The 144,179-nt window shown below is 30.3% G+C and overlaps 3 protein-coding genes across 4 annotated transcripts; 1 reads left to right on the plus strand and 2 right to left on the minus strand.

Moving 5' to 3' along the window:
- Positions 1-5,473: 5,473 nt before the first annotated feature.
- Positions 5,474-16,338, minus strand: LOC113517450 (serine/threonine-protein kinase fused). Its single transcript, XM_052894698.1, has 11 exons — positions 16,070-16,338; positions 15,724-15,983; positions 14,617-14,785; positions 13,713-13,868; positions 13,142-13,329; positions 11,904-12,751; positions 11,315-11,421; positions 10,722-10,868; positions 9,738-9,832; positions 8,845-8,978; positions 5,474-8,492 (listed from the first exon to the last, which is right to left on the minus strand). Exons 1-11 carry the CDS (start codon positions 16,178-16,180, stop codon positions 8,140-8,142), a joined length of 2,568 nt encoding a protein of 855 aa, XP_052750658.1. The 5' UTR covers positions 16,181-16,338; the 3' UTR covers positions 5,474-8,139.
- A 13,025-nt stretch (positions 16,339-29,363) lies between these two features.
- LOC113517206 (troponin C-like) lies at positions 29,364-41,729 on the plus strand. Of its 2 annotated transcripts, XM_026901792.3 has the most exons (6): positions 29,364-29,512; positions 32,287-32,317; positions 38,836-38,979; positions 39,586-39,705; positions 40,854-40,985; positions 41,459-41,729. In XM_026901792.3, the coding sequence occupies exons 1-6, from the start codon at positions 29,489-29,491 to the stop codon at positions 41,485-41,487; spliced, it is 480 nt and encodes a 159-aa protein (XP_026757593.1). In that variant the 5' UTR covers positions 29,364-29,488; the 3' UTR covers positions 41,488-41,729. The 2 variants fall into 2 exon arrangements, with proteins under 2 accessions (XP_026757593.1, XP_052750659.1); XM_052894699.1 differs by lacking the exons at positions 29,364-29,512; positions 32,287-32,317 and adding an exon at positions 38,635-38,744.
- Positions 41,730-42,058: 329 nt separating this feature from the next.
- On the minus strand, positions 42,059-112,968 carry LOC113517643 (BMP-binding endothelial regulator protein). Its single transcript, XM_026902396.3, has 8 exons — positions 112,614-112,968; positions 85,448-85,631; positions 77,676-77,776; positions 57,213-57,483; positions 48,526-48,735; positions 46,668-46,912; positions 45,410-46,562; positions 42,059-44,569 (listed from the first exon to the last, which is right to left on the minus strand). Exons 2-7 carry the CDS (start codon positions 85,545-85,547, stop codon positions 45,465-45,467), a joined length of 2,025 nt encoding a protein of 674 aa, XP_026758197.2. The 5' UTR covers positions 85,548-85,631; positions 112,614-112,968; the 3' UTR covers positions 42,059-44,569; positions 45,410-45,464.
- Positions 112,969-144,179: the final 31,211 nt, after the last annotated feature.

A 144,179-nucleotide genomic window follows, 5' to 3' on the forward strand; every position in this document is an offset into this window, starting at 1 on the left:
AGATATATAGCCTCGCGGACTTTGTGAACAATGATGAATACTATAAACACAGTACATTTTTGTTTCGTCAATATTTTCGTAGTGCACGCCAAATAATAACGTTTATAGGAAAATTTTTGTTACATTGCGTTACATTATTGTAATTATCATAATTAAAGATCTCTAATATTTTTGAAAATAATATTAACTTATCTTACTCGATAGTAATGTAGCTTTCTATGGATGAAAGAACGTTTAAAATCGATTACATACATAGTTTTTGAGTTTATTAATTATAAACAAACCAACGAGTCTTTCCTCTATACAATATTACAGTATAGTTTAGGTAATGATTCATAACTACGTAGGAACAAAATTTACATCAGTAGTAAGTGCTCCATCTGAAAATAATCTGATAAGATTTTACTAGTTATGGACCCAACATAATTACCTAATCGTAAGTAGTGTATTGTAAGTTATTATCTAAACCTAATTATTTTATTTAATATTAAATTTTTACATATTGTTAAAACCTACCTACCTACTAACTACATATAAATTAAATAGATATAGATATTATTTTCAATAACAAAGTACATATGTATCTTGGTACATAAATATTTCAATTAAGAAAACAGAGATGTAGGTTTACTTTGCATTAAGGTCGATTCTGAAGCACTCTGAAACATTCTGAGACACCATTTATCTAAACCTAAGTTTAAAATTAAAAATTCAAATTAATGTCAATACGAAATCTTCATAGTTTTGAATAAATATGAACTAATTTTCTAGGTTCATAAAACCGCATTTTTGCGAAATTATCAAATTAAAATATTAGGTCGAAATAAATTTAAAGAAATGTCATCTCAGCATTGACTCTATTGTCTACTAAATCCTTACTAATCCTTCATAATATTATATACTGAGGGTAAGGGATTGTTATTAATCAGTCAGGTCGACCTCCATGACCTCTCGACCTGGAAACCATCGTACTGAATTCCATCACAATTGGCTAACTGATCTGCCTTTTCATTCTGACCTATCATCCCTTCATTCTCACCTCTCATCCCTCACTGTTGCCCCGTCAGCGAATAACGATAGCGCAGACGGGGTTACCATTTCATTATCATCTATTAAAAAAAATATATTATAAACTAGCTTTTATCCACGACTTCGTTCGCGTGACCGGGAATATAATCACTAAGAGGTATTATGTTCGTTGGGCGGGATCATGTTCACCAAATAAATATAGAATGTTCACCAAATAGATAAAAAGTCTTATCCCCATCAGTGAACAGTTACGCGAACGAAGTCGCGGGTAAAATCTAATTATTTAAAAAATAAAACTACCGCGACCATTTACTATAGGATTAGCTAAGTCCCTCTTCTTAGGAAAATGATTTAATAATTCTGAGAATAAAATTAAAGCCACTCGGAAGATAATTAATAACTAAACCGGAAAAGTTAAGGTTCCTGGTAATAAAATTGTTTTAAATATTAAAAATCAATTAATACTGACATTAAAGTTGTAGAGACTTTGGAATCTTTTTTCACTAATATACCATTTGCAGCAACTTTCAGCTTTACTAACAGAAAATGTTAGCAAGCTATCAGATAGCTCTCATAGGTATAATAAAAACATTTAAATCACTTAATAATAAAAAAAACTGAGGATCTATGGATGTATCTATTTAACCCTTCTTTGCATAATGGTGGAAATTTCCATCATAACATTAAATTCCCAAAAAATATATAAAAGAACAATTTCACTTTAAGTTGATCGTGTCTGGACACCTTTTTAATGTTCATTGCAGAAAAAAAAACATAGCTGTCAAATTAATTCTTTAAACCATTTTTTTTTTATTTTTCACATGAATTATATCGCCTTGATTTATTTCATCAATAAAAAAAATCATACAAAGAAGGGTTAAATACTTCGTTGTATAATTGAAACTATAGCACCGTCCCTTGCTTTTATTTTTAATAAATGCATAGATGGCGGTAAGTTTATTATGTAATGAAATTTATTTAGTTATTGATGCTTTATTTTATCACTTAAAGAATAATATAAAATTTAGAAGCATTATACCGTTTTTTAAAGATGGGATTAAAGTTACTTAGTAAAATATAGGCCCATTTACATTCCCTGCCATTGTAATGTCACAAAACATATACGCAAATATTTTGTATATACGCAGAAATCTTCAACTATTTCCTAAAAACAGCGATTTTAATAATCTTGATATTAGATACAGGCATAAACTTAGGTACTATTCCCAGGTATCCTTTAGAAAAAGTTAATAGGTATTTTTGGGAATGGGCATTATGTGTATAATGTTATAATAAGATACCGAAGGATATTTTGGATCTACCTTTTAATAAATATAAAACTTATTAAAAAGCACTTATTGCACAAAGCCTATTTACACACTAAACGATTACTTGAATGACAAACGTGCATGGTGTTAGTCGCTCATGTACGGGCTTTTCAATGTAATTTTAGACAGTACATTTAAATAAATATATGTGAACTTATATATATTAACAGCTTTTTAAAAAGTAACTGTTGAGGTTCTTGCGGGCTCTTCTCAACAAATAGCAACCTTCTCAACTCTGGAGTAGTTTAAAAAAATGTCAATTTAAAAGTGCATGTAATTCAGTCTATTTGATTAAAAATAATTCTAATTATCTACTTATTATCTTATAACTGTAAAATCTTAAAAAATCGATATTATAATATGGAAAATTTTAAAACTGGATAATTTATGTTATGGGGTATTTTCCTACGGGTAATTATTATTCCGGATTTAATAATGCAATGACGTCAAATGGATGTTGCAACAGAAAAATCTGAGTTCAACGACACCAGTTACCTACCTTGATGATGTTTGGAATCGAGCTGTTATTTCGACATATAAGTGGTAAATGTCAATTTACTAATCTTATAATCACGCTAATATATTATAATATTGTACCTACCGATTGTGGGTTTGTTTCAAGCGACATGGGTACCTGATATCGTATTACTTGGTAAAGATTTTATTTTTACATTTTTTCTTTAACATTTTATCTTTTTTATACTTATTTCCATAATTTCAAAAAATAATCAAAGAGAGTACAGTACGAGTAGGTACACTTAGAATTTTTTGCGTCTCCTAAATTCTTAATAGTTACCGCACTTAATTTAATTTGTAATTTCATTTTATTTTTGTACGTTTTGTACCACTTATCGTTAAACTACGTACTACGCTAAAATTTTCGTCACTACTATGCCCACGATAAATATTGGCAAGTATTTGAAGTAGATTTTTTTTAAAACAAATTATAAAAAAAATAAACTTCGATTTTTATAGATACATACCTACAAACCCGAAAAAGATATTTCTTGTAATTGTTTGTATCTATAATAATTTTTCTATTGTAATCTTTTGGAGGAAACAATAAAGAGTATCATTCTTTACCCGAGCAGTTGGGTAAAAAACATGAATTTTGGTATTTATTGGTTGTTTTTCTTGACATTGTTGCGATATCGAGTAAAGCTTATAATAAATGCCGAAATTCAGGCTCAGCAATGTCACAACACAAACATTCATAGGCGTTTATAAAGGTTATTCGAGTTCTTTGATATTTAGTTTGTTAATCGCCACATTGACGATGGAGATAATATCTACAGAGTGTTTAGCGCCGAAATGAGGCATAAAATTATCAATGTAGTATGCACAAAATGCATATTAGTAAATTTGCATATACGTTTGGCGGTGAATGCACGCGGCGACCGGCGCGAGGCCGGCCGATCACCTGCACTGCATTATGTAACTACAATTTACCATGCACTACCATAAAGTGCAATAACCGCGCTCAAAACAAATTGCGAATAGGTACGACACGACAGACAGGTCTTTGATCTTGATACGAATGCACTACGCCCGATAGATGTAATAACAAAAGTTGGTTGCCTTCTTAGTTGTCTTATTTACTTATTAGACGCACTAAGTACGTAACGTATTTACCTATTATTGTGGCTCTACTGGGATTTTTATTTATTAATTTAATTACAACATGTTATAGATTTCTTATAAATTACAGTTGATGTGGTATTAAATTTCGTTGGACACGGTAGGTATTTATTTTGTTGAAATCTAATACTAGCTACCTACGCATTTCCAGGTACAGGTATGTTACAAGAAGGAATCATTTCCACCTAGTTAGTGTAATATAGACGAGTTTATTTCTTTTTCTTATTATAAACTTTATATATTTGTATTTATTAATATCACGGAGTAAATACAAACTACTTTGTATCTACTCCATGATTAATACAAATGAACCCATAGTACAAAATATTTGAACCGAATGTAGCATAAAGCAACTGATGTCATTCTGCAATTTGTATTGGCGCTAAAAATAGTATTGAAGAAAATAAGATTGAGTGGTATTATATAATTATTATTAACTTTATTTTTAAACGACTTCAAAAAGAGGTACTCAAATTCATTGGTTTTTTTTTGTGTGTGTGTATAACACACAATGTTTTTCTGGGGTTTATTCCGTAGCTGGTGCCATATTACTTTTGTTATGATTGATAGTATGTAAAAATTTATTTTACATAAAGAACTGAAATTTTTTATTGTAATTAGCTGTTTAAACTACAGGTATATATTATACACGGCAAGAGTAAAATACTCATAAATTAATCGTGAACGTTCATTGACACAGGTAGCGGCTGCCTAATTGCGGATAGAATATAAACACGTAATTAAACTGCGATTTCCACATTCATTAACATAGCTGAGGCCGTACCTATAAACATGTAATAAAAATAATGATCTATCGTTAGATTATATTTTCTCACAGTGGTTGTAAAGAGGGCCTCTTTACATTTGCATTTACATATTGCTAAAAAATTGTGATTTTATATTATTATCACCAGCATCAAAAAATATTAAAAAAACAAGCGCATTACTGATATATTTCAACACTCGGCTCAAAACAGCGGGTCGTAGAAATTTTAATTGAGATATTGTATGTTACTAAGGTAAAAATACAAGTTCTGCTTATTTAGATACTAGATAGCGGTTTATTTTATATTTCTGACGTGAGGTGCTATCTTAAATCTATGATTTCTGATGTTGTTCGTAACGTTTATTAGGACGATACATCTATCTCTGTATCTTCACTAGTATGTTATGAAACCGGTTGCGAAAAATGAAACAAAAATACACATAAAAGAATATATTATAAACGTAGGTAATATGCGAACACATAATAATGCCAATTCCTTTTGACACTTTACAATATTAATTTTATGGCACGAATTACCATTAATAAAATTTTACAATTACCGCTATCTACATAGATTAAAAAAATATTAACTTTTTTTTATATAAAGCAATAGATATATGGTTACATAGTAACCGTTGTAATCTGTTTTTAATACATACCATTTTTAGTTAATAAACTTGGCACATTTTTTGTCGAAATAATTATGCATAATCCTATATATAAAGCTTGTACTATATAAACAAATAGAAAAATAGATATGTTTAATTAATGTTACTTTTATAACTTAATTTATTTTTAAATGAATTCTGAATAAAAAATATGCCAAAATTTTCTACTAAGTAAGCAAAATATTAAAAAAAAGCATGGATCACCTGTATCAAAGGTCAATGTTTATAAAATTATATACTTATATTTTCTAATATTATGAGAACAAGTCTAACTTGAAAGGCTTAAAGATATATACATTCATAATAATTGTTAAAAATGGTATCAAGGCACCCTTATGGTGCGACTTTTTTTAATGATGCAAAACTATTCTGCAATTCGTGCATACCAATAGTCGTTACTGAGGCCACATTGCATATTGGAATTTTAATTTTTAAAATTAATAACTAAACTATATCTAATATATTAGGCCAACATAAAGGCGAAAAATATCTATAAAAATTCGTTATTAGCAGTCTTATGTCTGAGAGATATCGTACAACTTTGACTTAAAGTTATACAAGGGTTATAAATTTTTCATTATCTAGTGCCGCCAAAATGTTTACTACCATAATATTATAGTAATATCGTACTTAGAAATTTATATAGAATAAATTATATCGTATGAAGTAATATAAAAGTATATAAAAGTTATGAAAAAAGGAGTTATATATTAAAGGTAAGTCATATAATATTTAGTAGAGTATATAATAAAAATGGAAATAATAAATCTGTTATACAGAAAAGTATTGAAAATAAATGTGCCATATAGTTAATTAGGCGACCTCTGTGACGTAATATGAGAATCGTACTAATCCTTATTTAAGCAGAGCAACATTGCCACATAATTTATTTATTATTAATACGTGTTATTGCAGAGAATTGAAAGTACATTTTACGTGTGCCGTGTAAAATACTATATACATTATTTTATACGATGCCGGCCACTCCTAAGGCACATGCCTTTGGAGGTCAATGCCCTATCAATTATATTCATATAGAATCGATATATCGATTAATGAAACTATTAACCTTCTTTTAAAATCTGTAAATAATTTTACAACATATTTGATAGCTATACCTATAAGAAAATTGCGTGATCACACTTCCATTATTGATTTAAAACATTAAAATAACATTATTGAAAGAAATTATCATCAAATTGTAATACGCCTCTTATGGTTGAGAATTGATTCATAATAAATATAACTATATAAGCTGATATACATTAGAAAGATAAAAACCTTTAAAAAATGAAAACATTTTTATTTTTTATACCACAAAGATGGCAAACAAGCATACAGCCCGTTTGATGATGAACGGTTACTGTAGACTATGAACACTAGGGATATCACGTGCGCGTTGCCGACTATGAAGAAAACTCAATATACCCTTTGTGAAGAATCTCATAACGTAGTTTCTAGGGAAATCCTCAGCTCGGGAGCTCATTCCACAGCCTGAGCATTCGTGAGAGACAATTTCTCTGAAATCGCAGTGTACGTGACCATTTAGGTTCAAGCATGTGAAGATGAATTCCCTGTCGATGACGAGCGGTGTGATGATAAAAGGTGGCTGTAGGCATCATTTCAAACAATTCCTCAGAACACAACACACAAAGGGAGGCAAGGTCTCGCCTCAGACTTATGGGCTTGATATCGCCTGTGAGCTTGGGATCGTCACCAATTCTTATGGCCCGACTCTATTGGACCGAGTTCAGAGGACTAAGCTAATATCCAGGTGCTCCGGCCTACAGATGAGAGCAGTACTCAATGAGAGGCCGTACTTGCGATTTGTACAACAATAGTCTTTGTATCGGAGTGATGTACCGTTTCACTCTATTGCGCACCCCGAGCTTTTTGGACGTCGGCTTGACCCTATATAGATGATCTCGGAACTCTACAGTGCTGGAGATGTCGACACCAAGGATCCTAATATTTTTGGAGATGACAATTCTTGCTTTTTTAATGGTGAACACGCAACCTTGAGCCTTAGATAGATTAAATTGGACTATATTTAGTCGTCCCCAATCGGAGACTCTAGCAAGAATACTCTCGATTTCAGACACAACTTGTTCGCGGTTAGTCTCTACAACGATGTGAGGAATATTTGCACGGCCCGTGTAATAAGAATTCCCAGTATTATCATCCGCATAACAATGAATGTCGACCGTAGCCAGCAAATCGTTGATATGCAGCAAAAACAGCGTTGGGAACAACACAGAGCCTTGCGGGACGCCAGCATTAATGTCCATGCTGTCGGAGCTACTATCGTCAACCACGGTTTTAATGCATCTGACGGACAGAAAGCTGGCAATCCATTTGCATTATTCCTCGGGGAGGCCGTATACCAGATCTGATCGAAAGCCTTTGCTATATCTAGGCCAACCACCAATGCCTCACCCTTACTTTTAACGGCAAAAGCCCAACGGTGTGAAAGGTATACTAGAAGATCACCAGTTGAAAGATGGTGGCTAATACCGTATAGGTGATCGTTCAACAAATCGTGATCCTCTTGGTATCCTCCATCAACTTAGAGAGAAGAGAAGCGATGGCAGTAAGCCTATAATTCAATGGATCCGATCTGTCTCCCTTTTTAGGCACAGGGTGTCGGACTTCTAGTCGGACGAAAATCATTCTGTGGAGTATGATAATGCGAACATATTCCTCTAAATTATTAATGGACATAAAAAGGCATATTACTAACCTCTTTGGTGGCTAACCGAGCTGCCCTATTCAACGTTACATTGCAATGTGTATGTAATGTTTCTAAGCACTCACTCTGTTTCTTTGTCCATTTTGTCTCCATGGCGACCGAAAAAGCCGTACAGGAAAAGGTGCATAATAAACTTATTAATATACACATTCTAATTCTTAATAGATCATTGGGTTGTTCTAGTAGGTATAAGAAGTTGAAATTCGGATCGTCGAATAGAATCTTCTCAACGACGTCGGCGTGTTCGGGTAGATCTTGCAAGACTATTATCAGTAGTCCGACAATATTTAGTACTATACGTGGTGTTTTTGTATCTGAAATTGATTCAAAATAATGATTTAGAATTATTCATCTATAAATAAATGATAATATGATAAATTCTTAACAAAATTTGCGATTTTTAATACTACATAATATTAATGCTAAATGGGATGATATTTTCTATTACATGTATACTGTGCAAACAATTAAAACTTTTTTAATAAAGTTTATAAATCTGCATTATTTTATATATTTTTCACAACGCTTTCCAACCGCGTTTATCTACTTTCATTCCTTCCCTTTCTAGTATAAAAATAATTAAAGTAGATAGACATTTAGAATGTTGAATACGCATCGACCCAGAACTATAGGAACAACAAAGAAGTAACAGCATTCGTGACTTACATTGGGCCATGAGCGCGGTGAAGACTGGATATGCTTTATGCTCTGATAGCGCAGTAGCCAGTTGACGTGCACCTCTGCTTGAACGCGCGCACAACCACGAACACGCCTCCACCATGCGGCATACGCCCTGCAGTCTGCACATAGAAAATGCACAATTTTGTTTCCAGTATACAATCAAAATGAGAATAGGAGTTACTTTCCGCCACGTTATGACGTCTTAGCTGTCAAAATAAGGGGAAATGGGATATGGCGTGAATTTACAGGGTACAGAGGAATAACATCCGAGTCCTCAGGAATGGCAACACATAGGGGGTATCATGGGCGAAACAGTATACTTTGTTATGTCCATGGTACTGCTCATGTTTATAGGCGACGGTTACCACTTTCAATCAGGTGGGCCGTCAGCTTGTTTGCCATTCTAAGTTGTATAAAAAAAATACACTATAACTTGTCACCGCGTTATAGAAACTATACAGGCTCATGCAAAAATGGGACGAAAATATGTAATATGATTATATATATATATATATATATATATATATATATACACGTTTTCTTGCGTGGACAAGACTTATAATTTTGTAAATTATGAATAAATAATCTGTATCTGTGTCCTTATACAACGTTGTAAATAGTCTGCCTATATGGTAATGTTTTATATCTTGATGCAATTTATTCATACTTCAGTTCATTCTTCATTCTCCGAGAACAAGTCACTATGTTTATTTACTGAAGAATAAGTCAATTATTCGAGGACTTTTTTTTATCTAGATCATTTGTAATAACAAATATACATAACCAAAAAAATAATAAAGTCCATATCAATATAATAAATAAACATATATGCAGATTGTAACATAAAGTTTACTAACTAAAAAGATCATAAGAAATACCTGTCTTCCGCCACGTCATCTGAGTTGCTACTGTTTTTCATTAGTGTATTTATAGCAGCAACGAAGTTGAACACCACTTTAGCCTCGAGGTAAACCTGATTATACGAACAAATACATATATAATTTAAAATATGCAAATCAGATAGGCAATAATTTTTTTTTAATATAATAAAAGTCGAGAAAACCACTTATAAGAAATTGAAATATAGGTACTATCACGTAGTACTTAGGTATTATTTACGTTATCTCAAGTAAAAATGCATGGTTACTCTAATATATTTATATAAACACATCTTTGACTATGTAATTTTTACCTAAATAAAATATACAACTAGGGACGAAAACTTTATAAGCTTATACTTTCTCGTGCTCGTAAAATTCATTATATCAAGTGTAGACGAATTAAAGTAAATAAAGCGATTTATTTTCTCTTCACAATTCATCACACTTAAATATAATAAAATTAGCTTAGCTTTAACGAATTATAAATATAACTGTGAGAAACTGGTGTCTGAGATAGGTATAAGAATACCTGAATTACAAGTCACCACCGCCTCACTCCGCAGGGTTACTATGTATTCGTATTTTGGTGTGTTTTCAATATAATAGATATTGTTTTTTTTACAAAGAGATAATTTTGTTCTATTTTAAATCTGGAAGTTGTGTTTGCGCGTGTGCACGTATATGTGTGTATGTACGTATTTATTATTAAAATTTAGGTCATTAAGATATTTTGTCAAACCTTTGGGGTAAGTAAAGCCTCTGTAGCATTATAGACAAGTGTTTTGAACCAAATAGATACAGAAAACAATGTATAACTACATTTGTGAATATAAAACAATAACTACATGTTTTAAAAAAATCATTAAAATCAGCTAAGCGGTTTCAGAGATTAGCTTGGACGGGATTTTTATATATAAAAAAATATTGAATGTAATTTTTAAACATTGTTATAAAAATGGAATTATATAGTGAGATACAAACATGTTGAATATTAAGCAGTGTATGTCTAGGCAGCGAGTGGACAAGCGCAGGCAGGGATAAGAGCGCGGCTACAGCGCCGCACACACGACCGCCTCCCGCAGTCCGAGCCCTTGCTGCACTGCCTACTACACCTATTACCATGCTCACCTGAAAAATTGAGGTATCACTAAACACATTTATTTTTTATTTTTTATATAACTTGGAATGGCAAGCTGACGGGTCACCTGTGATGATGACTGGAAAGTGGTAATAATCAACCATAGACATGAACAGTACCATGGACATAACAGAGTACACGATGTCGCTCATGACACCTTTCATGTATTGCCATTGTAATTTCATTGTCATATCCCACCTTGCAAATCGAAAAACAGCCATGCAAACAAATGAGACAAAGATGTTCAAGCAGATGACATTTATCAAATAAAAAAATTACAGTATGCGAGCAATTATTAAGTACATACTCGTACATAGATTTAGATATCAAAGTAAGCCATTCCCAAATTTTTCTACATATTTTGATGTTTTTTAATCGCGTCATATTTTAAAGTAAATACAGAGATATGATAAGAGAAATTAAAAAGAATACAAACCATATTAAGTTGAGTAAGTGATTCGGCGTCGCCATCCATTACTTCATTTATATTGGAATTCAGAAATGCTTCCCATTCTTCTAGTTCTATGGAAGATGGTTCTTTTGCTGTAAAGTAAGAATATTATAATCAACCGACTTCAAATAGAAGGAAGCTTAAATTTAGTTGTATTTATTTTATGTTTGTTACCTCATAACTCCGTTAATTCTAAACCTATTTGGAAAATAATTATTTCAACTGAAAGGATATATTTTCAGCATTGAAATTGTATTAAAATCTGTTAATTTTTACATCAAAATAACTAATTGTCACAAAAGAAATGAGTGCTTTGTAGGACATAATCTTTAATTATAATGTTATATAATTATTATCATAATTTGATATGTAATAGAAATAAATAGTTATTGATATTAGTTTTAGGATAAAACTTATGTTTATGCTATTTTTAACTCTATTTCTATTTTATCTATCTAATCTATTTATTATTTTACATAGATATACTTAATTTCATTACATTTATTTCATATTTATCATATAATTTTATACAAATTGTGTAAGTATAACATAATTCAGTACATAAACTCATTACCTTCATGTTTTTCTTCTGGTTTAAGTATATTGTCATTGTTAGCAACTTCTTTATCATCTGATGTTTCCTCGATAACTTCACATTTTTCACTATCCTCATCCTTCTCTTCTTTAGAGCACTTTTCTTTATCTGTATTAATGATACTTGGTATTTCGACAGTTGGCTCACTTGTACGCCTTTGACTATCGCCTTTGTTTTTATCCCAGCTTCTACTGAAGTGAAATGACCTTTTAATACTTCTTGTTAACTTATTTCCTCCACTTCCAAATCTAAGTTTATCTCTTGAAAACTGTAATATCTTTTGTTTATATGATGGTGGGACACTTTTGCTAAGACCTGAACTAATATCGCTACTACATTTGGTCGAACTTTTAGGATTTTCTAAACTTTGTGATGCAGTATGTGTTTCTATTGATTTCGCTTTTTGTTTTGTCTGAATTGCATTGTTGCTGTTACCACTGACTGCTTTTGATTCTTCGACACATTTGTCTATATTTTGTTTTTCTTCATCTATTTTATCCATTTTATTTAAATTACAATCATTTTGTTTTTTATTTGTCGCTATTAGTTGCGCCATATTCTTTTCAAGATTACAAACAACGAGGTTTGAATTATTCATCACATTATATTCATGACGGAGTAACTTCGCATTGACAGCAGTTATTGGTTGTGCTTGGTCTTCGTCATCAGTTTTGAGACTATCGCGAACACTAAAAGCACTTGTGGCTCTAATACTGTCGTCGTCTGACATGGGCACACACTCTGTAACTTGTATAACACCACGTACATTTCTTAGATCGTGTTCTCTAGTATTTTGTTTTAATGACTCACTTTCTAGTTTCATAGTCCTAAAATTAAAAACTATATCTTGCAATTTTGTTATAATCATTCCAAATGATAATTAATACCTACATATAATTTTAACTAGTATTATAATATTTTGTTAATTGTGTTAATTAATCCGCTACAAAACTCTTCTGGCAAGGCATACCTTATTGCAATATAGTGTTTAATAACTTCATATAATTATTCAACACTACACATATGCAATTAAAAATACTATGTATGTGCAGTCTCCATTGAGATTGTAATTGTAGACATCATTAAAAAAATTACATAAGTTTTAAAAATAATATAGAAATTATTATTAACAATATATGAGACAACACTTTGTACGTTTATAAATTTTGTATAAAAATACAACCTTTTATGCAAGTTGACAATTTAAGTAGCATTACCTTGCATTGCTATTAATTTTATCTCTCTGCAGTTGTTTAGCTTCTTGTTGGCTGTGTGTTAAAGGTTTTGTAAATGGTGATTCACTTTGTACATCTTCTGGTAGTATTAATACATGACCAGCAACAAATTCATGTTTCAAAATCTCTGGCCAACTTAATCGCTTCAGAGGATCTTTATGCAGCAAACCCTGAAATTGTAAACATTATTTCAGCATTATAAAAGTAAAATTAGGTTAAAATTAAGTACACAGATCATCATTTAAATGTAATCATTTTTCACTAGTGTTCTAACAGCATAAACCAAGAGTGCAGAAAAAGGAAGTAATCATCTTATGACATAACTAACTTGGCTAACCCACCATTTTTTCCTATAATATTGTAATAAAAAAATAAGTTTAATTCTTTTTCGCCGTTAAGCCTCTCATGTGGACCGTTGTACTTATGAGTACATACTGTGTGTCTTACTGTATTCAAGAGTGCATTTTTTCATTTTTTTTCACACACAGCGTCTATTGTTGGATCAACTATCAATTTACATTAGTCAATAATTGTAATTACAAATTAAAAATACCTGCAGAAAGGAGCGTGCTTCTACACTAATGAAGCTGGGCCATTGAACAGGTTTATGTCGAATCATCCGAACTAGTTGCCAAAGTGATAGAGTACAAAATGGAGGTTGCCCAGCTATCAGTTCATACACAATGCAACCAAGAGACCAGAGATCGGCCTGTAGATATACAATTTTCCAAAATTTTTAAATTATTAGCATGATGTTTACATTAATAATTTAAAACACACAATTAGTTATATAAATATATATTTCAAAAATATAATTTATGATAAATTAAAAATAAATTTTATGATAACTCTCAAGACTCCAGAACACAGTTGGTCTTTTTTATCAGATATATTATATTATATAGTGTGTTAATTAACTAAAACTATTCCTTAAAACTACTGTTAGTATTCATTAATAGATTCCTAGAAAATAATTTTATATGATTAAAGACAAAACCTACTACCAGTATTACACAGAACAAGATATGTACACATATTTTATGTAGTGCCTATTATATCGATACAGGTGTTCTTTTTTTTAGAATTTTATTTTTGTTTCTAATTTTTTTTTCTAGGGAACAAATTATATACTAACATTAATTTTAAGGAATAAATTTTGTAATTAAAATACTATATGTTATATTTAATTCAAACTGATGTCATAAAAGTCCACATTAAATAAGAATTTAAAATAAAGCTAAGTTTGACCACATCCCAACCTAAACAATATCCATTACTGTATCGAAGATCTTCGATTATGTTTGGATTACAGAGAGGGTGTGGTCAGTTTGAAACAGGAATTCAAGTTTCAATACTTTATGAAATAGAACCTATTATTTATACTGTGGTATTTTTACAATAATTGTTAGATATAAAGATACATTTTAAGTCATTTATAAAAATCCATAATTACGTACCAGGTGATCATATGGCTTTTCTTCAATTAATTCAGGAGCCATATACAGTGGAGTGCCTTTGATAGAGGTAAGAATATGAGTAGCATTTGTCATTATCCGAGCTAATCCGAAATCACACAGCTTGGCCTGACCATTACTGTCTATAAGGACATTCTGAGGTTTTAAATCTCTGAAAGATTTTTATTGAAAAATACATTAAAAAAAATTACAGGCAATTATAATAATTTACTGCAGTCACTCATGTAATATTGTAATAATAAGGTAATATTTTCATTACAATTTGAAAACATTAAAAAAATGTGCAAGCAGGTATAAACCACCCAATATTATTAAATATAACAATCTTATTTAAATTCTATGATAAATACAATTTGTTAAGATGTTTGAAAGGATGACTGTTTTTTCTTAATCATGCAAATACATAAGCATATGTACAAAATTCATGGCAGTTTCACTCCCATACATCAGAATATTATAAAATCATAGGATACAAATAGTAATTAACAGTTTGTCACATTAACTAACAGATAATTTAAAATTTTCTTCTAAACAAAACAGCAACTTATATGTTAGTATAATAGGTTAATGTAATAATAATTTGAATACACACAAAGGGAAGACTAACTGAAATTGCTTAAATTATCCACCTGAAACTGTAACTAAAATCATAAGTCATAGCCATGCAATAAACTTAATGCAATTTTATAAACATTAAAAGATACTGTGGACTTTAAAAAAGTATTTGGATTTCTTTTTATTTCATAAAATTTATGACTTTAAATTTTACATGTACAATAATACATTTACTTAAACTTTAATACACAATATTGTATATTGTGTATTAAAGTTTATTATAGTGTATTAGTGGAGTGTATATAATAGTGGAGTTAAAATGACAAATGTTTTTATGCTAGTCAACCTTTGGGAAATTATAATTACATTAGATTCAGCAAATAATGAGGTTTCCTTTGTTAACAAAGTTATTTTATTTTCTCATTCATAATTAACAGAAACAATAAAAAATTGGTAAAAATATAGTAATGTACTTAATATATTAGTAAATTACTATACAATAAAATCAAGCTATTTGCAATAAAATCACATTACCTGTGAAGTACTCTATGTGAATGTAAATAATATAATGCAGATACAAGGTCCCATGTTATTTTTTTCACTTGCTCTTCATTTAAACATCCTTCTTTTGCCAATATACTATGCAACTCTCTCTCAGCATATTCTGTGACAACGATTAATTCAGATTCCGTATCGAAACTATCGATCATGCGTATTATATTAGGGTGCTTCAGTTGCCTTTGAATATCACATTCTTGCCTCAAATTTTTCAAGTCCTTCGACGACCGACCTTTCTATTAAACAAAATATCGTAATTATTATATAAGTAATATTTTATACTTTACATATAAGTACTGGGAATTTCTTTCGCTTAACAAACCTTTCTTATAACTTTTAGTGCGACTACAGCATCAGTTTCCTTGTGTTTTGCTTTAAAAACACGTCCAAATGATCCTTCACCAATAAACGATATAACTACGTAACTTTCCATACTTCACAGATGAATAACGATTGGATAAATATTATAAATAGATATGTATTATTTTCGATGTAGTTTAACAATCATTATAGTTATAAATAATAAATATTTTTAAATGTTAAAATAAACTTTACAATTACATTACTGGTAATAGATAATAAAACAAGTTGACAATTGTCACTGTGACAATAACTGTCAGTGACATTGACACTAACAAATAGAAATACCATAGATTAAGAATAATACAATGTTATTCTTAATTTATGGTAGTGAATCAGAGATTTTCTTAATTTGTCTCTAATAGTTTTGTTCTTACAGTGTGATATTCAATTTACGATTATATACAGAATCGATAAATTTAACAATAGAATGTGCATGGTGCAGTACTGTTTCATGTTCCCATTTTATACTCAAGTGTAATAACATTTCGTCTCGTTTTTGTGATTGCATTTCCAGTCCGTTATACCCGTTATTCATAAAAAATATGAATAACGGTAAGAATTATATTAAAACATACAAGTAAGAAATATACAAACTACCAGTCCTATTACTAACAATATATCCTGTCAGATCGACCTCCACGTGGTTCCCCCTGGAAATTATCGTGCTGAATTCCAAGTGTATTCATCACAATGGGCTAACTAATTTGCCTCTTCAATCTCACCTATCATCTCTCTTTGGTGCCCCGCCAGTATATACCGTTATCGCAGGTGAGGTATCATCTTTAAAAAAATGCCTATTATAAGAACATTTAAACATTTTAACCCACAAATTACTATATTATTTTATGAATATAAATGCAATTTGTTTATTCTTCTGATTCATATTTTAGATCATAAAATATGAATCAGAAGAATAAAGAAGTTGTTGTTGTTGTTGAAAATTTGCTTTTAATTATGAAGAATTACATTATTATAATATAAGATGCACACCCATCCCAAAGACATAATCAATCAACATTCTATTTATTTAAATTAGTCCATGTCAATTAATATTTTTATATATGTGTATAATCGTTTTTTTATTAAAATAGTAATTATTATATGTTTATAATTGTTATTACAAATATATATATATATATATATAATAGTAAGAGTAATGTATTTGTGAAGACTTCTAGTTATTTAGTCTGTAGCACTTGACAAGTATGCAACCTTAGTTTGCAACATAATGACGAAAATCCATCAACCAATATAATATTTAATAACTTATTGAGTGTTTATGAATAACGTTCTATTACAATCGTTCCTAAAGTAGGTATTATTTGACATTTTAACTAAAGAGTTCTTTAAAGCTACAGTTAGATTTTTTTATCAATACGACTTTAGTTTGTGAGCAATTACAGAACATGTACCCGTAAACATAAAATAAGTGTACCATTCTATAAAATTATTTATAATGTTTTTTTACCTTTATTATATTTTATTAAAAAAATATTGTTCATTTTCTGTATTTTTGTTTGAAGGAAGTTCTCAGGAATGGCAACGCATGGGAGATATCATGGGCAAAACAGTATACTCTATAAAGAGAGATCATAAAATTGTACGTCTTTCACGTAATTACGGTTTAAACATTGATCTCATTAAATGTAATATTATAGAACAATCAGAAATATTTTGTATAGTATTATGTAGAAATTAATCGAAAGAACTATCTGGTTTAAATCAAATAAAATTCCAAACGTCCCCGAATTGAAATTAAGACTGTAAAAAAGAACGCAACATATTTACATTACACGTATACCTACTTGTGTAATTATTTTCTTGTCTCCTTTTTATGATTGTCCTTTCAGTCTTACAGTACGCGAGTACGTAAACAGTTTTAAACTAATTTTCCTGGTCTATTTATTCTTATCTAACATTTATTATTCTGTGGTTTTGTTTACAATAACTTTTGTAACTAAAAAATAACCTGAAGAAGTTAACTTTTTGTCTTTTTTATGCAGGTAATAAAATAAAAGCATGTTCGAAACTTAAATGTTTAATTATAAACAAGTTTTATAATATGTAACAACTTCTATAGTTATATAATATAATTTTAGGTCCACAATTTGAACATTTTATTTAAATAGTTATTGTTATCATAATAAAAACTGTTCGGAGATAGTTATACTAACTGAAAACACTTTACATAAACGTTCACAGTGTTGGCTCGAGAGATAAATTTAAATTTATAAGATTTATAGTTGTATTTACTGGTAGCACTGTTTAATTACCATTGTTTTGTTAATACAGACAGTTGGAATCTACTGGCTATCTCTTTTCGCATTCGCACTGACAATAATTTTTGGTTTTGTTTTCAAGCGCACAGTGACGATATATATACAGATATTCTGAATAATATACCATCTTGAGAAAATTTACTGAGTTTTTTCGTATTCACTTCCATTTTTCTTTGTGTATCATAGTACAAGCTATGTCTAGTTTGAGGCTAGATGGCGATGTGTAATATTTTTATTATTTTGCCGTGTGATCCTAGCATAGAATGGGCCACACCTTTTCGCGTGGGTGGTGACTAAGGGACTAAGGGAGATTAATGGTTAAGGGATAGGCAGCAGCGTCACTCTTAAAACATCACCGAAGCCTAACCGCGGTAGACAATCCGCCTGCCAAGCATAGCAACAACTGACAAAACTCTTCTTTGGGAAGTGGTTTATGTTTAGAAATGTGCGGCTGATACAGCAATAACATCATCTCTCGTCGGTACTTCGTCAGCGTATACGGTTAGCACAGGCAGGATTACCAATCTATTTTCATTCATTAAAATAAAAAAAGAAAATCGTCTCTATATAAACGAAAGAGGGTTTGTAAGTAACAACCCTATTATTATCAAAAAAAAAAAAGTTAAAATAGCTCTTTTTAACTGTAAAACAGTGAAGATTCCTGCATGTTTTAAACATTTTGTATAGGTTAGTAATTTTTTTTATCATATGATTTTACATACATAATAACTGTAGTACTAGTGTACTTACTTATTACAAAAAAATGAAAAACATTACATATTTTTTTACTTACTTAATTATATATTTGTAATTATAATAAAAACATTCTAGATTTCAAAACAATGTAACTAATGTATGTAACTTAGAAAACAAGACTTATTAAGATCCTAAATTAAACTCAGGGAACATGCAGTAGGTAAGTATCGACACTCACCAAAAGATTAACCTATGTATTCGACAGCGGTAAGATTATATTGATGGTTTGTTTTCTGATCGCTATTTATACTCGATTATATGGCAACCAACTGTATGAGATAGTAACCGAGATCGCATATACAATAAAACACGGACCAACTGCGCTCACCAAGACTCGGACGAAAGCATTATTTCACGTTGAAACATATTATTCCACAGCCGTGTACGATCTTGTAAACAAACGAGACAGAACGTGGGCGTATGTGTACATTAGGGATTTAAGTAACTCAGATATTTTGTTATTCTTGCTTTTTTTTTAGAAGAAAGCGTGGAAAGTATGCGGTAGAAATGCATATAAGATTAACTAGACTTGGCATATTTTTCACAAAAGCGCCAGACTAATATTGCTACGACAATCGCAAATTAAATTATACTTACCTATTACTATTTTAAACAAGAACCTTTATAATAGACCTAACTTCCCATCCTCTATCTACACAGTCTCATTACCTCGTAGTCCCGTAGAAATTGCGTGAAAAATTGAAGCACGTGTCGTGAAATAAATATATATTCTTTATTGCATTTGTAAATTACATAAATAATACATTTATAAATATTGTGAGCAAGGATGAACTTATCTCTGGAAAAGATCTCTTCTAGACAATCCAATACAGAGGGAAAGCATGTCGTTAGCGAACGAGTTAAGTGCACGAATGCTGTATGAACAATTATAAATACTGTGAATATGTATAAATACTATTATTAATCAATACATACAAATAATAGTTAAATGGAAAACTAATATATATTAGAATATTACATAAATACATACATATAATAACTACCTACCTATATAATAAATGTTAAAATAAATTAATACAATCCTACCTTTTAAAAATGAAAAATAAAGATTACGAATCATAGGAAAAAAATACAATTTAAACTTTTTCTTGAAAGAGGTAATAGAAGGAATCTCTTGTATGTGGGGAGGGAATTTATTCCATAAAAGCACAGCTCCAGTTCAGTTCCCCATAAAATGTAGCCTACATAAAGGAAGTTCGACGGTCTTGGACTGAATCTGACAGGAGCGCTTAGGACTTAAATTATTATAATTAGTAAATACTTAAATACTCTGTCTCTGTATTATTGTGCATTTACTCGGTGACAGTATTTTATTATGCTTTATTTTTCTTTACTACGGATAGGTATTTATTTCTATAAAATTCTAATACTAACAGTAAAGTATAGGGAGGAAAGGAATTGTTAGTAATGGAGACTGAGAATCCCATTGCTAGCAATATACCCAACCAGGTCGACCTCCTCGTGGTTCCCCCTGGAAACTATCGTGGTTAATTCCTAATGATTTCATCATGATGGCCTGTTTTCATTCTCATCTATCATCCTTTACTGGTGCTCCGCCAGCGTATTCCGTTAGCGCAGGCAGAGTTGCCATTCCATTTTTATCCATAAAAAAAAGTACAGTATAGAGCTGTGCTAGCCGATTATATTATAATGAAACAAAGTGCAAGCAATTCAATATTGAGCTGTTTCAAACTATAAGTATTTTTTGCCTACTTATCTTCTTATCAATACGATGTATATCAGTATTTTCTTTTTTATCATATGATTTATTTAATAACTAATATCATTTAGTAATTGATATTTTTAAACGCTCTTAATGCCTGCCTGCACAGATGATCGAATTTTATTTGCGGACAATAATTATCTTTATTCAAGCCTTTGCACAACATGTTTACGTTGTAGTATGCAGATTTGGAATTGTATTATGACCGGCCTACAGTTACGAGAGTTGTCTCTCGTCGAATTTAAGAGCTTGAGAAGAAAAGAAAACTGTGTCAATGACAAAGTATATTGTCTGAGCGACAAAAAAACATGAAAAGTATAAAACAAACAAGCACATGTGTTTTGCTGTATAAGATAGAGGCAGAGCTGCGTCGTCGACGGAATCTATTAAAATTGTACTTGGCGATTTTGTCTGTAAAAAAGAATAATCTCTGTGAATCCGATTAATATATGGTATAGTAATGTACAGCCACATTAATATAAGGATACGTTTGTGTTGCAGTTGTAACTTAGTTATCAAGAATGGCAATGCATGATAAATATCTACTTACACACAGTATAGAGGCATTGCAGATACAGGGCATCAGAGTACATTCTGTAATGTCTATAGTGCTGTTACTGTCTATATGTGATAATTACCTATCATGATTCATTAGGCAGGTCAAAAAACAGGCTAGTTTTCCAAGTTGTATAAAAATCCAGGATTGTTCATTGCCTCCACAGACAAACTGACGTTGAAAATTGCAATACAAATAAACAGAAAAACAGCTTCTAGATATTTTTAATTATAATGTCTTTGTTTTTCTGGCAAGTCCTTAGGTTGGATTCTGTTTTGTATTAATGTCTAATAATAATATTCAATTTACAGCCATTACCCAGTGCAGAGCTATAAACATTAATATTAAGTTTTAGTGTACATAATTCTGAGAATTAGTTTTATAATGTGCTTTTGAAATAGTATCTATCATACAAGAAGACATTATATTATTAAAGGCCTATTGTAACATGTTTATTAAAAACTATAATTAACTATTATTATCTATTACTAACATAATAAAATTCTAACTAAACAATGTCTTTATGTATATGAGAGATATGGATAAAAATTTTATTTTAAGGGGTCTTGATAAGATCAATAGATGCTAAAAAAATTATTATTATTATTTCCGTCGTTAACTGTCCACTGACAGCCTTCCCCATAAGGGGAATTTTGCCAGTAGTTACCACGCTTAGCAGGCTGATTGGCAACCGCAATTAGGCTTTTAGAGATGTTTTAAGAAGGACGCTGCTGCCCATTCCTCGCCCTTCCTTACGACACCCACGGGAAAGAAGAGGGTGGCCCATTCTATGCCGGGGCACACATGGCGAGCCAAAACAATATTTCTTTAGAAATTTTGTCTATCTATAGGTTTATTCCAGTATCACACAAAAACTATTGCTCTAAATTGGATCTAGCTTTGTTGTATGTTGCATAGTTGTGTTTCTGAAAGTCTGACTTAAAATCTAGTGTATGTTGATACACTATCCAGAAGTAGACTTTAATTAATTATTAATTTTCATTTTCATTGTTCTGAAATTCATGAGAAGAGAACGTTCTTATTTAAATTTTGCTTTTTTTATAATTTCACAAATGAAAACGCTATTTCAACATAAATTGAAAGTTCCACCAAATGTAAACAAACTTCAGTATACAAAATTTAAGGAAATATTTATCGACCCTCTTATATTATAGTAAAATAGAACTACATGTTACTTTATCAGAAACACAACACACTATTAATACAGGCACGTGCTGGATCAACCTTATTTTACGAACTGTTGAGTTCATAACTGTTTAAAAATAACCTGTCTCGAAATTCCAGTGCTCATAAAAAGGCGATTGATTTATGTTTAGTACATTTGTATTGGCACCATCCCGTTACTTTATAGGATAAATAACAAGTTTATCATAAACTACGAGTGTAACAGATGCAAGTATAGAAATAACAAACGCTTACAGGAGTATATATATAAACCTAAACAACTATAACATTCGTATAGCGTATACAGTGAGAAAAAAATATATGTTGAACAATCCTTTTTTATTTTGAGTATTTAAGTCTGATAAATCTATACTTATAAACTTATCGCTTGTCTTATGACTATCGACACACAGTTAGAACCAACCACTCTTTGGAATCAACTTCCAGCAGCAGTATTTCTGAACTGATACGACGTCATAACCTTCAAGAAAAGAGCATATTTCAATTTAAAAGACTGACAATACATCTGCAATGCCTTTGGTATTGTGGGTGATCGTGGGCGGCGGTAGTCACATACCATCAGGTGAGCCACATGTTTATTTACCTCCTGTGTTGAAAAAAAAGTCATATAGACATACTAAAATATATACCTATGTGTAACTACCTACCTACTTATAGATATAGCTGCCTGCACTGAAGTCGTGAAATTGCTACGAGTTGCTGTGTAACTATTTTCAGATTAAGGTGAATGTAATGTAGCCAAGCACATCTGTGAATAATTTAAGGATTAAAAAGTAAACACATTACACTTTTAAACTAGTGTACTTATTTATTTTATTTTTCGGGTTCGTAACAAAATAGTAGAGAAAAAAACAAATTTAATCTATGTCAGTTTCTCTAGTTGTCGCCTACAAATTGAGGTACTCTGTATATCTTTATCTGTATGCATCTTCTTATTTGCCTTATACTACCTATATAAGATAAATACGCATAGTATGCTGTCTTAAGTACATCTAATGAATATTCTTTTTTTAATTATTAAAGAGTGTGTGTGTATACAAATCCCTTTAACAAATATATCTGGTTAGGTCACGTTTCAAAACTGTTTATGTCATATTCCACAAGTACGATATGTTCACAAAATAAAATTCTCTTTAACACTCAATCGCCAATCAAAATTTATATTCATTTATATACTATATATAATGTATACACACAATATTATACCTTTATAATATATAGGATCTAAATAGATGACCGAAATAGACTCTTATCTATAAAAAACTAAAAATTGTAGTTATAAATTACTAGCTGTTTTATCAGTATACAAGCGGGTAAAACCACGCTAAAACTAGCACATACTTATGTAAAATATATAAGTTAGGATATATCTACACGTATTCCATATTTATATACGTATCATTATGTCCCTTATTGTAAATAATTTTCGTTAAAAATCTCTATTTCTATATTTTTAGCGCCTGAAACAATAAACAAACAAATAATTAAAGCTTTTTGAAAAGACTTACAGAAAGTTATATATATAGAGTATGTAATTTTTTTTACAATACACTATTTTAGCCTATTTTAGCAATTGATATGGAAATACTTAATGCTATCTTTTATAGATACATTCTTTATAAAATAATAAGAGAAAATTGTTTATTAACAGACTACAGCCTGAGGTCACGAAGGACGTTAGTGTTATTCAACTCGATATGTGCCAATTTTCAAGTGAATTCTTTTTCACTTGAAAATTGGCACATATTGAGACAAACGTGACGTGCTTGATGGGCTGTGATGATAGATTGATGAGTGGATCGCTTTCATATTATATCTCCGAGTGCGTTTATAAAAGTACAAAGAGGCGCGAATTACATTTAATGGTCATTGCCATTTTTCACCATCATTTCGTTTTGGTTAGTCACAAAAAATAAAAGTTATTTTAAAAGAGTATAAACTGAAATCAAGAAAAAAAAGGTCAAGTTTTAAAAATAGTTTACATATTATCACCGTGAGTAGTTCTGTATTTATTAGGCAAGATATGCAAGAACAAAGAGTTGACGGGACAATGGTAGGTCGGCTGTTTGGACGGGCGATTGAGTTGTTTTGTTTGGCTACAAACTGATTTAAAATAGTTGTTAATTTTTTTTTTGTTATGGAGTAAAGAATTTTATTGTAATATTTTCAAAGCTTTAATGATGATTTTTGATATTCAGTGATTTGTTTTTATAGCATAGTTATTATAGCTATTTTATAAAAAATACTCAAAAAAATTGTTATATTCATCATAGTCAAGATTTTTACTAAGACACCATGATATTATCGTAATTTTTTTCTTTTATGGGAAGAAATCCATGCCCAGCGTTCTATTATGATGTTGACATCGAATATCTCAGAAGTACCTAGTTACATGTGATCCCGGCATAGAATAGACCATCGTTTCTCTTTTCGTGGATATCATAAGATGTGACTATGGGAACTTAATGTCCCTCTTAAAATATTACCAAAGGCTAACTGTGGTTGGTAACCCACCTGCGCCGTGGTAATAACTGCCGCAACCCCCTTTATGGGAGAGGCCTATATTCAGCAGCGGACACTCGACAGCTAATATAATGATGATGATGATGATATAGTTACCTTGCAAATTACATATTATGCCAATATGTTCTACTGTATAATTACAGAATCGATTATAGATTGATAAATCCTTCTGTCCGGCAACCAAGCAGTTTCATATTTTAGATAAATAACTGTATACTCTATATATACAGTATCATTGTTTTACAATGTGCGTTATTGTTGATAGGATGTCAGCAATTTTTTAAATAATACTAGACTTTCCTTGAACAATACAACCTATAGTCGCATACACTACATGTACATACGAGTACTTTGCAGTTATAGCGGAATAGGGCGGTAATTTTTTTATGTAACCTCACCTATTCAATTTGCATAAAAAAACATTGATAGAATGCGGTAACCATGTTGATTATATATACGAAAGTTGCACATGGACATCAGAATACACACGTACTTCACGTCGCCAATTCTAAAGACTAATATGTTTTTTTTTTTTAATAAGTGAGAATATTATGGTAGCCCCACCAGCGCTATCGATATATGCTGGTGGGGCACCAGTCAGTGATGATAGTAAAGATGATAAAAGATCATTCGACCCATCTTGAGAAATTCTTCAAGAAATAATCACGATGGTTTCTAGAGGGATCCGCGTGGAGATCGACTTGACAATGGGGCTACTACTATTACTAACAATCATTTTCCCCCCAGGACTAAGATGTTGGATCTCTGTACCCAGTAATTACAGTGACCTTCAAACCGGCACATAGCCGGCATACACAGAGTAGCTATGAGTCAGAAACAAGAGTTTCTTATTTTAATGGGTTAAAATTTATTCGTAACTCCGCCTCCGCTATGAGTGAGAGATGATAAGGATGAGAATGACAGATCACTTGACCCATCATGAAAAATTTACCAAATAACCACGATGATTTCCACTGAGAACCGCGTGCAAGTCGCCACGAAAGGGTATATTGCTGACAATGAAGATATCAGACCCCATCACTAACATTCCCTTACCGCAAAAACAAGAGTAGGAGAGAGGTACCCAAGTAGATGGCTTTTGAACAAAGTTTCTCTCTGGTACTATTCTTAATCTATGAACTATAAGAAATGGCTTCTTAACTTTTAGACCAGAGCTTCAGACTTTACGCAGCAGATAAACATAATAACCAACTGTATGTTTATAATGAGTCATAGAATCATCATGGTACGCATGCTGTCCAATATATAAATAGTTTTCTTTAATAAGATTGTTTGCGCATTTTATTCTGTAATGTAGGTAGTATATAGGTGTATACATACTAAATATCTGTCTGCATCGTCTGAGATTGCTTGCGTCACACAAACTAGTAGACGATTTTTTTAATAAAAATTGGCATAGTACCTAAAATATGAACTCACAAGCAAGCAGTAGTAACCTCTTAAATATTATTGAAATATTTTCAAATTTAAATCTGCTACTTACTAAATATCTACCATGTAATAATATTAAACAGTTATGAAAATAGCAAAACTAGTGCCAAGATTTACATATAATTTTATTTTGAATTATTGAAGACGGTCTGCATTTTAATGAAAAGGTCCAATGTTTATAATTCATGCATCCATTTATTTCTAATGAAAGCAAAGGAGTTTAATGATTGAATTCAATCGTTAATTTATTAAAGTAAAAAATTCTGTAAATAAAAGTACAGGAAAGTACACGTGAGTATCTGACCTGAGGAACGAATTTGCTCTTCTATCTTTGTTTCTGTGTCTGTTTGAATTTCAAAAAGTTCTCAACTATAAAAAAAAATATATGTACAAAAGTAGGCAATCTCAGTATGGAGTAGTCATAGACCAGTGATTCTCAACCACTGTGCCGTGGCACTTTTGTGTGCCGCCAAATTTTGCAAATATTTAAAATATTTGTCATAAACTATTTATGCAGTGTGTTGTAGTAAGTAAATAATTTTTATCTTTTTCTTTGTGTGCCGCCAAATTTTAAAATCGTCAAATATGTGCCGCAACAAAAAAAAGGTTGAGAATCACTGTCATAGACAATTTGTCGGCTATGAGTATAAGACTGTATATCTACATAATTTAACTAACTGATAGTATGGGGTATCAGGCAATGAAAAATGTGTACCTAAGTCTAGAGTATCCAGTATGTATATATTTCGGTATATCTTCAAGTATATTATAAAATAACTAAATCCAACAACTATATTTATATAGCACATCTTACGTCTCGAATGGAAATATGGATAAATGATAATAATTATATGCCAACTTCCGTTCTGAAAGAACTCAGTGCTAATGTGACGCACTACCGTTATATGTTCGGTACGGTGTTTATTATTATAAACATCCCATATTTTGTAAGTATTCTAACCTAGGTTATAATTTTGAAATGTTTATACTAGCTATTTCCCACTGCTTTGCTCGCGCAAATCAATGCATAAAGCATTCTATATGCTAAGTTATAATATAACTTTTTTTTATGCAACTTAGAATAACGGCCCACTTGATAGAAAGTGGTAACCGTCGCCTATTGAAATGAACAGTATCATGGACATAACAGAGTATACTATATCGCCCATGATGATGCGAAAGCCATTCGTGTACTAAATTTTGTTCAAATCCGTTTAGTAGTTTTTATGTGAAAGAGTGACAATCCAATCATCTATCCTTACAAACTCTTTGCATTTAAAAGATTATAATAAGATTTCTGCTGCCAAACTGATTTATTAAAGTACATTTAAGTTTTTTTTTTATAGCTGTACCAAATTACTATTACTTATATTTTATGTAGCTATATTTGGGTTAAAGAATGGAATATAACAGTGAAGTTACAGGATACAACATGATAATAATGTGTAACGAGCCCTATAATGTAATCTGTGATGTCAATGATGCTATTTAAATATATAGACAACAGTGGATTATAATGAATTAGTAGTCCCGCCTGCGCAATCAGTATGCGCTGACGAAGCACCTGTAAGAGATGATGATAGGTAAGAATAAAAACAGGTCAGTCAGTCGGCCCATAAAGAAGATTTCATCAAGAATTAAACAATTTTTTTTTTACCACATGAAGATGACTTGTTAGAATATATTGCTAGTAATGCAGTCATTAATCCCTATTACTAAAAATCTTTTTTATTGCAAGAATAATGCTTTTAATTAAAGCGTTTCAGTTAAACAGATTTTTCGCTATTTATAATATATAAATACGTAAAAAACAAAGAACAGTAAGATCAGACCCAGAGAGAGCATCATTGGTCACTCACTAGTCACTGCAACGAAATATTTTCTAAAATTAGGTTTTTTATGTATTGTTATTTAATTACTATCAGACTTCCAATATGAAATCTTATATCGAAGGCAGCCCATCCTAGTATAGATTAATTAAATTTCATTCATGATTTAAATGATAATAGTATCTACAGAGAAACTGATCAATGGTAATTACAGTATTTTAGAATGTAAACAAATTATGCTCATAATACGAATTGAAATTATTTTCATTGTATATCACATTTACGTTTAATTACGCAGCCTGCAAACAGGCCAAGGACGGGTGATATATTGGCCTAATATTTCATTGTAGTTATAAAACTAGACTGTATCGTATAATATTTGATGTATTATTACCTATTAACAAATATATATATACCTAATTTGGATTTAGATACTTGAGTAGTAACCTACTAGAAGTTTTTATAACAAATTAAGGGCAGCGATAATGTGCAATATTTAATAAGTTTATTAAGAATGTGTGATGACAAGAAATTTCATTGCAGCGTCTACAGTGTTGAAAGCTTCTGGACTTTGACGCTGGTAGCGACAGTGCTAACAAAGAACGTTCGACGCCGTCTCGGGTTACCTACTACGCATTCGTCTTCCCCATAGATCTTGCTCAACTCTTCGCCAGTTACAACACACTCGTAGTTTACTTGTGTACTCATAAGTATACTCTGTCCTAAACTCCTCGAACACCGCACGCATCGCTTGTTTACGTTTTTCCTGACCACGTTTCCGGCTAAAAATACATTAGCATCCTGCCGTTTGAGGCTCACGCGATTGGTCGACGCAAGCGCAGGAAGACGGTGAGGACTCGAAACGAAGGGGCCGCCGACCCCCCACCACCCCCGCATCTCTCCCGTTATATATGAAAGTATCAGAAAGCCCGACTATATCGTGAAGAAGCAGAAATAACCCTGAACGCTGGAAAATAAGATTCCGCGGCCAGTCGTGTTGTGCGTCTCACAGTGATAACTAGTGACATCAAACATGGTTCTGGATACCGAAGACTGGGTAGGTACCTTATAAAAAAATTTAACATTAGAATTTTATTATATATTCTAACACACTTTTACTTTTCTGATGTTGAAATAAAATCATACCAATGCTAATTAATAATTCACATCAATAAGCACAAACCTGTAGTAATTATTTATTTATTAATAATATCAAACAATAAAGAAAACATACATAAAACCAAACGGCATTATAAAGGCATTAAAAGAAGCAAGTGTCATGAACATGATTGGACGCTACAGCCGCTGTGATAATAGTAACGTATTTGGACGAAATGTTTAGCGGCAGCTGATCTGATTGAGGACAGCTGCTGTGCTGACAGTTGTTTTATTTTTATTCTTTTAGACTTGTGTAAATTACTTTTGTGTAAAATATCTTCAACCTATATAAGACTGCGTTGAAGTCGTTTCTGTATAGATTCAAATATTATTTGCAAATTGTAATTTTACATATAAATAATCATTGTCATAGATAACAGAATTTTAATATTAAAATCCATGTTTATTTCTTTGTATACGTACCACACAAAAATTAATAGACTAATTTTAGAATGGTATAATCATTATAATTTTAAAATATAAAATTATAATTATAAAATAAAAATATTATAAATAATAAAATAAATGATTTATTATTTTTTATGACGATTAGTTGAACCGTCAAGACGCCAGTAGGTAACAAACAAATAAACAAACCCACTATTACAAAACCTATGATATATGTCAGGGTATGGTCTACGTGCCAAATTTCAAATCCATTCAGTCGTTTGATGATGATTTAGTATAAACAAATATCTTTACATATGTTCGCAATTAGAATATTATTAATTTTGTAGTGGCATTTGGAAGCATTTCCATTGTGGAAGGATGTCTCATTCGTACATAAAATATCAGATTAACTTTTGCTACAAATTTAATATAAATTTAAACACATACAAAATGCAGAAGTCGGTTTGTCAACTTATTAGAGTTTAATTTTTTAACGAATATTAATGAAATTATAATCCAGTCAGCACTCATACCCAATTCCTAATGAATTCATCACGACGGTCCAACCCACCTGAAATACCCTCGGACAATAGATATCCTTTAACCAAAATATCTTTCTAATATCAAATTTAGTCAATCAATTTAAATCTTATTAGATGTGATGGAAATAAGATCATTGTTAAAAATAAATTTTATATTAAGTTTGGAATCCAACATCGTAATATGACACGATTTAACTGTAGTCCTATGGGAGGAGATTACTATAAGAATTATAAATGTAGATTTTTAAATCATTAAAATACTCAATCACAAAAACACACGGAGATGTATCAAATTTGATACATAGAGATGCATTTACACCGCTACAAAGTTGTGACCATTTACTAGTTCAAATATTATCTAATGTAATTATTTACGACAAAAATTTTAGATAGTTTTTTATATACAGTCATGCTAATTCCATAATATTGATTTTTATGCCACTATATTTACCAAAAAAGTAAAACAGGAATTGAAGTTCACATAAGATTACTTTATTGGTCATCTGTCTGTTAGTCAGTCAATATAATAAAATTACTTTATTGGTAATATATCTATAAGCCAGTCGATATAATTTTGCTTTAAATTGGTAGTGCATAATTAAATTAATAAAATTCTGAAATAATTTTAAGGTTTTTTCTCTTTCAAATAAATAAACCGAAGATATCATTGAGTAATTACGTGATTATGCATTTATCTTTATTTATATAAAATTTCATACAAATAAACTTGTTGTTAAGCAAAAAAAAAATAGCTTAATAGAGTACACAATATTTTTCTACATTAATTATATCTTTTCGTCAAGTCCCCTAGACATTGACTAGAGAGAAATGCGTGTGCCAACAGTTTCTAACATTTCTTGCTTCACCCACTTTTGTAGTTGCTAGAATATATACGATTATTACATAGGATAGACTTCTTCCTAAACCATATATTAAAGCAATATTAGCTGCAAACATTATTTTGGATGAATATCGAAACCGTGCAACAATTTCTATTTTAGTATCAATTGCACGTAAAATAAATTTATTGCTACCCAAGCAGAGCGCTTATTTCCACGGGATTCCACTCTCTATGACCTACTTTCAGTATATTATGCGTCGTGATGGATGATTAATTTGTTGGATTATACGCTCCAGTACCTACTCGTAATATTTACAGTCAAAGATATTAACTAATTTTTTATGCAATTCTAAAGTAAGGTATTTTTTTTTAATTTAAACGTAATGCCAAGTAATAGGTAAATTATAGATACATTACATAATAAAATTATGAGGTAAGTGTAAGTAAATATTCCTTTAGTTTTTGAAAGTAGAAGGAAACATTTTATATATGCAGTATGAAGTAACATGTCCTTTTTTAATACAGTTCTAAAAAATAGCTAAACAAGCTAGGTACGCTATAGAATTACCTTTTTTATGCAATTTGGTATAAAAAACAATCTAACGGTCCATTTAATAGAAAGTAGTAACCATCTTCTATAGATATAAGCAGCCTTATTAACAGTGCAATTTACTTCAATGGTAACTATCTCACATGCATTACTGTTTCTGAGGACTCAGATGTTATGAATTTGTATCCTATAATTTCACTTGATACCTAATATAATTGATAACTAAAATGTTAAACATCCGCATCCTGAAATTTTAATGTGAAATAATTTTTAATCGTTTGCCGATGTTGTAGAAGTTCAGAACAAGTGTTCTTCTTTAATTTTACTAATCACTTTATACATTGTTTCAGGCTGATGAGCTCCCAGCAGAACAGATTGCTGGTAAGTATGTTCAGTAGTAATTTACTATATGTTAGTTTGATTGCCATTACCAACAGAATGAGTATACAAAAAACATTAAGTATATAATATACGATATATATACAAACCAATATAATGATTATATATATATTATATTAGTTATAGATTATATATATATATATATAATATTACTTTAGAACAGAAAACTGGCTATGTTATTACAAAACAAATAAAATTAGAGTTCCCTTCAATTTTATATTATACGTTATTCTTGACAAAGTCACATATGTAAAACAACGATATAAACACCAAAACGTGACAACATTGAAATTTTGAAATTCTAAATACAACCAAAATAAATCGGTATTACCTTAATATTTAGTTTTACAATTGCAAGCCATAGCAATATAATGTGTATAAAATTCAATTAAAAACTGAAAATAAAATAGATTTTAAAAACTTTTAGCACTATTTAATTATGCTTGAACGTTGCGTATATTTTTAATTCATAAGTTGCATCACACTGTTCATATAACCTCAATAACACAATATAATTAATAGTTTAACATATTCATCTTGAAGAACTAAAAGTTTATTTTAACTATTATTTAAAACTAATTCTATTCGGCAATCCATGTTTACATAAAAAATCGCAAGCTAACTATTGGCGTCACGCCAAGCACACAATGGAGGTCGACTTAATAAAAACAGATGCGGGACTAGCATAGTAAATTAATTGTTCCTATCGCGCGTGGGTTTAATTATGCGTACGAAAATAACATTAAAATCAACTACAGAAGGTGTGGCTCTTGAAAAAATAATACTATTTTTAGACGCAACGCCTGTACTTTTTTAGTATGTTCAAATAATGTAAGTGTATTTTTATTTACTCACATATATTGGTACACATATATGTAGGCTTACAAGAGTATATTTTATAAGTCACCTTTAAAATCTAGAAAGCTGAGTATTTATATTTAGAAGTACTCAATAATATTAGAGTGAATAATAAATTCTACGATGCTTCTATATAATATTTAAATAAAACTTAGTTGAATAAAAAACTAAATCGTTGCTGCAAAAAATAATGCATAAATAAAATAAATACTCATATATATATATATATATATATATATATATATATATATATAGCCCTGTGATTAAAAATAATAATTACTATAATTACCAATTAGAGAATATTTAGTTCCAGTCTTTCTTTTTCCTAATATACAAGTATTTGTACATTTGTTACTACGACCTATTATTAATTTTTATTTTTATATATTTTAGTGGACCGTGTCTATCACTTGTTTCATGAAATAAAGCTTCTCTCTTGTTTCCTATTATCAATCACACACAAGACATCGTGTAATGTGATTATATCAGACTAGTTATAACTATCTAAGTAACCAACATAAGTTAGGATAAAAAGATTTCTACTTATCTTTATTAATTGTGTTAATTCTGAATATGTTCCATCTGAATATCTCGTATAATTGACTTACAAATTCAAACAATTTCGCATATTTTACTGTTTATAGAAACATAATTTTAGTAGAATCAGCATTATAATGATACATTCCGATTTATTTACTAATTGAAAACTCGTTTTGCTGTTAAGATGGATTGAGACTATGCGAGCAAATCATCGTCAGTTTGCACTCATTCAGTTTCTGTTAAGTATACAATAAAAATAGTAAAAGAAGCAAGGGCGTTAAGAGCTATTAAATTATTAGTTACAGAAAAAAATAATGAAGAACATTCTTGGATAATTCAGCATTTCTTTTTTAATTTAGACTAATTTTATGTTGTGATTATTTGTTTGTCATTTTATTCTAAGTCCATCTTTATATTATACGTGTCAGTTTTTGGTTAATACTCACACTGGTCATTTCAATGATCAAACAAATTAGCATCCACTGTAGTGAGAGTTGACAGCTTATAAAATAGTGTTTAAAAAACCGTTAATCATTCTTGTGTTTGAATGTTAAATATAAAAGTAAGAAAATAAACAACTCAACCATTTGTCTGTAGACAACTAGACACGCTCGAAGACAGTGACAATGAAATTGTCGTGTGATCTGAGTGATGCCGGCTAACAACCAAAATATGATGTGTAACTGACAACTTGACTTGGACAGATTTTAATTTTATTTATTCCTTGTGACTAACATTGTACCAGTTGTTTTCAAAGCAAACAAAAAACATGTCTTATATATGGAACACAACATGTATAAAACTTAATAATTAGAAGTACTCTACAATTAATTTCATGAATTTTTATCTGTCTGTCTAATTATTTTAGCATCACGGTAAAACTACTGCACTAAATTATTTGCGATTTTTGCAGTTATTTTCTTAAATGTCGAACTTAAAACGTGATGTATGTTTAATCTTGATACGTTATTTAGAAGTGGTATATTTTATTGGATTTTCAACTTTTAAAATTTACGCAGATGCGTAAATTAGATCAGATTAAATTATTGTAGATATAAAGTCACGAACAATTGCTAGTATATTTGTAAAGGCTCTAACAATTTAATAAAATAAATTATTATAAAATAAATAAAGAACTACATATTTTTATTATTTTATTTTTAAATTAATAAAAATGAAATTAACAACAGGAAAAATTTTAATTCGGAATAGAAGCAACAATTTTTTATATAAATATCCACATATACTAAAAAATCCAAAAAGAAAGATTACTAGTTTTTGAGTACTTATTCATAGAATGTTTTAGTAAGTAATTAACAGAAATAAAAAACATTCTATTAAATCAATATTTTTAATAGAAACATTGCAAATAACTTGATCTGTTAAACCCGTACCAAATATAGTAATCCGAGTCTAAATACTAAAACAAGTGTTTTGATACAAAAAGATAAAAAATATTGCTAATATTGCTAGTGATAAGTATCACGTCTATAATTTAAACTAGGTTAAAAACACGAATTATTATGAGAAATTAAATAACAACCATCATCAAGTACTCAGTACCATTCTTCTTCTCTCTTTCTCTCTTATCTACCTTACTTTTTCTTGTCACTCGCCAATTTTCCTAATCATATGGCTCCATTTGTTTTTATTACATGCATCCTTCTCTACAAAATTCAACAATTTCATATCTCTATATACTGTTGTTGGCCATATTGCTTGATGTTTTCCTTTTATCATCGAGCAGTTCCTACTACATTGTTATTAGTAGTATTTAAATCTCACCGAATAAATGAACTCATCATGCAAAGCAACCTACGACTACCATTTTACTATCGCAGTCGTCATTCATAGATTCAATAACCCATAGCCGTCGAGATAAATCTAAAAGTCGATGGGTCATGCGGTTAGCGTTGGATCTCTGCCAATGTAGCACGAAAATCAGAAGATTTCCATCGTAATTGTTTAACCAATATCGTGTTCTCAATATTCCAGAGAAACCGAAAATATCAAACACAGTCAAATGTTATTGTTAGTGTTTCTATTCCTAACTATGACTAACATATATTTTTGTCCTTGTTCACACATATAATTCATTTGGAAAAACTATTTTTGCAAAATATTTTAGATTCTTTGGGTTCAGTTTCTGGGTAAGACTTTTTAAAACTAATTTTTTTTTACCTGCGATTGTTTGCGCTGTATTTTAATCATTCTACAGTATAACATTTTATACCCCATTTTATTAGAGTTTCTAGTCTCCCTGATATAAATCAAAACCATTTTTCATTTGCAAAGTACTGCAATATATGGTACTTGCAGAAGCAGTAATATTTTTTTTTAGTTTAGAATATCTAGAGACAGAAATATTTGCTCTCATTTGTTCTGAAAGTCATTTGTGATGCAAAGAAATAAAACAACAATAAAGGAAATTTCTGGGCTTTTTATAATTATTGGTAAAGTGCCAGTGACTGAACGTTTATGATTGTTAGTACTAAATAATTCCCAAGTTATTGTGATTCCTAATACACAACCAGTTATTTGTATAGCCCGTATTTAAGTAAGCATGCATAGACATCAATACCATAATATAGCGAGAACTATCTCAAAATTATAATCATACCTTATATTAAATAATTACTAATTTGTTTATGCTTATTAAAACTAACGATGAACTCATATTGAAGAAAGCCGAGCGGCGGTCCGTGGGCGAGTAATTAATAAACGAGTAAAATCTAGAAAAAAGTAATAAAAGCTCATGGAACTTTGAGACAACTGCCAAGACATCTTGACGATTAAAATTAACAACACGACGCCCAGGCAAAAATAAAAATCATGTTTTTTAAACTATTTTGTTGCCAAAATATTGCGGAACAGCTGCACACAGATAGCGTCAACTCTCCTTCACGAAAAGAGAGTACAGGAATTTAAAATTGCATATAAAAATTGTGAAAATAACTTTATCGCAAATCTTTCTTAGGCTGTATTTCATTTATTCGCCTTAGTTATTTGCGTCAGGGTCTCAATAAAGCAAATAATGTTAGTTGCGAATACCGGAGAAGTGTGAAATGTGGTGTCCATTTATCACCAATCATCTGCGATACTATACTGCTTTAACTATTTCAGATACCTATATTTTTTTATTACAAAATATACAGTAAGTATACTAAAAAGCGATGATAAATGGTCAAATTATCATGAATCTAGTTATCATTGATATTTCCCTATGGAATATTTAAATTAGTATTATAATTTGTTTACAAGAAATATGAAGTGCAAAAAATGGCTCAGAAGAGCGCATAGCTTTTAACGAAATCATTTATTTAAATCGCAGTAACACGGAGAATGAAACGTGTCTGATTTAGATACTGTCTGTATTCCAGCACATATGTTATTTTAGTCGGCCGCATGTATTTTTTATTTTAGCCCCAATGTATATTTTAAATTGATTGTGTTTTAAAGTGTATTGGAATCATAAAAGTAAAAGTTTTATGATCGGAATAAGTTTTGAATAAATAAATCTTGAAATCATTTTAAAAACCACATCTAATAAATACAAATAAATAACTTAATTTTCAGAAGTAGTGCTATTTAAATCACAGTAAAATATACAGTAAATTTTTATTTCCTCTATAAATATACAGAAAATTTTATTAGTAAAATAATAAAACAATGTTACAGAAAAATCTAATGTTGCATACATCATTATTGCTATTTTTTACTCCAGACTCTTGAGATTTACCATATCATAATCTTGTGTTTTTTTTTTTGTCAAAATCGGCCATCAATCAATCTTAAATATATAAATAAAAAAAAATTGCTGAGTCTTACTTTCAATTTATTAAACTCGATTGTGATAATTAAAGATGCAAACAAACTATCGGCTCACCATATAAAAAATGATAACCGTCGTCTGTAGATATAACCAGTACTATGAACATCTCAATATATACTGTAACGCCCATGGTACTCCTCATGCGTTGCAATTTCCAAGGACTAAGATAATATGCCTTCGTGCAATCCACAATCGAAATCCTCCTCTATTGCAAAATGTAGAAGAAACAAGAAGAATATAATTGTATGTATTCTTTATTTATTTATTTTATTTAACTCTTTATTGCACCAGAATGACAATTAGAAAATTCAAATAAACAGTATAAATACGAATACAGTACATACACGCATACTTATTTTATTAATAAAATTTCCTCCTTTCCTCATTATTAAACAAACAACTTTCATCGACCAATTTTTTTAAAGATTAATAAAAATACCTACAATGGGTAATATATATAATAATATTACAATAAATATTAAAAAAATTTAATACTTTATAATTTATATTTAATAAACACTAAAAAACTTATCTTTCAAGCGAGACATTAAAAATCTAGAGAAGTTTATTTCTGTGAGCTTTATATCTCTTTGTTTAGAAAATTATGACGCAAATTCAAATATATAGCTCTAAACACAATGAAGTCTTTATTAAATATATGACATCTTTATGATACATTCTAGCATTTATGATGATGGTGTTATTAATGGTTATAGATATAATTACCTCACCTCTTTTTCTTGAAGCCCCTTGAATTCTTGCGTTTATAATAGGAAATTTATATAGACATAGAAGATTGTATAGATATATTTATGCATTAATATATTTACTGATTTTTTATGATAATAAATTACACTAAAAAATTTAGTTGTTATTTATCATTGGCCTATATTTGATGAAATGCAGCAAACAGCACTCTGATCGACTGCGCCACGCTGGGCTACCAGAAATAGCTACGTTGCACAATTTATTTGCACTGCACCTCAGTGCAATGAACTAGGTACTGTCCTAATCCTAACGCATCCCGCCGACCAAACGATCAGTGTGACTCTTTTTATTGACAGTGCAGGAGCATTGCAAGTTTCTCTCCTTTACACGCTCTCTTATTGCGTAACACTCAGGCAGTAATTTCAAATAAGGAACAAATTTGTATTACCATGCATCCTTTCAACATTGAAGGTATTATCAGGACATTTCAATATACTCCTGATACATGTTAATTCGTATAGCTAACAATAAGATGTTTGAAGACAAGTGTTATTTATTCCAGTCTTGCGTAAGGCGTTCGATGGCTTCGACCACAACCGCTCGGGCAGTATCCCTTGCGACTTCGTGGCAGATATCCTTAGAATGATGGGACAGCCTTTTAACAAGAAGATCCTCGAGGAACTCATCGAAGAAGTCGATGCCGACAGTGAGTATTAAAACTATTTTTCTGTGTAAAACTTACATTCGTTTTGGCATAGGTCATTGATCTATAATTGTGCCAAAAGCTGTTTTTTATGGCGGATCTATTTTAAAATACATATTTATAATTATTTTTAATATGTTACAAAATATGTTATAGTGGATTTATAAAACATAGTTTCTCCAAAAATAATAGCGAATACCACAAGCTAAATTTATTACATTGCACGAGTCATCTCAGAGTCATTAAAATTTATCTAAATGAAGTTTATTTTATTGGTTTATATTATATTTATTATTATAATATTTAAACAAGCTGTAGTCCATAGCTACATGCCCTTGGATTATGATAAAAGTATACTGTATTATTTCAGGATTTGGCGTGCTAAATTTAATTTGAGTTCTTTCAGTTTTTGAAATGGTATTTAGTAATAAACATTAAGGAAATACGTAACCTATTAAACCTGATAGAAAGCTGGCAATTAGCAAGTAACATGGGCTATATTTTTATTAAAAAAGAAATCGTGCATGGCCGGGATAGTTCACTAATATAAATCTACTTCAATAGCTTCTATCTAATATAACCGAACACTTCATACCTATAATATTTCAGAATCTGGTCGTCTTGAATTTGGAGAGTTCGTCACCTTAGCTGCCAAGTTCATTGTTGAGGAAGATACCGAGGCCATGCAGAAAGAACTTAGAGAAGCTTTTAGATTGTACGACAAGGAAGGTAAAACTTCAAATAAATTCTATAATTTTTTTAAAAATACTGTTTATGATACACCGTATGTGAATTATTAAAAAGTTACAGAGCGTTCGATGATTCTTTTGTACGGATTATATATACTCGTATACCTCATTTAAATTTGTACAACTATAATTGTTACATCTAAGTGTAGTAAAAGAAAAAAAATTCTTCGGATAAATTTCACAGTTTGTAATGTAGTGTGCAACCTTTCTCTTAGATTTAATAATCTAAGTGATGCTCGTAGATTTAAAATAGAAGTCGCAACATTATGTGCGAGTACATTTTTAGTCCTATGTTTAATAGACTCGAAGGAGTAGGCAGTATTAAATTCACACCAAATTCATATTCGAAGTGTCCTAATGAAAGTTAGATGAACTCTATAAATGTGCAAAAAAACTTTTCAAAAGTTTAATAAAACGGGAAGATTTATGTCAATTAATACTTTTGTAACATCAAAGCAAGTGATTTAGTAATGGCACATTTACTTTTTATAGAGATTTAGATGCTTACGACATCTGTCTGTATAGGCCTGTAGACCATAAATAAAAATATAATTAATAGTGTCTTTTTGCGTAACTAATCTCCGACCTGGTCAATGCTCGAAGCTTCGCCGGTAATTGCCCAGTATTTTATTTGTTTCGTTAGTTGTTTGGCACTGACTCAAAACTGGTTAAATTAGATTAAGGGCTTAGTTGACATTAAAAGGTTCATTTTCTTATAATTTATATAGTTCTTAAAGACTAGATACTAATAATTTCAAAAATCTATTAATGAAAAATAATAATAATAAATAATTGTGTATACATCTATTTAAAGTCTATACTCTTTTATACCAGATATTAATTTCAACTTTCTGTCCATTATTTTCGTTTATTATTCCAAATGAAAATTTAAAAAATCCATTGATTTTTTAACAAAAATAGAGTAAATAAAACTATGAGTATAAAATAATCGTTCATGCACCTGACAGTAAGTGGTAAACATCGTCTATACTTATAGACATAAAATGGTATCAAGAACATCACAGAATACACTACGACACTCGTAGTACCCGTGCCATTGTGTGCTACTATAGGGCTTTTGCTACTTCACATTGCTAATGAAAATAATATTTTCCATGTTTATTCCAGGCAACGGTTACATTCCCACATCGAGCTTGCGCGAGATTCTGCGCGAGTTGGACGAGCAGCTAACAGACGAGGAACTCGACGGTTTAATTCAGGAAATCGACACTGATGGCAGCGGCACGGTGGACTTTGACGGTGCATATTCTTTTGTCGTAAATTAATTATAAGTAATTACAAGACCATCGATGGATACAAGTGACTTAAAAATATTCTTTGTAGAAGAGGTCTTGAATCAATAATGGTCCAAATGGAAAAAAATATATTTCCCCTCAGAAATGTTTTAACTTCATTAACGTAAAGAATATCATGGATTCTATTAGATAAATAGTGATCACCACTTTTGTCCTATTTTGGAATAATGTCACAGAACATATGATAGTAGCTGAAATACTTAAATACGCTATTTTCAGTTCAAGTCAGTAGAATTATCTTCATATATATAACTTGTTGTGTGAATCGAGAAAATATGATAATATTTTTATATTAAAGTAACGACTGTTTTAGGAGCTCAATTTTTTCTGCCTAATCCATAAGTATCTTGTAATGACTTAATTATTCAAACCATCCAGCCACAATGTATTAAAAATATTTATTTGTTTTTGTTACAGAGTTCATGGAAATGATGACGGGAGAATAAACACTATATTTCTATTCTTTTTTATAATATATTAATTTCTAATTTAAGTTATTTTCTACATTTCGGTACTTCAACCTTTCGAAACTAGGGAACATTGGACAAGATCATTAACATCTAACTTCGATCGTATAACATTTAAAGTATTATGTATGTATTGTACAAAATAATATTTGTTCTTGTTTAATTGATGTGTGTGACTGCGTAATGTTTATACCTACTTATTAATAAATCTTTTATTCTACTATCTATGTTTTAATTATAATATTTCTAAATAATCTTTGAAATTGTTGAACGCCTTTGTATTGAACGTCCAATTTGTTACAACACATTTAATATGAAATATTATGAAAGAAAAACTTCCAAAACAACATTCTTTTAAGAATTATATTTAGTTTCCAGATACTTTTCATCAAGATAAATATAATGAATTCGCAGTTTTTAAAACAGACGCCAAATTGTCCTAGATAATTTTGATGACATAAAATCCAGTAACTTGGCTACCTGCCAGCAACAAGTAATAGGTCTATTTGAGAGATTATTCCAATTTTTAGTTTTAGTAAATGAGAACACATTTTATTTATAATTATTTATTATTATGTATTATTTCTTCGTTTAATAGTTTACAATATTTACCTTTGTAAACTATTGGGCCAATAACTTTACAAACATTAAGGCATAAAGCGAACTATAACGTTATGACATTCTTACATGCTAATTTAATTTCAACAATTATATGATACATAGATCGATCTATGCATTAATAAATATTTCATTAATATGGCATTTGAAATAATACCTACCTATAAACATTGATTATCAAATTTTTGGTGGTTTGTTCAAATATGATTTATGACACTTTTTCACAAACCCCGTAAGTTAAATTAAGGCTTTAACAATAACAACAAAAGACTTAATACAATATATAAATTGATAATAATAGTCTTCCAAAAACATTGTACTTTATTATGCAGATAAGTACAATATATAGGTAGATAGTAAAATGAAAATTCGATTTACTTACTTAATACTTATAAATACCAAATATAACTCACAAATAATTTAAAAGCCTACATAAAACGTAGGCCCTGCTTAAAAATAAGAATAATGTAGATAAAAAATAAAGACAGGAATGGATACTTAACAAATATAAGCGACAGTTCATAATTCATTATCAGTTATTTAAACGCGGCTTTCTCGAGGATAGCTGCGTCCAACTACTGCATGTATCTATTTATTATTTTCAAATATAATACATAAACATATATATATATATATATATATATGCTGTTTAAATGTGAAAACAATTTTTAAATTTTAAGCACTATATGTATTTTATAATTATAAGAATACATTTAGGTTTAAAAAACATTGCTAGATACCAATATCTATTTATATGTCAATTTTAAAATATTATTATAATTAGAGAGAAAGAGAGAGACGAAGAGAGAGAGAGAGAAAATTTATACATAGCTAATTATACTCGTACAGATAGGACATTAAATAAAAAGGTCAGACAATTAAAAGCATACATTATCACAATTTTGTCAATTTAGCCATATTTAATGGCACTTAGCACATATTTATAGAAGTAATATGTGTACAGGAAATCATGATTAAGTTCGCACTTATATTACTCAATATGAATATATTTTATCAGAATTTCTTTATATAACTAAAAATAATAATGGAGAAGTTTATATATTTTTTGACACAAATTTAGAGGATCTCTTCATTCTTCATATAAATAAATTATCAAAAGACGCAATGACGCAATACATTAAAATACTTTCTACTAATATAAATAAGATTATTTTACAAAAATAAAAGGTTGAGTAAAACATTCTCAGCCAAAATACCTATTAGGTAAAATATACATTATATTCTAATTCAGTTCTAACTTCTCCATTCAAGTTTCTTCCGACGATGCTTACTTATATGCATTACAATTGAATAGTATATAATAATCATTAAAATTATTTAATATTATTAAGTCAAATTTAAAATTCATTGGTAACGTATTAAAAAACTAAGAACAAGTCTTTAGTTAAAGTTACAACTAAATTTACTGTTCAATGTGTTACGTATTATGTACATACCGTGTTTCAATCAAATTCATTAGCTTCTTGGCTTCGGATAGCTAGATTTATCTAAGTTTTCATAAAGAACTACCTACGGATGAGATCTCAATTTGAACTATGTTTAACCAAACGTTCATCTCCTGCCTGAAATATCGTTCAAAGCTAATTATCACATTTTATTGAAACGTTCAGCGTTAGAATGTAATAAATAAATTAGTAATTTATTTAACTCGAAGCACATCTGCCAGTTACTTAAACTACAACCAACACAAAGATTATTAAGAAATTTACTTTTCAATACAAATAGGTTTTTTTTTAAAAAGACTTATTATTTCACTATCTACTGGTAGCTGTAAATCTAGTTGGTACCATTTTACTAATATGTGAAATTTCCAGTAATTTTATTACAAAAATAAGTTTTGGTTGGTCCCAAAACTAGTAAAGCATGCTCGACAAAATACACGTTAATTAATCCAGTCATATTATTTTTAAAACTTATGTTCATTTTTCAAGGTGTCCTCGTATTTTTATAACAGAAATTTAATGAGATTACATATCCAAGTTTGCAATGAAATACTTATAATGTGTATTTACGAAACATAATAAGCCATAAAAATTAGTACCATTATTATATAAGACAAAGTCGAGATTTTTATTTACATAACTAATTTGTTCAGTAAAATAACAACCTACTGACAATGTACCAGAAATCTACAAATACGTACTTTGTGCTTGATTAGAACGTTACATTTTCTACACACTCGTATCTTTGGATAGGCAATTAATTAAGTATAATTTAAACATGATGCTGGTTGAAATTTGCGAGGCAGTACCTAATATAATGAGCTTTAAGTTGATCTTAATATTATTATGTACTTGTTTACTTAACTAGAAGTAGTCTCATGAATACTGTTAAGTAGTAGATAGATCTTCTTCCAAGTAAAGCTGTTTATGATTTTCCGACGCGACTTACATACAGCTTAACAGTTCATTCTTGTAATACTCTGAAAAATTAAATTAAATTTGGTTGTATTTTTAATAAAATCATAGATGTAATAAAATATGGAGTTAACGTGAAAAAGGTATCAAAAACCCGACTGTTAAATACACATAATTCATCTGAGGTTAAATGTAAGTTTTTAATAGATGGGTACTATTTATTTTATATTATTATCATATATTGCTAAGACTGTAATTATAACACTTAAGATGAATTCAACGAAACAGTCAATGCTCCGGCATGTAGTCGTATAATGGTTAGTAATGAGAAAAACTATTTTCCACACTGGGATCATAAAATAAAAAAATCTTAAACTTAATCATTAATATTAAAGCTTATTTTATCACTAAGATACAAAATAAATTAATCATGTTAAATATTAAAATTGTATTATTATTATGGACAACAAAATATATCACATAATATGTTTTGTTGCGATTGTAATAATAGGCAGATTGTACATAAGTAGTGGTAAAGCTTCAGTACATCTATCCCATTATTTTTCCGCTACTAATTGGCTATGCTTGTATGGCTGTGTTTTGGTTTAAAGTGCGGGATATATAAATGAAATTACAGGGTACAGAGACAAAACATTTTAGTCCTCAGAAATAGTAATGCACGAGAGATAACCCTGACAACAGTCTATTCAATGATGTACTGATGTAACATATATAAGGCGCTCAACTTATTTGCTAGTCCAAATTATTATATATATAAAGAAAACATTAATTTAACGTAAAGTTAGTAATGTTTGTAGCTATACGGTAATCAGCTTTTCAGATTGCTGAAATAATCAAAGAAAATGTTAATAACTATAATCTTACTAAGTAAAAATTACAGTTACCTCATACACGCGACACTGGCAGGTTTGACTAGTAGCGATGTTGTTGCAATAATTCTCAATGCAGTATAGGAGGCGGTGGTCGAGGTCGATTACCGTTCAGTTTGGGTATCGCACCTATCGGTAGTGATTCATTCACCTTCGCAACACGGCCATATGCCTTGCGGCCGCGGATTAGCCATGGTGCGATTTCGCCAGCACACCACGCTTCCCGCTCCCAATTCCGAGGCTCAGCATCTACACGTGCACACTCCCGAGCATATGCCCTATAAGCAGCACAGTGACAGTTCATACCTGTACAACTACAAGCGTCTAATTCACATGCTTCCCGATAATTATGCGGATTCACTTTTGCACTACAGTCAGAAAATGCGGTGTACCGATTGAAGCCCCGACAGAGACGGCGTGCCTTTACACTTTGCGGCCCAGGCTTTGACTGCTGACATCGAGAGTGCCTGCTTGGCCGCTCTTGAAGTCTCGTGCACGCGTGTTTCCCGCCTACTCGCCATGACTTCCCAAATTTCCACGTATCATTTAATAGTCTTCCATCGCGAGTTCGCATATCATCTCTCGCCAATGAGTTGAAGTTGCCGCACAAACCACACAACTTGCCCCGGTAAATACTAGATACAGTCACTTCTAAGAAACCGTCTCCGTCCCACAGAATTTGTACTCCTATATCGGCTTTCAGTAACACTGATCCGTTAGTACGAGTTATTTCTCCAACACCGTCTATCCTGTAGGGTAATATTAATCTTCGTCCATTCATTTTTATTCGCATCTTTCTGCCCATATTTATTCTCGTCGAACCTATTCGAAGTGTTGCTGTACGAGTCCACGAAGAATGTAAAGTATTTCTTGCATCGTTGGATATTCTTATCGAAAATGTGTTGTTAACGCAATCGGATACTAGTTGATACTTGCATGACCCCTGAAAACTATAAAACTTTCCATCGAAAGTTTTATAGTGAGGATCACCGAAAACTGTGCAAATCCCATCAGCGTCCACGCATTTAGGACAGCAATGACCACTTAAATGCTGCAGCGTCTGATCCGGGCGACAGTTTAAAGTAGGGCATCTTTCCATCGCACATCGTGGTTCCCCGCTGTGGCACTCACATGATTTACATGCATCTAACTGCCACGTTTCGCCATCCTACAAAATAAAAAAAAAATTGTGTCATATTATATTATTGAATAGTAAACGATAACCCTACATTTTCAAGTACAAGGTGTATACGAGTATAGTAAGTAAAAATACCTGATACACGGCACCGCCAATGATACAAGCGGCTTTTGCCTCTTCTACTTGAGGACATTCAGGGCAACACTTTCCTGGTGCTGGTGGCAGTGCTCTAGCACCGCATGTCAGTACAGGACAAGTGTGACGCGAACATACTGCGGTCCCGTTCAGGCAAGTGCAGTCTGTGCATGGATCCACGCGCAATTTGCTACGATGTGCATGGAACTCTTTGCCTATAATGCACGGTTTAGCAATTGTGTTCCCTGAAAATGAACAAAAACATACATTAAAATATTTGTCTTGAGTTTCGGAGATGAGGCTTTATTTTTCTACTAAGGTTTTATTTTTATTTTATTTTGGAAACTAACAGTACAATTAATAATTAATAAATTTTTAGTAAGCAACAAAGTTTCCACTAATAACTATTACATACAGAGCAGACAAGATTCGATATACAGCAATAAAAATACATTGAATTCTTCATATTATTCCTAATCAACTTTTTTTACACTGCAATCGCGTTATTAAATTTTGGAGAATAATTTGTTGTAGTTGGTACAAACGTGAAATATGAATATATTTTCAGCATATATCCTCTTCATAAAGGGTACACTAAATAGTTGTAGCTTATTATGTGAGTTTAATCTGGGGGCATCTGAAATTAATATTATTTAAAAGAAAAGGAGAATCAATATAATTTTTCAACAATTTAATTAAAAATATTCGATCTCACTCTAAACAACAATTAATGAAAAATGATATAATAAGGATTTTTTGTTTAAGAGAAGAAAGTTAAAATTTTAAATGTTTTAGGAATCTACCAATATATATTAAATTTCATCAATGTACGTTTTGTACCAAGACTTACAAACAATTGAGCCAAACTCAAGAATGGACCATACGATTGAATTATAATGTAAGATAAAAATAGAGGCATATCTAAAATCTCTACTCTCTAGGTTATCTATCATAACTTTTTAGCGTAACAGTATTTAGATACTCAGGTAGGTATGAATGTTGAGATGAAATGGTAATTCACTTTTCTCCCATTTATTTATAAATGGACTCATTAACAAAAATAAATTATATTTTTTTTTTCAGCTCATAACGTCAATACAATATTTATTTCCACTAATTATTGTAAATAAAATTATTATTAGAGTCAAATGTGATAAAAAATATTAATTTTAATATTACTTAAATGTCAATTGCTTAATTTTCCGCTTCCACAGTTGGAAATATACTAAATAAATAATTATAGCTTGGTTTGAATCTATGTGTTTTGAAAGTCACAGATAGAGTTACTCACATACTTAAAGGATACTATAGATCAGTGATTCTCAACCTTTTTTTTGTTGCGGCACATATTTAACGATTTCAATATTTGGCGGCACACAAAGAAAAAGATAAAATTTATTTATTTATTACAACACACTGCATAAATAGTTTATGACAAAAATTTTAAATATTTGCAAAGTTTTAAAATTTGGCGGCACACAAAAGTGCCGCGGCACAGTGGTTGAGAATCACTGCTATAGATATTTATACTACCATTATAGTAAGTGAGTTTGCGGATTCTGCTATGTTGACAACATATCATAAATGGTTGCAGCCCACTTATGCGCAAACGTTAAATTGTCTCTTTTGGTAAATACACTCTGTATCCTGAGGATTTAATCAATATCGCCGCCAAGAAATTACAAAATATGCAGTGAACTTTATTATTACATTATTACTCGAATTATACTTTCTACTAAGAATTATAAACAAACTGACCTCAATGGGTAAGTAAATCTATAAGGTTGCAATGCTACATGTTTTTTGCTAGAAATAATCCGACCCTCAATAATAATAATTTACAATTTTAAATACTTACTAGGAAGTATTTTATCAAAGGTGGGATCTGAACACCGCGGGCAGCACTCTCCCGGCGGCGTGTACTGCTGACTGGAATGGCACGGCAGGACGGGGCACGCACGCTTGGCACAAGACAGCGCACCTCGCACGCACCGGCAAGAGAGACATGGCTCTTCAGGGATCCTTACATCGCGCCCCTCCCGCACTCGTTGTCCGTTAATTATACATTCTGTAAATAGTAATGAATCTGGTTTAGACATAACAAATTAACTTTTAATTGCCCCATTGTGGAGAGGGGTTGTTAATAACGGAGACTAAGGGCTTGTGTGGTCCACCCCGGAAACCATCGTGCTGAATTCCAAATGTATTCATCACGATGGGTTAACTGACCTGTCTTTATATCCTCACCTATTATCACTCATCGGTGCCCCGTCAGTGTATACCGATAATGTAGCTGGGGTTACTATTTCATCATCACCCATTAAAAAAACTGCCCCGTTCTTATTCATCTGACAGAGTCAGAGGAAATATGTTCATGTTTGTTTTCCCTTTATTTAATTCAACCAGAGGACAACTGTTCAGAAGTCATCTGCTTGGGCACTCTATTCCGCTCTTGTTTTTGCCGTGTATACATGATTGTATTTCGGTCTGAAGAGTGGAATACAGCTATGAAATAAAAGGGTACGGAAGCATAACACCATAGTTCTCAAGAATGGCAATCTATGTGTACCATGACTACCGCCATCAATTTCATTTTACCATTTTCTGTAAGCTTGTTTGTAATTTTAAGTTTCATTAAAAATAAATGCCCATGCAGGGTATAGTGAATAATATAAAAGTTTATAATATTTTAAACTTATATTATATAAATAGAGTGTCTCCATACAAATGTTTCGAGAAAAGCGGGTCAACTTTTTATATAATTTTGTGTGATGAATTATGAGTGACTCCTTTATAACTTTTATATTCATTTTGTCTTATAAATTCTACTTCTTTTTAAAAGCGTAAATACTCATTTTATTTATTAAATAATGTGTCAAGATACATTTTATGCGTAAATATATAGAATATTAATTAAAAAACGAGTCAACTAATTTGACAATTGGCTGACAAAAAGTTGATCCGTTTTTGAGGTTCGATGCTCTATCTATATAATCTAAGATTTTAAATTATCTCAGTATTCGAAATATTAAAAAAAAAAAAGTATCTACCTACATTAGCATATGTAGTTACCAATTTGTCGATCACGTAATTTAACCTCAGCATTTTAAGATTGTCACGTAATTTAATCAAATATATACACACCGAAAAAGACTAAACAATACGTCAAGTAACTAAATCCCTGGAAAATATCTGGGAGTAATACGGAAGTGGCCCGTCATAACAATCATTCGAGCACTGCCGTACCACAGAAATAGGTATAATAAACTATAACGTTGTGGCCATACAATAACAAATCAACTCAGCGCATAATTATACGCCGTGTATCTACATATAAGCCCTCTCTATGCCGCTCACAGCATCATTAAATTAATTTAGATACTCTTCAACGGAAGCGGGCTCCATGCCGACGGGGTTTCGTTAAGAGGTAACTTCACAGATGGCGTGACAAGCCAGTTCGCACCGCACGGCTGTCAGACCAGAACTGAAGCATTGTTAGGGACATAAAGAAGGGGTCCTGCGCTTACCTGGCCTCCCCACTCCTCTTTCTCGCATTCCAAAACACTTTTATACGAACTTTCCGGACAGACCTCGTAATAAACTATAACGTTGTGGCCATATCTTCAGTGAACATAAATAATTGCCAGTCTATTTAGGTACATTTTACATAATATTCACAAATCTTGAATATATTTTACTCCATAAGAAAAACACGAACAACACTTCGTACACACATAAAATAAAAATGTTTGAATTTAAAACGCGCATTCATTTATTCAACTGAATTCATAAATTAACTCTTTTTTTTTACTTTAAACAATTTTTGATCGATTTCAAAAGTAGTATCAAGCTCGGTTCAGAATTAGAGACGTAAATATTTTATAAAAAAATATAACAAATTAAGAAATGCAACTAACAGCTAATATAGTAATAATTGTTCTAGTCCGTTACGATTAATTTCGACTAATTTTTTTTTGTATAGACATATTTTGTGTAGATAGTTACATAATTTCAGGATATTAGAATATCCTAATTTTTATATTAGTAATTAATTGTAAGCAAATTTGTGACTGTATCACAAAAAATCAGAAACGTGTAACTAAAGTTGATTTTTGTTTAGAAGAAAAAAGCGACAGACATATTTCTTGCTTATTCTTCTCGGTACAGTGTTTTTTAATTGTAAAATAAATATTATGAATATTTTTTTAAAGTATTTACTATGTTACTTTATTTATTTATTAACAATGTACTTGCAAAAATATAACAGCTAGTATAACAACACTAACAACTATTAAATAAAATAAAAGAAAGCGCTGGTTCTCACAGGCCTAAGTAAATATACAACTTTTTTAAGAGGTTAGCCCCTCTCCTCCGAAAAATATTCGGAAATGTGCTAATAATGCGAGTAGGTACTACAAAAATATTCGAAATAATAACGAAACGCCTGATATAAAGCATTAGCAAAAATGTGTGTATGCACTTCCAATGTTTATCTATATCATTTCAAATTTTGTTTTACGAAAGAAAAAACAATTAAAACACTTAAGAGGCCTTTTATATTTGTCTATTAAAAAGTAACAAAAATTTCATATCTAAAAGACAGTGTTCATAATTTTTTACTTTTTTAATTAGTATGTACCTACTGATTTCTTTTTAGGTCGCGTATGGTTATAATGCCCGCATAAAATAGGCTATCCCTTCCTTTTCTGTGGGTGTCGTAATAAGCTACTAAGGGAACTAAATGGTTAACGGATGGGCAGCAGTGTTTCTGTTAAAACTGCTGGCAATATTCAACAGTGGATAATTAATTGTAAATATAATAATAAGAAAATATAATACTAAGATGTGAATTTTGTAAAAATTAAGAAAATATCTATTGTTTTTAATTAACAAAGCCATTTATTAAAAACCGCTGAGATATGGATCATTTTAAATTTTCTCATAAATAAAATAATACTATTTATAAAGAATACATAATAATAAAGTTGATACAATCGTAAACTAACATAATAAATATAATCATAAATTTCTAGAAAAAAAAAATAGTAATAATATGTGCCTACATTAGTATAATTTTTTTTACGCAACTTAAAACTTAAGAGTCGTCATTTTGTAATAGTCTTTTTAATTCAATCATAACAATATCAAGACGGAACCCATACGAGACCAGATTGATTGCAAAAATCTATTCCAAATTTACAAAGATTCCAATCGCAGAACGTATAAAAAACACGTGGTCCGTCGAATTAAGAACCTCCCTATTAAAGTCAGTTAAAAAGCATCTGCCTACTTATTCAAATGTAAATGATGGACTTTTTCAACAATTAATTATAAGTGCTCCTTTATCTTGCAAAGAATAAGAAAAACAGCGGAGCAAAAATAGACAATGAAAGCTTAAAACAAAAGGCGGCCTTTATTTGGCAAATCGGAATGAGGCTCGGGGCGGAAGATTGGCAAACAACACAATAAATTAGTGAAGATGGACGATGAATCAATCAGGAACTAATGAATGGCGGCCGCACACGACGAACCCAACGAGTCCTTCGTTCTGTAGTCAGCAGTGTGGCCCTATTGACTATACTTATTACAGATTCGAGAAACCAAATTGTTCATACATATTATTTTGAAGCGACTCCCGAATTAAAAATTTTTTGTGACGTTATTACGTTACTACCTTTGAATTGATTTTGACAACTCTTTTTGTAATCGATTATAAAAATCACACTCCCGTTTTGCTTCCATATTAATTTTGTGACGATTGAGATTATTTTTTTCTTTGCAGAACGGTTGCATTACAAATAAAATACTTATTAGTACATATGCGTAAACACGCGTTTCCGCGATCTAAATTAAAATATTTTCAATGTAATATACAAGTATCTACAAAACATTTCAGTATATAACAATACCTATAATTTTCATTGTATATTGGCATAGATATAATTACGAACACTATTGAAGTTACTTTTGTGGCGATCAAAATATATATCTATAAAGCCTATATTAGTTACGATATAAATATACGATGAAGAAGAATAAATGTATATTTATTCTACCTGTGATAAAATCTCAGTAATTTCATCTTAATTTCAATCACTCGTTTTAGTAAAGTTTAAAAAATACTAATGTCCTAAGTTTGAGAGAAGTTTAAGCACAGGTAATATGACAAGATGAAACTTATCAACATAAAAAGTTGAAAAGTACAGTTTTAAATAATTTTCTCCAGAAACATCTCTATATATATCATTGTCTACGAGTAGGAAAAGAAGTACAAGCAGACCTAATAATTATGGATCAATCGGCTAACCATTCATTCGCTAGGTACCTAATTCGTGTTTACCGTCTAGTTTGTGTTGTAGTTACCAATGCTTCACTGTTTAGAAGCTTGTTTCTAACCACTAGTCTAAACCAACATTAATTGGATAATTCTGTACCCAAGCTGAGCGAAATATGTACAGTACCAAACTACTTGTTCGGAATTATTGATTTTGTGTCATAAGAAAAAACGGCTACTTCAAACGTGATACGATTTTATTCCACAAAAAATACCGACTTCAATTGTAACAAAACCTGTTATTGATTAAAAAACTAAACTACTAAACCGATTTTGATAAAACTTCTATGGGACCAATCTGTAGGTATAAGATAAAAAATTACAACTGAATTGAGAACCTCTTTCTTTACAACCGACTTCAAAAAGAAGTAGGTCCTCAATTCTTGTTGTATTTATTAATATTTATTACCTCATAACACCATCAGCTCTAAACCGATGCTTTTTATCTGAAAGGATATCCTTACAGATTTTAATTTTATCAAAATCGGTTTTTTAATTACAAAAGTTGGTTAATAAAAACTAATATCGACTGATATAGAAACGTTACGAATCTTGTTTTGTAATGTAGAAAATTAATCGACATTTAATTATTTTTTTATAAATTCTCGAAATATGTCAGATACGATATATACAATAAATACGAATAAATGTTTATAAGTCTTAAAGAAGCATAAATAAAATATATGTTCAATTAAAAATTTTTGTATTTTGTAATTAGAGACCACCATGCGTCCGCTGAGTACATTTTATATTATTATGAAAACGAACACAGTCAAGTGTCTGTCGTAAAACTAGAGATGGCTACACAAAGTAGACTGTCCTTTTGTAGATAAACAATTAAGTATTCATAGTCAGTTCAAACCATTTATATGATATGAGCGATGTGCTTTGTGGCGAACAAATAACAACAGATAGACAAGGTTATCAGAATGGGGATTCCTAAAATTTTAAATGGCTTCTTTACATAAACATAATTTTTTTTTTGTTATGTTGATTATATAACTATTTATTATTATATCAGGTTATGAGACTAAGTATGTCTCAGGAAAATGGGGATACAAAATATTTCGTGAAATATGTGTACGACAAAATCAAGGCAGATGTCGTTATTCAAAATTATTATGTCTTTTTGCTAAAAAATGAATCTAATATAATGACAAAGTGTTACCATATTTTTAATGGCACGTCAACTCTCTAAATAAATTAAATATAGAAAAATAAATAAAAATTTAGATGGAAATTTATTTTTTACGATTTTTTTTTGTCAAATAAATATAGAGTAATTTAGTGAACATAATAAAGACAAAGCTGTTATGTCATCTGTTTCATCATTTGATATCCACCATGATACGTGATATCTAAATCTAGGTATTTCACAAAATCGCTGGTATCCTCATTTCTCTGCAACATATATAAGTTAGATACACATAACTACGATCAAAATATTCAGTACACGTAGCATGCGTATATCACAGGCTAATTATTTCAATTTCTCGGGCCGTCGACGCAGGCATACCTAATAATAACGACGCACCTAAAAACACTCCAAGAATTTCAATGAGCAAAGCTTTTTTAATTTTGTGACGCACTGTGTTTGTCGTTACAAGTAGATACGGTTTGGTCCTAGTTATATTTGATAGACTTGGAAATATTATCTGCACTTATCTAAAATCCTAATACCTAAAATACTCACTTGTTATTTTCCACAGTTTTGGCCGTACAAATCAGAATAAAAATATCCTGTCATCATTCGGGATGTATCCGTCTATGTACTCGTAGTAAACATTTTTTTATTGAATAGAATAAAATAAAAGACTTAGGATTTCATATATTTAATACAAACAGTATTTTATACTTTATATTAGCAAGCTTTGTACTTACGCATTTTTATGCGATTACAAAATATACCTAACAAAAACTATTCTTATTCAATTATTTCAAAAAGGTTTGGTTAGAATAAAACATTGGACGATATTACATTCGTCTTTATTGTAGACTACATTACAACAGTATAAATTTGTTTTAACTTATAATTAATATATACTATAATTGTGAATTATATATATTATTTTAATTAGACACAACTCAAAATATTCACTTAATTGTTTGATTTTATTTATTTATTATTTAATTTGGTCTTAAATAAAAAGTTATCCACATACTGATAAAATGAAATCGTAAAAGAATAAGAAGAAATATAGAGAGCAAAAAACCTAATGCACCGTTGGGATCATAAAACAAACAAACACAGAACACACCTCTAAAACCCCGCAGCCGAATGGTCGTCGGCAGCTTTGACCAGCAGACAAAAACCCACCCGCCTTTATACCTCGTAAGTAGGTTGTTAACTTTTTGATTTATGGTCAATAATAGAGACGCAACGCCGTGGGAGACTTTGACCACAAATATATTAATGAATACCCGTGAATACCATAATAAGAACTTATTACATTTTTAAACAGAATTCCATTTGTTTTTAAAATGATGACCAACGAAAACGCTATTAATGGTTGTGAAAATCCATAGTTTCCTATGCGTGTGGCCTGTTTTGTGTAAAAAATAATCTCGGTGCCAATCATTACGTAAATCGTACACAGATTTCTTCTCATTTAACACATAAAGAGAGAACAAACCCTTTGTAATCAACATAATATTACTTCACGCTAAATTAAGTGTTTTATGAGTAATAAAATCTTTCCGAAGTAATCAAAACATAGCGCCGGTTTCTATATAAAATTACAAACAGTTCATACCTGAGCGGATAGGTATATGTATCGTCCAATATACAAGTTTTTTTGACCTTCACAATAAATAATGTGGCTGATAATATTGAGATACATACAGATACATTAATCACTTCGTTGTTCTATAATAGTCATCTTCAGCTATTTGCGGGTCGAGTTATAATGGCAGAGTGTTCTATTGTCTGAAGGTACGCTACTGCGCAACAAGTCTTGTGCATTATGCCATTGTCAGTCAGTGGCAGTGTGTGGGCGATGCAGCCACCTTGCTTTTTCTAAACGACATGAAATATGACTAGTATAAAGAATCACAGCTAGTTCACATCACTTCCTTAATTAGCTTCGCCACACCTTTATTCATGTTCGTACTAATAAAACCTAGATACTTGTCATGTCTTATAGCAGGAAACTTGACTTGTATTTATTACTTTCATTGATTTACTATGAGTATTAACAAGTCTAAGATATAGGTACATTTACAAACAGAAGAAAAATATCACCATAAATCCCAAGTAAAGATTTATGCAACAAGATATCAGATCTAGTCGTCCAGTTTATTAGTTCAGCATTTATGTTAACACAACTTAATCTCTGTTTTACTAGTGAAGATTAACTCTTATCCAGAGTAATTAATAAAATATAAACACGTATAATAAATCGATAGATCGATAATCGTCGGCTTCACACAAAAGCAATTCCCGACTCGTCATCTTGTAAATTACTATTATTTGATATAGAATTAATAAACTTGTTAGGGTTTGGGAGCGGAGGTAAATAGCCTCAAGTTTTGGTTTTATTAAGTTCGCGTGGCGGCGTGTGTTTGTTTTTGTATGGGATCATCGAGGTTCTTTTTTGTTGCACACGAGTCTGGGTGGGCGCGCTCCGAGACACCGCTGCGCCAGAGCCGCCCGACAATTATGTTTCTTGAACAATATAGGTAGATACCGCAGTGAGAAAATGCATCGTAAATTGGTTTGTGGATTCTTCGGAGTCATTCCATTTTCTACTCACTTAAATTGTTATACTCACAAACCGATAGATCGGTTGATCAAAGACTCGACTTTATTATTTTACTATACGTAAGTATTTCCATTAGACTGAGATGGATTAATTTGTGTGAAATTTTCTTTGCGATATTTCTCTACTTTTCATGCTTTATAATAAATTTATAGAATCTATAATTTTATGTTCATAATCAAATGCAATGTCTACAATTGAAATATGAAGTATTCTTTGCGATACCGTATTCATAAACCAAAATGAACGTTGATTAAATGATAAAATTTTTAATCAATTTGTTCCTTTCATTATTACCTGCTTAGTAAGAGCCAGCGTGATTTACTTGGTACAGTACACAAAGCACATAATATTGCTTTACTGAATAAGGCCCCTGGTTTGATTGAATTGGGTTCTAAACTACATGTTTAGTTTATAGATTTTGATAAAAAGCAATATTTGAAAGTTACTTACCATCACAGACAGGACAATTGTAATGTGTGTGCCGCTGATGTTTTGGTCGCTCGCAGGGCGCATAGCATTCTGGCTTCGAGATGGTGACAACGCCTGCTTCGCAGCGAAGCACACGGCCATCATCCCCCCACTCCGTATGAGAAGCATGTTCAGTGCCGTTGTACCAGCACCCCTTACAGCGAGCACAGCAACCCTCGCGTGGCATTACCACAGCGCAGTCCTCTATCGGTCCACACTCTTCTGCGCCGTTTCGACACTCTACAAATCCGTTCTATAAGGAAAATTGTCTAATTTAGTATTTAATAAATCAACTTACTTAAAAAAAGCACTTCTAAATTCAAATACATTTATACTAATATTAAAAAGAGGAACTATTTGATTGTTTGTTTGTATTGGATAAACTCCAAAAGTTAAAATATTATCAGGAAGTAACATAGGCTAAATATCCTTTTAAAAAAATACCCGGGTGAAGCCCGGTCATACCGCTAGTTTATAATAAAAAAAAATCTGAACTGATATCGATAAATATTTTCTCAATTGAGTCAACTCCCATGTTGATTTTATACTAATTTATTAATGATTTCTGTGGAACTAAATCCTACTACTATTAAATATAGGTACGAGTTTGTGAATATGTTTGAATGAGAGGACGTTTATTACTCTTTCAAACAAAAACTACTAAACGGATTTGAAGGAAATTTGTTACACAGATAGGTTATATTCTAACTGCTAGTATATGATATTTAATGAACTGATTCATATGGGCGCAGCCGCAGGATGTAACTAATCTTAAATATTTAAAAGAAATTACAATAATAAACATTACTCTTACAGGTAAACTAAATAAATAATTTATACATAAATAATTCTAAAAACCAGTAGCTATTATTTTTTTGTCTAATGCTGTTATTTTCTTTATTATAAACATCGTTGTTTTCGTGGGCAGTTAAGATTATTATAATTCAATAAATATTTATTTCTTAAGCTAAATAACACATAACTATTTACTATAAAGTTATATATATATATATATATATATATATATATATATATATATATATATATATATAAATATATATATATATATATATATATACAGTATATATATACTTCTATATTCGGGCATGTAGTAACTAGGTATGATATCCATGTCATAGTAGGTATGTATACTGTGACATGGCCATCGTACCTTCAATAGTATACCTACATAAGAGGGAAAAGGATTGTTAATAATAATGAATTATAAAAAAACAGCTCCATTGTTAGCAATATACCATATCAGATTGACCTCGAAACGGTTCCCCCATAAAACCATAGTAGTTAAGTGGTTTTGAATTCTTCACGATAGACCTGCCTTCATCCTACCTCACCTATAATCTACCACTGGTATCCCGTCAGCGTATACCATCTGAGTATTGTAAAAATGCTAGTAAGAAATTAAACACTCATAGACAAATACAATATATTTAAATATTTTATGTTATATATTGCTCAAACAACCAATTAGATATAAATATATGGGTAAAATTATAGTAACTATGTTCTAACTACAGACCTAATAGATACGAAAAAGATTTTATTACAACGTTTTCAGTCTCTAAACCGAATTTTTCTGTTAATTACTGCGTAACATTTGTTGTTTTAAAATTCATGTTGTTGTTGTCAGTAGATATATTAGATGCTTCATATTTACTCGTAGCTGAGAATTTATTCTCTTTTCTCACAGTCATCATGATTTTTAAATAAAGGTGGAAGTTATTAAATTATTACAAATTAAAAAATATTTCCTAAAATTCTGAACAGATTTTGATAATTCTTTTACAATTATATTTCCATGTTATTTCCGTATTATTTTTATCTCGATTGAAGTCGTCTACTGCAACACCTATTTCTCACTTAACGTTATTAGAAATCTATTTGTTCATGGCTTAAGACAATTATTTTTGCCCCCACTTTATTGTGTAGTATCTCGTAATGCCTACAGAGATACTTATTAGATTTTATATTTATTCAATGTATTTATCAAACTTTTAAAATTATAATAATAAGGCACTAAGCCTTTGTTACCACGTGTAGATATTAATAACAATAATGTATTATTAGGTTACATACCTACACATATTTTCTGAAAAATTATGATATGATAATGGTACGATGGACAAATAAACACATTTATGTTTTTCGTATTCAAAATTACCTACCTGACATGTTCATAAGATTTATTGCGCTTTAGAATTAATTTACTTGCAAATATATTAATAAAGATGCAGATTACTACTTACTTATAGACATTTTAATAGATAAAGTAATAAGTAAATAAATATCGAAGTCGCAATAAGCTGTTAGAAATATACTTAATTACAACCAATGATAATAATATGCATTCATTCATCACAATTAATATTGATATTACACAACTTATAATGTAATTGTCACCATTTTCATTTAAACAAAAAGAACTATACATTTTTGTTACTAATAAGTATATTAGCTGCTCTTCATTTTGAATTCCTTTTAAAAGACTAAATAATTTTTTTATCATCATATCAATCATTAACGGTCCCCTATTGAACATAAGCCTTCCCTAGAAGGGGAGTTTTGCCAATAGTTGCCACGCTTAACAGGTGGACTGCAGTTAGACTTTTAGCGTTGTTATATGTGTGTTTATATCCTTCACAATTTCTATTTTTGTGTATTTCAAAGTATTTATGCTTTAGCAATTTATTTAGGTTTATCTTCGTAGAAAATAATTATGATATTACGAACATTTATTTAGTACACCTATCCCCCGATTTACACGGTACTTGTTTTACACGTTTTCGCTTTTACACGGTTTTCCAAATAAGTTTTTTTTTTTTTGTTTTTATCGCACTCTACTAAATGCTAAAATCGAAATTTTGGATCGCTTTGGATCGTTTAATGTATTGTAATTAAATAAAAAAATAGTGTTTCCGTAATATATTACATATTTTAACCTGTCAATGCATTTTATTTTTATTTCTGTGTCCACCTAAAAATATTGAAAAAAATCACAACTGTTAAATAGCAAAATTATGCATTTTCTGCAAGCTTTTCGATTTACACGGTTTTGACTTGAAAATTTTTAATTTTCGATTTACACGTTTTTCTCAGGAACGTATCTACCGTATAAATCGGGGGATAGGTGTATAGTCCATACTGAAGCTACCTCTATACTTATCTACTCTTTTGGGACAGTAAAAAAAAATATTGTTTAAGCATTTTACAGTCGCCTAAACAATATTTATAATAATAGTCTATAAATAATAGAATAGTTTCACAATTCACTTTTAGATACTTATCTTTCCCAATTTTAAAAATTCTTTTTACAACCGATAGTAAATTTTCCGCGTTAAAAAAGAGGTCGCTGTTTTCTTTTTAATATAAATTTGCTAATAAATTTTCTTCTCTACCTCGTAATTAAAATTCGAATAGGTTTTAAGACTGAAGATCAAATGTTCGACAATGATTTTAATATCCAACTTTATACTGTAATAATAAGGAAACGACTGTTTAATTATTTGACTGACGAAGGAATTCGATTTGTCCACACGATTTGTTAGCATCCAAGCTCGCAGACATGATCAACATAAAAGGCCAATATTTGCACAAATCTGTACACTTATCAAACGTTTTAACACCAAACATTACGGCGTCCCAACTTGTCTGTATTTATGGTCACCATGCCTAACATATATAGATTTCATTGTATTTTAGAAAAGTAATACTTTGAGCATTGTTTTACTATGCATAATTACATAAAAACAACTACAGACGGAATTTCAAAATATTTGCAGAATAATTGTAATTTTGGAAATCATAAAGGGGTTTTATATATATTTATATTTTGAATCAAAAAGCGGTTTAATTCCACACAATAAATTATTACCGCTCTGATTCTTTTTTGTGTTATATTACATTTTATTACATATTACAAAATTCAACATCAAGAATTTTTATTATATCTCCTACTAATATTATAATGTGAATCTTAGTATTGCTCTGTCTATATTACTGGCTTTTCGTAGCTAAATAGCTGAATCGATTATAAAAACTAGCATGCTGAGGAAAGTTATATTACAACATTATTAGTACACGTATTTGTGGACATTGATTATAAAAATATAGGCAATATTTTTTTAATCAGCTACAGAGGGATGTAATTGAAAGATAAATACACCTACTTTCTATTTGTAGAAAAATAAATATTAATAACGCAAATTTTATAGAATGTAATTGCAAGTTACATTAGTGGCTTTCGTGCGTAATGAAGATAGCCTAGAAATTCTTAACACCAAAGGACAGGCAAACAATTGAAGTTAAATAGTGCCTACACATTTAGAAAAAAAATATTTATTATTATGACTGCTACTAATCCTAGTCGTACTAGACTGAGTCGCAGGCAATATTAGTCTTCTACTCTTATTGAGTGTGTTTGTTTGTTATCTTTTATCGCCTTAATAGTTAGCCAAATCGTAATTTTTAATATAAATATTGTATTTGGATTGCAAGAGAACATACTGCTAAGTCAAAAATTCAATTTATGAAATAATAATATCAAAAATGCTTATAATAACTGTATTGATTATAATAATATACATTCACAATATAATATAATATAAAATACCGGAGAGACCCTGGAGGTCTGTAGTATATATAAGTTACGATCTACGAACTAATATTTTAGGATAGAAACCTAAATAGTTAAATAGTGTGATGTATTCCTTGTAGGTCGTAAGTTAAAATTTATTGTTCAGGTCGATCGATAAATCCTGATCACGCACACAAAGTCGTAGATAACAACTATTCTTCTATACATATCAACAAGTCTTCTACTACTAAATACTACTACTACATAAATATAGTTATTTTCGACTGATCTGCATTGATTAATACTTACACAAACACACAATACAAAGTTTACTTAATTTAGTTAACTTATTCGGTAGTTAGGTAAAAAATAACTTAATATTAAATTTACTTTTAGAGCAACACGGCTGTCGATCAACTTCTTTTAATTTTGTAAATATTATTAAAATATGAAAATTATAATATATACCAATAATAATTATATCTGTGTAATATCTCTATAACGATTTGCAATAAATAATTGCCAAGAATCTAATCATAAATAAATGTTCTTCAAAGTTAATCACCAGAAAACACAAGATAAAAGATATACCTGCCTGAAAAAATTTTAGCTCAATATGTTTTACATATTACCATGCGAGGTCACCCACTACGTTGTTTATTGTTATTCCTTTACTTCAACTGAAATTCAGATGCGGCTCTCTTTGAACGAACCCTCAGATGGCGAAATATTTACATTAGACGTCGGATAAAAATATCTGTAAGTCTGTCGACTGCCCATTACTTACTATAATGTGTATCGAACATAAAATAGAACAGATTATACGAATTAGGCGAAGTTTCAAGCAATAAAACTATAGGAATGGAATATTTCTTTTCAATGTTTTCCTTTATTATATAAGTAAACAAATTTGTTAGACATTAATTTATATACTAACTACACAGTAAGGAAACTGGATTCCGAGTAGTATAACATACTACTATAACGAACAAATAATAATAAAAGTTTATAACAATGAACACAGGAAAGATTAGTTAATTTTAAATTTTCACGTTTATTATACACACGCATTTTAAAAATATTAATAAAATCAGGTATGAGGATACTATTTGCCAGTAATTGCATCGTGTTAAGTTCCGATAGTGTAGTTTTTGTTACGTTTAACACGAGAAAAATATTCTTAAATACACAAGAATGTTACGAACCGCGAGGAGCAACTAGTTTCTTATATTAGAATTTTTAGATATATTTACCCAATTTTTATTAATTACATTATACAGAAGTATAATTGAATTGTACAAGATAGTCATTACCGCGACTTGTACTCGAAAAAACTTCAGCGTTCGCATGTAATTTGTCAACGTTACCGACTTTACAAGTGATATCAGCGAACCCTTTTATCTTTGTCTCCATTTAAATGTGTTTTACCGCTTTAATGAATTAGTGTTATTTAATTTATCTAGTATTGAATGAGAGTTCTGCCGAAATTCAGTAATAATAAAAAGGCTCATTATGGTTTCTTTGGGGTCATAAATGACTATGGCGCATGTAAATACTAGTGATATTGATGATATCTGTAATTTGAAATAACCGTTTACCATCAAATAGCATACAATCAGTATATTATTTATTATTTGCCTTATTTTCATATAATGCTATTTTGATATAAAAAAAAATAATGTGCGATAAGAACATGATGATAAACATGAATTCAGATTTATAGGTACTTTATAGATACAATGTAAATTTTAGTGAATTTAAATTTATACAAATATACATATTTTTTTTACGCCTCAATACCCGGTTGTAATTTATGCATTAGTTATACAGTTCGTCTCAATAAATTGTTATTTAATTGAAATCAATCTAAATTTATAAAACATGTCAATAAGAACATACCTACATAAATAAACAAGATGTGATTTATAGTGATATATTGCATGCTATAATAATACTTGGCCTACTTACCTTACGTCCAGGTTAATTATATTATTCTCAATCACATCGAAGGTGTATGATTTCTATTTAGTTTATAAAGACGAAAATTATTTGAAAAGTAATACGCTTACGTCTACAATCTCCAATGGGGTAGTCAGAGGGGTTTTTCGATTATTATTGTTGTGGCGAAATGAATATTCTTAGAATAGAATAGAATAGAAATCATTTATTCAAATAAACTTACATTGAAGCACTTTTGAAAAGTCATTCATTTTTTTTAAATAGCTGTCTCATCACAAGAAGAAAAAGAAACTTGCGTGATGCTCTTTTAAATAATTTTATTATTATTTTACATTTTTAAGTTTAATTGTGTGAATACAAACCACCAATTAGCACTAATTCAATTTAATACTCAAAAAGAAAAAAAAAATTGAATATATAACCAACTGGTTAAACAATTAATAAGAGGAAATCAGTCATAGTGATTAGAGCAGACCAGTCCCTACAAGCAGCACCCGTTCACGAGTATGACGGATGAGCCAGCCATCATGTAAATACTGGACATTGATATTGAAGATATCAATTGTGAATTTGTATTCACATTTTAATAAGAATGCATGCGTTTACATATTTCTAAAATTAATCAATTAAATCAAGAAAGCAATGAGAAAATAAAATCATGTATTATTATTTATTATTTGCTGTAATAGGCTTTCTTTAAAAATTTTTAATATATAATGCTATTTTTTGATATAAAATCTTATGCAAAAAAAATACTGATTTTGTGCATTTAGGTAAAATAAGCTTATTTATACATGATGATAAAACTCGAAGTTCTTCAGTATACATAATATTTCATAGGAGGATATTTGAGTCTTTATAGATACAATGTAAATTTTATGGCTCTCTTTTGTGAATATTATTTAAATTATATACAAATATACTAAAATATTTTTTTACGTCTCAATTCTTCTAATTGCATTGTAATTTATGCAATTTTGAAATAGTTATACACTGTTATACCTAAAAAAACTGTATCATTAACAAAATTTACTATTTCGTCAAATTGTATTTATTTAATTGAAATCAATCTAGGTTATTACATGTAAACCAATTTAATATTATAAAACATCGTCTAATTGATTAACATTTTAAACACTAACATAAATAAACAAGATGTGATTTATAGTGATATATTGCATTTTGTCAATATCTAATAATATCCTCTAAATAAGTTCTCATTAATTTTAGATCATTATCTCTTATACCATAATGTTACGTCCGTTTTAGGTTAATTATATTATTCTCAATCACATCGAAGGAAACCATATTGCTGATGATTTCTATTTATTTGATTTTTATAAAGACGCAAAAATGATTTGAATTTGCTAAATTTCATTAAATGTACATTATCAATACATTTATTAAAAATACTAGTCAATATCTACAACTTTTCCATGGGTTTGAATATTTTTAGATATGAAAGGGGCTAACATGTGAAAATTTTTTCGATTATTATTTTTTTTGTTGTGACAGAGAAATGAATATTCGACATACAAAAAAATCACTTTTCGTATTAATTTATTACATAATTTAATTAGAACACAAGTTTCTTTTTTTTTATACAATTTAGAATTTTTTGGCAAATCGAACAAGCTGACGGCCCATTCCGTGAATTTGATGAACTTCTTTTTTCTTGAAAAATTGTTCATATTCTGGATAAAATGCTTGGTGTAAAGATAATCAGGATTATTACTAGATTGTAACAGCAAATCCAATTTATTTTTAATCGCGCTTTTGTATTTATTAATATTGTAAAGGTCTTTTTGATTTTTTATTATTGGGTAAAAACAACTTGACCACAGTGATCTGAAGGAAGTTTATTTATTATTGACGCAACTCGACTGACATAAATCAAATTGAAATAAACTAATAATTTTTGTACATTGGGTGGTATCGATATAATTCGACATGCTCACTTTTCGTCAAGTACTAATTTTATTAATTTTTCCATCAATTTAAAACAAACGGAGATATAACCCAATGGAAATTTAAATTTTGATTTCCATCATCGGAGATATAATTGGAAATTTAAATTGATTTACAAAGTTTTTGGTGCTAGCCACATTCAAACTTACGACCAAAAATATTTTAGATTTAAATAGCGAACCGACATAATTAACTTTCCACAGGGGAACATAAAGTAAACTCATATAGTATTGCTCTATCCTTCTGTCAAATACATAGGGAAAAACTTAGCGCCCTTCCCCATATGAACTGTTTACCTATTCCATTATTTTAACCTTCTCCGTGGTTGGTTTATATACCTACCTACTTTTTATATTTTTCTGTGAGAATAATTGTGCCTCAGTAAAAACATGTTGATGCAGGCAAGATACTTTCGTTACGTTACAGATAAGTTCATACCACTCCAAATTCCATCAAAATCCTTTCAGTTGCCTGATACACAGGCCCGGTCTGCTCGTAGTTAGAATTTTATTATATACTAGCTGATGCCCGCGACTTTGTTCGCGTGGTATTTGTTATTCCTGTTTAGTTTGTATCGATGTATGTACCTAGTTATTTATTATGTCTGGGAATACTGGATCAAAATTACCAAATAACGTGTCTCGTTCTCTCTCTGTGCCTTAGGTTAAAATGACTTTGCTTAAGTAGGTTGTGTACTAAGCTGTATAAGTTACTACAGTTTTTTTAACTATCCCACGGGAATTCTTTAATTTTCCGAGATTAAAAGTATCTAAAATGTTGACCGGGGATGTAAAGTACCGCTATGCAAAATTTCATTTAAATCAGTCCAACAATTTTAAAGATTAGCTCGTATTAACAAACAAACAGAGAAGCAAAAATTTGAAAAAAATCCGGATGCATTCTATTTCACTTCTGACATCTCTCTGACTCGGTTTTTTGTCTATGTACAGACATTTGACCTCTACAGTTTTATTATATGTATAGATATGTATTTTTTCTATAGCACAAAGATGGTAAACAAGCATACAACCCGTCTGATTACCATCAGACAATTGTCACTGTAGCATAGGGGCGTATATAACACTAAGGGTGTCATGTCAACGTTGCCGACCCATAAAAAAGCTTAAATACCCTTTTTGAAAAATCCCATGTACTGTATGTATATTTATATTTATGCCATCATTTTCCATTTTCCATAAATTAATTATAGCCATTGCAACAACATTAATAATTAAGTACTGAATAAATTTATACTAATACTTAATTTGTTAATCAACTTTACTAAATAATAAAGTTCCTACAACTGGAATTTAATTATTTTTCGGTTGACCGCCACGCCATTTCCTGTTCCACTGATAGTGCAAGCACCAAATATCCTCAACACTTCCTGGATACTTGCGCAATTTGTCACGTGGACCTTCAAATAAATTGCCTGTAACGCAAACCACTGTTTTATAAAGGAATTGTGATAAGAGAATAAAGTACATTGAACTGAGCCGCTTTGACTTACAACAATAAAAGTAGATACATTAATGACAACTTTAATTCATATCTACGTTAAGTTATAAAATTAGAAACTATTTTTTGTTGTGATTAGCAATAACTGATTTTACATAATCATTAGTAAATATTTAAAATTTTGTTTTAAAGTATGAAATTAACAAGGTAATAAGTCATATTTATTAATATAAAAGACTCAGCAAAATCTGTTAGAAATTAAGAAGAATACTACATATATATGTGACTAAAATATATACTGGCACTAAGAACATTCTCGTTTTTAATGTCAGTTAAAACAGAACTAATTGCGTCAATTATGTAGGTATAAGATCATTTAGATTTACTAGTTATGTAATCATACTTTTAGTCTGTAAGAAAATATTTAAAGAATACCATTCAGCATATTTACTCCTCGTAAAAATGTAATATATTTACACGGTCTTTTAAAAATGGCGATGTTTAAATAAATTGGCCATAATCGTTTTGCAAAATGGATTTTTATTATTAAGCTATATTATCACATTACAGCTACGTTTGAAGAACTGTGGGCGAGTATTTTCTGGGCAAACATACATGCATGTTAGTCGAATATTTGTTTTTGTATACGTTAGCAGTTAGCTCATTATATACGGCATTCGGATAAATTTGATAACACTATGAAGACCTGAGATCCTCTCAGTCTGTTACTATTTATAAAATTAGCAGTTTATAATTAGACACGTTACTTGTGAAGTAGCCATCTGTTTGTTTTTGTTAAATTTATTACAGTACTTGTAAGGAACGCTGGTAGGCCAATCTCGCGCATGAAACATTTGATTTGGTTCCTGTTTGTAAGGACAATCGTATCGGAAAAAACTAACCCATATGTATACAAGGTCAGTAGGTATTATACAGTATGTGTTTATTCAATTTATTTATCGATTTTTTATTTTTTGATATTACCAAGTAAAAAAAACAAGGGCATGTTAAGTAAGTTACATGCCGGTGTTTAATATATTAAAGTGTTGAAACAATGTATGATTTCACGAAATTAGTTACATAATGTTATATTTCGAACATGTAATTTTTTAAATTATAAATAAATTACAAATACATAAAATATATTGAGTAAATTATAAAAAATGTAATTTTCATCGTAACGGCAACTTGCAACATAGGCAAGTACCTACCTATCAACTGGATGTGCTGTAATAAACCTTAACATTCGTTTTGAAATATTTATCTCTTAATTTACATAATGGAAGCGCAAGCTACACAGACAGCTCGGGGACATCACACTTACAATGAGTGCTCAAAGTAATAATTAATTGGTTCCTTTACTATTGAAATTACTTGTACGACTAATTAATATATTAATGATTATGACAGGCAACAGACAAGCAAATTCAAATTCCTTTATAAAATATAATGTTTTGCTGATTACTTCTTTTAATTAAATTGAGTAGTTCTAGAAATTGCGCTCTTCCTCGCGTTCAAACTACCTCCAATTTTGGAAAGAAAGCTTTAACTTTAGCTTTATTACAAGTAATAACATATGGAACCAAAACATGTTCAACAAACTATGAAAAAAGTATATTCATAATAAGTAAATCCGCAGAAGAACCAAAATCACTAACCTAGCTGAAAAGATCAGGTATTGCAAATAACGACATGTAATGTCGTCATTTGCTTGAACCGAAACATAACCTGTAGAACCAAAATGTAATCTGTTTGTAACGATGAAGAGCTCCAAATCGCTCAGTCGGATACACTAGAGATTCGTTTATGACAAGATTAGAAATAAAGATATTCTCAGAAGTACTAAAGTGACCGATCTAGCCTTAATAACAATAAGTAACAGTCAGCCGACAGTCGATGCGGAAGAAAGGTTCTCGAGTGGTGGTTCTATAAATACAATGCAGTATAAAATGACTCCCACATGAAAGAGTGTCAATCTCAAATATGTTACAGGAAATGAGTGTAAGCAGATGACTAAAGACTATCTTTTATATCAGCAATGGGGGAAAATACAAATTAGTCAACGATATCGAACTTTTTTTAATAGAAATGCTCTTAACAACATAGATACATAAATACTTTACATTTTCATCGTTGCATCTAATAATGACATGGTATGTAGATGTTTGCACTAATTCTGCGGTTTGAATTTATTTGAAGAATCTTGAAAAAACATCTGAAAGTTTAAAACAGATCGTATTAACATCAACCTTACTACATTTTTTATGTAGATTAATAGTGTTTGGAGTGGAGTGTTAATTATACGTTTAATGGCAAATATATACTAGTTGTAATTGTATCTAGGCAAGTAAATGATGCCAAGTGGCGGCGACAGCGCAAGGCCGTGTGTAGGCTGTGTTGCGAACTAGTGCCTTTTACACTTTTGCTGTTTTAAGTGTATAAGTCACGCAAACTTTGAGAGAAATTATTGTTCTGAAAAATTATGTCTATAAACTATATCAACTTCATAATTTTAATAACACTTTCATTGAGTCTCCGATACATTACGACTTTTTATACTACTCGGCTCGGCTTTAACTGACGGCTTCACCTGATGAAATCAGGTGATTGAAAAGATTATTAAAGACATCACTGATATTATGGGCATTAGAATAATATACTCTGGCGTTCATTGCTCAAAAATTTAGATTAAATACATATTCGTGAAATTCCGAATTGATCTTTCAGGGCAAAAGCAGATAATAAAAGTATGATAAGAAAATGAAGTGAAATAAAGTAATTAATAAATGAACAAAAAATTATGTCTTACCATTTTTGTCACTGATATGCCTTCGCAGTGTCCATTCTATTTGGTCTTTTTACCCCTAAATGTCTAATTGACGAGATAATGGCGTGCACCTATTTTTAGTCAATATTTTTATCATTATTAATATAAGGTAGGTATTACGATATATAAAACTACAGTCTCTAGTCGTACTCATGCAAAGCTCCGAGCAACAAAAATTTATGGAAATTCTTATATAACTGTTCTAAGTCCGTGTTAAAAACCTGCATTTAAATTAAACTTGATTTTTTTGCATCATAGCAAAACATAATAACAATGTCGATGATGTGTGGCGAGTAAAAAATACGTGTTGCTAGAAGAACCGGTGGGACCGCATACCACACGCGCGCTCGCGGCAAGGCCTCGCCAGCACCTGCGCGCGCAGCACGCAGCCCAGCATTGCCTGATGCTATTTTATACTTCTCCCTAAATTTCAAATATTTTTTCTCCAAATTTTCATAATTTCTTTCACTTTTACTCAAACACAAAATTTTGGCCGTTTTCACTATTTTATCAAGAATCTCTGCTACGAACGACAGGGTAAAAGAACGTCCTTCTACGCTTACATCTTAACCTAATGTTCCAATTTATTCTCTTATAGAAGAGAATAAATATAGATACTATAGAGTATATACAGTGTCCAAATCCTTAAAATCTCAAATAAATTACCTAAAATCATCAGGTTTTTTTTTTCTCCGATCATTTCACCAACAATTTAATGTCTTCAAAATTTCGCCAAGAAAACTTTTTTACCTAGAATTGCGAAAATAGCCGATCTGGCAACGATGACGCTGCCATGCCATGAGACTGCCTGCGCGCACACCGGTACTACAACTCCATCGTCACCACCAACACCACTCACCCACTTTCACAATTTACTTTAGACTCGGGCTTTCCGTTGACGGATATAAAGTATCTACCCCATTCTATAAATCTATTCATAAAAATAATTCTGTAAAAAACGAGAAACTTTACCTTATGAAAATTCTTGTGTCCGTCTTGTTATCGACACTCATTTCTCATTGATTTGTAATCAATCAAAAATAAAAATTTGAGAGCGCTTCGGCCTAGTAGCTTAATTTAACTTTGCAGAGACAAGTTATTCTCTGGATCCATTTAGCGTGATTTTTAGTTACAGAAAATATACTGTATTTTTCTAATCTGTCTTGTGTGTTGCAATTGTAATGCCCTGCACAGACGTAGGATATTTTATCAGCGTACAAAATGTATGTTTCGCACATCCGCTGTCCAAGCTTTTAAGTCCGACGAAACACATTCCTCTGCGTACATGTTAGTCATATCATAAGAAAACTCCTAAATTTATATGCTACATGTACACGTGTATAAGTAATGGCTTACACTAAGAAAACTTTTGTTGACGAACAAAATCTCCATTGAGTGAGCACGCCTCAGTTGTTCAATTTTGATAAACAGAAAGTGCTATTGATTAGTGCCGCAGATAATTTATGGCCATTGAAAATAGTCTGGTTGACATATAAATCTCAAAATTCAACGGTATTTACAAAACTGACTAAATCATGACAAAATAAAAGTTCGAAATATGAAAGTAAAAAATAGCCAATAGCTAAGTTCTACAAAAAATTTCAATGCGTGTAATTTTTCCCCACAGCATTCTGTTATAGGCAATACTTTCACATATATAGTTACTCGTAATTAAATAAAAAAATAAATAAAGTTGTTCGTATATGTCAAGTACCTGATACATACAGCATCGTGTGATAATTGTCTAACATTACTTAATTACCAACAGTAGAAACGTAGTAACCACCTAACAGCCGACGTTTGAAATTACTGGACATGATTCAATATAATTGTCATAAAATGTTCGAACGGTTATTAAGTCAGTACTTTACTGTTAATTCACGTCGTGTTTACTCTATTGCTCAAGACATTCGCTTCAAGTAGAAAATATATACATATATATTTAAATATATTATATGATTCATAGTCATCATTACCTTTTACCTGAAACATAGAAATAAGAACTAAATGACTTAATAAGATATTAGATATTTGAAGATTTCAATAAAAAGTCAACATTATAATAACCATGCTTTAAAATTAACATATCAAAAACATTTTTAGTTTTTTTTTTTATGTTTATATATTGTCATTATGAGAAACCGTTGTACAGGTTTAATTACAATATATTAGTATTAAAATTATAAGTAATGATTTTTGCATGTATCGTGTATATAGATTTCACTAAAGTAGCTTTAATATCTGAAATTTGACCAAATAGCATAACAAAATTTAAAAAGGTTGATCATATACATAATTTACAAACGATAGTCAAAAGCAACAGGTACAGTGTTATGACCGTAATATCTAAGCCATAACATATACATATATGAATTATAAAGTATTATAAAAAAATTAATAGTTATAAAAAATTTCAACAATTTATATATTTTCAATAAAACCCAAAGAAAGTGGAAGTTTTTGAAATTCATGAAGCGGTAACACGATTACGATCAGTAACATAAATATAAGATAGTAATAAATAATGCATGTTACGAATGCAAATGTTGGACAATAAAACTGAAGCACCACTTAACGTTGCACGAAATTTATTATATGGACTTCGGCTGTATACACTTGTATTCAAAACATTTCATTGTAAATAGCGAAAATAAAATATATTATAGGTAATAATATAAAAAGGCCACGTGTGGTCACTTCGTCTGAAACAGGTCGTTATTAAATTTCTATGGAACCTCATCGACTCCAATCCCTGTAATCTTTTATTTATACTTATTCACCGCAACTTTTTAGAGAAATATATAAAAATATTTTGTTAAATAAACGGAAACAAACTTGAACTATCAGATGAAAGTTAGACTATCTTCTACGAATATTATATAATATAAGAACTGAAATTCTAACACTTCTGTTGACTTTGGTGCTATTTTTTCTATCAGAGATTGCATTAGCTTAAAGAATTTGAATAAAAAATATTGTAAATATTCTAGTTTCTAAAAATCCTCTATAATGTACAAGTTTGACCTTATTTTCAGTAATTTTGTCTACAGAGATATTATAAATTACAAAAAGTATACAAAGTAAAGCTCTGCTTCAGAAAAATAGTAAATAATAATACACTCAATTTAAATACAACAATCGTTTTAACTGATACAATACAAAAAATACTTATTTTCCAGCTTTTTAGACATGTAAACGAGATAGCGAAGAAACACGGAATGACTGGCATGCAGAGAGTTGTAATCCGCGCCTCGATAAATGACATGGCTCATTAAATTAAGCGGTGCGCGGGAGCTACGAGATAGTATCAGGCTGCTACTGGACTTTATAAAAAGGCTAATGGTACCCTCGGGTCAACATCACTTACGCCTGTCAACTGAATATCCACTTATTACAATAAATTAAATTCTATGCAAACGCAATATACTTCAATATAATATATACACAACCCATATAATAAGTTATTCGATAGATTTGATAAATCATAAAAATTCCATCAACAGCGCACAGTATCCCATGGTCGCTATGTGGCACGCGACAAAAAAGCCCATTAAGTAAGCAAATGTATATTTTAATTCAGAATAAGCGATAAATCTCGATGGGCTTTCGAATTCCGCGCAAGTCATCCGGCGAGGTGAGATCGGCTGGGAAATACCACCTGATATACGGTACACAATCTCACTTACATATACACATCTGGCGTCATGCCGTTACCAACTATGCAGTAATAATGTTTTATTGACCCTACATTTAAACTGGTAATGATGATATGAGTATCAATATATTTATGACTGTTAAGTCCCCACTTTGCAGTGTACTTTAAAAATAAAAATGAAAAATCTATAACACAATACGAGTATGTAGTGTGAATGTAAGTAGCAGTTACGTCGAATTCCTAAGATAACATTACACAGGCACAGAGAGTTTCCGCATTGGTAGTTTTTGCAGCGGGGCGCCATGGTAGCGCGACTTGGCGTACCCAATGCAACAGAGAGGTGCGCAGACGCACGTGATAATAGCCTACAAGGTATGCGTCGCTATTTCAAACAAAACAATCGTATGCTTGTCCCTTCCTTACTCCTCCGACTTTATAACAGATGGAATGAGTCATGTCACTATGCGACTAAGAAAACAAGCACAATACTGTACAAAATGAAACTTCTATAGAAAACCCTATATCGAGCTTTCTGGTAAGCGAGGTAATAATAGGCTAATTACAATTACTCTCCTCTTATATGTAGAGACTTGTTCTAAAAGCAATGATTCAGCAATAACCTTAAATGAGGAGGGACGACTCCAAAATATCTGAATAACAAGCAAAATAGACAAAATAAATAAAATATCTAATCCAGGTGTTCTAACATAAGAATTTTAAATAACCTTACTGAGATCCTTATTTTTATAGTTATAGTTAGCGCCTTATTATCTTTCTATTCTTGCTTGTTTATCCCTAAAAAATTTACTTTTAAGTTCTAGATAAATTATTTGCACATTGTCATTCGTAAATTATTATACATACGTGTAAAACTATTTTTGTCATCTATGAAATAATAACGCAACATAACAACAAATACTTAGATATAACAAGTTAATATTTTTGGACCACCAAAGACCTGTTAAAATGTACACATATTAACAATTATCACCTAGCACTACATAGTATTTTAAACATCAGTTTCAGCCAAATTATAAAGAATTTGCCTAAGTACATATGTATTCGTTATTAAAAAACATCAACTTTTTAAATAATTATTTATTCATAATTTATTAGGTAAATGCTGGTATACTGAGTATGTAGTAGTAGGAAAATTATCCTAATTTAAAAGGTAAGATATCCATGTCACAAAGATCTGCAACACGTAAGTTATGCGTCTATGGTATTGTAGGTATTCATGGACTACAAGCAGTGATCACTTGCTATTAAGCGGATTATATATTAAAAAATAAATAAATAAAAAAGAGGAAGTTCACACTGTCTGTTTTTTTTTGTTTGTGATTCGCGGTTATGAACTGATGTCAATGATTTTCAACCAACTTCAAAAAGAAGAAGGTCCAATTCGGTTTTTATCTTTTTATTTTTGTATCTCATAACTCCTTTAGTCTTAAACTGATTTGGAAAATTACTTTTTTATCTAAAAAGATATATTACAGATTCGTTTTATAGAAATTTTATTCAAATCGGTTCAATAGTTTTGTTTTGAAATCAAAATAACTAGTTTAATTATTTAAAATTTAAACTGTTTATTAGAAACCTGCGTATGTTTATTATATGCAAAAATGGAATTTAACAGGGATTTAAAAGAGCAACTGTTAAGTTTCTTATGGGTTCTTCTCAGCAGATAACAATCCTGCACTCATAAAAAAAATTAAAAGTGCTTGTAAACAAGTTTATTTGAATAAAAAATATTTTAATTTTAGGTTCGAATTTTTCGTCAAAAAAAAAGTAACATAAATTTCCAATTACTGATTGGAAGTCTTACAAGTTTCTTATTACAAATAACTTATAAGTATTTTGTTATAAACGTCAATTTATCAGGTGTTCAAAAAGAGTCACAGATGGAATTCGTAATATATTTGCACCATTAGAGAAAACGTTTTCCAAAAATCATTACTTAAAAAGTCTGCAAAATTAATGGCGAAACTGATATATACACGAGCTTTGTGGCTGCTACTATTATATATTATATGCTACTGACTGGTAATAACTATGGATACCGACTGTAAACTTTTTAAAATTCCACGTATTACTTATATGGTCGCTAATCAAATTACTCGTCATTGTCTAGGTGTGAGCATGTCACACGCGAGTTAGAATTATTATTCTAAACTTGGTGCGTGATAAATGGCTCGGTGACAGCACTCGCCATGTAGGCAGGCATACAAACATATTTAACCAAAAATAGAGACAATTACGCGGGTTAACTTTAATAATTCACACTTTGGCGTTATGTTAGTATTATAAACCGAAAATGGCCATACAATCAATTTCACACTTATGATTTCCCTCTGAGCATCTATATTTAAACTTGTATAGAAGTCGTATAAAATTTGATACAAGTTGATTATTATTAATATTACCTATATCAATTATTTATCTTGTAATATAAATAATTATATTCTATACATCCGTCAGTAATATGGTAATTATTAAATAGTATATTATTATTACATAACTGTTCATATTACTCGTAAAGATTTAATATGTAATTAATTATTATAATTTTGGTAATGCATAATAATATGGTGATTTATAATATGAGCAGCATTAAATAGGTATAAAGATACCAATGTATTTATAGATATAGCATATAAATATTTTTGGTTGCCAAAAATCTTTTATGAATTTACAGACTTACTTAATGGCCTGTGCAGACGAGAGATATTTTTTTCTATGGACAAAATTTACCTTTAGTTGCAATGTGTTCTTATGTTGATTACCATAATAAAACTTAAAAATGCATGCACATGTACACGCACACGTGTTAATCGAGGACACGGCTAACAAAAGGAAAATTTTGTACGCGTACAATATTTCTATCGTCTGTGCAGGCCTTAAGTATTCTAAGCGGGTAGCAAGGGCGGTACGCAGCGAACTGCTAACAGTAGCAGTTTGCTGTGATTTATTTCACTTGCTTCCGAATTCGTTTTTCTTTTGGCTAACAATAAATAAATATGTACTTTCAATGTAATGATAAATTAAAATTCAGAGTATCCCCCAAATACCTATTTTGCTGTCATTGAGCAATTAAACAGTAACCTTTATTGTTTAAATATACTTGGATCTGTGGTGGAATGTAAGGCCTACATTACATTTACTATGTTAAATATTCCATGTCGTGGTATAACAATCTGCATATTGTTACAAGTTACACCCCAAAAGTTTTCCATTTTCCTCTGAATATGAAGATAAGATATCGACTAATCTTACGTATTTCGAATTGAGATTCTCTCAATATTAAATGAAAGAATTCTAAGAAATATTCAGTTAGCGAATTAAATGAATTACGTATACCTATCTACTCGTGTATTCTCAAAATAAAATGACGTCAACATCAACGCTGTACTATTACATTATGTGGTGAATAAATCTTGATATGAATAATTAATATGCAAATCAGAATCTACATAGTATCACCTCTGGGAATGTCTACATTGTAATAGACGGTCAACATTGTAATGATCCTAAATAAAGCCATAATAATTATCTAATTATCTGCGAAGCTTTAACATTTATATTATACCATAATTTTCTCTCTGATTTCTCGCGACTTTGTTTGAGTAATTAACTATTATTATAAAAATATACAGTTCCCCATCCAACAACAATGTTTTGCCACTTTTACTAGCATTCAATAATATAAATAATATATTTACGGATTTACTATTTATTATTCACAAATATATCAAACTAGCTATAACCCGCGACTTCGTCCGCGTAACCGGGATATATTTACTAACCGGGATAAAAAGTGGGCTATATTCTTTTTCATCCCATATAATAGAATAGATATTTGATATACACGTACACGAAATTTTATAGTGATTAGTTAATCAGTTAAGGTGCTATAGTATCATATTTATCATATATATAGTATATATCATAGTTTGTATCAGAAAAAAAAGAATTTATATTGTCGCTTACCTTACAGATGCAAGTGAAGCAGCTACTCCAATCTTGCACGAGTCTTGCGTCTTGCAGGGGTACAAGCTCGCCTTCGTTAGAGCAAGGAGCACGTTTACCAACTGAAATATAGAATTGTGCATAAAACATTGTATACATTTTACCAGAAAGAGATATTGTAATAGCCGTTAATTTGGGTATACCATGGCCCAACACATGTTTCTACCGCTGAACTATGCTTAGCTGTATTACGGTTTGAAAGGTGAAATTTTGTAATAAAATTACAGAGTATGGAGGCATAAGATAATTAATGAATGATTAATTATATTTCATTATAATTATTTATTTATAATTATAAAATTCATTTCATTTATTTATTAAACTTTATATAGCTTGATATAACGTCACCTATAGATGAGTGTCATGGAGACCGTATTCACGTCAACAGATATACCGCTTTCTATCAAGTGAATCGTCAACTTGTTTGTCATTCCAAATTGAATAAAACTTAAAAGAAATTACGTTATCATAAAAATAACGAACGAAATTGTGTATAGTCACTGATAGACTGATAGATCTGGCTAGATCTAGATATGACAGACACGTTATGAATATTTTAATGTTTAAAGATAACGCATTGATATTTAGTAATTAAAATATTAATAAAAGTATCTCTGAGGAAGAAGATCAATGAACTCTGTAAAGTATTTTAAATCCTGCACACTACGCTTTTTAAATAAAAAAAATCTGATTTTAATTGTTTCAATAAATATATTTTGTTGTTAGAATAAGTACGTTCTGGATATATGTCAAAATATTTAAACTGTTTATTGAAATATTTTATATTATTAAAAACTAAACAATGAACTATTACAGATTAACTAAACATGAAAAATATGATAACAAGAAATCATTTTATAAATTCCCACTATAAACATTTTTATATTTTTAAATAAATACCTAAAGTATATTCAATAAAGATTTACAACAATAACTGCTACTGACTTTTCCACTATCTTGATGAACCCATAAAAAAAATTAAGTAGCTTCATCAAAAAATCCTAGTGTACAAAACCATGACCTATTTTGTTTTAATTAAAAAAAAAAAACATGATTTTATGTAGTTTAAACTTAGAAGATAACATGTGTACAGAAAACTAGCCAGTGTCGTGAATTCCCAAAATTCAAATCCAAATTGGGTACATTACCTCGCTGGTCACACATATACCTACCTATAAGTTACTATACATTACGAGTATAGCCCGTGCAGCTAATTTATTATGTAAGAAATATAGCAGCTTTAGAGGCACCAAAATACTGGAGTAGAATATAGAAACGTTTTTAACCGTCGTCTTTTAGACGTAATATAACATAACCTCCATAGATATACATAAGTAACCCATGGCATTTCTCAAGCGTTAACATTTCTCGCAACTTAGATGGTTTTAAATTAAGCACTGTATTAGTTAATACTACCTACTTATAGGAGGGAGAAAGGATTGTTAGTACTGGAAACACTGATCCCCATTGCTAGTAATAAACCTTAACAGCTTGACCTCCATGCAGTTCTCACTGGAAGTCACCGTAGTTAATTCCTAGCAAATTCGTCACAATCAGTTAAGTAACCTGACTTTATCTTTGCCTCATGAATACAATGCTATCGTAGGTTCACACTAACATACATACATACATAGGCTGACAGGATTGCTATTCGATCTACATTCCTTTAAAAAATACCTACTTATACTCCTTGCGCTAACTAAGAGGTTAATATACCTCTCAGGTAGCAACAATTGCACTTACATAGCAGTAAGACACTTTTTGACGAATAAACAAATTTTGACAGAAAAGTTCCTACTAATAGTGTAAGAACTCGACTCTAACTCAAAATGTTATAGACACATGTAAATTTTTTTATACTTGGCATATAAAGTAAACAATTTTGACATCTCTTTTTATGGAAATTACGTTACTCGGCCAAAGGTCTCACTTATATGGTCAACTATTGTCATAGATATATAAATACAGACAAAATACATAATCAATTACCATACACACTTTTTAGTCCAGCTATATATTCAATTTACACGTAGTTATCTCTATAAAAAGACATGCCAATATTGTATACTAAATATGAAAAGAAGAAAAAAATGCATATTGCTTCACAATAGAAGTTGGTAAGACGATGGTACACAGCCAGCCGATAAATCGCTAATAATCATTATTAGCACTTGGATATTTTAATTACGGCATTTTCTAATACATTCTTAAGGAGTTAAAAGTGATATAAATATACCTACTTGAACCAAGTACAACTTAAGTTTTATCTGCTACTTTTATTTATTTAAAGTTAATTGAAGATCATGATTTTGGACAATCACCTTAATTCTTAAAACAAATCGAGATCATAATCTACTCCAGTCTATGCATATGCCATTTTTGTGTATACTTTTCCTTTTTTTAAGTTATTGAATCTATGCTTCTCTATAATTTTCAGATTTCCTTTTTTATAAACGTCGACATAAATATAAAAATATTGATCGATTTTCGTCAAATCGATTCTCTTATAGATTGATTCTAATTCCGATCAATTGAAAAATACAGATTCTTATCATTCTTATTCGATATTTTTGCCCAAGATAGGAAACCATACTCGCCAGGTGCCCTCATAGTGGCCACTGAGTGCGGAGGAGGTTGCGGTTTACCAATACGCGTGGGAACATTTTACTGTCCACTACTAACAGTGCAAGTAAAGCACTTTAAACTGTCTTGTTGAATAATTTACGACAGTCCTAAAGAGACCATTACAAAGTTTGCAGGTAACAAATTGTCCTACATCATTTCTTTGACAGGAAATATTGCATTATTCATATAACATAAAATATAATATATACAATAGATATTGTATAGAGATCAATAGAGATTTTTTTTCTATACTATTGTTTTGACAGCAAGTTTGGTTATGATAACGTATGGTTATACTGCCCCTATCGCGACAATTTTCATCTCAAATACCCGCGTAAGAGATTCCACTGACTTTTTTACCCCATAAAACCAATTTATAACGTAGTGCAAGTACCACTATATCATGGGAGAAACATATTCCAAATTACCACCATTTTAGGTTGCAATTTGGAATAAAATCCCAAAAAGTTTAAATGACTTTATTTATCACCAATTGTAAAATATGATGAGTTGCCATTTTTGAAGATCAGTCATTTCCCTATTATAACCCACAATTCAATTCATAGATGACTTGGTTTATTGTAACAAGTATAACTAATTCAAAATTTAAGATGAAGACAAGATATGACAAATGTCTTTACTTAGCAAATAAAAAAGACTTCAATAGTAAACACACACACACACACATATTGTTAAATAAGGAGATGTTTGTAGACATTGAAAATATTTTAAATTAGAATGCGGAATCGCGCGTCAAGTAGGTTCTGTTTTGCAAGAAGTTTTTTGCTCTACAAAGGAAAATAACATTTTAAACACAAACTTAATATGCAATCAACATGAAAATGACCCCTATTACATACTAAGAATTATGAAAATGGGTTCAGAATTATCGACATAATCTCGTTACAAAAAATTTAGATAAATTGAGAACGATCGATTAAAAACAAAAATTTACTATAATAAAAAACTCATTAGCTATCAGCTTAAGAATGGGTATCAGCTAATCGTTCATAAAAGTGGAACACACTTGGCCGCAGTAAGACGACACAACAATGTCGTCATCAGATGTCGTAGCTGAACGATCACACTACTACCTTGATTTAGATCTACGGATCCGCATTCTTATTACGTACCTACCTAGTCATTTCTGGCGCCGTCGTCGCCAGTGTCCTGCGTAAATATTTTGGCAATTAATGTATGCTTATGACCAACATGTTTTACGAGAACACATAATGTTTGGTAGCGGACTCATTAATAATATGGTATCCGTCTCATTTACTGTTATTTATACCGAAACTACTTATCAAATTTAACACACAAGCTTCATGTTAAAAATGGTAATTACACGATATTACCGATTGATTCAAGGCAATGTTAATCATCAACAATTATTCTACTATAATATCCACCGTAGGTACCCATCTTCGTTTTGTGGACAAGTTGTATTTACATTTCATAATAGCTATCTCATAGCAACGAGCGGTGTTCAAGGTAAACGAATATATAAATAATTCACTGAATTTTAAATGAACAAATTAGATAGGTAATTCATATTGTTGAGGATTTAAATTATGTCGTATAATAAAAAAGCTTTCCAGCTACGAAAATTAATTACTATTATATATAATGTTCAAACTAATTCCATGATAATCATGTAAATCGTAGTAACAGAATCTGGTTTGAATGCACATCACGATTAAGGAAAGTCCTTCGATATCGTAGATGAATTTGTAGATAAGTAGTTAAGTTCATCAATGTCAATACCTACATTACACAAGACTTTATATTCGGCATGTTAAAATTTATGACTTTATAAATCAAAGCATTATGCATAACAAAGTGACAAATTCTTCCTTGAGAAAAACCTTGGTGTACTTAATTAATTTATCAATAAGTACTTTGCTCGACCGCCATTATTGCCACAAGATTACATACAAATTTAATAAAGAAAAAAAAATGTCGAATATCGTGCAATATATAGGAAATATCGTGTAATATAGGAAAACAGGCTTTTGTAGATATAATTTATTTGAGATCACTTACCTTACACCAAGTTTTCCTGAGACATGTGCTATAGTCTAATAGGCTCTATAGTACCTACATAAAACATTATACATATTTTATAATTTAATTTAAATTTTCTTAATAATTTACTTATATATATATATACGCAAACATATATATATATATATATATATATATATATATATATATATATATATATATATATTATTACACAATAACATTATTGAAATATATATCTAGATTTCAGTGTACCCTTTTAATATAATATAGTTTCTTGCTTCTTTATATCTTTTCACATATGCTTAATACTCGAATATCAATCACCGTTAAATATTCGAATACTATTATTCCAGCAAGTGACATGAAATTATGCTAATAACGAAACTGTACGGTACATTAAACACTTTACACGCAGTTTGATTGCTATGTTTTAGATATAAAGCATATGCGCGTATACATAAAGTAATCGTTAGGTCGGTGTTTATAAGTCATTTTAATAATAAAGTCTAGATTGATGACATTAATTTTCGAAAGTTGCTCCTTCAGCGCAGTGTTCAATCACAGCCTAAGGATAAACTGTCATTAGTATAGCCCTGCTTTACATGAATCAATGTATGTAATAGATATCTACCGCTATTAGCTCAGACTTTAATGCTCCATAATCGTATCCTGATTACGCAATCATTTTTAATGTATTTTTTCTTTTCAATAACGTGGTTAATAGCTAGTCTTCGTTTCAATTTTATATCCGTTCCTTTGTGAAAAGCCTCTAAATAAACAAATATATTTACTAATCATTTAATTACAAATCACAGCGAACATAAATTTATATTAGGAACATAATGACCCAAATTTGTGTATTAAATACCCTAAATAATTTTAATAATTAATATAACATGTTGTCACTTACTAGTTATTAACATATAACATGAACGTGAAATATATATATATTTTTAAATTTTGTATCTTGTTCTATTCACCGTAAGAAATCACCACTGTATGTACCACGTACATTTATTCGTCATAATAATAACTCTTTAACGTCCCACTGCTGGGAACGAATCTCTCCCCATGAGATATTATTATTAATACGTGAGGGAATAATGGGAATTAATTATCTCATTGCTAACGTCCTATCAGGTCGACCTCCACGCGGTTCCCTCTGAAAACCTCGTGATTAATTCCTAACGAATTAATCATAATGAGTTGACTAATCCGACTTTATTCTTATCTAGCATCTCTCACAGATGAATATCAGTGCTGACGAGCTTACCATTCTATTGTCATTCATTAAAAAACTATTATACAGATAAGACATCAAACCAAGATATCAGAACAGTATAGACTGTTCACATATCTTGATGTTTTAATTTGTTTTTTTTTTTTTGTACTATTCTCGTCATATCAGCCATTAACTATCCACTACTGAACATAGGTTTTACCCATTGACTGCCATCAGGAACGGTCTTAAACCACCTGTACTGACTCCCTGCAATGCATTTGAGGTTGCTCCATCTAGTGAAGGGTCCTTCTGCACAGTGTTATAGTATGGTATAAAAAATTTTTACAAATACATACTAGCCCATATTGATAAAACGAATTATTTCTTGCAAACTTGTGAATAGGAAAGAAGTGGGGAATCCTTGTAAAATCATAACGTCATAACCAATTTTAAGAGAGAATTTGTTTCTCATAGGAACTGAGTGCAACTGTAAAATCAGTCTTCAAAGCTCTTCAAAATATCCAAGAATTTTTATCAGAGTCTACACACAGATTCTAAATTATTTACTACCTATCATATATCTAGATTATTTACTTCCTTATTCCGATCAGATAAAGTTACGTTTGACATTTTTCTTTATAATGAGACAAATAAAATAATTATTATCGTCATAGATCCCTCATTTATTACATAAAGGCGTGATTGATTTAATTAACATTGAATTGTTTTAAACAGCAATTGAGTATTGTCAATTGCTTAGATTCTCATGTCACGTCTCTTTGGACGTGCGCGTAAGTACTTACTTAACCGACACTAACAAGTTTAATAAATACCTAACAATAGATCCGTGTACAACAGCCCACTCCTGGAACCTTAGAAGACAATTAACGTTATTGGTTTTCTGTTCTAAGAAGGGAAATATAACCTCTCGTTTTGAACAATCCTGGGTTCAATATTTTTACAACTTGTGTTCATTTTAATAGACATTACTGGATATTAGGAATTGTCAAAACAATTGTCGGAAACGATGAATGCATTAAATTCATTAAATAATTACAATACATTAAGTTCATAAAATTTTTAATATTGTGTAATCCTGAGATTTGAATGTTTAGATAGCTACTTTTTCTAAGAAAAAACCACAAGTTGAGAGCATCTAATGAAATATAGTAACTATCATCTATTGAGTAACTCTATTGATTTACATGATGTTATTGGTAACCGCTGGTATGCATCATTAATAATAACGTTCACAATAGTTATATTGTGTGATGTGACATATCATCTCTCACTGATAACAACTCTACCAGTGTGAACCAATAGACTGATGAATCTGCCATTCCATCTGTCAATCAGTAAAAATCCTTCAGATTGAAGGAAATTTTAATAATTAAGATTAGTAATGAAGCCTCCTCTGGAAAGTATCATGGTTAATTCCAAGTGAATTCATAACAATGTGCCAACTGAGCTAATTTCATTACCATACTTCACTACCATACCTCGGTAGGTACCATACCACACATAACATACCCAGGCGCGTGGAATAAAATACTACCATTGCACAATTTTATGACGTTCAGACTTGTTTAATAGTAACATAAAGAAGAAAAGAGAAATTGATAGTAATAGGTACGGCAATCTCCATTGCAAGCAATATATCTTATCAGATCGATCTCCATGCAGTTTCCTCTAGAAGCCACAATAATTAATTCTTAGCCAACTGACCAAGGTTGACTGACAAACCTGACTGAGGTTTCATCTTCACCTATCACCTCTCATACGAGCTCCGCCAGTGTATACTGATAGCACAAGCGGAGTTACCATTCTATTACCATCTACTAAGTAATGTTAAGATAATTACTAATAACAACGGAGTTTGCGGACACCGAATCGACGAGCGTGAAGGCGAGCGCTAGCAGGCAGGCAGCGGCGGCGTGTGCGGAGCGGCGCGGCGCCCGCATGGTCGCAACTACTCGCGGCGCCGGCGCCCGCCGTTCAGCGCTCCTCGCATCACACCCTCGCGCCACGCCAATCTTGCGCAACACCTGATGAATATCATAAAGGTAAAATACCAACAAATAAGTACATGTTCACATTGGGTCAATTACTGACATCAAACTGCTAAAACTGAAAATTGATTCAAGTCTGTGCTGCACTGTCGTGACAGAACTAACTCCATATAAATAGTACTAAGTAGATATTCAGATTCAGACTTGGTTACCTTTAACTGACCCAATGTAAATTTATTTCATCAATTTTATGACTGGTAATATCTATTACTAGCTTTTGCCTACAACTTCATACGCGTAAATTTTGAAAGTAGGTAACCACTTTTAGATGACGTAACGAATTTTAGATCTTAAATATATAACTAAGAAAACTATATCAAATTTGGTACAACAGTTTCAGTTTGATGCTAGAACAAACATACAGACAGATAAATATACTATAAAAAATATTTTGACTTCTATTGCTCTTATTAAAATCACTCCTATATGTTTTTCTTAAATATACAAACATCGTTTAGTTACATTTTTATTATATTAGTAAGATTTTAATTTGGTTGGTCATTTGGAGAGCAAGGATAAAAGAAGAATTACGAAAGAAAAAAAATGAAAAAAGATAAAGAGATTTATCAAGCTCGAATGAGTAGAGATGTTGATAGGGGCCACTGTAGACGAACGTACATATATCAACCAAATAGGCGACAACGTACGGAAGAAGGGCCAAATTAAAAGTACCCGTAACTGGTTATATGAATATGTAAGCTCGCCTGTTATGGGTACTTTTAATTTGTAATCAGTCTATTCAAATTAATTAATGTAGAGGAAGCAAAAAATATCTGTAAGATTCGGAATATTTGGCTTTCCATTATTTCTAATGGGAGATAGGCGACACGTATATCGTCATAGTCGTAGAATACTGACGGATCTTTATATGTAATCTTTGTCAGATCCGTCAGTATTCTACGACTATGACGATATGTGTGTACGAGTATGTATTTAGTAAAAAATTTTGTAAAAAGAAAAAATCTGATTGATGCAAAATTATGAATAATTAAAAACTAATTCCACATTTGATTACTTTAGGTACATAGAATATTAGCACCGTCATTTATGACTGTTTGATACAGCAATATTAAATAAATAAAGCCAAAAAGTAATAGTATAACATACTAAGATTTATTTTTAATCTATATATCATAGTGGTGTAAATCCAACCAAATATATTGTATTGGTCTTCCAAAAATAACTTGTTAATAAAAAGTTATTGCCTCACAATTAAATATAGATCCATTTACTTCCCTACTGGTTACTGTTAAATTTAATACAAAGAACATACTTGTACGTTACTCTCTTTAGAAATTACTACCTACTTCTATCACAAAGATTGCAAGTACCATTTTTGTACTCTGTGTATACAAAGAGAAATCTATCAAATATTTGTATCTATATTGTTTCTATATTGGCGAATATTTACATTTAAATAATGCAAATTTTTATCATATAAGCAGATCCCAGGAATCAACTAAAAAAACACACAGTACCATCTAAATCGCAAATTCAGCGGAACGCTTAAGTACTATAGGTACTAGAATGACTTGTTGACATTTTAAAATATTTTTGATTTAAATAAATACATATAAAACATAAAAATGTCTAGATCCTCTTCGTGTGAGTCTGAGTTGAATTCAAATGTTTATATTGTGTGAGGAACAAGAACTGAACTTTAAAGCACCACAACAAAGGCAATATATTAAACTACTATAAAATTTTCGCTGTACAACTACACCGGAGCTATTTCAAGCTTCGGTGTAGTTGTACAGCGGTGTAGTAGTACCTGAGTAATTGTGTAAATAATCGTATTCTGTGGTAGAATGTAGACACATGGATAGGTACATGAACGTCCCCCACATGTTGTAACCACTTGTCACTGTCTATTAAAATCAGGTTCGCAATATACTATTTAATATTAATGAAAGCAAATAAATAAATATTGATAATCAAGGTACATACCGGTTTATTACAAAATTTAATACAATAAGGAAAAATCCTTTTTTTTGCCCGAACATAATTCGTAATAGGTAATTTGTTCTGCGAAAATTTATAAAAATTGTTTATGTATGTTCCTGTGGATGTATAATAAAAGCACCAAGAATCACATCATCTCTATAATTGCCAAAAACTTTGATTTGATGAAACACTGTCATAAAAAAAATGCATATAAAATATTGTACATTCCCTATATGACCCAAATACGAGCTAATGTAATTTTTAAACGATATTAAAAGAAAATTGAATAAAACTTTAAATAACGTTAATTTTTCAAATATATGTTTTACGAGTAGTGCTCTACGTAAAAAAATAATTGTAGTTAACATACCTGTCGAGAGTTCATAACCATAATTAAAGGTGATTGTACCAACAAGTTGTTTATAAAAAACAATTTTAAATTCTACAACTTTTTGACAACTCAACTACGTCAAATACACTCGTAGAATTTACATATGAAATTGGTTTCGGTATGTAATATTATCTATCGAATGTTACTAGATATAAGGTTTAATACGTCGTATAGCTAAAATTATCCACTTTAAGCAATTATCTGTTTGTATAGATATATGTACACACATTTACATATAAAGTATAATATGGATTTAAAAACACAAGGAATATCTTAAATTTTTTTTTTAATTTAACGTTTATCAAAATTAAAAATTACACATTCTCATATTTATTGATATATTTCCCATATTACTCAGAACGACAAGATTTTGTTCACATCGATTTTGTTTTATCGTAGAACAAATCGTAGAACAGCAGCAAATAGACTTAACAGTACTTAAAACTAAGACTCAAAATTAAGTAACACGAGAAGCTTCGCAGCCGCTAGAAATAAATGCAATGAAAGCACATTGACCTTGCAACCTTAAGCACCTTGACATAGAACGTAGTAGATAGCTTTTTTATTTCCTACTCTTAATTACATACTCGTCGTGTTTATTTGCACAAAAATCAATTACGTAAATGTGATTTTTTATTAGAAATTGATATTCTTATTCTAAGAGACTAATCTAATTCAAAGAGACTATTTACTAAAAAATGCTTTTAAACGTTATAATAGCTCTTATTTATTATGTTCTTATAACTAATGCAAATACCAGAAAATTCTCCATTTGCCAGGTGATCAGTTTTATTGGGCTAGTGTCGATAAATATTATAGTGCGTACCTAAACTATTTTCATGTGTGAATTAGTACGCAATAAATTTAATCTTTTTAGAATTGTAGTGAAAATCAAATATACCTTTAAAATCTAAACAATATAAAACTAAATAGTCCGTCTGTGTACATCGAGTATTGGCATAGAATAATATTGGTATTGATTTATATTGTAATAAAGTTGCATGGAACTAAAACCTCAAAATAAATAGTGCTTAATAAAAATTTTATCATATAATTAAAGGAACAAATAAAAAATCGATATATTGATTGTATATTTTGATTTGTTACTAATTTAATTTAGATAATGCTTTTGTGATTATTTCAACAAAACTTGGTTACCTATTACATTAAGCACTATTGAAAGTATTGAAACAAACTATAAAATCCCTAAATAGTTTTTCGATTCATCACATCAGTCGTTATCTATGCTCTATTGAACATAGGCCTCCCCCATAGACAGCCATAAAGAATGGTCCTGAGCCACTTCATCCACTGACTCCCTGCAATGCATTTGAGATCATCACTCCATTTAGTGGATTTTCAATTCACTGTAGATAAATTATATATACTGCAAGTGTATTTATCCAATTTATAAGAAAAATGTTTCAAACGGGACAGATGATGTATGTTCGTAAATATTTTTATCATTAATAACAGTTATAAGAGTGAAACAAACAACTACAAAAAAATCTAAACGTAAAGACGACGGAAAGCGACTTTGTTTTTTTTTTATGGCAGTGAATTTGCAGAGTACAGAGGAATAGCACCTGAGTCCTCAGGAATGGCAACGCATTAGGGATATCATGGGCGAAACAGTATATTCTGTTATGTCCATTGTACTGCTCATGTCATTTATCCTTGTTTGCTATTTTAAGTTGCATAAAAAAAATTATGTAGAGATTGAAATAATTAACCAAGAAATATTTTTATATGTAAATATATAATTAATTAAATATTTTTTATATCATATTGTTATCATAGGGTATATGTAATCATTATATTTTAGAGACAACAAATCTATTTAATTAAAATACACAAAATCAAATTCAGGTTTTACTTTGTCACAATATAGAAGCATAGGGAAAAACTAATTAAAATGGCTGTAACATAACAATCTGGTTCACTAACGAGCAAAGTTGATAAGCTTATGCTTTTCGAATTATATGTTAATTAATTATTCAAAGCTAATAAGAGAATTAATGACCCCGACTGTATTAGTACCTATCGGTTGTACAGTTGATAGAATTCCGATCTGACGTCCTTAGCACATTTTTTACAGCATACCACGCGATCATTGACCTCGAGTACTTTAACATGCGAACATATACCATTTATTCATTAATAATAACAGGGTGGAGCAAAAAGTGGCTCATATTAAGAACGCTTACACGGCGCGCACTCGCGGTCTACGAGAGTCTCGACTCGCCAATATTGTCAATTACTAACAGTTCCGGTTTCACATCCTCCTTGATAATGCGTTTTTGGACTCGAAAAAAATATAATACATTCACTTGTATGTATTATATTCTCTGATTACAATATAAACACATTATATAATAATGTAATCAAAACTAAATTCCGCCTTCGTTTTTCTTTAAATTAAACTAATTAATTTCGTACTTGAAAATTATTATATATTTAATTCAGTAATTATTATTAGACTTAATTTTCATTAACCTTCTTTTAGAAGGTTTTTTGACTAATCCTACTAATTAAGTTTTACTACTACATACAATGAATATAAATATATATTTATTTAAAATGTTTCATAAAAAGATAAATAAAAAAAAAACTACATTTTTTTATAATATTTTTTAAAAATTGCTTTTGTGTTTTAGTTTTAATATAAAAAAGAATTATGAAAATGCAATTATTGATAGGTACTGCATAGAATGTAGTATTCATTAGAAATGAAAATATAAACAAATTGGTTTTCTATATGAGAAAAGGAAACTTTGAAATAAAACAAACAAATAAATGTACTTGTACAGCTTGTACTATAGATACAAGGTAAGTTATAAAAATATATATATATAATATATATATATATATATATATATATATATATATATATATATATAATAAATATAACATAAGAATACTCAGATCAATACAAACAAACATACTCATGAATATAAAAGTTTATATTGTGCGAGGATCGTATACGCGACAATCGAAGATAAAGCGCTACACATCCACCTCTTGTATTTATTTCATAAAAATAAGATCGATTAACAAATAAATTATTATATTGGTTTTTTAAGCTGACCGAATTTGCCTTTTTTAATATATTAATTAAAAGTTTTAGATTGGATGCATAAAAATAACCTAAAAGCAAATGTTAACAAAACTAAAATTATATAATTTGGAACATATCGCAGAACCAAATTAAATTTAAATGTTAACTATGATGGACAAATAATGGAGACCGTACAATCTACCAAATTCTTAGGTATAATGATTGATGAAAATTGTAATTCGAAACTACATGTGACATATGTCTGTGATAGACTTAACAGATTTGCTTATGCTTTGCAACGCCTCCGTGAAATATCTTCCATCGATTGTGCATTACTAGCTTACCATGCACATGTTGCATCAGTCATACAGTATGGCTTAATGCTATGGAGAAATTGTACAGTATCGATAGAGAGTTCAAAGCACAAAAGAAATGCTTACGATCTGTATTTGATGCTGATTTCCTGGAGTCCTGTCGTCCAATATTTATAAAAAAATAATCTTCTAACGGTAGCATGTATGTATATAAAACAATTTTGTATTTTTGTTAAAGAAAATTCAGAATACTTTCCACTTAAACAGACAACTACAAATAAATCATTCCGTAACAGACCCCTAAATAAAATAAAATTACCCACAATAAAATTAACGTTGACGCAAAAAAGTCCATATAATATGGCGGTGACAATTTTTTATAATCTTCCAGATAATATAAGAACCCTCTCTGGAGTTTATAATCATTTAAAAAAATCATTTAAAAAAAAATTGCTCGAATGGCTAGTTGAATCGTGTTTTTACTCTATTAGGGATTTTATATCGGATGGAGATTTATTTTATTTATTTATTTATTTATTCATTAGTACAAATATGTGTACCTGGCGGACTTAATGCTAAAAGCATTCTCTCCCAGTCAACCATAGGGAAGTGTCAGAATATTCGAATGCGGTTTATACGTATTATGGTTATATTTAATACATATCATACTTATTGACTTCTTTATTTCTATTAGTACATCTCATTTTTATTGTTGACCATCTGATGTCCAATTGGTATTTATTTCTACTATTTAAACTAAACGACTGAATAAATTCAATTGTATTATCCTTAATATTTTAATTAATGTTATTTTATTATTATATTATTTCGTAATGTTTAAATCCTACAAAAAATTTTAAAACTTAATTATTGTAATTTTTGTTTTCAATACTTGCACGCTTGATCTAAGTAGATTTTGTAAGGTACTTTTAATTTATAAGATCAAATGTTTTATACCCAAAATCATTGCAAATAAAATTATTATTATTATTATTTGTTATTTTGATTTTATACTCAACGTATAGTTGGTTTTATTGCTACGAGTACGGACTGGCTGCCAAGTATCTCGTAGAATGTACAGATAATTAATTTTGATTACATGTTAAAAACCGCCGAACAATGGTACAGGTGTTTAGTATTATAGATTTATGCAGTTCGATGTAAGTGTAGCACGGAAGGTCAAGTGTTCTATGTGATAAGTGTAGCTGATTCGGGATTACTCCTGCAGTAGATAGTATTATTGGGACTATGGTTTTTTATACTGTGGTTTTTACTATTTATGGTATATACTATGGTTGCGGATTGCAAGCGACAGTGCGGGTTATTTCGTCCTTTAGGTCTGTATATTTTGCCAGTTTTTCAGCTATAGTGTTCTGTACATTGTGTGTATTTGGGACTGCAATGTCGATAATGTATGCTTTGCGATTAATTTTATCTAGGAGGGTAATATCAGGTCTATTATAATGTGTAGTTTTATCTGTCAAGATAGCACGGTCATAGTATAATTTGTGTGTAATATTTTTAACTATTACATCGGGGGTATATTTATAGTAGTGTTTTTTTATTAATTTATATCACAGTTTGTTAACAATTATGTGCATTCCGACACACGTTTTTAATCTAAATTATATAAATAATAGCGCGTAACCATTCAGGAAGTAAATAATTAAAAATATTTGGTGAATACATATATATTTTTACATACTTACTCAGCACGAACTTAGAAAATTCCATGTTTTAAACTCTTATGTGTAACCTCATATATAAATGTGAATATATATAAATGAATGATGAATTAACTCAAATATTACGAACAAATAAATTCAAAAACCAATCATAAATAACTTTAATATTAGTTAGACACGCCCTATGATGTTCCTAAAACACAGTAGCAATGGCATCTACTACCAGCATTGTTTAGTTTTTGTCCGGCATGTCAATCAAGTGGTCGTTAATCGACTAACTACCGATTGAGTCCGATTGGGACAATAGACGTTATAAAAACCTCCCGATAAAAGAGTAACAAAAACATTTAAGTGTTATTCGAGTTTTGTAATGTTATCAAATAATTGCGTTACTTAATGTCTATCCACAATTGAAGCTACATTAATTATGATATATTATACAATTATATCAACGCAATTGCTACTAAATGACTGTAAATAACATCTATGAGGTTTGAATATAAATAAAAATAACTCCATCATAAATACTTGAAACCAATTGAACACTTGTAATAATAAATTAAAAAAAATTTATGGAACTTAAAATGGCAAACAAGCTAACCCATCTAACGGAAAACGGTAACTGTCGGCTATAGATATTAACATTAGCATAGACATAACAAAATGCACTGCATCGCCCGTGTTACCCTTCAGACGTTGCTATTCCTGAAGACTAAGGTGTTGTCTCTATACTCTGTGATTTCATTAATAATTAGTATTTATTATCTGCTGCCACAATGTTTTGTTTGCTTCAAATGAAAGATTTTAATTGCCATTTTTAAAATTTCTTTTTTATAAACTTTTTTTTATATTAAATACTAACATTTTGGATTTTCCTCTAATTGATATTTATATGCATCCATATATACAATTAAACATTTTATATTAATATTATTAATATTTTTTGTAATACATATTATTTTATTTTAAAAAAGAAATGACGTCAATACGAAAGCAAACGTCGCCTGCAACCTAAAATGAATCACGCCTTAACAGTCTCTATGTATACCAACTTATGTAATAAAAAACTCATATGCCTTATTAAAAAAAAATATCTATACGTACATTAATAAAATATACATTACACCAGACCATAATAATCACGGATCCTTCACTTGTAAAGTTATAATACTGCACTGAACAACCGATTGATAGCTTATGAGATGATGCATACACCATGGGAATGTTAGGTACAAGTAGATTAGTCTGCCCAGTGAGCAATCTTGGAACTCCTTGGTAAGCATTCAGTTAAATGTAGCCAGTTTCATTTATCGTACACGGAATGTGTCCCCTCGCAAGTTCTTCTACGAAGATGTGGCGTAAGCCATTGTTATCGAAATGATATTTCCTGTTAACTTGATGCAGATATTTCATTACAATTACACCATTTTATTTTACTTATAAGATATTTCTATACATATACATATACTTGTATATATATTACTATCATCACAATTATCTTAAATATCCATCATCTCAAAAATCTTTAAACATCCTCGTAAGCAACATACCTGTACACATGTGTATAACAAAAAAAAAATGTCAGGACGAGTTTGTCTAACTTAGAGCAATGTTTTTTTTTTTTTAAATAAATATGTGAGTAACTGATTTATTTATTAACATCCTAGATGTACCCACCCATTCATCCATATGACCGGGACGTTCAAAAATTTACCTATACCTATACCAAATTTAATAACAATAATTTGAGCCTATAAGGCCTTAAGCGCTAACAAACAAACTCACTGTCACATCTGTACAGTACAAAGAACGTTTCTAAATTGATATTGAAATAAAACTAGTTGTTATTGCTGCTAAATTAATTATGTGCACAATTCCAATTTAAACATTGAGATTGTTCTGTATTCATCCTACAATATTTCATCCCACGAATATTTTCTTTCTCCTAAAGTAATATGCTATAAAATTTATTTTTTCATTCCTTAACGCACGAGTATTCCTAGTTCTACCTATTCAGAAATTAATTAAAAGAATTTTCAAAGTGTAAGTAATATATTTAAGATGTGAAGACAAAATGTTATATTAATCACTGTAAAGATCTGAGCAAAAATAATGTAGATATTAAATTATATTTAAGTATCTAAAAATTACCCAATATATTTCTTAACATCCGACGTTTAGGCATATGAATAGTGAATTATGATTTAGGGCTCGTTTATACGCGTACTGGTAGGTATTTTTAGAAAGTCGTTTTTCAAATTAAGCTTCGGGTCCGTCAGTGAATTGAAGAAGAATGTTAGCAAAGCAGCGCGGTGGCTGGCGAACAGTGTCGGGTCGGCTGCAATACACCGTCGCGCCGGCGACTCGGCGGGCGGCGACCGGCGGCCGGCGTCACCTACTTTCTCGACAGCAGCAGCAATGGTGCGGGACGGGGGCGTCGCGGCAGGGCAACCAACAAGCGGAGGCTGCACGCGGCAAGGTCGCCGTGAGGCAAACCACTCGTCGACAGAATTTCTTCGGCTCAGAGACACGCGCATACCAGTCCGGGAGCGGAACGCGGTCGCAATAAAAACACTCGGATATATTTCACGCGTGCGCAACATTATCTGGTCGCTCTCGACTCCGATTACTTAATGCTTCGCAGCTAACTGTACTTGTAGAGAAACAAGATCAGGTTTTTCTTAAGTTCGATGATCGAAGGGGTAGCACTATGTGCTGGTGGCAAGGTAACACAAAAACATTTTTTTTTTTTTGTTAAAAGCTAATGTCTTCAATTGTGATATAATTAATATAGATTCAATTCCTAAAAGTTTAAGATATCGAATACCTAACATTACACTCAAAGCAAATGCACGCGAATTAAGAACCTCTTTTTGACGTCTAAAGGTAGAAATAGCCTTATTATATTCACTAATAGTAGAAATAGCCTTATTACTCGTATATTAACTACGTTATGGGGATTTCCTTTTCCTTAGTTATGATAACTTTATTATCATATAAGACGAGGATAATGAAAATATGTGTTATCTAATCTAACATCAATCCATATTCATGCAACTAATTACTCGATAAGTATCAACTGTATTCCAACATAATACTATTAAATACAATGGGCTAATGGAAATATAATTAACATATATTCGAAACCTATAATGACAGTTCATAGTGGCGCATTTAGGAATCGATTATTATAAAAATAAAATATTATTAATTTTATGGGTTTCTTTCTTTTACTTATAATGTTACCTACAGTTACTGACTATATCAAAATGATATAAAAATACAACTACTTTATATAAATATCAAGAGTCTCATAATTAAACCGGAGATTATTAACGTGCTACTGAACTGCGATTATCTTTAGCAAATATTAAAAGTGTTCGTAATTGCCTTTTGTTTGCTAAGAGAAGATAAACATGAATCCGGCTACAGTGTGAACGGGGATTTCCTTAAAATAGTCAATAGAAACATTATAATCTTGAGATTTTTAAGAGTTACCAAACGAAATCATTAATTCATACTTTTATGTCTTATATGGGTAAATCAATTTGGTTATATCGGTTCTTCGAGCTATGTGACTAGCCTATCGCCACTTTAGCTTTCTTATCCTTCAGACTATGTAGAAGATTATGATTCTTTTGTAGATATCTTCATTTTGAAATTCTGAACATAGCCCTCTCCATAGCTCGCTAAGTACTTTAAAGCTTTTGCATACTTATGCATAATGTGTATGTAAATATATATAATTATGTATTTACCTTAATCATGAATGTAACTTATTTAAAATTAAACAAACACCAATCCTGGTCCTAAAAGTAGAATACCCTGTGTTACGAGGAATTAGGCAACGTATAAATGGGGATACAACCCAGAACACCCAGACCCAAGCCAATTTACAACAGCTCGTTTCTTTAAATGACCTAACCTAAAATTGGGGGGCGGGAGGAATTGTTAGTATTGAGGTGTAATAGCCCCATTGCTAGCAATATAGACACCGCAACATCAGTAGGACGTCTCAATTGATTCGCTGCAATATTGCTAACCTATTGATGTAATTGCTTATATCCATATAGTGGTAAAGTACTGCGCAACAATGTAAAGAATCAAGTATTGTCGTCGTTTAGCTCAAAACGTTAAAGATTTCATTGTGTCGTGAAAACAATGAGTACCGTTGATTGACGAGCCGCCGTCTGGCACGGCTAGCTAATTGAATTAACAGGCAAGAACACAACATGTCCATTAAGTCCCAGAGTTGGTAAATACGAGACACACAGCAATAAGCCCAGTGTATACAGCCTAGCAAGGTTGCTTCTATTGGAACTACGCATGCAATTTTAAGCTCATATCCCTTGGGATTAGAGAATTAAGAATCGCATCTATCAGCTAACAATTTTTTAAAATAAAATATTGTTTTATCTTGTCAGCACGAATTACAACTAAAAATAACTTATGTATTAATTATACAGTAACAAATAAATGATCTTAACACCTTTATAAAACTTGACAATTATAATTGTTGGCCTGCTTTATCATGGATAGTCCACAGTCGTATTACAAAATATTGGAACTTTTGTAACACATAACCCAATTGTGAAAATTCATCATACCATAATTTGTTAGTGGTACAATTACGAGTACCTATTAGACCTATTAATTTATAAACAGGTACTCAAATAGATAATATATTCTCATTATATAGTCTATTTATGGCAATAATGACAAAAAATACAATATTCCATATCATATTACAGAGGTTTATGTTTTTTTTTTAATCTGATATTACAAATGTAATTACTTCCATATTTACGTTATAATCTTACGCGATTGAATATGCATTTGTATATTAATAAAGGCTTTCATTATATGTTACTCACACAAATAACGTGCGAAACGGGATTTGACATTATCAAGACAATTATGTAGGTATTTCATTTGATTTATTATAGCCAAATCGAGTGCGCCTTCTACTTTTGATATTTATCAAGATAATTGAGCACTACGAGTAAAGTATGATTATGAAGCTTAAAATCAATAAGTAGTTTATATATAAATGTAGGTAGTTAAGGTTCTGTGTATAAAACTGCAGAAAATATTAATTGTATAGTTTACAAGTATGTATATTTTTTTGACGTATCTAATATAAAATTGTTGTAATAAAAAGGAAACAATTATAATGAGTATAGTTTTTAATTTTCCAAAAATAAATTGTAATTCCAAGTTACATAAACATCTCAAATATTATACCTATTGTATTTCCAAATACAACTTAGGACCTTTAAGTATCTATCTAAAAGGAGCTTTTAAGAAAAACTAGCAATTAATTAAATCGGATTGAATGATCTGTAATATGATGTCGGTCTATTATTTTCTTTCAATAATCCGTTTTTATAATAAAATATACAGAACAAAATTAAAATTATTATAAGGGAGTGTTCTATCAGTAACACATAACATTTTTGAGTTTTCAATCGAATCAATTACCTAAATCAAAATAAAAGACGAACGCTACTGAGAGTATTAAACCGTATGGGACTCAATAATATTTCAACGTTGCAGTAAGTACCTATATGGAAATTACCGTATACTCAATTGGCCTTCTACGTATATAGATAGTATTTACAGGTCGATGAGTTATATAAAATGTAATCTTATATAAGTTTGAGTCAGATATTAAATGAAATAATGAACTACCATATGGATGCCATCAAGTGGTTGTTAAACATTTAAGTATATATTCTAGTTAATTGCCTCGTTTCTACCCGTAACATTATAGCTATAATAATTTTCAATAAACAGGGAGAGAAGAGGAGAAGATACCATTCAACAGCGCTATAAATAATGCTCGATAAGTATATAAAATTTATAAGCTTTATACTAGAACTATCTGAGAGCTGCAAAAATATTTAGATAATTAAATTTCCTCGTGAGGTACAGGTTAAAACATAACTTGTTAGAAAAGTTTCCATGAGTTAATAGAACATATTTAATATATAACAGAAATATATTGCCTACTTCATTACGATGAGAGGAACCTATAGATGCATATTTAAGTGCAGATGACTTCTCTGAGATAATTTTTATAGGTGAAGATTTAAAGGAATAATCTTTTCCTAATGAAACGTTTTTCGAAAAAGTACATAAAAATTTAAAACTTTCCATGTAAGAGCTCGTATAGGCTTCAAATATTTTTGTCATATTTTAACTGTTTTATTAGATATTATTATTTTTGAAAAAAATTAGCTTTCACCTGTAGAATACTGTTTATTAGTATTTTGATTTTTTCAGTAGGTTATACAACGTACTACTAGTACATTGAGATAACGACCAAACTAACATGTATGCGCTTTGCTTGCTATATATGTCATAATAATAAGTACCATGCAAAATTATATAAAATAATATTTATTTATTTCTTTCTTTAAACTTTAATGCACAATTATATAAGTAAGAGTACATATAGCGTACTTAACACCTAATGACGTTCTCTATCAGTCAACCATGAGGCAAGCAGAAAAATAAGTAGCCGTTGCATTTAATTCTTATATATGTATTGTATTATTAATGTTACTACATATTACATACATACATCCATAAATATATGCAAAAATATACTTACATACGCAAATATATATAATATATGACTATAATTCTAATGATGATAAATTAGAACATCAGATATAAGAAAATAAAGCAGAAAAATACCTTTGACTGAAGCAAAAAGTAGAATTAAAAATTAAAAGAAAGGAATAAAGAAAAAAGTTATTTAAAAAAATGTATTACATGTTTTTTAGGAAGAGAGTCCGTAATTTATATTTAAAGCATTCCAATGTTTAATGACCTGAGTGGCAAAGTAATAAAAAATAAACCCAGTGTGATGAACTGGAATGTAAAGAAGTAGCTTCCTACATGGACTAAGACAACAAGAAATATTGTCCCCATGGAAAATACATTTACATTTAAGATACTCTGGAAAATTTGGATCACATAAAACATAATGAAGAGTAACTACATAGGATACGTATGATTCTACGTTGTCGGATAGGAAGCCATTTGAAAGCGGTATGATGAGATGTGGTCGTAATTACGTAGACCAAAAATAAATCGTATAGAATTACGATACAATTTATTCAAAAGATCTTCATTCATGTGTAACAAACAAACAAATATGTGACTCTCAATCTAGGATCTCCTACGAGGAACCAGACAACGAGAATCTGCATACAAAATTTCGAGACACAAACCAATTTAGAAAAGACCATCTCCTAAAATCACCCGATCTGAAATCGTACACACTTAAGACTTCATTTACACAAAATAAAGTACAAATATTTTCCCAGTTTTTATTGCAGAAACGCTTAATAAATAGAATTTGATATTTCTTAAATTAATAATATAATAATATTACGTTTATATAAAATAAAAATATTCAATCTGAAATTCCCATTTCATATTATTACCTGTGAATATATTGTCCTATTTATTTTGCTCTAACATAAATACTGCAAGTTTATATAAACATTAAGTCAACATATATTCATTGTAAATAGCAGAATCCTCATAATATCTCTTGAGATAAATTAATATATGAAAATAATAAGAATATACCAAGTACATGCCTAATTACCAACTATAAGGATAGGGGTCTTTAGAAAGATTATACAAGGGCGGAGTACTATTTGCCACGCCCTTTCACCTGTTCACGCCGCCTATTTTAACCTCATCAGATTCCACCTTTTCCTCCTATTTATGTGACTTCAATTAAGAAATTATATCTCAAATAAAATATTATATAAGAAAAAATATTTTTAAATAATAATATTTATATTTATGTCGGTTTTAATATAGTTTAATAAAAAAGTAACCAAGTTTTGTTAAAATTATCACAAAAACACTGTCTAAACAAAATGAGTAAAAAATCTAAAGTTTAATCAATTAACCAATTTTTTATTTGAACTACTATTAGACAATACCACTTTAGCAGTCTGTCTTATTATTGAGGTAATTATTCGTTTATTTACATTTTCATTATACTTACAGATTTACAAGGGCAAAGCCGCCAAATACAATTAACACACCATATAGAAAATATATAAAATGAATAGCTAATAAAAGTTGATAACAAACCAGGACTTACAATAAAATATAACCTAAATGTCAAACATACGCTTATTAATTAATTTTAAAAAGTAGAAACGTCTCAATCCGTCTGATGCACATATCGAGCGCGGATACATCTTTATAATGTATTGAGAGAATATTCCCAGAGAACAATAGGTTGAGAGATACCAGATGAATTATTAATAGAGTTAATGAGGCGCGCGCAGCATATCGTGATAGCAGGGTGAGCGGCACGACCTCGCCGCAGACGATAGTGTGCCCACGCAGCCTGATTGTCGCCTGCGAATCCGATACTTTTACAACTCCACACAACTCACAACATGCCTTCAATACATGCCAACTAAAAGCACATGAAAGTGAACAATCATGCGTGTTCACAGTAGGTATACGTAACAATATTAATCTTTACAATATTAATAACTAGCTTTTACCGCGACTCCATCTGCGTGACCGAGAGAAATAGTAGCCTATGTCCTTCTACACTTTATATAGTATGTGTATACCAAATCTCATGATGATTGGTCGTACCGATAAGGAGCTAGGAATTGAAATTGTTGATTCAATATAAGATGCCCTTTTTTTCATAAATACGAGTATAATAATAAAATTGTTTAAGTAATGTAATAAGTAATTAAAGATTATCAATATTATAATAATAAGATAATACTTCATAAGTGCATAATTAAATACACCAATTGGCTGGTCTCCAAACTAGGATAAAACCATTATGAAACACCGAACAACGACCATCTAGGTTGCTATACGCCCAAACTAACCAATACAGAAAATTTCGTATCCTAAGTTTCCCTAATCAATCAAGATCTTTTGCCTCGACTTCAACTCCGGGGGCAACTGCCCCCGGGTCACTGGCTTTAAGGCTCACTTAATATTAGGTAAGACATGACCTCTTTGTTGTTTATGTGTGGAGGTGTTAGAGTAAAACGTCTTCTTCTCTTTTCCGGTTATTTTCTTTGTAAATTAACCCGGGATACCGATATAGAGGTCACCACTTTATGTATCTATACGTTAATTTTTTATCATGAAGTGATGAGAATATGTAGAGGACGCAAAGAAAGTAGGTATGTATGTCAAGATAAAAACGAGTTGCATTCTGTGATCTCGACTTACGATGAAAAAAAAATCGTAGGATTAAAGCATATAGTCTTAATATAATATCGCTAGAAAAAACCCGGTAAATTTTGCATAACAAAACATGTTAACAATAAGGGAAACAGGCACAAGAGGTGATAAACAAAGTACTATATATCACGGTAAAAAAAGTGCAATTTCACATAAAATCCTATACAAACCATCTGGCCAGCTAAATAATTCGTATATATAATTCTCTTATGTGGAAGAACCATGACCAGTAATGGACCATTAATAGATTATTATGGTAGATAGTGTTTTTTTTTTCTGTATCTGATACACCTGAGAAAAAAACAAAATAAAAATCAAATTAAAACAAAAAAAAAGCTTGTAAAAATGTAATTCCAAATGCACAGTAAATAGGTTTGTAGAGCACTATGCTAGTTCTGCAGTGTGTCAAAATATTTATAGTACGGAATACAACATGTAACGTAACGTAATGTTATTAACGTGTGCACGTTAATGTAAACCGACCAAGTAAGAGATGCTTTATTGAGATCCTGTGACGAAAATTTTAATGTTTATTTGCCAATTAATTCTTACTACTAAATTACTAAAAGTAAATATAGATGTCCATTATTTTATTTTATTAATAGTGACAAAATTAATTAATGCTTAATTGAATAATAAAATAAAATATATCCTTTTTACGTCATTTAAAAATATTCGTGAATGACTATTATATTACGACATCTTGATTATGATTATGACAATTGACTTATATCTGATCTTATGTATGATAAAATTATTTTTGAAATATGTATAATGTAGTTGTAAATATACCTTTAATATGTTGATCGGAGTTATGTTCATTCATATATCATATATATTCTAAAATATCTATGATATATGAAATATTTAATTTATTATTAGGAATTTTTTGCAACAGGCTTTACCATCTGTTCTTTTCAGCTGAAACCGCCTTCGAAATATCATAAAGAAATATCGGCGTTAGTATCAGTTTACTGATATGACCTTTAAACCATATTTATTTCTGTATCTGATTTTGATTTAGGTAATATAGTAAAACAAATATGAAACAAAATATTTATTTATCGAATGCTATAATATCTACGTATACGTAGGTATTCATTTGTGTTACTCAACTATATAAACACGGATTGATTGCGCCCGTCGCGCCCCGTTGTAGGCAGTGACTGTGATAAGAGGGGTCGCCGACTATTCATTCAAGTTGTAATTAAATAAAATGAATGACTACTGAGTCGACCTCCTTACGCGGCAATTTACTTACCAATTAGCAGATTATGCCATAAAATATATATACCCGAAAATTGGGGTTCATCTCACAATAATTAATATTAATTATAAGTGTATTCTACACTGACAGATAAAAAAAATCTTTAAGTTCCAAATATTGATCGCAATGTCTTTTGTTAAAGGTCATCTATATGTCTAATAGTTTATTAAACATATTATATCCATATTAATATTATTAGAACACAATTTTTTCTGTTATAAAACAGTTGTTACAGTTTGAAGGGTTAAAAACCCTGGGTGATAATTGTATGGTAATCCCGCCTGCGCTATCGATATACATTGGCAGGGTACCAGTGAAGGATGATAGATGATGATGAAGCAGGTCAGTTGGCCCATCGTAACAAATTTAACAAAAAATAAAGAATATATTTCTAGCAATGAGATTGCTAATCTCTATTACTAACAATCCCTTCTTCCCCCAGTTTGAAGTTTAGGATATGGCAATGAAATTATAGGGTAAAGAGGCATAACGTCTTAGTCCTCAGGAATGGCAACGCATAAAGGGTATCACGGGCGTCACAGTATATTCTCTTATATCTATGGTACTGTTTATATCTATAGACAGTTACCACTTTCCGTAAGGCGAAACATCAGCTTGTATTGCCATTCCAAGTTGCATAAAAAAAATAGTTTTTTATATACACATCCACAAAAAAGGTTTCATAATATTTGACCGGTTTCGCCATTTAGGGCATTTTCAAAGTTTAATTGTAACATAAGTGTATTACTAGTATGGTAGGTATTAATAATCAGTTATCTAATAATATCAAATATATACAGAGTTCCGCCAAGTGCCAACAATCACGGCTAATAATAATATATTTAATTAAATCTAACTATAAGTTTCTACTACGATATATTATACTATAACATACTACAAGAGTATTAATATCTATACACATTAAATAAAATTAAATACTATAATACAGGCGGATCAATAATGTCATACTATGAGTAATATTTCCTTTTAATGTAAATGAATCTTAAAATATTTTTTTTAAGGAAAGTGAGGAAACCATAGGCGAGATGAAAAGGCAGACCAGTTAACCCATCGTGATTAATACACCAGGAATTCAGCACAGTATAGGTCGATCTGACAGTATATAGACAGTATATAATATAACTAGCGATCCAACCCAGGGAGAACCACGTGGAGGTTGATGACAGGGTATATTACTAGGGTTTGGTAGTCCACATTACCAACAATCCCTTTTCCCCCACCTCACAATATTATCAACATCTATGACTAAATAAGTCCAGTCAGAATTCGAGTCATTATTGGTAAATAACTTATACATAATGCAAATAAACGCCTTTTATAAATACGAGTAATATTTTACCTGTATTCACTTGAAACCTAATCAGAAATAGGTATAATAACGTCATCGTGTATGAGTTGACAATATTGGTATGCAGCGATAATCAATAGGCAATTAAGATAATACAATATAGAAGAAAACAATCATTTCCCCAGTACAACGATCTGATAAATAAATTCTTTAAATAGTTGGACTTATTGTCGATAAGTAGTTGTAAACTCGTAAGTAATAACGTAACAAAGAAGCTTTGCGCCGCGTCATCGATAAGGTATCCCTTTTGTTGTCATACTTTCACAATATTTACGTATCTTTGTCAGAAATTGTATCATTTTTATTTTGTTATCAACTTCAATGAAGTACTTATGTATCTGATGAAACATGATGATTAGGAGCGCATTAGCCAACATCAATGGACTTTGTCAAGACTCAATTGGTTTTATCCTATTAAATAATAATTGCCAATGCATAAGTTAATTTAACACGATAAGGAAATAAATTTAGTTAAAGGTAAAGAATACAACTGAAAGCAACTGCTCGTTTGCATCATATCCAAAGACTACAATTACTAATTGCAATAAGCTACAGTTACCATTTTCCATTAGATGACAGCTCATTCACTATTCCGTGCTATAAAAAAATGTCTTTTAGCTGGTAAAAGAATCCCTATCCTTGACAGTATATAACGATATCTAAACAAACAATTAGGCTGAAAGGTGTCAGTAAATCTACAGATACTTAAAGCTAAACGAAAGGAAATCTTGAAAGTTGTCTTAAGTGTAGACACATTCATCTAAGTCAAATTTAACTACCGAACTAATATCTCTTTTACTGGGATTCTGAGACAGATGTGAGACGGAGCTCGTAAATGTGCCCCTTATGGGTATTAATTGCTTAGTGCAAGACAACACCAACTGAACACTTGAACACAAGCAAGTTAACTTTAATTAGCAACGCGGCTAAACTCTGTTCGTGAGAAATACATGCGAAATTGTCGTTATGTTACCCTGCCTCTATCTTGTAACGTAAGGTTATCTTCGTTTCACTTACCATTAATTAAAAGTGTCTGTAGTTACCTACGGTATAAGAAAACAACCGACTGATACATATATAGAAATAATAGATAGCGGATCCCAAAATAACTGGAATAATGCTGGAACACAGATAAGAAACAAATAAGTTTTTTTTATTTAGTAATCAAATCGCATAAATGAAACTCATAAAACGTATGAATTGATCTTTTAAAAACATTTTTTTTCTATTATTGCGTAAAGGTAATTTGAATCCCTACTATCAGTAACTATTCTACGATTCGCAGAACAATTATTAGAAACGCAAATAACCTCCGTTTATTAGGTTTAATACTCAACTTGCATACCTAAATGAAACTCACAAAACACGTGCGAGTTGGTAATTTTTAAACCCTATTTTAGAACTAAAAATATATTATATGTATATTTATATTTATTTATAAGAAACTACATCCTTTGACTGTCACTTTCTGTTGGTTGTTGGATCAATTTCCACATACTACATGTATTCTCGAGTATGTATGTATGAGTCTGGGCGTATTTTATATATTACATATGTATATGTAAATATTTACAATACAACAACTATTTCAAAATGTCTATTTTAAAAGCTAGTATATATAATATACTAGCTTTTACCCACGTCTTCGTCCACGCGACCGAAGCATAGCTACTCGGCAAGATAAAAAGTAACTTATATTCTACTCCATCCCATATAGTACGTATATACCAAATGCCATAGTAATTGGTTAAGCCGTTAAGGTGCTATAAGGTAACAAACAAACAAACTTACTTTCACATTTATAATATTAGTAAGGTTACTTACTATCCATGTTTACAGGTGCTTGCTTAGTTTGGACACTAAATGGCACTGTTTAATTTATCCAGAGCTGCTTTATTTGTTAAAAAATTGCTCATCATTGACATTACATTTGCATAGCTGTATTTATGAATAAACTCTTCAGTTCCCTATTGCAAATTGTTTGTATTTAGCAATTATCCAATAATGCCTATTACATCGTGTTCTGATTATAACATATTATAAACATCCGTATATATGTTGTTATGATAATAAAAAAATATGCGCCATGCGATAATGTGCGCCCTAAAAGTGCAAGTATTAGTCCGAAAGTCAGCTGAGTCATAAGTTCTATACACATTTCGCTGAAAATGATGAAACATGTTGTCGTCATATGATGATTTCAAATGAAGCGTTATCCTATTAGTATTATAGTTAAATGCGAAAGTTTATAAGGATTGGATGTATGTTTGTTGCTCTTTTACATAAAAACTACTAAAGAGATTTGTTTGAAATTTGGTGCACGGATAGGTTATATCCTGACTTAGCACGAAAGAACTTTATATACTAATTAACGCGGGTAAACCCGCAGGATATAACTAGCAAGGAATAAATATAATTATATTAAATACTCGAGTAATTGTCATATTTATTTTCTATCGATATTTTATAATAGATAATAATAATAATAAATTTATATTGAAAATTAAATAAAATTTTAGTTTATTTCATCCGTCAGATGTTGTTCCGTTGTTCTATTTTCCATTTTTTCCTCTAAAAACCTTCATCGTATTACATCACAAACACTTTAAAAAATGCCAAATTAGACCTCGTTCTATAGTGGCGCGTTTACCAGATATGTGATATATCACATTAAAATACTACGATTACAAAATTTAAACAAATACATAGAAATCTTAAATGGAAAAAATGAAACCTTAAAATAATTTCATAAAAAAAATAACATTTTTATTAATACATAATCATTAATGAAATCGAAATCATAAACATCGTTTTAAGATAATCTTTCGCCTATGAATTCTGAGTTCGGTTGAACTAAACGTATTTTTTTCAAAGAAAATATGTTCTATGGGTATAAAAAAATTTGAGTTTACCATTTTAATTCGGAATGGAGGCTGAACTTTTTTGTATGATTATTTTATTACCATTATTTTGTTTAATTCCGCTACAATTAGGATGTGTACGCCAACACTTGAAAATTTACTACTATTGTTATTACCAGAAATTGTACTATCCTCCACATGAGTCATTAACCTTATTTTTTTTTATTTTCTTTATAAATTTTCAATTTATTTATTTATACTTTATTGTAGACAAAATTTACATTGTTATAATTTATATTAAATAAGGATATACAACAGACGAGCTTAATTCTGTAAGAGTTCTCTTCCAGCACACTTTGAGTGGAAAGTGAATTCATATTTCTTTGAAAAAACATTTACAATTTTACTGCTAAACTACTTAAAAGGGTTGTCAATTATTTCAAATTCACTCTGTATATTATAGTTACGAAAAATAACTAATAAATATTTAAATTACAACTACACATTATTTTTATCTGCAATACACTTGCGGTTTGCCTACCACACTTTGTATATCAAAAGGCCTAATATTGTAATAAAATAAATAAAGAGAAACCTGGTTAAATGAGTCCTGAATATAAGGGTGTTGCTTAATAACCTAAATAAGTAGAACACTTTATAAAAATACAAAAATTATGGTACATAACATAAAATCTTAAAATGTTAATATTACAGGCGTTCATAGGGTACAGTAACTGCTTACCATCAAATGAACAGTATATTTGTTTGCCACCTTAATGGTATAGGAAAAAAAATCTCAGTGCGAGGTAAGCACCGTGCTCACCCTGAAGAAGACTTCCGGATAAAGACAAAACAATTGTTGGAAACAACAACATAGTGAATTCATAAATTATCGTTATACATACATATATACATATAATATGTGTGTGTATCTATATATGTAATTAAACACAGATATACTTGTAGAATTTAAAATCTAAATGTGAGAAATTTAGATTTTTACCCCGATGTTAACCTTACTCCCTCCAAGAGTAGCGGCTCGAAACAAAAAGTCAAAAGAAAACAACTCCCTCTAAATACAAATTAAGTACTTACAGAGAATTCTGTGTAATCATTTCTTTCCATGCAAACATTCTCTTTCCGTGCATTGATTTTAGTTATATAACCAAAAACAATATTTGTATGGGATTGACCCTATACCTACTTAAAAAATTATCAAAATCGGTGCACTACTGACAAAGATACCACGTAATGTAAACATAAAAAATACAGTCGATTTGAAAATCTCCTCTCTGGTTGAAAAGTACATAGAGATAAGTTGCAAGCAAATGGTAGTACAAAGTAATATAATAATTTTAAAATATTTATGCATTTTTAATTAAAAATATTACTAATAAGTTATCTATTGTACCAAGTGGTAATAATACGCATAACAATAATTGATAACCAGAATAACATTGTATTTTAGCTATGCCTAGTTTGATCTATTATATTATGAACCCTTATCATAAATAATATACGACATTCCGCGATAGATACTTGCATGGAAAAATACGTTTCAAAATAACGATACCAATTTTAATAAATATAACATTAGTAAAATGTATAAAGGAAGAATAAATAATAATGTTTAAATTAGTCTAAACAAATTTAAAAATTATTATTCATTCTATTTCCTATTTTTAATTTTCTTTCAATATATTAAAAAATAGGAATTAGAAATACGTGTCAAATTAGGATATTATTTTCATTAAAATCATAAATTACTAGAAAGTTTATTATAAACCATCAGTATCCACTAATTCCTTGTACGTAATAGTAAATACCTATGGATCGGAAGTGATTGTAATTTTCCTTTATACTTCAGCTTCAGACTCTATTCAGCTTCGATAATAATAATTAAGTCCTGATTACCATTAGACTACCAATAATTATAATTCATCAAACAAATGTAACTAAGAACTATCCCGATTGGGGGCAAAATTATTAATAATGTGGTCTAACACCTCCATTACTAGCAATATATCCTATCAGGTCGACCTCCACGGGATACCCTCTAAAAACCATCGTGGTTAAATTAATTGATCTGATTGAAGATAGAAGATCTTCACCTATAATTCCTCACTGGTGCCCCGCCAGCGTATCCTATAGCGCAAGCGGGTTTACTATTCCATTTTCATCCATTAATAATTAAAATTATTTTGGAAAAAAAACTACTTCAGTTGTGACAAAACCAGTTATTTTAATTTAAAAACTAAACTGATTTTTATAAAATTTCTATAAGACCAATATGTAAGTATATCCTTTCAGACGAAAAAAAAACGAACACAGCAAAAAAAAACGAGCAGAATTGAGAATCTCATTCTTTTTGAAGTAGTTTGAAAAACTATCCAGATTAAAGTAGCATTTACATACAAAAGGAAATTAAATTTATATAACCGTATGGGTAGTTGTCGCTACATACAGAAAAAAAAGAACAAATTTCAAACTTACAAGTATAAAAAAGTTCTATAAACATCAGGGTTTAAAGATAAATCATGCCCTTCCCGAGATTGGTTGTTTGTTTAAGCTGACTTCCGATTTCGTAATGCTTAGGTCACAATACATCGATTGTCCTTTAACGCATTATCAATAATTAAAAGTTTATAAATAATTATTTTTAAGATAAACTACAAATGTTGTTTAGTAGGTACTCACATATTATACTACTACCACATAATGTTGCACAATATCCTTTTATATTTTATTATTTTCTATCAAATTAATTAAGTTTGTTAATTTAACGATATTTTTATGTATATTTTGTGCATTATGTTCATCTGCATAAAAGCGGTTTTGATTATTTACTGTTATTGAAAGATCAAAGAAACTTCACTACTGGTAATTTCAACTAGGTAATAAATAAAATTATCTTAAAATAATAATATTACAAATGAATTTTCCTTTCATAGTTTTCCAGATGTCTCAAAAATTTATACAACAAATTATTCCAGCAATTTATTATGACTAAATTAAAATTATATCTAAGGGCGAAGTTGACAGACTCCGGAACCGGCATGCATACATAAGACAAGTTATGAGAAAGTTGACAATACCAGAGATGTATATAAAAATAGAGGTCATTGGCTCTCTATCATTTTTATCTACCCCATAAGGGACTAGGCGAGAAGATAATTAAAATAAACTTATATAAATGATGGCAATAATTATCTACTATATTTTAATGCTTGAATTTCAATCCAATGCTATAATTTTCATAACACATTAATAGGCTTTATTTCATATTATAAATAATATTCATTATATTGGTTTAATATTTTAATTATTATGCATGCGAGTAGTAATATAACTATGTGGTTAAAAATATTGTTTCCATAATTAAAATATTTTTAAATTTTATTAAGTATTTGCAAATAACATAAACAAATTTAATATATGGATAACAAAACATCGGTTTGTGTTACTTATTTATATTATCTACGCAATACCTAACCAAATCTAAGAAATATAGAATAGAACAAACTGGAATAAAATGGTTCATACCTACCTAATAAACATAAAAAAGATAATGAACTGTGTGAAAGATAATGTGGCCATAGTGGGAGTGACTGCTGAAATGACTGTGAATTGAGATGAATGGAAGAGGAAAATATAGTACACCGAGCCCAATAATTGGGATAAAGTAAGTAGACGGTTATAATTTAATACACACAATTTTCTTTACTAATAATAAATAATTCTTTACAAATTCCAACTTCTTCATCACTTGAACCCGCTAGATACTTATAGTACAACTTTACTTACTTATTTTTTTATTTTAGGTCCCAATCCTTAGGTATTTTAAATTTTACCAACATTATACCGTACTATTCAAATTGTTAACATCATGACAAACAAACTTTTATAATAGTTAATCTAATGTTTACTTTGAAAGTACTTTCATGATTTGATTTATATGTTGATAGCTTTCTAAATTTATTCAACAAGTATGATAAGTAGGGTTCGTATCATACATTGTAAAGCAATATGTGGCATGCAGTAGATGGATATCGTGTTAGAGTTACCACACCATCAACTGGTTTTCATAGTAGCTTAGATACTAATTTGCCCTTTTCATACTAGGCCTACACTCTGTTATTATATATTAAGTATATATTATGGTTTTAACTATATGTATTAGTATTAAGTATACCCCGCAAACATATACATATAAATTGGTTATATGTATGGCCTTATCTTTATTCATAGATAACATAAAACTAGGTATATTCTTAGAATTCAATAGGCATAAACTATGATGCCTCTTAAATATTAAGAAGTTCATTAATTAAAATTCTATCTAAAGTATACATCAAATATATAAATATTATAAGAAACAAAATAACATTTCACATGATTAATGGAAGCAGTATAGGCAACTAGGATGTAATTTATTTGCCCGTAGCAGGCGTTTTCGCAGTTATTAATTTTCTAGTAGTTTTATAGGCGACAAATTTTTTCTCGAATACACTTAATTAAAATAATATATTGCTTTTCATTATAGAAGACTTGAAATTTTATTTGACAAATTCATCATTATTCAACAAGCTCCAACATAACGAGGTTACATCAACTCAAGTGCCTACTCGCGTACTTACAGTATACGTGTACGAGTAGTTTCAACTTGTTTTGTTGCTATGCTATGTAACTTTCTAATATAATATACTCATAATCAAAATAATTTAAAAAGTAGCCACATTTTTATATCACATTAATAAATAAATGAACCACCCGCTTAGGTATGGAATTTAATTAACAAATATTAAACTTACCTTTAAATTCAGATCGCGACGTCCCTCCGTACCGTTAAAAATATTAACTTCACTTGCGATGCACTATTGAAGAAGTTAAGTTACTTCAAATAATAAAGATAAAAGCACCTTCTGAATTATTAATGAGTCGGCTAAAACCCGCGATAAATTTTTTAATGGTCATTCAAATTTTTTTTGCGTATAGTATTGTTTATTGATGGATTTCACGTGAGTGTCAAACGTAGTGTCGGGAGTGTAACTTGTGTCGCAGGTACACAGGCTGACGGCGGCAAGGCAGCGCGTGCACTGAGCAGCGAAATGAGTCGAGCTCGGCCCGTGGCCGGTGGCGCCGCAGCCGGCCGCCGCGAGACTCTGCCCCGCGCGGGCGCCGGACCTGTTCTTCGCAGCCTCCCGTACCACCAGTCCGCTGGCTTGCACCACGCTACATGCAACCTACGATGCACAGCAACCCACGACCCGCGATCATGAACAATAGATGCAGTCGCAGACCACACACGCGCTTACCATTCGCTTAGTTACAATTATCAACGTCACTTTTGACACTTATTAATGATATTGTTAAGACGACTAATAATATAGACACACTTCTTATTTAATAACGTACCTATGTTTTCGTTCCGATACTCACTTTAAACAAAATTTAAAAATTGATATGCGGTAGATATCTTTACCTGTACATTAAACATTATCTTTCTGATCTTAGAACATCACATTCGTAGCACAGCGCGGTACAGAAAGCTACGCGGTAAAAATGTACTCTTTACACTGAGCACATGAAACAGGCTTAAAAAATGTCAAATTGAACACATACCTACTAATGGGTGAAGCGTATATTCTTAGAATATATAAATTGTGACGAAAATGGACATAACACGAAACCCTAACATAATATTCATGAAACTGAAAACAACCATTTTTTCGAGGACTATGGCAGAAAATATTTTTTAGAAATTATATTCAGTTTGAATTTAAAGATTTCAATTATTAATATTATTTTGATGAGCATATTTCTGTTTCAAATATTACTATGTCATTGCTAGATTTCAATTTAATGATATTGGTATACTTTCCTTTATACTCTATAACCTAACATACCTTCATATATCGGATTACTATCTTCCCTTTGAATTACTTTGTTTTCTTTTATATGCAACTTAAAATTGCAAACAAGCTGTCGGCCCACTTAATGAAAAGTGGTAACCGTCGATTATAGACATGAACAGTACCATGGACATAACAGAGTATATTGATTCGCTCATGATACCCTCCATACGTAGCCATAACCGAGGGCTAAGGTGTTATGCCTCTGTACCCTGTAAATGCAATGTTCTGTCACTATTACCACATTGATTAAATTGTTGGTTCATCCTAACAGTTTTTCTGTTCTCTTTTCTTCAATGATATTTATTATTTATTATAATATTCATTAATGCATATAAAAACTCCAGGTAAAGCTTTGGAGTTTTTATATGCATTATTTTTAGAAATTATTTATTCATTAGAAAACTAAAGTTAGACGCAACATATTAGAATCCGGAATAAACAATCTGCAAAAGAAAAAATAAATTAAAAAAAAAAAATATTGCGAGCAATAAAACCCGAAGGACCAAGAAGCTAAATTGACCATATACCGGCTACGCAGGTCACGTTGAAGTAATTAAACAAATTCAAACGGCCTAAGCCGAGGGAACAGATATAAACTTTATCTTGGACGTTACACTTTGTGACGTGACTATCTACTAGATAACTAAAATATGTTTACGTCATCTGATAATAATATTATGATTCATTCCGGATTTCCGAAGTAGACTATTTACAATTGAAAGTAAACATACACAAGGATACGAATATTAATTAAAAAGATAACTAGTATATAAAAAAAATTCAACAAAATCTGGTTAAACCAATACTTCTAATTCAACTATGTCTAATTTACTACCTTTATTCTTATTTATAACTATATTTCGAACATGCCTACAGAATATTCGTTTTTCTCTCCTGCATTGAAATAGATATTTAGTTCAACATCTGTCGTAAAATGAATCATGGCATGACGATGACGATGATCAGACATGTCTGCAGAGGTGTAGGCAAAACAAAATTACTTCACGAACGCAGAAGTTATTGTACACTCATGAATTCACGAAACAAAGGAAATGGGCATTATCTATGTATATAGGTATTAGTATAAGATTACCTGCACCTTGATATAATTTTCTATCGATGATAGCGCGTGAGTCTGTCACAGCACAGCTGAAAATCCTAATCAATTTCGCTTTTCTACGGAACAGATAACGTATTTTACGTCATGCATGCTAATAAACACCGAGATACGAGTATATATTTACATCTAAATTAATGTAACGGTATTTTTATTTTGCTCTTATAAAAAAATAAGTTAATTATATCCATAATTTTTCTATTCATCATATGAACAGAAAAGCTAATACATAAATTTATTAATGAAATAGATATTGCACCATAAAAAAAATGTTCAATCGTGACTAAATTTGGTAGGTACTATTGATTTGTAATCTCACTATTCTTATTTTAAAACGAATGAAACGCACCAATAGAAGACGGGATGATTCATAGCATAGACGTAGTAGATATAAAGTACTCATAAACACATAAAAATAATAATAGAATTTAGAACGCGGAATCTTAAATCAAATCTAGAAGTGTAGATAAAAAGAGCAGGAGTTTGATTCACAAAAAGAACTGTCGTTACAAAAATTATATAAAACTAACTCGAGAGTACACCTTATCGATTGCAAAAAGAAATACTAAAATCGGTGTAGAATTCGTGAATACATCTAAATAACACGAATACAACTAATTAATAACTTCCTTTTAACTGTCGTTTAAAATATATGATAATTCATTTAATAATAATGGTGTGTAGAAAAATATTAAAAATATATGATAATATTAATTATGTAAGTATAAAGAGAAAAATAAAATTTCCATAAGTGATTTTTATTTCAATCTATACTTAAGTGCATAATTATACAAAGCATGATATCTAGTGATTTAACCTAACCTAGAATTAACCCAGTTTCCGGTTTTTGTTAGTTTTGTTTCTTTATTGTCGTCAACGTCCATTTATTTCGCACGATCATGTAAATAAAATAAATTACTCAACAATCTTGGATTAGTACCAACTATCCCGGAAATATATATAAATCTTCGGACTACAAGGATTATCTTAATGTAATAAGTATCATAAGAATACATCTTTGTCATAAAATTGTAATATTTAATACAAACAGTTGATTTCAGTTTTAATAAGCGAGATTTTACTTTGCTAAATAAAAGAGTGGCTTCAATCATGACAAAAATAATATGAGACCAATACGGGAGCAAATCCCATCGATTGCAATAAGATTTTTAATAATACTTAAAATGACAAACAAGTTAACGGCCTGCTTGATGTAGTGACTGTCGTGTACTATGACATGAATAACATTATGGATATCAAACAATATACTGTGATATTGTATTAAACAATATACTATGATGTAAGTACATCTCATGTGTGGCCATTCCTGAGGACTATAATTTTATGCTTCCATAGATACCCTATTTATTTATCAAAATTGGTTTAAATAAATAAAAACAATGAGAGAAACTGAAATTTTTAAATTACCTCCATTCAGAAATCAACCTAACCATCTTTAATGTATGAAATACTATACACTACTGCTACAAATAAATAAATATATTATTACTATTTACAGCATCATACGGGTCGATCAAAAAGAAGACCTCATTTACGTTACATTTCACCTATTAACTACTAAACTACAAACGTCGTTAATAAACCTAGTGATGTGCCGAAAATGAACAAGAGTTCTGATTAAAAAAGATAATAAAACAATAAAGAATCTGACGTGTACTGAAAATGTACCTACTTACTGCGTTCAATTTAGTTCAGATAATAATGTCTTTGTTAATCAGTTTTAAATAATGTTATGCAATAGTACCGCAATTGTTCTAGTTTTTATATTTTATTATAATTTTGTGTAATATTATGTAAAACTTATTCTTCATAGCAAATCATATCTACAATTCAATTAGATTATATACACATTCATGACATATTTCCAATTGATAAAATGTAGATACATGATAATGCAATAAGTTTAAATAACAAAGAATAAGTAATAATAGATTATGCAAGTGTAAAAAAAAAAATTGAATTAATCTCTGCAACTTTAAATTTTTTTATATATGTCAAATTTAGTAACCATCTAAATTACGGGCCATCTTAGTATCTAATTATAATGAACTTTCATTCACAATAAATTTTATTGATATCACCAATTATAGACAACAATAATAAAAACATAGTTACCCAATTATTAAATCAAAATTAGAAAAATTAATTTTGTTCTTTAGTAATTCTATCATCATATTTTCCAATAATATTACTTATATATCTAGTACAGTAATTACATTATGCGTCAATCAAAAATCAAATTCGATTCATCAATATTGATTTACACAAATTAATAAATACAAAAAATAACTATATTTTTTATAGCAATAAATACGCTATGTTTAACGCGGTGCCTATCTTAGTGCCCTCGCAGACTCGCAGTAAGTCCATGAGACTGCTATTTCATAATTTACGCTTTAGTTTCATACCTTATAAGTGACAGATTATTATCCTACATTATCGATTGACGTGATTAACTATAGCAAAGTGATAATGGTACAACAAATTACTGGCTATATAACAAGACAAACGTCAGATAGATCATAACCAGCAAATTACCTTTGTTGCTGATTAGACCTATCGACGTTTACCTGTTATTCGGTTCGTAGTTAAATCAACCACTCATAATATATATCTAATAATTCCTACATCGACAAATATGAAATACGATAATATATATTGTATAATACATAAAGACAAATAGACTAAACCTCTTATTCATAAAAATTAAAACCTTCTACAAACCTATTTTAACTATTACATTGTTTTGTCAATTTCTTTCAAATTGAGAATGCAACTTGAGAGAAAGAGATAAAACAGTTCAATAGCTAAAAAAAGTTTATGAGACATTTGACGTTTTTATGAATAACAGCGCAAGTTTAACAAGTGAAGCATCGAAATTCCTAAGATGGTTAGATTCGGACTGATTGACAGGATAATTATATGTGAAGAGGGTAGCAGTAGAAGAACTATATAAATTAGTTGGTTTAAGCAAACTAAAATTACTCGTTTTTATTTTGCCACGTGATTATTTAGTACGTATATGCGTGGTATTTGAACTTTGTCCACTTGATGATAAATTGAAAATCTGTTATTAATTTACTTTTTACAGGTTTCTAAGGCAAAAGTACGACAATTTGGTTGAAAAATTTTATGATTATAGAAAACTTTTTTTTACCAGAATTGAACATATTTTAATTATATTCAAACAGAAATAAATAATAATAGTCAGATAACCTTCGATCAATCAGATGGAACTGAATATTAAAAATTATATTTAAAAATTGAAAAGTAATTCGAGTAAAATAATAATTACATACCCAAACTACATACAACATTATATTAAATAAATTACACATCACTTTAATTACACGACGTCACACTGCGAATTTACCTTTATACTTAGTTTTATAGCTGTGCGTCATTTACTATGAGATTAATGAGTATTTGAATTATCATCTCAATCAATATCAATCGTTAACCAATTAGTGTCTACATAAACTAAATAAAACAAACTGTAATTATTATAATATACACTTACATAGGTACAAGATGGATATCTGGAACAGCAAAGTAAATCAATTAAATCGTAAGAAATATCAAGTCAATAAAAAAGAGAACAGAAACAGACGTTAAAGACGTCTTTACTGAACTAAAAATTTCAAAGTAATAAAATAACAGGTCGGAATTCTTAATTTACCCAATTTAGAAAAATCATATATTATTTAATTACTATTCCATGTTATCATGAAAAGTATCTCTACCACCTATCTACCACCTAGATCATTTCAGTTCGCCTGTAAGCCGCTACGAGCCCGTCGCTTTTGCTTCAAATTCTGATTTGACCTCTCACAAGGGAAACTGTCTCACTGTACAATGAAATATCTTTAAGTGTTGATCAATAATTATCCAAAAATTTTTTGACTAAATTCATTCCTAACTAACACTCCCGCACCTCTTTCAAATTGACCTTCACGTGATTCCTCATGATAATCATTGTAATTAATTTCTAATGAATTTATCACGATAGTCCAACTGACCTGATCTTATTCTTACATATCACCACTCACTCACTCAAGGGGGAGTTCATTCACTTATAGAAAAACATTATCAGTGAATAACCTATACCCGCATATTAATATATTAGCTTACTCGCGTTACTGAGTGGTTTTTGGAGTATATTTATTACAAACAAACTATCAAATCTCTTAATAATAATCTTATTACTCTTAATAGAAATCCTAATAAATCCTGTTTTATAAATATATTTACTAGCCTTATACTCGTAATTAATAACGCCACACCAATAAAAAATATCAATATAGCGCAAATCAATATTTTTTTATTAGATGTGTCACTAATAAAATTCTTAACTTTTTATAGATAGGCAACGTGGCATGTTACATAAAACTTTTTTTGTTCGTGATCTTGAAGTGTACATAATGGTTTAAGGTATTATTTCTGTTTTAAATACTAGGACCCTGATTACATTTAATTTTTTTAACTAATCGAACTCTCGTAATATAATAATTTTAAGTGTTTTAAGACTTTTGTAATGAAGTAGCTTTGAAAACCTTTAGTAGTAGTAGTACACTAGTAAAACATTAGTTCCTGAGATAATATTATTAGTCTAATAATTTCCATGGAATAGTGTTCAGGATATTGAAATAGGCTATTAAAAAAGTACAATTGCAAGAGGTGACAAACTCGAAATAAAACTTTATATTGATCCACCTGATCATTCGGACCGCGTGGCGTGTCCAGTAGTGGAGCGTTAATGTATCGCTATTAAAACTAAGTAATATGTGTTTACATTGAGATATTACATGTAATGTACGGAAAACTGTCGTCATGTCGCCAATCATGATTGTGATTGGCGTTATGAACGCGTTCGATTCTCGTTTTACAGACCACAACACAGCGCTGGCACTTAATAATCTCTCAAATAGGTAAATAAACGACCACAATTATCTCGCAAATAGTTGTTTATTCACAAGTATCTCAACGAGCTATATAATTTCCCGTGTTCTATCTAATGTGATCGGCGCGACGCGGCGCCAGCGCCGTCGGCTTCTTATAAAAGACGTTTATGCTAATCGATATCGAGTAACTGCTAACCGCTCTACAAGGGATTTCTCGATATAACACCTTATAAATTATTGAATAAGTTCTAATTATCGCTCTCGTATCAATTAATCATTATCAGTCGACAGTTTTTCTAGACACGAGTCGTAACTTACAAGTGATTTGACTTTATAAAGATAGGTAATAAACTGTATTCATGAATTAAAAATATCAACAACTTTAAAGTATAATTTTCAAATCAATAATGCGGACATATATAAAAACTGTAAAGAAGTTATTATTTATAATAAAGTGATAATACTCGTAGACAACATAAGATGAAAACCCACATGATACAAAGTGAAATAATATTGAGTACATTTTGTATCAATTGAAATTTCTGACTGATTTTCTGATGATGGTAAAATGGTAAAATATTTATTAATACACTTGCTCCTTGTTACATTACATTTTTTTAGTGACACTTAAAAATTTAAACAATCTGATGACCCACTTAACATGATAAACGTCGCCTATATATATGAACAGCACCACGGACATAACAAGTAATAAGCTACAGGTTAAAACAAATATGTAAAAAAAAATTAAAATCTATTTAAAATAAAAAAAAAAAATTATATAGACAAATTTCGAAAGCTGCTTTTACATATAAACTCACATATACAATTAATGTTCAAATAAAACATTTAAATAATATGGAAGTCTCTTTATTTATTTATTTATTTATTTAACTCTTTATTGCACCATAAATAAATATATACAATGACAAGTGAATAATTCAAGTGAAATACAGTAACATAAATACAGATTGAAATATACACATAAAGGTACAAAAGGCAGTCTTATCGCTAGGGCAATCTCTTACAGACAACCTTTAGTTAAAGGAGAACAGATAGAAAATAAAAACCTCAGCAGGAAGCTCATTCAATACCCTGAGTGTTCTTCGGAGGAGAAAACATTAAAAAAAAATATAATAAGTAACTAGGACATTTTACATTCTTACTCTATACAAAGTAAAGAAGGCAATTAGGTTAAAATTAAAGAAAAATATGGTTCAAAATTAAATAACGAATGAATTTTCTTAGTAAAAAATTTATACCATTTTTTATACCACTAAGGTGACAAATAAGCATACGGCCCACCTGATGGTAAGCGGTTACCGTAACCTATGAACGAGTGCAATATTATGGGGTAACCTCTTTACCCCCCTTTTGAAGAATCCCATGCTGCAGTCTCTTGGGAAAACCTCAGCAGGAAGTTCATTCAATACCCTGAGTGTTCTTGGGAGAAAACATCTCTGAAATCGCGTTGTACGTGACCATTTAGGCTGTAGGGTATGAGGGTGAACTAGTAGAAAGTGTCTGTGGGCATCATATTGAACAATTCCTCTGAGCACAATCCGTTGTACAAGCAGTAGAACACGCAGAGTGAGGCTAAATCTCTCCTAAGGCTTAAGGGTTCGATACCGCTTGTAAGCCTGGGATCATCGACAATTCTCGTAGCTCATCGTTGCACTGAGTCCAACGGTTCAAGCTGGTATCTAGGTGTTCCCGCCCATAAGTAATAGCAATACTCTATGTGAGGCCAAATTTGTGATTTGTAGAGCATTATACACTGATCCGGCGTGAAGTAATGCTTCTCTCTATTAAGCACACCAAGTTTTTTGGATGCCAGCTTCACCTTATCTTCGAAGTGACCACGAAACTGTACGTCACTAGAGATTTCAACACCAAGGATCCCAATACATTTAAGAAATGTGCCCTGGAACTTTGGAGCCACAGCAAATGTGGTTTTTTTAGCAGTGAACGGGCAAGCTTATGCCTTAGCGGGGTTAAACTGGACTAAGTTTTGTCGTCTCCAATTAGAGACTTCAGTTAACCATCTCTCGATTTCAGACACAAGTTGTTCACAATTGTCCTCCACAATGGAACGAAGGACATTGGTACGACCCGTAAAATGGGCATCCCCAGTGCTGTCATTCGCATAACAATGAATGTTACCTAAGGTTAACATATCATTAATATGCAGCAGAAACAACGTTGGGGATAACACAGAGCCCTACGGGACGCCAGCGTTAATATCCATGCTATCGGAATAGCAACCACGTACAACAGTTTTTATGCATCTACCGAACAAAAATCTGCCAACCCATTTACACAGGCTGTGAGGAAGTCCATAGTAGCACAATTTCGATAAAATCACTTCAGTAATCCTAGGATCAAAGTTAGTGCGAGCCGTAGTCCAGGCCTATATATTTTGAAATATAAGAAATTAAAGAAATAGGGAATAGGGAAAAAACGAACATTCAATAGCTTGGTCTAAGTCCGTATGAATATATTTTAATTCTTTTTCAAAGTTATATTTTAGATCAATATTGGGACAAATTAAGACAATTGTATAAATAATATTGAATGAAGTGGATGTTTTATAGGTAAATATGCTCCGAATACGAACATGTGTTTTAACTTTAACTTGCTGCATTATTAATGCAATTTAATGACGTTCAAAACGTACTCTGCATACAAATCGCAACAAAACTATTAAAGTAGAAGCTATAAACAGCCATATTTTTGCAAATCTACCACTTACATGAACAGATGGTCTAGCTGTGATACACTCAGATGTATCGGACATGACTGGTACTCAAATTTTGTGGGTGAAGCGCTTCAAAACGTTGTCTTCCATACAAAATGCCTAATAAAAGTTATATAAAGCTGCCTTTGTTACTATGTAATAACATCCAAATGCATATTATTATTTCTAACAGATGACTAGGTGACAAGGTTACAGATGAATTAAATTCAATTGGTAATGATTATAAATATACGTATTATTTATATTTATTGCTTCTGTTGTGTTTAACGTTATCTTATTTCTATATATTATATATTATACCTAAAGACTAGAAGAAAATTTTACCTTATTTTAGGGGTAATTTTCAATGTAGTCCATAGCCTTAACCTATACCTGGATGCAAGCATCCGTAAAACTTAACTTAGTATTTTATACTAGCTTTTACTCGCAACTTCATTCACACGTCGGGATATGTACGTTGACCTTCTCCATCCCCTATATCTATACCAAATTTAATACTGAATAGTTAAGACGTTATGGAGTAACAGACAAACAAATTCACTTTTATATTTATAATATCATTAAGGATTGTATTAGTCTTATATTTAATTTACACTGTGATATCCATGGTACTCCTCATGCGTTGCCGTTTCTAAAGACTACAATAAAAAATCAGACTAAAAAAATTATCTCTCTATCCTATTAAATGATATTTGTCAGTAAAATATGAGAATCGACTTCCAATAATAATTAACTTGCCATGAGTTTAATCTATATAAATAAAAATACAGAATATATAAATAGAAATATATAATATATATAAATATATAACGTATGCATGTGTCTAATTGTTTTCCTGTTGTGTTTATTTGTCAGAAAGATAATTTTTAACAAATCGTACTGTAAATTAAAGAAATTGGTACAAAAATATCTTCATATTTAGTCTCATTTTTTCATTAGTACACCCGTGCGAAGCTGGGGCGTGATGCTAGTCAAAATAAGTTTTTGCTTGCTTTATTACCACATCAACACGCTCTATTTTAATATTTTTTCAAAAATAAAATAGCAAAACTGAACCATATTCAACTTAAATGTTTTAATAATTACAAAAAAGTGTACGCATTGCTCTGCATGAGGTCCAAGATTTAATAAAAAAATATTAAGTATCATTGTATACCATGAGTCAAAAAGTAAATAAGTGCATAAATACTCAAACTGTATTTGTTGGCTCGAAAATAAGTTTTAATATCAATCATTCACCTCGTAAATCAGACAATAATAATTGCTAAAATATTTATTATATTGGTGTATATGTGTATATAATGTTGTTAGCATATAAATCATTATAAGTACAGCAAAATTTCTTACGCAAGGTAATAATTACATGTAAAAATGTTTGTATTAAAACAACAATATAATATGAATCATACATATATGTTGTACAAAAGGACTGTAATAGTAAATGGAAAATTACATACAGTTTAATTATCTAAATAACGAGGTTATCGTCGTCCCAGAGAATATAGGGTAGCCAGGCCGTGGACTTGTTCTAGTTAATCGACAAATCCGAAACAATTAATTAATACTTTCGTTACATTAACCCCTGTATATATCTGATTTTTTAAACTGGTCATTGTTATGATAATCAAATTATATTTATCATTGAAGTTTGCAGAATATATTATTCTTTATTTCACTTTTTAAGGTTTAGGTTATCGCTTCAACTGTAAACCTGATAACAAAATGTTTAAATACAGTAACTTAAATATGGCATGCAAATGTATTTTTGATATTTAAAAAAAATATCTATTTAGTTTTTACCTTCTAAAAATATACTTCATAATATAAACTATGAATACTCGCTCATAGTACATATAATAAAGGTCGAAATATTTTTAATCCAGATAATTCCATATTTATTATACTTTTTCCATATTTATTTTATTTGCATTATTTATTTGCAATATTTTATTATGTACTGCTTTCATATTGTTTTTAACTCATTTGTAAAGCATTTGAAAAATTGTTATTTTTTTCCAAAGACGCATTTTAGCTAACGACATTTGTATAGGTGTTTATAAATTAAACTTTATGTACTAAAATAAAAATATCTTTCATTATTACATAAAATATTTATAAGTGCCTTATATAAAAATTTATAACATGCTAACAAAATTGGCGTTCTTACATTATTTTCATTAAATTATTCAGTGCACACACTAGAACGTGCCCGAGCGTTCGCAGCGGACGTGTCTGAGCGACACCAGTGGATCGTATCTCAACTGGCTAACGATCCTTTAATTGCGCTATTAAAACAAAACCAACCGAACGTTCATGCGAATTATATCAAACTCCGTCAGAATTACTGATGCCTTATTCGCGTAATTTTCGTTCAATGAAATTTTGTTGCGTTCATAGACACAACACGCCAAACACACTCATTCCTCGGTTCACTTGTTTAGGTCTGCACCTACTTACCTACTTGCATCTACATTTAGTAATGAACTCTCTAGACGTTCTTGTCTAGATCATTGTTAGACGTTATCAGAAACATCGGAAATAATGAGCATACATCGAAATTGCGATCTCATGAATGTCCTAGATCTACAATTGTAAGTGAAAATTTTTGATATAGGTATAGGTAAATAAATCCTTGACCAATATTTATTTAATCGTCTAATGTGTATTACTAGTACTATGATCAGATTTAATTAGAAAGAGAATACTCATAAAATAATCTTACAGGAACATTACGAATATATCAAATGTATCAAACAACAAGGATTAGAATTCACATATTGGAATGTTAGAACTGGGCCATCTATTATAGGCTATCTTTACTTCAAAGTTCAAATTATCTTAAGTCTTCGTGTCCGATTTTCTAATAATTAAGATAATATTTAGATATAGGTATTTGCAAAATGGAAGCAAAGATGAAGTATAATGCAATGTTACATATAACTAAATCGATCATGTTTTGCATTAAAAAATTCAATTAGAAATATTATAAGATAATTAAGTAGCATTATGTCCATTCTACATCCATCTCATCATACATACAAGTGGATATATACACCCAGTACAAATCCATTTCTTTGTTCGCTTACTCGCTGGTTCTTTTGTTCATTCGTTATTCATTACTCATCTATTTACTTGCCTATTTATTAACTATTATAGCTTTTTGCCCGCTATGAAAAATTAATCCCTTAGGCTATTACTGAATTCGATCATTATAAACATAAACAAGTTTTAAGTTAGACCTTCAGGAACAAAACCGCATCCAATTTGGAGCAGTGGTTTTTGCGTGATGCCGGGACAAGTATACAGACAGAGAGACAAAATTTCCAAAAATTATTCATTTCATCAAAAGATTTCAGAAATAAGAAAATTAATCCCTTAGGCTATTACTGGATGCGATCATTATAAACATAAACAAGTTTTAAGTTAGATCTTCAGGAACAAAACCGCATCCAATTTGGAGCAGTTGTTTATGCGTGATGCCGGAACAAGTATACAGACAGAGAGACAAAATTTCCAAAAATTATTGTTTTGGTATTTATTAATATAAGACCAAACCAGATTCCTTATATTTTTTTTAAATATCTCCCATTGTACATAAATCGTCTACTTACAGTTTTACTATATTAGTAAGATTCATTCATTAAACTGATAATATTATTATCGGCTAATGAAATATAACGTCAAAAATCTAATTGCTAACGTAAATTTCATTGTCTTCATATTATATATATATTTTTATTATCTTTATACCTTATCTTTAAGAGTTAGCTTCTTGTTCTAAATTAGCAGATATTGAACCGTGACCTGGCCTCTACGACACACACATTTATTTAATTTATTATATTTTGTAACTAAATAATTCCACGATAAATATCGTTCCACGTAAATACGTGATTTTGCATCAATATTTTGTTTTAATATTTTACTATACTAATTTTTAAATCAATTCTTAATAAAAAATAAAAAATTGTTAATTACACCCGCACCGTGTTGCAAATAATTTCCACAATGCTGTCGTGAATACAAAGAATTTCCTGGAAAATGCAATTTATACTCGTATAGTCGGGATGGAAACTTAACTCTGTGTTAAATTGTTCGAAAATAAAATATAACTGCTAGAATCAACTCCAATAATTTTTAATAATATATGCCATTGAAACTGCAAAGAAAAGTGATATCTAAACAATTCTAAATGGATCAATTCAAAGAACTAGTATTTATTATTTAAGTTATTTATTTAAAAAAAATAAAACCGTTTCCATGGAATACCTATGCCACGGCGGATTTCTCTTCGGGCTTATTACAAGCTATTTCTATTCTTATATAATAGGTACTTGTCATAATAAAAATCAACCACATTTATTCAAATAAAATTAAATACACTTCGATTCCTTTTATAAGAACAATAGCAAATAAAGCATGTACCGACACATTATAAAGCTGATTCGCATTGTAGCCGGCGCGTGGGCGCCCCTCGACTCCATTCATTTAATGTGCGTGTATTTTCCTAATGACAGAGGCTTCGTGGCGGCACGGAGGCGACGCGACGCGACACCCAACTCTTTTTGTCACTACCAGACGACAGACCATACCTACAAGTGGCCATATTATTATGGCCAGCAGCCGTATTCGAGATCGTGCACACTGTGATTCATATTAATTAGCGATAATTAGTAGTAGATAATCATATTAGTTGCTTAGTGGTCAAATTAGATACCCAGAAGGCGTATTGTAAACTGTTATTCAGTTTAGGTTTATAAATCGTACTGCAAATATATTTTATCTCCCACTCCCACGTTAACTAAAGGTGGTTTCACAAATACTCTATTACATACATGTGGAATACCACGCTGCTGAAATTCAGCAAGAACTCGTAGTATACTTATATGCCTTATTTATTATTATTATATCGTTAATAGTCCATTGTTGAACATAGACCTTCCCCATAAAAAGAGTTTAGTCAGTAGTTGCCACACTTGGCAGGCTGGTTGGCAACCGCAGTTTGACATTAATGATGTTTTAAGAGGGGCGCTGCTGTCCATGCTTTGACCTTGAATTTCCTTAGTCGCCTATTACAACACTCACGAGAAAGGAAGGGGTGGCCCATTCTATGCCAAGACCACACGGCAATGACTTATATCAACTAATTTACCATAAAGTACTAGTTATTAACCTTCACTGAAGATTCTTCTTCAATTCGTAAGTAAGATTTTAAATATAAAAGCTATCATTTAAACGGAAGCTTGTCTTCAGCTCGCACATAGCTCTTTTAGCGGACTTCCAACATTTTCTTGTACTCGCTCTCATTTATAATCGTATCTACAAATATACCATGAAGATGTAAAGAAAATCGATGGTTTAAAATGAAATAAAAAAAGTCATATTTTAGATTACTTCAACACGTATGGACGTGACACGAATTGATATGAAATGTTTAAATATATTTTGTATAATCTAAGCAGTCACTATTCGAATTGTTAGTGTCTTATAATACTACCATATTAAAATTTGTGGACAATTGTCGCATTAATACTTCATTAATAAGTAATATCATAGCGCGTACATGTTAAAGAGTTTTTTTTAACTACTGTATTACAACACCCTATTATAAAACTGCAGTAGTATGAAATTAAAAACAAATTGCAATTATATAATTATGTAATAAAATAGAAATCTATAATAAAATGAATAGGCTGTCCTATTAAAATAATATACTTATCAATACGTTGTATTGCACGGGCAAACATCTCTCAATGAATTCAGTTTTTGCTCGTAGACATATCTAAGATGCTTACACCGAGATATGCTTGTACTGCTTTTTTACAATTATTTCCAGGAATGAGAATTAATTTGATCACAAAGAAATGCAGCATCCTTAGACTATAGCAGAAGAGTTAATACAACGTTATTATCATTATTATTTTATTAATATTTACCTATTTATTCTTCGATATATAATTTATGGTAGGTAGTTATAGAAAATTACGCTCATATATCATTAGGGAAGTACAAAATTATACTAATACAAACATATAGATATACGTGTAATATATTAAATTCATATGGAAATAAAACCTGTCAAGTGCTAGTTTAAGTCATATAAATACAGTTCTATACTTAAAATAAGTTGTAAATATTTTTTTTTTGTTTTGTAAAGCCCAAGTAAGCAGGAGGCTCAGTCCACAATTTTAGTGTTTGCGTGAGGAATTTCCTCCGAAGAAATCGTTATATCGATAACGTTGCCGATTTTGAACTGATTTTTTAGCATTTTTACATAGCTTTTTAGTATTAATGATCGTACGTTTTTTAGTATGAATCATAGTATAAATTTATAAACAATAGGTGTAATTCGCAACATTAAATCTGCCTTGAAGTAACTTTATTCAATTTGAAAGTAACTGAAAAGTAGAAAATTGGCTTGCTGCCCGAACTATCCTGGCAAGAAGGAAACAAAAGCTTGTGAAAATATAAGTCATGACCAACATAAACTATACTGTGACTACAAAGCACATAATCTCTCTTTCATGTTCACATATAAAATAAAATACTTTTGGAGCGTAATAATATATGACAAAGAAAAGGAAGTAGTTATAAATTCGTTTTTATTTTTTGTTCCTTTTTATAATATGTAGTGTTACTACGCAGACAGATAAATTTCTCTACAAATAATTACGATATTAAAACATAATAATGTACGTAGATATAATTAATAATGAAATTTCAAAGATTAATATGTAATTACAACATAAAAATCCATTTACTACCTTAATAATTGAATATTCATATTAAAGTAATATTTTTTATCCTTCCACTTGTGCGTATTAATTGAAATAAATCTATCCTATTACTAACATTATCTATAAATGTGAAAGTTTAAAAAGATGTTTAAATGTATTATACAGGGTATTTTTTACTCTATTTCAGTAATATGAAATAAATATTTCAATATATGTAATAAATGGCTTTACTACTCTATTTCAGTGTATAAAGCCATTTATTACATATATTTAGGATACATTTGTTTCCACTTTATAATGTAGAAATATATATTCTAAGTACAATCTGGGAGATTTTGTGTATTCAAAAGAAATTAAGATTCCTCAGCCGATTCAAACCATATCTTTACGGATTGACTGACATACGGGTACGTTTCCGTTGCAATATCATTAAGCCAAAGTATAATTTTATTCCACACATTTAATCGACGCACCAAACCCAAGGGGCTGTTTGGTTCTATTAACCTCAAGATCACCGCTTGTCAACCTATAATTGAAGTGAAGCCTTGATACGCTTCAATTGTCTGGGATCATGGGATCATTTTACTTGGCATGATAATATCTTACAAGCAAATGTCATTCACTGCATTTAGGGCTCTCGCACAAGTACAGCAGACAATATGGCGTGGTATTCAATAATTTCAGAAGTCAGAGTTCAGAGTCAGAGAGCAAAGGACTCTATTAAGGACTAAATACTTCACGTGACTCCGTTTGATTACATCTTATCGTTAACTTTTATTGTGATATTTTGTTTTTGAGACATCAAAACAGCACGCTAGTAAGTATAGGTATTTAATATTCGCTAGTCATTCTTAAACTTCAGACCATCTGCTAAATTGTAATAAATTTAAGTTTTTAAAATGAAATGATAAAAATATATTTGGATACATTCTTAACTTAATTAAAAATTTGAGGATAAATTTGTCTATACATCATCATCATCATCTCAGTTAAATGATGACTATGAATAGATAAAAGTAGTCAAATTTGTCTGTTACCTTAAAAATATTAAAATTATGAAAAATAGAAGAAAAAGACTTATTTGAATTGGAATTTCACTAATCATTATCGTCATTATGATACGCCTCTTCTTAAGTTATACGTCTATCTATTTCAAGGCGTAATAAAATTAATCATAACAATTTTATTGTTCATAATATACACAAGCCTTTATCTCTTATATAAACGTATCAACTTTTGCCGAATAATATTTGTGGTATCTTCTTTATTATCCAACTTCGAGATGTATGGTTATGAGTCAATATTATTAATTAACCCAATATTTGAGTTGATATGTTTTCTGAAGTACTGAGACTTATAACACCGAAGCATTACTATAAAAATCTTTCATTTTTCAAGATTGAGCATTGGAAACACTATTGTTAAAAATAATGAATAAAATCTTTTTTATATCAAAGACATCGTTTAATGATAAATCAAATGAATGATAATGTATTTTGTTGTAAATACGAACGAACACCTGTACTGCTCCTTATAAAGAAGGCGTCAAGGTGTGAATAATCCAAGAAAAGCAGTTATCTACTGTCTGTGGTACTATAGAAACATATACTTAATGTATGCAATAATAACCATTATGTCCAGAGTTCTTTTTAAATAGGATGAAGTTTTTTTTTTTAACGGATTATAATGGAATTACAACCCTGCCTGCGCTAACAGTATACAATGGCGGGGCACCAGTAAGGGATAACAGGTGAGAATAGAAAATCAGATCAGTTAGCCTATGGTGATGAATATACATGGATTTTAGCACGATGGTTTCCAGGTGGATCACGTGGAAGTTGACCTGACAGGGTATATGTATAATTCGCAATAGGCTAGCAATGAGACTGATAATCCGCATTACTAATAATCCCTTAACTCCCAATAGGATGGGCATAGGACATACTATAATGACGCGACGATATGAGAAACTACAAGTTTTTGGTCATTGTTGACCCATTATTCTTTGTGATAAAATGTTAACCTCGTTAGTAATTTAGATTTCGCCCTGTATACTTAAAAAATTGTTACTTACAAATTGTACCTACTGAAATAAAAACGTATCATTAGGTAAGTATAATAGTATATTTAGATGATTTATATTCAACATAACCAATGTGAAATTAACAAAATAAAACAAATGTTTGTTCAATACATACGTAACTTCCTTTTATCTATAGTGATTAGTAGTGGAGTGGTATGACGTCACACTGAAAAACAAATCGTGAAGGGTGGTGACGACAGTCAGCGATTAACTAAAACAAATTGACGCACAATGATTAAGTTAAACAAAGCTTCCAGCTCCACCTACGCACTTTTATAGCATTTGCATATGACAATATCGACAGGATAATCTTAAACAACGCTTTACTAAAAATATGACGCCAATCGTTATCAACATTACTGTCGTTAAACTTCTGTTTAATTTTAACTCAGAAAAAGTTACATAAATGACTTACTATTGATTGTAGATAAAAAGGCCAAAGATTAAACGTATCTCTGTGACTTTTCTGTCAACACTCAATTATTTGATAAGAGACCATTCAAGTGTCATTTATTTCCTCTAGATCCGTTTCGTCTAATAATATCAAAATTATTTATTTTTTAATTCTTAATTTTGCGTATTACTGACTAGGCGGTAGGTAGGTATATTACTCAACATGCAAAATTGGAACGTTATCTAGATGCATCCGGCAAATTGCCAAAGACTATCAGTATAATATAACTCTATGTTATCAAAACCTTTGCCTCCACTTCAAACCCCGAGGGCGAAAGTAGGACTAATATTATTGTTATTTATTGATCTCATATATCAAATCAACAACAGATATATTAAGTTTGGTATAAATAACAATAATATATCGAACTATGTAAATAATAGATACTAAAGCAAAAATGTTATACAAACTTTGTACATTTCGTGAAAGTCAACTTGCTAGAATGCATTGTAACAACATACATAGCCAAATTAAGCTATAAAGAGGAAGAAATATATTTTGAATATGATTTTTTGTTTAAATAGATTTTAGGCATGTGAGTAGTCCGATTTGGTTTTATAAAAATTAAAAAATATATCTAAAAAGAGTGATTACTCTTTTAGTACATAAATCTTAACTTTTTTATATATTTTATTTATTAAAAAAAGCTTTTAAGTCAAGCTCTTTTCAAAATATAACTTATAACTAATTTATTGTAATTAATTATATTACAAATTGGGACATAAAAACATTATTGTATACTTATTACAAACCTATTTATGACATAAAAGTATTGTGTATTGCATTATGAATACCGAAAACTAATTAAGTACATGAATGTAAGTAGGGTTATGGTTAATGCTTTAGACAGTGACTTCATTAGTAGACACCAAAACAATTCTGTCTATAATACTAGATATTCATTTAAGTATACGTTAAATAAAAAAAATAAACTCTTTTTTGAAAAGTGTCTATTATTATTAATTTATCTATTTTGCGAGCCAGTGGGATCTAAATGATAACTTTCAAATCTAGTTTTAGTACTGTAAGTTTCAAGAGATCTATTTCTCAAGAAAAAAATGTATTTAAACATGAATACTCGATCATGAAAATAAAGCAAACAACAAAAAATATAGTTTTAAATCTTTGAATTACAAAGTTCTCTCTAACTAGGAAAGCTGCCACCATTGGACCTATTACAACCATGTACCAGATTTTGAATTTTGGAACCAAAAACAACTGTTTTTAGTTATAGATACCAATATATATATATACATAGCTAAATTGTTAAAAATAAAAGGTTAATTTATAATGAACCAATAAACTAAATGTCATAGACCTTTGATGAGTCCTTATTGTATGATTAAGACTGATAATGCATTTAAAGACAAATGAACAATTTAAAGAGATAACACAAGTCGAACTGTCTCACGGTGCATTGCACTCTCGAAGTCGTTTCGCTGCAAGTAGATATACAAACATACCTTCAAGTAGGTATTTCTTTGTATATTTTCCTTATGGCTGATACACTCGTCTATTTAATTTAAATATTTATAATATTCACCACGAAGTATTTGTAGTCATATACTATTTGAGTTAGTATTGGTCAGGTGCGAGTTGAACTCACACATCGAGGTTTCGTACAAAAATATATAATTACTAGCTTTTCTCTGCGGTTTTATTCGCATGACCACTGACGTGTGTTCACTGACTGAGATAAAAAGTAAGCTTTAACCTTGTTTATGCCATATAGTACGTATATACCAAATTTCAAAGTAATTGGTTAAGTCGTTAAGACGCTAACACATGACAAATAAACTTACATCACATTGAGGGGAAAGAAATTGTTAGTAATGCTGGCAATACACCCTATCAGGTCGACCTCCACGCAGTATCCCCTGGAAACCATCGTGGTTAATTTTAGTGGAATTTTTCACGATAAGCTAACTGACCTACTTTCATCCTCACCTATCATCCCTCACTGGTGCTCTGTTAGCGTATACCGATAGCGCAGGCGGGATTACCATTTCATTATCACCCATTAAAAAAAACTCACATCTCATTTACAACATTAGTAAGGATAACATAGAATTAACTTTATTGTATTTTTTTTTTGATGGGTGAAAATGGAACCCCGCCTGCGCTAACGGAATACGCTGGCGGAGCACCAGTGTAGGGTGATAAATGAGAATGAAAACAGGCCAGTTAGCCCATCATGATGAATTCATCAGGAATTAACCATGATAGTTACGAGGGAGAACCGCGAGGAGGTCGACCTGGTTGGATATATTGCTAGCAATGGGATTCTCAGTCTCCATTACTAACAATCCCTTTCCCCCTACCTTTATTGTATATCTCATACGAAATAGACACCTAATAGTTAATTATTATTGATACTCATAATTAGTACTTTCTTATTTTAGCCTACACGTATGGTTAAAAACTATACCGTATAAATTTGTTTTTAGAGTTTTTTTTTTGATAAAAATTGATTAAAAACATTATTTTACTTTTCCTATAATAATCACAAATAACTTTATAAACTGTAATTATAAATGTATACGTTTATTTTCGGTGATGGTTTTTTCTCTCATTTTCGATCATAAAAATTTGTTTTTAAATGTACAAATAAAGCCCTTTCATATGATACTTTGAAATTGGACTGGTAGGTCAATTTTGAAATATTAAGAACTTCTTTTGAACCCCGTAGCAAAGATTTTTTTTTATTATTATTATTTCCGTTGCAATGGTAAGTAAAGCTATTTCAAATTTTAAATCATTAGCATTAGTAATTAGCCGAGATATAACGCTGTGATAGACGGACAAACGGACGAATAAAGTCGTTTCATAAGGGTTCCTTTACACCTTTTTGGTATGGTACCCTAAAAATCTTCTTGATATTTAAAAAATTGGAGAAATAATCCATTTATAAAATAAAAGCTCATTGATTATTATATATTTGTAAATTTATAAGAAGGCAATGTACTTTTTCGTAAACTATTATTAAAAGTAATAAAATACCTATAATAAGCAATGAAAATCCTATTAATCCTATTAATATAATAAATTTGAAAATTTGTGACAATGATGGATGGATGGATGGATATTTCTTACTCTGTCACGCATAAACTACTGAACGAATTTGAATGAAATTTGGTACAAAAGTAACTTATAACATATGACATAGGATACTTTATATACTGATTTGTTGATGCTGCCGCGGAATACAACTAAATACTATCATGTAAATTTTTATTATATATAAAACTGAAACATTGTTAACTTAATGTCAGTGAGAGTAAAACCCATGCAAAGAACCGCATTACATTTATATTAATGTAATCCGGTTTAATTAAATTAAGTTTCAAATATATATATATAAGAAAATGTTAAAATAAATAAAAAACCTAAATATAATTTCAATTTCAGTTGCGAAAAATGTTAGATATTAAATGGGCATGATAATATCCATTAGGTAATTTTTCACAAACTATAATATGTAGAAAAAAGGACATAAAGAAAAACATAAGTTTTCTATTTAAAAAAATATTATTTGCTTAGTAGTTCTTTCTCAGTCAAAGAAAATTCTTAACATCTTCTTGATTGCACATACTTAATCTTTCGTAATGCATTTAAAAGCTATTAATTATTAATTTATCCATCAAAGGCTACATTTTATATGAATAAAAATTTGTTTATTGAAAGCATTAAAAAGCTCAAAATATTAAAAAATCTTTTACAGAATTAAATAAAAAATTAATTCAACAATAACAAGTAAAAAGTAAAAAATTGCCAACCCGCCTGCCAAGCATGGCAATTACTAGAAAAGCCCCCCAATAGGAGAAAGCCTATGTCCAGCAGTGGACAATTAACGGCTGATATGATAATGATAAATATATAATATTATATTTACCAGTAGGCACTCAAAAACGAATAAATGTTAAAATCAAAGTAATGACTTTTATTTTAACATTTATTGGAATGGAATGACTTGAATGAATTTGACAGCCAAAATATTAGCCAAAACGCGCAGCTAACAGCTAGAGTTGAATATGTAAGAAAGAGAATGTAAATTAAATAAATACGAGTACAGTCGAAATACGAGCAGTACGTAGAAATTGTAAAGTAAAAGAGACAGACTGCATGTCTTGACAGACAGACCGCATTCGCAATACACTACTGCGAAAACAGTAGTAATAGAATAATAAAATAAATATGTAATACGAACGTAGACATACTTATGAATGCTGAGAGATCTAAACTAATCTATCAAAATCAGATAGACTACATACTAATCATAGGACAATTTAGGCTCTACGAATCCAGTGTGTATTCAAGAAACAATGAAATGATAAAATGTATTTTTATCATATTCGTGTGTTATATATACAGATATCTCTAGCTACGAGTTCTTTCTACATGTCTTTTAAGAAAATTGGAGTGAAAATAGAAAGGTTTATTGAATAAACATTTAACTCACAATACTAAAATAAAATGTCATCATTTCAGCCATTATCCGTCCACTGCTGGACATAAGCCTCTCTCATAAGAAACAGTCCTGAGCCACCAAAAATAAAATATACAATAAATGTTTTTGTCGCCGTAAAAAGTTACATTATCACATCAATACTTTACGTTAACTTGTTTATCATTCAATCCGGGTGACAAGGCAATCAACAACCTGCAGAAAACTAATTAAATAACAAATACATGCACAAAACGAACATATCAAGTTTAGTAAAGCATCCCAGAGACAGTCGGCGCCGGAATAAAAAGTACCTATTTAAAGACTTGACACTAAAAATCAAGTGATAAATCTCACATGCATTCCTACATAATTATACTCGGGCGATTAGACCTCATAAATATTTAATTTTCGCCTTAGCAACAGACTCTCGAAGATTAATGACTCATATATTCACATTTTTCTTTTACACTGCTGTAACCGTTATGCACACAAAGCGCATAGATAAGAGTTATTGAATACAAAATAACAAAAGTTGGTCCGCCCTTTGCGGCATGGCGCTAAGTGGCAACCCACAGGGCTCCACGAAGGATGGCGCATTCTCGAGATAAGATAGTAGCTCTTCACCGCTGCATTGCAATGTGATCAGTCATCTATTCCTTCTTTCAAAGGATGTTAACAAAAGCTCTGTTTTTATTAGAAGGAAACAAAATCTTAGATGTAATGTTGATGTTGAAACAAACTGACAGTTGATTACTAACCTGGCTCATAAGAACTCTATTGTGGCATAAAGAAGTTTATCTAATCTTCTCTCGAAGCTAAGTAGAACCTGTATTATACAAGTGCTAGTATATATATATATATATATATATATATATATATATATATATATATATATATATATATATATATATATATATATATATATATATATATAACTACCCAAATGGAGGGAAGGGATTGTTAGTAATCCGGACTACCAATCCCATTGCTAGCAATATACCCTGTCAAGTCGACCTCCACGTGGTTCCCCCTGGAAACCATTGTGCTGAATCGTCACGATGGGCTAACTGACCTGCTATTTCATCCTCCTATCATCCCTCACTGGTGCCCCGCCAGCGTATACCGTTAGTGCAAGCGGGGACACTATTCCATTATTATTCCTTAAAAAAAAACTACCCAGTTTTCGGGTGACGCATTAATACAAATATTTTTGTTTTTACATTTGGCTACAGTATAATACATAGAACACAGATAAATACAAAAAGATATATTCACTCGTGGATATTGTTCTTATTACTGCATAAGAATCCGACACAGTCAGATTATTAAATAAATAAATAAACTTATGGTACTTATATTTCAATTTAATTTTTTACGAACTCTAAATTCACATATGGATTGGGAGAGTACGTAAAAATTTTAACCAATTTAAACCAGGAGACAGTAGTAGGTTCGACATCAGTCGCATGAGATTTAAATACGCATGGGATAATATACAACTCGAGTGTCACATTAATTATAATAGTTGACACAGTTGCCTATGACTGCACTGTCTGAGATACAGCATATGGGTATCAAATTTTATTAGTTATTACAAACAATGTTAAATTAATAAATTTATTAAAGCTACAATAGGCATCGCAGATAAATAGACAGTTCATTAACAAGATGAAGTGCGAGGTCTCTGAATAATAGAAAACGATATCGAGAATAGAGCAATGATGATCCCACCAGTAATAATAAATACCACTATAGACACAACCACAAACTAAGCAAAGAGCCGGTACTGTGGATATAATAGACAATACAATTGCTATATTTTTTTTGTAAATACATACATATTGTTCACAGGAGACACCCAGACCGATTCAAATATACTCATGAATATAAATGTTTGTATTGTATATTATGAGGATTGAGTCCGCGACCATCAGAATACAAGGCAGTATCTTAAACCTCTACATGACTAAGGTCGTCTTGTCTTTTTACTACTAGAGAGAGATGAACCATAATATCAAATGCACATAGTACCTAAACACGACTATCTCTAACATAGTATAAGACTAAAGACAGTTAACCACTCGTTAGTCCCCGTCGATCTGTATATGTTCACGTAGCAGTTTGTGGATCCTTAGGCACTTTACAGCAGAGGTCAATGCAAGTCTAATAAAGATAGTCGAGTAATGCAGCTGGGTAGAGTCGTAAAACGACACAATCGTACCGTTTATGCCGCCGCGTTTTATTACTCTATAATAATGAATGAGTTTATTCAATTATCGATACTGAGAACTAAGAAGCAATGACACAGGGATGAGTGATTTACGCTGCAACCGCTGTTGTTTCACGACGATGATGTCAATGATGATTTTGTCGCCATATTGAATGTGTTTTTGTAGAATGTTATATCATATATATACATAAGAGACAATTACAAAAAATATGCTCACGGGTATTATTTCTAATTTGTCTATCGTAGACAGAAAAATATGTCGATTTTAGCGCCTATTTCTCTATTAATAACGGTTAATAGTCGAAAGAGTAGAACTTTCGATATGACCACTTTAACGATTTTACTCCAATATAACAGGAGGTAAGTAAGCCGCCGGATTAATTTGGTTTTTAACGGATTTCCCATTAGCAAAAAGTAAAAAAAACTATTATATTATTATAAACAATAAAGTTCGTAAAGTTGTTTGGATGTTTAGTTGTTTGTTATCCAATCAGGCTTTAATGACTGAATGGATTTCCATGAATTTTGGTACATACGAGTAAATCTACCATATCCTGGATCACCAGGATGTGTTGATACACATCCTAATTCATGCAAACAACCGTGGGAGCTGGTGTTATAAATAAGTTGTAATTCGCGGCTTTTTCTACATAAATTTGAATAAACAGCATCCTTTGTGCTAATTTAAGTTAATATAGTCTACACATGTACCTACCAAATTTCATTCAAATTCATTCAGCTGTTTTATCGCGATTGAGTAACAAACATGCACACTTGAACGAAAAGATTATAAGAATCAAAGATATAATATAACTAGTATAGTAAAGCAATAAAATATTACTTTTCTACTTTAAAAGAAATAAAAAATAACGTGCACATACACGTAAGAATTTGAACATATATTTGAATATTTAAATACATATTTGTTACTCAAAAATAATAATTACTTCGAAAAGGTTAAATAAATTTGAATAAAATTTGGTACATACAGTTTGTCTGAATACACAGAAACAGCAGGAAATGATATTTTCGTTCATTCTGAATCGAATTTTGTTATCTTTTTTTTTTTGACTGAAATGATTTACTTTCATATTTCAGGAACTTCGTTTTTCAGTAACTAAAATATAATTTATGAAAAAAAAAAGTCTTGTCTTGTCTTGCCCCTTCTTGTCGACTTTTGTTAAATTTCTTATTTTCTTACTACTTTCGAGCACTTTCGAGTCCAACCCTAATTGTAGCAAAGAATCTACTAGTTCCACTAACTTTCTAGTCTTTGCTTTAAAATAAATAAAAAAGTTAATAAGTAAATAAATTACAAGAACTAAAAATAGTGACACCTTAACTAGACATACTTTGACAATGAAGGACGGCTTTGACAATGGTTCCATAACGTGCAACAACTGATGCCTAATTGTAATAAATTCAGTCCTTTGGTTTAGCCATTTTAGGAAGCGGACCATTACAGGACTGGCAAAATGCCAGCGGCCACCTGTATAGCGGGGCCCCCGAGAGTCCATTCAATAATCACATACCGACATATAGTTAGGTACCCTTACCGATATTATAAACTAGCTTTTCCCCGCAACTATATACGCGTAGATTTTGAATACTGTATTGTCATGTAAGAAAAATAACTAATAAATTAAACACTTCTAGTCGGTTTTTAAAAATTAAACATACTTGTACACCAGATATTTAGTTAGAATTAAGGAATACGACTCTAATACCGTATCTAATTTTATACAATAGTATTTACGTGATCCTGGAATAGATAAGCAGACAGAGAGAGGTTTAACATAGATAAAGTAAAATATATCTACATATTATATTTGTATTAGATATTTACTCTATAAAATACATATCTTTCAGAGAAAATGCAACAAAAATTTTAAAGTAAACGGTATACATTTACTTATGTATTCAGTGATATATATTATATATCACTAAATATATAAGTAAGTATTAATATAACATCGTTGAACTATATTATAACATTGAGTCCAGATCAAATTAACTAATTGGTAAGGTTTTGTCGCCACCCAATTGTCTCTGTCTGGCACATTCGTATTTATTGTAACTATAAACATACGAGAAAATAATTTATCGAACAATGAAAGATTATTCGCTGCCATTAAAGATAAATACTATAAAAAAATACACAGTTTTATACAGAGAAATGAGTGGAAATCTGTTACAAATAATAGCTCATTTACACTCTTACAAACAGTGATTCAAAAAACAAATCGCTTTTTTATAAAATAAACCTTTTTTAATAATGATCAACGCGATAGTTTTCTGTTTATGTCCATGGTACTTTTCAACTCTATAACCGTAATCGTCGGTCGGCAATTCCCATTACTTTATTTGCCATTGTAAATTATATAAAAGAAATGCTTAATACATCCATTTATTCGGACACTAATTCTTGTTACCTACAATATAACTTATTGCTACTTATATGTTATGGATCTGTTTGCTTTCTGGCAAAAGCCTCTCTCAATCTCATCCACTTTTGTGTATTGTGATTTATATTCATCTGTGACACATTTTGTCTGTCATATGCACAAATGAATAACTCTTACTTTTATACCCTTTGTTAGTCTCTCATATTTATTTTCAGGATTGGATTATCTGTACATAAATACTATTAATTAAATTAATATAAATATACCAAATGAACTTTATAATAATTAATTTAAATCATTTCAAAATAAATAAGAATAGGTTAATGAAACAAACTTATTTAATTTAATTAACTTTTGTAGGTACTTATTAATTTACAATAAGGCACTTTTTTACTTTTTCTTCGATATAAAATAAATTGTAAATGCAACTTTGAAATATTTTAATTTCATAAGAGCTTTGATTATATTAATTAAGTTGTTGTAATTTGGAGCCAAATGATTACAAGATTATGAAAATATTTAACACTTGGCTATCATTTATATGTAAATTCCAATATACCATAACTAAATTTTATTGATAAACAGCGGCGTTTTTAATGTCAATCGCTGTTTTAGACGCTTGACTACCGGTACACTCACAACATTAACGTTCTTATTATGTGCTTCAAATATATCTAAATATAGTTTTATTTATTCAATGAATCATTTATAAGTCACCAATGTTTTTCACAGAGGCCTGTACAGATCATCTGGAGAACTGTTTTAAAGTGGGTTTATGTGGGTTACACGTTACTCATCAGGTAGTTTTCTTTCTAATATTATCTGTGTATCGTTTAACCATTAATTTCATAACTACCTCAATATTATGAGGATATCATAACCATTTAATATTTTAACATGTAGAATTAGCTGCAATAGCTAGATTAACATTTTTTACCTATTACCCATCTTGATTATGACAATATAAAAACAAAACGTGTCTTTACTAAATATATTGTTTGATATTATAAAAAAAAAATCCAACACTTTCTAAAATAGCAATCTGTAGTACAACCTGTAATTTTCCAATATTGACAAGTAGGATCTCTAAATCGATATTTAAGCGAAGTTAAACTTCGGTTAAAAATAAGAACTATGTTACTCAAAATGCATTATGTATTCTAAAAATGGAAGATTTCAATTCATCTGTGATTTTTGTGTGTATATTATATGATAATTTCACTAATTCTGAAGCATTTTTAATAATTACTACTACAATCTATAGTACACTACGCATTCTAAATTTATTTATTTATTTATTTTATTTTTATTTACGTATCTGAATCATTCTTTCATTCTTTTAAAGTATGAACAATGTAATTAGGGTCTAATTAATATTATCTAATTACCTACATACATACTCGTATAAGTACACTTATGTTTAATTTGTCATAATTTCTTAATAATGTAAATATTTTATATGATTTAGGCACACACTAGATTAAATACAAAAACGAAATAATAAAAGGTTTTTTTTTACGATATAATGATAAAAGAGATCCTAAAATGCAATGACAATCCAATAAACTCATACTTAGAAAATGGAGAGAACTTTATGTTGTTTTAATTTGTCTGGCATAACAGTTCTTCGAGTGTTCACTACTAGCGGTCATCAACTCGTTCAATACAAAATGGACGTGTGAAACTAGCCAATTCCCATGACTAGACTAGACAGTGCTGAAACTTACCCTCTATTTTAAATATGAACCTAGTTATTTCATCCCGTGGCTTTGCCCGCCAAAAAAAAAGTATCTACTGCATTGGTCCAGGAAACAGCCCATCTTTATGACAAATTTCTTACAAATTCTGAATGGATTTGAAAGGAATTTGGATGTAATTGAGTAACAAACATCCCAACATGTAGGTAAATTTATACATTTATAAATTTCTTGCAGTATATCGCGGTTCCACACTTGAAATAATATATAAAGTACACTATATGTTAATCTAGGACATAGTCTATATAATAATATATTGAGTTTTATCCAAATCCGTTTAGTTATAAAAGCGTAATTAGATAATAAACAAACTTCTAAAACGTTCACATTCAAACTTATATTGTAAAGAAAAAAGATGTATTTAATTTTTGTTTATTATCAATAAAATCAAAAAATACTAAACAAATGTATTTTTTTTTATCACTTGTGGAAAACTACTTTATCAGCTAGCGAGCGAGGCTGTTTATAATATTAGTACAATAAAATAAGTAAGAATTACGTATTCGCATGCGTAATTTATGATTACACATTAATGTAACTCGCTCTGCATTTCCTTGCGTTTCTTACGCACAAAAAAGTAAAAATTACAGTAATTATGAAAACCTTCTACAATTTCAAATTAATTCTATTTAATGTAATAATAATGATATTATTTACTATTTATTACTTCATTTATTCTAGTCCAAATAATTTAATTTTAGTAATATTATCTTACTTACTTTACTTTTTACTTAATTAACTTACTAAAGTTACAAATTGTTAATTTAATAGAGAGTTACATTATGTTTGTTACCATATAGCGTTTAAAAGGCTTAAACAATCACTACGAAATTTGACATATACTCGTATGTATTATATGGGATGGAGAACAATATAGGCTACTTATCTTGGTCACGCCGATGTTAATTTTTTAAATGTCTAAAATTTAAAAATTGTTTTTTACTATAAAAACATTTTCTTAATAGTCATTTGAACATTCTATTTTAAAAACTTTAAAATAATGTTTGCATTTTAATGTCAGTTGTCAGCTAGTAATTTATTATAAGTTTATATAATAACTGTTTTTATCAAATATTATACTTTTGCATAAAGATTTAAATCACTCTGTTAAAACTCTAGCTGTAAATAATGGATTAGTAAGTTTAAAAAAACTTGATATTTTTGCACAAAACAAATACATTGAAGAGTATAGAAGCCAGTTAGAGTCTGATGACTCATATCAACCTTTAACTGGTAACTGCTGAATATAAGCCTCCCCCTTGGGGGTTCTGCCAGTAGTTGTCACGCTTGGCAGGCGGATTGGCAACCGCAGTTAGGCTTTGAAGATATTTTAAGAGGGACGCTGCTGCCCATCCCTCTCTCTCCCTTAAACGCCTCTTACGAAATCCACGGGAAAAAAAGGGATGGCATCTTCTATGCCGGAACCACACGACATAGAATGTTTGCTACCTAAGAATTTTATGTGACTAATTTTTTGTATATTTTGCTTTTTATGACAAATATTTAATTTATTCTGCTTGATAGTTAAACAATTGAATGTATATTATTTTAC

Source organism: Galleria mellonella, unplaced genomic scaffold (genome assembly GCF_026898425.1).
Source record: "Galleria mellonella isolate WM207_F2 unplaced genomic scaffold, CSIRO_AGI_GalMel_v1 utg223, whole genome shotgun sequence".
In the NCBI taxonomy this organism is placed as follows: Eukaryota; Metazoa; Arthropoda; class Insecta; order Lepidoptera; family Pyralidae; genus Galleria; species Galleria mellonella.

Bases quoted from the DNA above. Each gene is read 5' to 3' on its own strand.
- LOC113517450 (XM_052894698.1), bottom strand. From the start codon at position 16,180: ATGGAAAGTTACGTAGTTATATCGTTTATTGGTGAAGGATCATTTGGA. The intron at 11,422-11,903 runs GTAATGAGTTTA...CTTACTTTACAG, and splicing joins ACCAGAAGAAAAACATGAAG to CAAAAGAACCATCTTCCATA. The intron at 8,979-9,737 runs GTATTTCTTATG...TTCTATGTGCAG, and splicing joins GATGACGTGGCGGAAGACAG to ACTGCAGGGCGTATGCCGCA.
- LOC113517206 (XM_026901792.3), top strand. From the start codon at position 29,489: ATGGTTCTGGATACCGAAGACTGG. The intron at 38,980-39,585 runs GTGAGTATTAAA...ATAATATTTCAG, and splicing joins CGAAGAAGTCGATGCCGACA to AATCTGGTCGTCTTGAATTT. The intron at 39,706-40,853 runs GTAAAACTTCAA...TGTTTATTCCAG, and splicing joins TAGATTGTACGACAAGGAAG to GCAACGGTTACATTCCCACA.
- LOC113517643 (XM_026902396.3), bottom strand. From the start codon at position 85,547: ATGCGGGCGCCGCGCCGCTCCGCACACGCCGCCGCTGCCTGCCTGCTA. The intron at 57,484-77,675 runs GTAAGCGACAAT...TTTTCCTTATAG, and splicing joins GCTTCACTTGCATCTGTAAG to AACGGATTTGTAGAGTGTCG. The intron at 46,913-48,525 runs GTAAGTATTTAA...GTTCATTTTCAG, and splicing joins CTTTGATAAAATACTTCCTA to GGAACACAATTGCTAAACCG.